Source organism: Larus michahellis, chromosome 1, assembly GCF_964199755.1.
Source record: "Larus michahellis chromosome 1, bLarMic1.1, whole genome shotgun sequence".
NCBI classification, from domain to species: domain Eukaryota; kingdom Metazoa; phylum Chordata; class Aves; order Charadriiformes; family Laridae; genus Larus; species Larus michahellis.
Genome location: NC_133896.1, coordinates 89,531,998 through 89,675,218, shown reverse-complemented (window position 1 = coordinate 89,675,218; position 143,221 = coordinate 89,531,998). Strand labels below are relative to the sequence as shown.

At 41.5% G+C, this 143,221-nt stretch overlaps 3 protein-coding genes across 7 annotated transcripts; all 3 read left to right on the top strand.

The window, feature by feature from the left end:
* Positions 1-25,629: 25,629 nt before the first annotated feature.
* Positions 25,630-44,943, top strand: LOC141744608 (1-acylglycerol-3-phosphate O-acyltransferase Pnpla3-like). Of its 3 annotated transcripts, none has more exons than XM_074590941.1 (9): positions 25,630-25,968; positions 31,914-32,146; positions 32,875-32,940; positions 35,378-35,587; positions 36,679-36,739; positions 38,465-38,680; positions 39,650-39,782; positions 40,601-40,717; positions 42,911-44,943. In XM_074590941.1, the coding sequence occupies exons 1-9, from the start codon at positions 25,782-25,784 to the stop codon at positions 43,200-43,202; spliced, it is 1,515 nt and encodes a 504-aa protein (XP_074447042.1). In that variant the 5' UTR covers positions 25,630-25,781; the 3' UTR covers positions 43,203-44,943. The 3 variants fall into 3 exon arrangements, 2 of the variants coding, with proteins under 2 accessions (XP_074447042.1, XP_074447052.1); XR_012587515.1 differs by having other exon boundaries at positions 25,647-25,968; positions 39,658-39,782; XM_074590951.1 differs by lacking the exon at positions 25,630-25,968 and adding an exon at positions 26,047-26,261.
* Positions 44,944-45,552: 609 nt separating this feature from the next.
* On the top strand, positions 45,553-63,439 carry SAMM50 (SAMM50 sorting and assembly machinery component). Its single transcript, XM_074590903.1, has 15 exons — positions 45,553-45,935; positions 48,350-48,460; positions 49,862-49,963; positions 50,755-50,842; positions 51,908-52,014; positions 53,964-54,094; positions 54,320-54,407; positions 54,964-55,092; positions 55,782-55,853; positions 56,991-57,077; positions 59,479-59,549; positions 60,317-60,384; positions 61,200-61,346; positions 62,289-62,430; positions 63,226-63,439. The coding sequence occupies exons 1-15, from the start codon at positions 45,915-45,917 to the stop codon at positions 63,269-63,271; spliced, it is 1,410 nt and encodes a 469-aa protein (XP_074447004.1). The 5' UTR covers positions 45,553-45,914; the 3' UTR covers positions 63,272-63,439.
* Positions 63,440-76,047: 12,608 nt separating this feature from the next.
* On the top strand, positions 76,048-138,259 carry PARVB (parvin beta). Of its 3 annotated transcripts, none has more exons than XM_074590888.1 (13): positions 76,048-76,402; positions 100,721-100,810; positions 103,730-103,800; positions 112,875-112,977; positions 115,502-115,642; positions 116,514-116,629; positions 122,252-122,310; positions 124,008-124,027; positions 125,742-125,803; positions 127,536-127,604; positions 129,826-129,927; positions 133,292-133,364; positions 137,997-138,259. In XM_074590888.1, exons 1-13 carry the CDS (start codon positions 76,288-76,290, stop codon positions 138,071-138,073), a joined length of 1,098 nt encoding a protein of 365 aa, XP_074446989.1. In that variant the 5' UTR covers positions 76,048-76,287; the 3' UTR covers positions 138,074-138,259. The 3 variants fall into 3 exon arrangements, with proteins under 3 accessions (XP_074446989.1, XP_074446981.1, XP_074446973.1); XM_074590880.1 differs by lacking the exon at positions 76,048-76,402 and adding an exon at positions 90,825-90,905; XM_074590872.1 differs by lacking the exon at positions 76,048-76,402 and adding an exon at positions 98,000-98,138.
* Positions 138,260-143,221: the final 4,962 nt, after the last annotated feature.

Here is a 143,221-nt window from a genome sequence, read left to right as displayed (position 1 = left end):
GAGGGCAGGAACATAAAAAGGCAAGTAACCAAAAATAATCAGCAAGCTGTGGTATCACTTCAAAGGAAAAACACAAGAGGTGCACCAATATTTTCAGTGAGTCAAAGCAAAGATTACATGAGAGGAAGATGAGCAGCAGATAAGTCAGCACTGCAGAATTGTGTTCCTGAGAGGTCAGAATTGCAATTTTGTAAACCCCTACCACAAATTGTGCAATGATAATTCCAACAGACAAGACAGTATGAGATACCTTGCATAACTCCATTAGCCACACTGTAAATATTTCCCCAATGGGTTGTAGATAGCTTTAGCTATCTGCATATTTGCATGTCCATTACATCCTCCCACAACTTTGATTTTTTTTTTTTGCTATTTTTAACTGCAACTTTTATTCAAAAAGAAGGGCTAATTTTTAATTGGGTGTAATTTTTATAGCATAACTGTTTATGGCTGTGACTGAGCCATAAGGAAAGAAAATTTCTAATTTAATCTGCCCTAGGTATCATTGGAAATGTTCACAATGTGGCCCTGTAGGCACGGTGCTGACCGTAGGGTACAGTACATAGGGTATCTGGATTCCAGTGCAAACTCTTGCTACTGCCATAGGTGAAGTTGGGTGAGTTACTTTGCCACCCTTTGCTTCAGCCACCCTGCATTTTAAAGGGGAGCACGGACAGTTGATCATATTTGTGTTCTTGGGAGAAAGCACAATTCAATATTGATATATAGCAATGCTATCAAGTAATTATCCTTATTAATGATTAGTCTTATGTTCATTATTTGTGTCATTATTAAAGTTGAAGACAAACAGTTTGGGGATAACTTAAATGGTCACTTAAGACAGGGGCACTGAAGGAAAATGATTGTTTCAAGGTGGTAATTAGTGTGGCTTTCACTGCATTCTTATAGTAACTATTTGTTAGTTTTCAGTGTGTTAGGAGAAGCAGACAACTGAGTGGCCTTCGGATATGCTAGTTTTATTATCTCTGCATAATAAAGGTTGTGCAGCTATCTCATCTAAAACTGGTTTATTTTTGAATGACGCTGTGCTTTGCAATGCCTACCCTTCAGGCACTTTTGTAAAACCATTCAGACACCTGATCAGCATCTCCTAGCAATTACAGCTTTATAAATCTGGCTTCAAATTTGGAAAAAAAAAAAGTGAAAAAGGAATTTAGCTACTATAGCTGTGCAGTCATTTTCACAATGAGGATGTAGATAGCAATAAAAGTTCATAGCAAAGAAAGGAGCTGCTCAGCTGGGCCTCTGAGGAGTGTCTGGAGTTGCTTTAATCATCAACAGGTGTTGATCATGGTTCTAGACTACTTAACACAGAAGGCAGTAAATATGCCCTCCTAGAGTATCTCTTACATGATTTCAGAAAGGTACAGAACAACAGTCTCTGCTATGCATTCGTTACAAAAATTGCCTCGCATCAACACAGAAAATCAAATGGATATGCACAGCTGTGAGGCAGCTTTCTGCCTCATTTACTAATGAATTTCTGGGAGAGGAAAGGCCAGAAGGAAGGGATTAGAGAGATTGAGGGGAAACCATTAAAAAAACATCTCTGCTACTGAGGTGTGAGCAAGCTAGAATGTCAGGGAAGGGACAGAAGGATCACAGAAAGGCAACATGAAGGTAGGCAGTCTAGGAAGAGTGGAAGTGCTTACCAGATAGTGGTGTGGAAGGATCTAGGTGCTGAAATGAATGTGGCAGGTTGCTTGAAAGAGTGGGTGATGGCTTGGCACTGAGTCTGCTGCAGTCAGGAGCATTAAAGGTCCCAGAAACATAAGACACAGAAATTGAGGGGAATGGGAAACCATACAAGGGGCCTAAAAGAAGGTAAGAGCAGATTTAGATAGTAATATGATTCACACTAAACTGCTCTGGATGTTGATTAGGACCTAAGATACAGACATTGAAGAATACATGAATTACATGAACCCTGTCAGTATGAATGTGGCTATTCACATACTTAAAATGACCATGTGCTTTATTGTATTGGTGTGTCAATAATAAAGGTGTTAAAATCTGCAAATTTTGAGTGGGAACGGATAGTAGTAATGTCATTAGTGGCACAACTGACACAATGTTCTGTGTGTTCATGCATGCATAAATCACATACATATGCACATAACTAGTTATCCACAGATTTGAATCAAGCTAGTTATGATAATCAAGAAAATACTCACTGTTGATCTCAGTCCTGACAGTTCCTCTGTCAAGTTGTTCTGTCTCTTCTGTTTGCATGTGAGCACATACTCATGACAGTTGTCAAAGTTAGACTCATTCTCAAAGGCACTCCCAGAGAATCCAGTATTGTGAGTTATATCACCTGAGCCTCAAAACATACACCTCAGGAAGTGTGATGAGAAAACCTTTATCAGGGACACTAAGCAACTGGCTCACATGGCTCTCACAAACGTGCCTGCTTCTTATTTTTAACTCCTGGAAGAGTCCTAGGTTAAGGACTGCCTTTGTTCTTGGTGAGACACTAAAGAGCAACAAAATGTGCGTATCGTGTAGATGGCCTAAGAACATAATTCTTACAGACTAGAATCAATGCAAAATCCTCCTTCTCTTTTGTCAGCATCTTTGGAGCAGGTGGTGCCTGATATATGTTACCTGTGAACTTGAGCTACAACAGTACTGTCATCCAACTCTGTCCTCAGCTGAACCTGTCTCATGAATTCTCAAGACAAAGTAGGCAGTACCATACATGATTTATCATACAGCTAGAGTGCTTCTTCTCAAACTTCAGAGGAAGCTTTGAATTTTTTTTCTGAGTTTGAAATTTGTCTCCTGAGCTGATTTCTAGTCACTTATTTGATTCCTAGGTGTGTGGTGGAGAAAGGGGAGTTTTAAGGGACTATTTCCTCTTCTGTAATTGTAGGCAGTCCAGGATAACAGCCTCTACGGAGTAAATATCCTGTACACCTACCAATTGCTGCTACTGCTGCAGCTGCTCTGAGGAAAAGGGGCTGCTAGATTTTAGCAGAATACTCAGCAGTGGGAAAGCATAGTGATAGGAATGAACTTGAAAAGGCAGAAGGAAGTGTGGTGACGCCTGCCTTGAGGAGGATAGTTACTCAAAGCATCAAAATGTCATTCCTGCTGCTCATGCTGTAGTAAGTACAAGTTGCAGGTGTGGACCACGATCTTGCTGCTTGGTTGAACGTGGAGCAAAGTAAGCCCCTGTGACAGTTATTCCAGACAGTGGTGCAGTAGCAGGCATATTCTGCTGAAAGGGAGGGAGATATTTTTTCATACAAGTGTTTGAGTAACATTTCTTGTTATGTAAATGGAGTGCAGACAGAATAGCTGTAAGCACTTGAGAAATTGCAGCCTAGACTTTCCTCATGTTTTGCTAAGGCTTCTTGTGTGTGTGGTGGCAGCTACTGTAGTATTCTTCAGGATATGTCGTCTTTCTGATCCTACCTGTGCACTCCCTGAAGGCTTGTGTGGCACAGGAAGGGAGAAGCCAGGCTCTTCCTCTATTCTTAACACAAAAAGTCTGTTCAGCAGAGAGTAGGAAGAGATGTGAGCAATGGCTACAGCATCACCTGTATGGATTGAGTAAGGCACAGGCAGAACAATCCTCAATTCCCCGAGGGTCACTACTGACTGAACCTTCCTTGTATATGAGACACCATGGCTGGTTCTGTGAGAACAGCAGTATTAATTCATAGTGGCCTGATCGTACCTAAGTGTCTGTAATGGAGATTTTAAAAAGAACATATTACTACTGTGCATTATTATATGCCAGGCTTCAAGGCCACTCTGCCCTGCAAGTTCTGAAGTGATATACAAATGGAAGAGCAGGCTCTTTTAGTGGCACTTGCTGTATTTGGAAATGAAGTAGTTAATCTTTGAGCTTCCAAATCCATATTGCAAAGTTAAGAGACTTTTGGTTCCAGGTCACCTCCAGCTGCATCCTGATCCTAATACTTATAGCTAGCAATATGGTTCTTCAGAAAAACAGTCACAAGGACTATGGTACAGTATCTGCTGGCACGTGGCAGTATCATGAAAGCACCTGTGAATAGTTCAGATGTAATGTGTCTTCTGCAAATGGCTGCAGTCATCTCCTGTGGGTGGATCTCTAATGAGGATAGAGGTCACAATCTTTCAAGAGTATGTCATATGTTCAGGTGTAACATGACTTATCTTAACTAGACTCATTAATTAGGCTGGCAAATAGCTCTGTATGTTTTTCTTACACCGTATGTTATACCTTCAGTAGCAAGCCTACCCGTTTGCCAAATATAATTTGGAGCCTTTGGAATATAGTGACCTGCTATTACACCTAATTACCTTTATTATCATAGTTTAGGTACTGAGTGCTAAGAAAGCATAGATGCTGGGTTTAAAAAAAAAAAAAAAGCCAGCAAAACCATAAAACTGCAACTTAAATACTCGATCATGACTCTTATCTCACTAGTTTCTATGGGACTGATCATATGAATTAGGGATGTAGGCTTAGTCTCAAAAAAGAGAAACAATACAAATCTGATGTACTCCAGGAGAGAGAGTATTGTTCTGAAGTGTAAGCATGTGTATGGGAAATAGAGGTCTTAATTTCTAACCCCAGTTTTGCTCTGACTTACTTGACGTTCCCCCTCAAGTTCTTAAACCTCCCCTTTCTGTACTTATAAAATGTCGCAAATATGTGTCTTAGTGTCTCAGAGTCTTTATGACGGATTTACTAAAGCCTCCTCCTTTATAGCAGCCTCTTCTGAGCTAAATGTGAGAGTTTACCAAGTACCCAGTGCTGTGTTATTCCCACCACAAACTCCAGCTCACAATACTTCATACTTGTTCAGCCTTCTGCTACACAGCAGAGCAACTATGACTTTGCAAGACTAGTAAAACTTATTCCTTTTATTTGTCTTCTGCTGTAAGCTTAGTAACTCCACCACTAGAACATGTATGTGTGACCACCTAGTGAGATGAACAGTACAAATCCACCTGGGGAATAAATAGCTGATGCCCATACATTTAGTATAGTTTGTGTAAGACAGGAAGGGGCCATCAGAGTAATAGGAGAAATTAAGGCACAGGGGAGCTACTTTTATGACTTAGGAAATGACTGAGCAAAGACTCACTCCTAGCTGAGAGGCAGCTGCAATGAGCACATAATTAAAATCTTCTGTGGGAATGATATAGAGGAAATAAAATTTTGATCAGGCACTCACACAGAGAGGACAATTGCTAGGGAAAGCGGCTGTTAGATAGAAGCTATTGCCCAAAAAGTTCTGCATTGACAGACTTGGGAGTTTCTGACCTAGTACTGCAAGCTATTCTGGTTGTCTTGTACTTTGTGTGGCTTGTGCAGGAATCCACTCCAGGAGCAGAAGGCAAGGTGTCCGAGTCTGCCTGTGTTCAGACGCTATCTGAACCAACTACATTAAGCCTCAGAAATGTCTCATTTTCTCACAGATGAGCCTTTCTTGTGTTTACGCTGAAGGACCCTGAATGAGGGCCTGAGCAAACATAGATGAAAAAAATTTTGTGAGAAAGCTTCACGTGCTTTTCTTTTCCACTGCAATAGTCATTACCAGAGTCAGAATTGCTGTGTTTCAAAATGAATCCACTACTTATGTTTCATGTGGCAATATTTCCAGTGCTAGAGAATACACTTAATAGCAGTGTAACTCCAGGCAATTTTTAAAAAAGTGTACAATTTCCTGCACTGCAGTTTCAAACAATGAAATTTATATTCACAGACTGAAACTGCAGTGACTGATGCAACTTCAGATGCTTCTTTCTCTTTCAAGAGGGTGGTTTCCAATTGAGGGCTACAGCTGTAACTATGAGATATCATCCCTCGATACTAGAGACGCATTGAGCATAAACATAAACTGCATTGCTTTTCATCTCTCCTCCGTCACAGGGATGATGCAGTCTTGGATTTAAAGATGGATTTAAATGGGTTTTGGTTAAAAAAGGGCACCCCATAGCCTAAGTAAATAATATATGAAAGGAGAAAGCAAATAAACAGAAGAGAGAATGGTACTTTAGCTGTAATAGACTCTATTTTCCTGCCCAGTTCTAGGCACTACATGACCTAACCTTTGTAACTCTTGTTTAAACTATCCTTTAATTATACTGTTGCATTTGCAAAAGCCTGGCACGTGTTGAAGGGGGCTGTCAGAAGTTACCAAGAAATTCAGGCTGCTAGATTTTGAAAATCTGACCTGAAAGGGAGTGCTCCTTCTTGCACAACAAACTAAATCCATTTCTAGTTGTCCTGCCCCTGGCTTTTCTCCCACTTGATTTATATCAGCATTACGTTCCATGCTGTTATACGCAAATAAAACTGGAAAAAATAAGAAAAGAAAATTTGGCTTAATAGGCCTGAGTTTGGGATTGAGAAACCAGAACCCCTGTTGCCTGTGTATGCACCTTCCATCTACTGAGACTGTAAACTCTCTGTTGGTAATAGAGCTGCATTAATATGTGCTAGACTTGCTTTCTAGATTACTGCTGTTGGCATTACAAAGGAAAAACAGTAGGATTAAGCAAAGCAATACTGGACTACTTGTCACATATTTACTTGTAACTACTGTAACACCTTTCACTTTTTGCTCTATGACAGTTTATATCAGCTAAATACTTGAGCACTGTGTTTTTCCTCCTGTAAATGTCTAGGGATACATTGACCATTAGATCATAACAAATATTAGTTTTAAGTGCAACGGCTCAACCAAAAAAAGGTCTGTCTGTATATATGATTCCTGATGGTTTGCGAGAGGTGGGTGAGCAGTTAGGTCTTAGATCTGCTTTTTGTTCCTTCTCTGTAAAGGAAAGTAAAAGATTTAGAATGAGAAAAACAGGAGTTATATTTTTTTACACATGATATTGCACTAATAATTGAATACAGAGATAACGTTCTGTGGTCCTTTGAACCTGCTGTTACCCAGAGGAGTCAAACTACTGAAATACAGAAAACAGACTGAAAGTCAAACAGCATTCAGAGATTTTAACTGCATCTTAGGAGATGCAGCAAGGATTTTTTTGGAGGAACTTCTTTACTCTGAGGGTGGCAGAGCACTGGAACAGGCTGCCCGGAGAGGTGGTGGAGTCTCCAACTCTGGAGACATTCAAAACCTGCCTGGACGCGTTCCTGTGCAACCTGCTCTAGGTGACCCTGCTCTGGCAGGGGGGTTGGACTAGATGATCTCCAGAGGTCCCTTCCAACCCTATGATTCTTTTGTATTACTATGTAGATTGTACTTGCAGGTTCATATATACTTGACAGGTATGCCTCAGACTTATGAAAATTACATGACTGCAATGCAATGTTCTACTCTGCTCCATAATCTCTTTTCTGATATTTTTGTTTTAAGAATTGTTTCAAGATCTAAAGGTCACTTTATATGGTCTTTCTCTGTATTGTACTCTTTTCTAATTGTGAAATGAACATTTGACAAACTTGGTTGCATTGTCATACTTGCAGCATTGCTCTGAGGATCTAACTTTTTTTGTCATTCCAGGAAACTGGAAATTAATCAAGCTTACTTAACATCAGCAATATTTTTAAGCAAAAGATAAAATCTTTAAATAGAATTAGGACTGTCTCTTAATTAAACCAGCTTTTTTATGTGCATTAAACTTAACCATTCTTGTTGTGAAGCAGTGACAGCACATATCCCTCATCCCACAAAAATCTTAGCATATTAAAGAACAGTTTCAGACTGACATTCCAACGTACTTTCTCTTGATCGGTTCCTTCCCCATCTCCTTTTCCCCATCCTCAGCTGTTCATTCTTGCTTATTTGCTTATGCGCCAGCTTCTCAATTGTGTTGTTTTGACTGCTTTTGTTGCTGCTCGTTCAGGTTGCAAAGTAAACCATGATGAGAGACAATAAGCCGCAGTCTTTTATAAGTTCAGAGTTTTTATTGGGCGGAGGAAATAAAAGGTGTGAGGATGTTGACAGTAAGTGCTTAACTGAGAATGACTTTTTTCTATTAGGGAGTCAGGCTTCTTGTTGGCAGAATATCAGTGAATGGCATATAGAATTTATACAGAAAAAGACTTTTCTTTACAAGAAAACCAGAAATATATATGTATATGTGTGTATATATATGTATGTCTGTATATAGATATGCATGTATATATAGGAATATTACAACATAGAACTATTCCCTATTGGTACTACAGGGGACTCTTTCTTTGACCTAGAGTCTGTGCACTGCTGATGGGCCACAGTAGATGAAAGCGAACAGAAGAATCTTGGCAGAAATGGAAACAATCTCATGTGCATTCCATTCTAGAAAAAGAAAAGGATTTATAGTCTATTTTATTGGTAGTACATGGTGACCAGGATGGCAATACTGAAAAAATTTCCTTAGGTTTATTTAGAAAACAGGTAAGTCTTTATGCAGTTCTTTTGCTCTTTTTAAAGGTGACATGGGCATCTGAGGAATTAGTCACTTAACTGCAGCTGGAAGATCACAATGAGATCTAGGGACAACTTTCTCTTTTCCACGTTTTCTGTGGATGTTTCTTAGGCAGCTAAATTGGAAGTATGCCCACTTTCTTCAGACCTAGGAAGCAGTACGTTATGGCTTCAGTCAGGAGACTTGGTAAATTTTAAGGACATCTTTGGCCGGATTTGATTTCTCAGGAAGGGAAAAGGAATAATGGCGTTGGTTCAAGACTGTGTCTGAAGTTCTGGATTCACTTAAGCTAGCAGCAGATAACAAGGAAGGGAATGCATGCATCCCCTCAGTAGGGGACACATCACAGCCAATTTACAAGATTAGGAGCTGTAGGAATGTGGGGCTTTTTTATCAGTATTGGTTGCATTTTGAAAGACTTTTTGAGATCTTGGGCTTAGAGCTGACGGAGTTCTCTACAACTCAGGATGAATAAAGTTCTTGTGAGCAGTTTGGGATATGTACTGGGCAAGCTGTGTACAATAGGCCTCCATCTGACATTGGACCTTTTGTACTTCTAGGATTCATCGAGTGATTAACAGCTGGACAGCCAAGAGCTTCTAGCTGGACCTTCCCATCAAACTATGAGAAAAAAACATTTCCCACACGCTCTCTCTGTTGCACATTGAATTTGAATGTAGACTATATGGAATTGCGTTTTACAAAGTGACTGGTAATTTTAGATTTGTCTAAAGACCCTCTCAAACTAGCCACACCCCTACCCCACCAATTTAGAAACTGATCTAGGAAGAGTGGTTTGTCTCTACGTGCTCCTTGAAAGAATTATAGAATTATCAGTTGATAATTCTAATCTCAGTTGACCCATCAGTGGTGACCTACATTAAAATATTTTTAGCTGTAGACTCAACAGACCTCTTAATCCCCCTTTAAGAAGGCACCCATGAAAAGTTTTTTTTTCTGGATTTTTAATTTTCTGTGGGGCAGACTGCCCTTGGAGCACTGATGTTAAGGTCAGGCTTTCACAGCTTATCCATTGCTAATAGATATTTTCTATGAAGAGAATAGATTGCTTGCATCTGACAACAGGAGAAAGTCCCATGTTTTTCAATGTTTCCACTTTGAAAAGCCTTTTGGCCCAATTAATGGAGACAGCTGCAGCACATGATGGAGGAAAGATGGAGTGCTGCCTGGTGTTACAGCAAAACAGCAAGGAGTCTGCTACCTACAAAGGTGAAAAGGAAAAGGGCAAGAAAGAGGGGCATTCAAGGACAGGCAGAAGCACAAGTGGTAGCAGTCCTAATGCCAGGGAGATGGTAGTCGTGGTAATGTAAACCCAGCTAGTGTCACCTTCTCTTCTAGCAGTTATTGTAATGAGTCATAGAAAAGAGCAGCTGATGACTCCTGAGCTGGTGCTGCAGCTTGTACAGCTACCTGGCGTCATGAGGAGTCACCCTGCTGTGTTGCAACAGGCTTCCTAAGCCTAGAGGGCAGAGCCAAGCATTTACAAAACATTGCTCCCAAGACTAATGTGTTTGTTTCCAGTCTGCCCTTCTTTTTGTCTTTCTCTCTGACCTTCACCCTGTCCCTTGTCTAGCTAGACACGCCCCTAGGCCAACTTTCTTGCTCCCTACACGCACCACTATGCCTTCACTCTCTGAGGTCAGAGTACACAGCTCTCAAGTACCTCTTTAAGAAATAACTTCTCATCATGTCAGGATAGCACCTAGAAAGGGAAACCTTGACTTCCATTGTTCCCTTTTATAACGTTAATTGTAATGTTGCTAAACATACCTCAACCTCAGTAACTTTGATGTGAAATGCAACCATTACGTGGGTGCCTATAGAGCTTTGGATGTGGAAATGCTTGCTGTAGGCTGCAGTAAGGTCTCCTATATGCTTGTCTATGGCAAAGGTTGTGATCAGAGATTTGCCAAAATTTAGTGAACAGCCCAGTAACAGCAATAAGCATGGACTGAGACAAATCGTATTCACGTCGTGGCAGCTAATCATGAGTGAACCTTGGTATTTCCACAGACTGCACCCTGCTCTTTGGGGACAGGATTTCCATTTCCTCCCCTGCACCGCACCCCCCCCGCAACAGCATTCTCTTGGTACTCATAAAAAGACTGAAAAATGTGAGCAGACATAAAGGTTAGAAAGTATGTCTATAAGCATATATATGTCTATGTAGTTAAAGCATTTATGTTAATAGTTGGTGATCAAATAACACCTCAGTTTATAAACCTATGATGCAGTGAAAGACCTAAAATTTTATTTCGGTGTTTATGCTGTTCTGTAGGTATATGTATTATTTTTCATGGTACAATGGAAGCAGACAAATCCACATAGAAGTCTTCTCTGAGTAGAGAGGTATTGAAGTATATGCCTTAAATTATGCCAGAAAAACAGTTTACCCTGATGATACACTGAAAATTCCTGTGCATAAGGCATGATTATCTAGCTGAACTTTGAAATGCCCCGGTGAAATCACACTAAACTTCTAGTTCTACTTGGCAAATTTAATGCAAGATAAAGATTAAAGCTACCAAGTGCATTGTCTTTTTGTTTTCTGAATGTGCAGAACTTGTGCTTATGTTGATCTTGGCAACAAATGAGATTAAAAGAGGTCATCTAAAGATAAGATTGCTAATCCCAACTACCTGTAGTCTTTCTTCCTCCTAGTCTCCCTGTTAATCTGCATTTGTACTGCTGTGTGCCTGGTGGGGGAAAAAAGCAATGGTGTTTCTTCTGGGCTAGTCTAGAATCATCTCCCCCCTTCCATGGAGCATCCAGAAGTGATGGAACACTTGCTGCAGTATGAAAAAATTGTTGTTGTGGTTGGAAGAAAAAAAGTAAGCAGTCGCTATAGGAGAGTGAATCCTGTGCCTGACACGTGTTGCAGTACTTATGAGTTTCCTGTGACCTTGCTGTATTTCCTGGGAATTATCAGTATTAGCCTCATCTCTTGTGCAGTGAGATACGTATTATCCCCTTTTAGAGGTGGCAAAGAAGAGGTTAATCTGCTAGCTATCAGGACTGCAATCTTACTCTGAACATCATCTTTTGCTGAAATGAGGAGCACAGTTCAGCTAGATGTAATGGGTTTGGGACTATGCTTTGCCTAGGTGTGGGTGCACACCAAGGAGGGCTGAGTGGGAAATCAGTGGGAAGCAGGCTGGCAGACAGCGACAGCACTCCCTGTAAGGGGGTGAAATAGGAAATTTTCGTATTCAGAACTTGACTCCAGTGAGATTAAACTTTATTCTTTGCTTTTGAAATTGACTGAAGCAAACAAACTTTGTTTCTTGGGTTCACTAAAGTCAATATTTAGTTAGGGAAAGGACAGTCATTTTATTTACTCCTATTTTTGGGGTAATATAATTCATTCCACATGACAAGTCAGGGACAGATCTATCACTGTGGCTAAAGTTGAAATTAGAGTTTCTCTGAATGTACCAGCTGGGAATTAAGATCAGAGTCTGGTTGTTTCACAACATAATGGACATATCACTCTACAGCCAAATTCCCTACAGCAAGTCAACATTTGGCAGCTGGGAAAGAAGGAGGGGAGTGGTGAGTATGGGGTGATGGTGTGACATGCTGGGCTGGATTAGTAAATTAGAATGGATTAGTGAAGGGAAGGGGAGGAAAGGATTTTGTGCTTTCCCAGTGCATGGACAAGAACTTAAGGCATGAGAAGGTGACAATTACTGGTTTGTACATAACTTAAGATGGTAAAAAATGTAAACGGCGTGGTCTGCTGCAGAATTTCTCAGAAGGTATGCTGGTATTCGGACATCAGAAGTACATGGAGGGGCATCTATGTGTGCCTGGGGTAAATAGAGAGCAGATTTGGGGGTGGAAGGTTGGGGAGGAAAGACCAAAAAACCTACACAGTTTTGTCACAGTAGAGATAGAAACTGCAAAAATCTTCTGAAAGAGCTGAAGGCAGATACAGCAGCAGTCTGGCTTCTGTGGCATGTTTTTTGGGGCAATTGCATAGGAGGTGAAGGTCAGACTCTTCCCATGCCAGAGGCAGCTGACTGACCCACTAACCAGCTTTAGCTGGCACTCTGCTGTGCCCTCTCCCTCGCAACCCCAACGGAGGGAAGCAAGGGCTGCCCACAAGTCACAAGATGAGATGATTATAAATATGCCTCAGCACCCACGGCCTCACTGCACTGACCCCCATCTTAAGGTGAAGCTATGCTAGAGACAGAGCCAATCCACCAGCTGGCCCCTGCCAAGAAGGGAAAGACTGCCTCTGGTACTTGTTTAGCTGCTCCTTGCTAAGCCTAACCCAGCAAACTATTCACTTTTGTCTTTCTGAATTTAGCTAATTGAATTGGCTAAGCATAGGATCAGAGAAGTGGCAGGAGAAGGAAAGGAAGAGGGGGAACATGCAAACATGGAAGCAACAGAGGAAGGAACAGAGAAATCAGGAGTGGGACAAGGGGCAAAGGGATGAAATATAGAAGTATCAAGGAAGTGAAGCGTCCTTGGTCTTGCAGTAGAACAGAGCTAGGAAAGATGTCAGTACTATTGGTCCAAAGAATCATCTACCATAAGCTGCATAATTACTTTATGGAGTATATACTTTATATACTTTTATAATTTCAGAGTAAGAAATCTTATGCATAAGGACAAAAGGGTGAGAAAGATCCCAGAGCACAGGGTGCCCCCTACATGAGGGATTTGTGCAAATCCGACTGAGAAAATGGACAAAGTAACTATTAGAAAAAGGGACCAAGAAGTGATAATCAACCACCCATGTGCCCTAGGAATACATTCACCTATTTCTATTGTGAAAGCAATGGTGGTCTATAGATGCCAATGGCTATTATTAGAGTGAGGAAAGGACAGTTGTTCAAGGTGAATAAAGGCTGTGACTTGTCATATGTGGCTCTCAGTTTGTCACTGGCCTTGTCTGTCAGCACCAGTGAACATCAAAGAGGACGATTATTCAAACCTTTGTGATTTAAAGTTTGGCCAAAGGATGAATGAATACAAATTAATTTTTCTATTACTTCCAACTAAATAACTGACAAATAACGTAGAAAAGTTTCTTCCCTCACAAAACTCAACCTCATGGAAATAGTAAGTCACAGGAATGTGACAGTTTCAGCAATTTTCAATGAGAAAAGAACAAAATAATTGCTTCAACTATTATATTTAACTTTAATAACCAATTCATTTCCAGTAAGGTAAAATATTTCATTTAAACTCATCTGGTTATATCTTCATACTAATATTAATTGTATTCATATATTTTAACATCACCAAAACCACTTATTCAAAGAAAACATTCAAATTTTCACACTGAAATATTTCCAAATAACCATTTATTTTCATCTCCATAGCAAAAGAAAAGTAATCTGGGTTTAAATTCTGAATCAGAATGCAATCATAGCTGAAAATACTCTATTTTCTCAGAGGAAGGAAGCTGTAAAATAAAAAATGGAGCAAAACAGCTACAAGAGTATGTATTGATTCTGTTCTCATTTTTCAGCTTCCCTTTTGGTGATAAAAGAATAGGATTTGTCAGAGATGAGTATCAGGTCAAGGGGAAAAACACGCTAGGGAAAGGTTCATATCAAACTAGCATATATTAAAAGGAAGATCAGATGCTGCAGTGAAACAAAAATTTAGCAGAGCGTCAGCACAGTGAATGAACTGACAGTGCTTGTTTGGGAAATCTGCATCAGTCTTCAAGAATTTAGGCAAAACTCTTTGTATGAATCTATTTCTCTAGTGACAAATTCTGAACGTGTACGCTTATCAAAGTAAAATCTGTATTATAAAATGTGTATTGCTATGAGCTCTTCATTTAACACTAGACAATGAGCCCTGCAGTATGAATTTGACTGAAATGATTGACTCAGAAGTAGAAAAACAGTGAATGTACAATGAGAATGTGCATGCAATTTTTTCTTGAGAAACAACAACAAAAAACTCTGTAGCAGTCACCACTGACCTTTAAAAATAACTCTAAAATGATCTCACTCTACATACGTAGTCAAACTCCTGGATGAGCTCCAGACTTAGTTTCAGAATGATTAAGTTGTAACAGGGAAATCTTGGGATGGGCTGCAGTTTAGACAACTTAGGTCACCATAGTGTTTTAAATGAAGCTACAGTCTCTCCCTGTGGAGGCCAATAGAAGTTCCTCTAATTATGTGAACCATGATGCTACTGTTGCTCATGGAAATTTTCTCTAGCTGAAGAAGTAAACCTTAGTTACATTTTAATTATAAATATTAATGGCTGGAGGGGGTGTGCGAAATTCTTTCAGTTGCCATCTTATGTGCTCCCAAATCCCATCTTATGTGCTCTCAAATCCCTCATTAATTTGTTCTGTTGAGTTGCTTATTAAGAAAAAATAGTGAGAAGTGGCAAGTCCTGACAAATGTTTACTTTGTAGAGAGATGGTCGTTTAACTGTTCCTTCAGTTAAGTTCCTTCATCATATCCTACATTTTTGTTGTATGAAACCAAGGCCTTAATTCTCCAAAGCCTTATGCCCATGCTTAAAGGTTGTACTCCAAGGCCTCTAGTCAAAGGCAAGACTTTCATTTATCACTGGAAGGTTGGAGTGTGAGTTTGAGTGTACTATGAGAAATTCCTTCTCATACAACTGTTTCAAAATTGATAAGAAGTTGCATTGGTCTGAGCACGCTAATTATTGACTGGTGACATTGGGCAACTTCTCAGCGTTGTACACATAGAAGATAACTAATGTGACTACACCTATGTACTTTATTTCTGCTCTCACAGTCTGCCCCCACCCTTGGTTCCTCCTCTTTGCTTCAAGGGAAGATGGAGCTAGAGCCCCCTTCTCTGGGCATGTTTTAGTGGGAGAGGAGAATGGCAGCAGTCCCCATCCTGTTGTTCACCACGCATGTTTGCTCAGGATCACAGCTCCCCCCTCACCTCAAACCATACCACAGCTACCTGCAGCCTATCTTCTAGTTATCCCTGTTCCTCAACTGAAGTTCAGGCAGCCATACCACATAGGTGGCATACGTATCTCCTTTCAGTTAATCACTGCTGTCCTATTTTATGGGTATAGAACAACACTGTCTTTCTGGTACAAATTTTGTACTATTTTTCTCGCTGAAAAGCATCACTGAAGTAAAGGGGGAGTACTCAAAGTAAAGGTGTTATTCCAGCAGAGCAGTTTACTGATGTCTGAAACTAAATGCAAATTCACCAGCAGGTTTGAAATGTGAATGCAATGATTTGCAGCAATTGAAGATCTGGACCTGGTATTTATTATTAAATCCTAATACCAATGGATAGGGAGTTGTCGATTTATAATGCCATTTAAGGAACTGGTGACACTGGAAGTCTTCAGTAATTTTCTTGCTGATTGTGAACGTCTGTAGGATTCCTGGTTAAGTTGGGAGCTTAACCAGCTTTTGTTTTCTGCTGTATAGATCATTTGTCTACTAAACAATTAAATCATATCTAGTGCCATCTAGATGAAAATGAAATGGTAATTAGACCAACAAAAGGAATTAGATATTGTAATATTCTACATTTCAATAGCTCCCTTGAAACATTTGATCCCCTGGGATAAAATTTACAGCCTGCATTTAAGGCTGTGCCAAAATTTCCTATGCAACACTTGGGAAGAATGGTGAATTCTTTGAAATGGGATTCACAACAGCCGGGACCTTGCACAGCTGGTTGCCTAAAATAACTGACAGGAGGATGATGAGGACAGATGTTTAAGGCAATGAGAGATGCGTAGCTTAGATGCCTTCCTCACTGACCTTAAATAACATCCTTCCTCTATAAACAAAAAGAAACAATGCTCTATTCCTATTAAAGCAGAGCTATGGGATGAAGAGCCTTCCCCAAGTCCTCCTCCTTGCAGTATAATTTAATGACTAAAAGAAAGGTCTGGCCTGAGGAAGGTCATTTAGGACAACTTCTGTTACACAGATGGTTGGCCTGTAGTTGAAGCTGTAGCCAGCTCCAGTTTCACGCTCTTCTCTAGCTGTGTTCTCAAATAGCTGCTCCAAACTTCCAGCTGCAAGAACGGTCCTCAGAGACCTTTTGGGAAAAGGCAGACTCCTTAAATTGTCTCTTCTTTCTTTCCTCCACTTCCTAGGAATCCAATTCCTAGGGTTTTTAGGAATCCTAGAGGCTACAGAATTAATGTAGTGTGACTGACCACAAAGGGCACTGTCTGATTTTCCAACTTCTTCACAACACAGGGATAACTTTTATTGAGGCCCTCAAATCTCCAATATAGCTGACTGGAACAGAAAGGTCTCTAAAGACCATGCAGGATGCAGTGTACATCACCATCATCTAGGCTGCCTCTCCTCCCACCCCTGGTCTCTCAACTCCCCTCATCCTCTGTTATGTGCCAGTCAATGCTTTTCCTCAGGTCACCTGGCTTACATGAAGAGCAGGGAAGCTTGCTCATGGTAAGGCCATGGGTGGTTAGCTGTTCAGCAGCAGAATTGTTGAGAACACACCAGAGGAGAAATAAAGTTATTTCATGGCAGTGTAGTTCCTCCAGCTGGTCCAAGGTACATTGATGCTTGTATGAGCACAGCAAACAGTGGCAGAGGACAGGCCATGACTGCTCAGGTTGGTATTGTTGCCCAGAAGCTCACTAGAAATGTTTTGCTTTAAAAGACAAACTGCATGGACTTCTTTGGGCAACCTTCTGTGGTACTTGTAAAGTCCATGCTCCTGTTGTGCTGGCATTACGTGGTTCTGTCATCCAGCCTGTGGTTTAGTTTAGCCATCTGCAAGGTGCAACTGTTTGATCTAATTTTCTTCCCTTCTCCAACTGAAAGGAAAAAATCCAAGAATATTAAATCTCTGGTATTTAAAGAATCAAGGGATCTAGGACTACTGTAACAAAGACCTATGCACAGTGTATACGTTTATATCCCACCCACGCACTTTGCTGACAGCATCTTCACCTACACGTAGCTCTGTAATCCCCTCTCCAGAATTTGTTACCACATTTTCAAATGTTAAGAATGGGCTAATGCATGCTAAGCATCTTACTGGGTACTATTTACACAAGCAATAATTTCCTTTTATTACAAATGTTGTTTCCATGCTGTTCTCCCAGTTTCCACATCTGAGGGTTGCTGAATGAAGGACCAGCTGTTTCTGTGTCCACATTTTCTTTGCAGAATGGGAATCTCTGTAAGTAGGTAAATATAAAATAATCTTCATGTGTATTTCTTGGCTGATGGATCATTGTGCTGCAAGACAAGATTAAAAGTGCATCGTAACTCTTGGAAAATATTCTGGCAGAGAAATTGTTCCTTATGTACTTACCTATCTCTAGAATATTTCCGTGAATATTTTTGGTCTTAGACTTGCGAAGACACATATCTAGTCTTTAGAGCAATCATAGAATCATAGAATTGTTGAGGTTGGAAGGGACCTTTAAGATCATCGAGTCCAACCTTTAGCCTACCCTGACAAGAGCCACTTCTAAACCATGTCCCTCAGTGCCCCATCTACCCTTTTTTTAAACACCTCCAGGGATGGTGAATCCACCACCTCCCTGGGCAGCCTATTCCAATGTTTAATAACCCTTTCAGTGAAAAAATGTCTCCTAATATCTAATCTAAACCTCCCCTGACGTAACTTGAACCCGTTTCCCCTCGTCCTATCACTTGTCACCAGGGAGAAGAGGTCAGCCCCCATCTCTCTACAACCTCCTTTCAGGTAGTTGTAGAGGGTGATAAGGTCTCCCCTCAGCCTCCTCTTCTCCAGGCTAAACAACCCCAGCTTTGAAGTCTTTTCTTAGGTCAAGACAAGGGAGGAGGCTTTGCTGAGAATCTGTCTCAGCAGTTGTTGTAAGGTGCTAATTATGAGGCCTTTCTATGACAAGATATTAGGTCTTTAAGATGCAACATTATTTGCCACCCAGCAGTTACCAGATACAGTAATATCCATAATTGTAATTAAAAATAATAATATAGTTAATGTAGAAATGACACAGCTTAAGAGAGAAAACAGGTACATTCTAATAGCTCCATTACAAACAGAAAAAGGAACTTGTGTTCTGCAAGACAAGATTTGAAAAATCTAACTCCAGTGACTATCTGAATTTCCCTGAGTTTGTTAGCCATACTTTTTTTTTCTTACTTTTCCGTCTTAAAGAATAACAAATCCTTCAAAAGTAGCTAATAAAAAAAAAACTAAGGTTGAGAGTTAGCAATGAGTATGGTCATTGCTGTATCTCATTTGTAGGATATATATAAAGCTGCATGGGATCTTTTGCAATAAACTGTTGCCACATACACATCATGCCACAAAGTTATGAAACAAAAATACTGTGAAAATATTAAAAAAAAAAAGGATGATGTTAATGTGAAATAGTATTAGGCTATTTATTCTGTGCAATAGTTTTGAAATTATGAAGAGTAAAGGCAATGGTTATGATATCAGACCTGAAAAACAAATTGTAACTCTCAGGATTTATCTATTGTACTATGAGAATGAAAAACACAGATCACACCAAGGAATTCAAGATATGAAAATTCATTGTTTCTCCTGTCAGAACCAGTTACACTGGTTTCTAGCTGCCCTCCAATATGAAAGTATGCTAAGTGCTGGAGGACTTATACTGCTTTCAGAAATAAATTGACAAAGCAAGACTCTAGTCACAGAACTCAGTCACTGTTTTCTTTCCTTTAGCATGAGATGGATAGCTCTTGATTATGGATGAGTAGATGACATGCACTGTGGATTAACTAGACCTTTGCTGGCAGCACAGTGATGCCAAGTGCAGGCTGGATAGCATGTGCCCCTTGCACCACACTATTCTCTATTTGCTGTGTCTTAAAATGCGTTATATTCTTGAGAGACCTGTTTACAAACAAGTTGGTCAAAGGCAAATGCACTTAATATGTTTTGTTAGTTAACATGTGTTTTGTAGTATCTTTTCTAAATTTGCTTTACCACATTTCTCCCTCCCACATCACTTGGAGTAAGAGTATCGTCAGCAGAATTAGCATTTCGACAGACAGAACTGTTAGGATGTGGGATGCACCTAGACCTGAGGACCTCCTGTATATTTTGACATTCACCAATAGTTACAAAAGAGTTTAGACAATACCAGCCAAAGAAACCAGAGAAAGTACTTCTGATATACCTTCCAAAATGAAGTTCCCAGTTTTCTAGGAGCATACAGCTTGAAACAGGCCCGTAAAGAGATTTTTCAAAAGCTAGCCCTGCTACCCCCATGCTTCAGCCATATTACAGAGACAATAGGGATCTGCCTCTATAGAATCACTTAGTGTTGGATCCTACCAAAAGGTATGTGAAATGAATGCTTGATTTATATATTTTTTTTTCTTTAAAAAAGATTTTGGCAGAAGCCTACAGAAAATTCCAGAGCTTGCTTTATCCATCTGGCTTTAGATTTTGCGTTGCTGCTTTCATACAGATCTTCGTAGTTAATTTCCCTTTGCCCAAACCGGAGCCTGTTAGTCCACAGTCGCAACTAAAACTCTAAGAACAGACCTCTTAGCTTAGTTCAAAGCAATTGTTAGGATTATGCTGTGAAGCTTGGAAGATGCACTAAAATTGCTCAAACTGTCAGCATCTACTGTATTAGATGTGTACAAACCAACTTTTGAGATCATGCTCTTAAATTTCTACACCTTTACTATGCGCTACCATAATCACTTAGGAACATAATCACCAGACTATTAACCCAAACCCCAAAATCTTACTCAAACACTAGATCAGGCCCAAGAGAAAAGTAGGTCAGTAGCTTTCACTAAAATGACCTACTTTCCATCTCTTGCTAAAGAAACCTGAGAGCAGTTAACGTGAAACCTTTGCAAGCTTAATGGGCAATGATATGTCATACAAAGAATAAAAAAATCCCCACAAAGTGCCTGTGTCTTTGCTGGTTGATATCACTATTTTAAACAGAACTGGAAGCCGATAGTAGAACAAGGATGATGCTTGTGCCAAGTGTAGTTTCTCTGTGAAGGTTAGTACAGTGTGCTGAGGGTATTTCAGTTAGTTGGTGATGTAAACAGATTAAAAACTGTGAAAACTTATTTTGGCTAGGAAAATTTAAGTATCTTTTCTCCATCCCTGCTCCCCAGTGTACAGCCCTGTGGCAGAAGTTGGTGAAGCGTGAAGAAGCGGTGCAGTGTGCCTGTGGGGCTTTGGCACAAAGAATGCAATGGGATTCCTTGTCCAGGTTATGATCAGTATTTGTCCTCAGCTTACCTCCCTCTGTAACTCAGCACTTCCCTGTCCTGTGGTTCTTCCCTGTGCATTTTAAACAGGTAAAGGCTGTTTAACAGTCTTCTGACCACTGATAACAATAGGATTTCCCTTATGGTCTACCCAAGTAGGCTGATCATACAGGATGATCATACAAAAGGAGTAAAATTAATCTCTGTTCTTGATTATAATTTCTGTGGCAAATTGGCATCTTCTTGGGAACATAAACAGGAGTTACCTGAATAACAAAGACAGCATAGCCCATTCTCTTTCTCCCCTGCATGCATTGAAACAAGAGGGGTAAACTTGCAGCATCCCATAGAAGAGATCTCAAAGGGAGCGTAAGCAATTCTGTGGTTTTGCTCTTTGGATCCTTCTAGGGAGAGGAGAACAAGGTTTTCTATCATGAGACAAGGTTGCATTGTTCACCAAAGGCACGTAAACTGGGCCAAAAAAATGCTTTGTGTTTCTTCAGAAAATGTTCACAGTAGAGCATTCCCAGAAAGGCGTTAGGCAGAGATGAGGCCTTGATGTTTTTAGATTAGGTAGATTATGACTTGATAAGGCCAGAATGATGTCTCACACACACGCGGCAGACTCTATGAGCAAGTTAAGGCAATTTCCCTGGGCTCCAAAAATTCCAGTAGGTACTTTGTCATCCTTCTGGGGAAGTGCTAGGCTATTGATCTGGCTTAGCACTCAGTAAATCAGGCTGCTTCTCCAACTTTGAAGCGGGCCTTGCTGAATGATATTGGGCCAACTTCACTACTGTATCCCTTTCCACCTCCCCCACGAAAATGGCTATCATGATACATCAATCTTTTCTAAAACGCTTTATGAAAAGTGCCATGTTGAGAGATCAGTGATTACTAATGAATCCCTGAAAGTCAAGGAGATCATAGAAAACTGTTGTTTCCAAGCAGGGCTTAGCCATCATCTCCTTGAACTCATATCCCTCCCTCTCTGATGACAGAAATTCTCATTAGATCTTCAAGGCTGGCCAAGATCTCAGGCCTGGTGACTTGCCAGCTGTCCAGTAGTGCTCTTGTTACCTCCTGCTGCTGCTCTATCCTATGTGGCTCCTTTTCCTATAAATTATATGCCATCAGCTAGCTTAGTATTTAAATGGTTTCTTCTAAGGAGTTAAAAGCACTTTACAAATAGACTGTCAGTTTCTCTCTTCTTTTACAATAGATTTGATTTAATCTGTATCTAGGAAAATGGTGAGCCTATATCATAATCAACATGGTAGGTAAATGCAAAGGATTAAAGGAGAAGCTTTCAGTGGCTAAATAATGGAGAGATGGCACACCTGTTGACTTTACGTGCCAGATATTGAGTTGGGTTGATGTCTGTTTACAGGAGTTTGTAAGCTGCATGCAGGTTTCCTGGTAGATTGTACCCCCATCAAACTGTATTTGATTTCCACTACATGGCCTTTCAGGCCTTCCTTCATATTCCTGGAGTTATGGGTAAATGATTATGAACTGGATTCCTGGATTCAGTAAAGGATTTAGGATATGTCTGCAACACAGATTGCAGCATAGTAATATAGTGATACTTGAGATAAATGTGACAATCTTGAAACTGCATATTGTACAACTGCAGTAGGGTTAGTTGGTAGTGCTTGTGACGAGGTTGCTTTGGCTTTCTCTGATGTCCCACGTTTTAGCACTAGCTCCAGGATCTTTATGCTAAACAGCTATGTGCAGGGCAGCTAAACCTGTAATTGGAAGTAAATGAATAAACTGAAACATGTGAATAAAGGAAAAATAATAAATAAAAAGAAGGGATTAGAACAGGGTTTGTGAGGAAAGACTATTATCTTTATAGGCCTGGAGATAAAAAGGAGATGAGATAGCCAGTGATTAGCCAAAGGTTCAGTGTGTCAAACTAATCTACCTTTTTGATGAGACAGCTGCTTTTTCTGGGCAGGGAAATGGGATTCATCCTGTCTATATATGTATCTCAGCTGATTTTTTTTCTTTTTTCCTTTTTTTTTTTTTTTTTTTTTTTCCATGAGAAGCTATTTGCCAAGCTGGAGATGATGTAGTGAAGAAATTGCAAGATCTGTTAGGGAGCAGCCCAAGGAGATAAGAAACAGGTACTGAAAAAGAGTAGGCATACACAGGAACAGGAGTACAGTATTGATGAGCAAACTTGGTCTTGTGTACTGGGGAATCGCAATATATTTAAAAAAAAAATTATCTAAGCTGAGATGGGGAAGGACCTGGATTTATCATCTGATCATAATATGGTTATAAGTAATCAGAATCAGTGATTCAGCAAAGACTGTGTAAGGCTGTAGTGAAACCCCATCTGAAGGACTGGTTGCAGGACTGTCGGGGAGCATTTGTAGCACCTTTCTCAGAAGAGGAAGCTACAGGAGCTTAGCTTCCCAAGTATCACAGAATGCGGGCTGGCAGGGAATAAGGCTTATCACTCCAAACACTGTCAGTGACATAAAGGAGATACTCATGTAAAAGGACAAAATACAAGAGCAGATGGTTATGAACTAGCCATGTATCATTTTACGGTAGAAATAAGACTCTTTAACTATTAAAGAAATAAGGTTCTGGAACAGCCTTCTAGTGACAGTTTAGGGATAAAAATTGTTTTTAAATGGAGCTGATCTCTACCGGTAAAATTGAGATTAGCTCTGAAAAGCCTATTGATGGGATAATGCTCTGAAAAATCCCCTGCTCCTCTGCCATTTAACTGGCTCTCCCTGTCAAATTTCTGCAGATGTTCAGAAATGTCCTGCTCTGAACACCTCCGTGTCTCTTTTCCAAAGGCATGGATTAAGAAACGGTACTCTCCTGCACTTTTAAGCTCTGAGTAAATAGCATGACAGCACACATCAAGACAATACAAAATATAGCAGAGCTGGCCCTTTCCTTCAGAAGAGAGCAGAAAAAAAGATAGTGGTCAGTCACCTTTTTAATGACATAAGACTCTTCTAGGAAGGGTGGGATGTGGTTTCATCTACCTTTTATCAGCTCCTTCCTTCCCTGTGAACTGAAATGGGTTTAGTATCACACCTTCCTCTTCCCTAAATGAAGGGAAATGCCTGACTGACAGACAGGATTGGGATTAGGACACTCTCTGCTCTGCTCACTGAAATAGTAAAACAATGAACGGATGAAGACGCATGGCCCGACAAGACAGAGGTGGCTAGAGAGCTGAGTTAGTATGGCCCAGTGCTTGTGGTGCTCACTTGGAGGCAGATTCCTGAGTTTCTCATCACAGCATTTTGTCTGAGTCTTGTTCAAAATCTCCCTGGTAAAACTATCTATTGATTGCTCAGTATGTCTTCAGACCCACTCAGACTGAAAAAGAGTTTGAATCCTCCGCTCTCTTCCTGTCAGTGCACTTTCCATAAATAAAAAATTGCACAACACAACCTCTCCTAGGTTTCTCCTAGGAAAATATGAGCTCCTCTCAGACTCTTTTGAGATGTTTTTAAATCCCATTGTTAGGATATATATGATGGTGCATGTGAGCAGCTAAAAATGTTTTCTGCAGCCCTGGCACAGTGAGGCAATTAAATCCTAGAGGATTTCAGACATGCTGTTCTCTGTTGTTGTTGTTTTTTTTTTTTTTTTTTCCCATAGTCCAGCTCTGGGAAACTCCCTGCTGGGCAAGCTAATTGTTGTGAATCCCCTTCTGAGCCGCTCAATCTCCATCAGCATTACAGTGGGAGACTAATGGAAACTCTGGGATTTGTGGTGATGGAGAGGAGTCCCATACAAACACCAGTTCCTCTTACAACTTTTAGAGGAAATCGGCACCTTTTCCAGGGAGCAAAACCCACGCTGTCTGGACGTGTTCAGATGCATTTAAGTATTCCAGAGGACTTGGGCAGAAAAATATTTAGGGCACATCTCTGGCCTGCAGTGCAGTGTTTCTCAGAAATACCTGAGCTAGCGGTGAGGAAAAGTCTGCAGAGCTGAAAGAGTGATGGTATGGCTGCACTGGTGCAGAAAAGAGTCAGGGCTGGTTGACACCAACACAGCACCTTCGTCATAGAGACGTATTATGTAGCAAATAGATCTCACACAGTGCTGTGCTAACAAACCTATGGGCCTGCTTGCAGCTAAGTCGGGCATTGTGATGCGGCACTGTATTAAGCAGCTACATAAAGACAATCACAAGTGATCATATTAATCAGTTGGTGCCAATCACTCTGTGTCCTTCAGATTTTTTGGAGGTCTTCAGGTGCTCAAAGATGCCATGATGAGACCTCAAAAAGTCCATCAGATCCTGATGCCTGGTTTTGACGTATGGGTCAGCTGGCTGCTGTTGCAGCTCAGGTAGATAACACTGTTCCAGACTTCAAATGGCATTTAGCTGCTTTGCTTGTACTTCTCTCTGTAAAATGTTGGTAGAACATGAACACAGAATTGTGTAAATTGATGCTTTTGAGGTACTCAGGGGAAAAAAGCAGACTATTCTATAATCTTCCCTTTATAAGCCTAGTATTATCATAATGAATTCTCTTAAGGTTTATTACAGGATTATTAAACAGTGCTTGCTCTTACAGCAGGTCATGAAGTACAAACGACTGTATGTGCTAGCATGATAAATTCCTTCGCGCCTTGGATAATCAGGCTGATTGCTAAACGCGCGGCCCATGCAGGAGCCCTGCCGTGTCCCCCTCGCCCCCCGCCAGTGACTGGGAGCCGCGGCATCTCCCAGCGCTGCCTTCCTCTCTCACCCGAACGCTCAAGGCCGCGTTTCGGCGTTACCGCCGCCCGAGCCCCTCACCATCCCAGCCTGGGCCCTATCGCGCGGCGTACGGCCGCGGGTGGGCTGTGCGGGACCGGCTCACGGAGGGTGGGGCGAGCCTCAGGAGGCCGAGGGACGCCGGGCTGCGACGAGCACACGCGGGGCGCGGGTCACGCAGCGCCTGGCGCGCGCCCTCCCTGCGACGGGGCGGGGCCTCATTTGCATCCGCCCCCGGGTTGGCTGGGGCGCCTTGGGCCACCGGGGCGGGGCGAGGGGCAGCGCGGGATTGGCTGGGGCGCGGGGCAGGGGCGCGGCCGCCATGTAAGGCGCGGGAGGGCCCCGGCTCTGGCGCCTCAGTCGTGGGACAGCGGCTGTTGCGGCGGTAGCTAGCGCCTGCTTAACGGCCCGCCCGCGACGATGCTGGACCGCGAGCGCGGCTGGAGCGTCTCGTTCGCCGGCTGCGGCTTCCTGGGCGTCTACCACATCGGGGCCGCCACCTGCCTGCAGGAGCGCGCCCCCCACGTCATCCGCGACGCCCGGCACATCTACGGCGCCTCCGCCGGGGCGCTGGCCGGCGCCGTCCTCGTCGGAGGCGGCTCTCTGGGTCAGCGGCTCCGCTCTGCGGCCCCGGCGGTGGGGCTGAGGGGGGCTGGGGCCGAGGCGGGCTGGGGCTGAGGCGAGGCAAGCCGACGTGCGTGCGCCGTGGCGCGGAGCGGGGCTGCGGGAAGGGGCAGGTGCGCCGGGCCGGGCCGGTTGCCGTTGCGACGGCGGTTGAGGGCGGCTGCGGCGCGGCTCCGGCCCCCGGCAGCGCATCGGGCCGCCTTCGCCGGTGCTGCGGGATGGCGGGGACGGACGCGGGGCTGGCTATTCTTTTTCTCGTTTTCTGCCCCCGAAGAGGTATATGACTCCTTTCATAAAATTTAATCCGAGTGGGTTATATGGCCCTGTGGGTGCCAGGCTGTCTTTACTTCTCTTCCATCACATCTCATCCCCTACGTATCTTACCTCTGAGTGAAATACATAAATATCGCCTGTGTCCTTGAGGGTGGGCTAAGAGGCAGATGGTAAAGTTATCGTGTCTTCACCTTGGATGCATATTTAGCAACCTCCCAGGCTCCAGAAATGGTCTTGCCGGTGCCTCATCTGATTTCAACACTTACGTAGTCAAATGGTCAGAGTTTACTACCCCAGGTATAAGGACAGACGTGTGTCCGTCTAAGGAGTTCTATGCCTCCTGGCCTTGGAATTGCTAATACTGGCTTGGTGACAACTGCTCTTAGCTTTGCGCAAAGTAGAGGAATTGAAAACTGGTGTGAGAATGGGAGCTAGATGAATCCTAACACCCTTCGAAGCAGGCAGACTAACCCCATCATTGGTTTGAAACAAAATATTTTGTGGGAAATAATGCATCTTTTCTGTAGTTACCTTGGCACATGAAGATTCAGTTAGCTTTAACTTGCTTCCTCTAATGCTTCTCCTTTCTTGAGGTAAGGCTAAGAGAGTTAAGGTCAGGGTTTAGGTTAGCTTTAACACGCTTTTCCTCTTTAATCTGTGCACAGTGTGTATTGCATAGGTTGCTTAGGTATATGATTAGAAACAGTGGATTGATTAAAATCGCTCATTTTAATTGTGATTTAAGTAATAGAATTGACCTTGTTTTTCATTTATACTGGATAAAAGATGTCAGTTTGCAACGAAATACAGTCCCTCTTATGAAATAAGCACTTACTTTCCAATGGTAGGAAAAATATACTGTACTTCTACGTATTTAAGGCTCATGAAAACCCAAATATACATTTACCTAGTGAAATAGTCATGCTAGACATTAAAGCAAGCTCGATACAAGTAAAATATCAAGGTGTTTAGGATGGTGACTGGAATGCAGTTAAAAAAACATATGAAATATGTGGAAATCTGAAAATAGTTTTCCTTTTAAACCAAAGTAGTCCACTGAATATGAACTTGTCTAGTCACTCAACACTGTTTTTGTTAATGGTATCCTTAACAGGTTTAGAACGAGAAGATATTGTAAGTTCATATTTCATATTACTTATAGATGGAGGGGGAAAACAAGAGTGCTTATTTTGAATTTGGAGAGGGTTTGAGTTTTGCTTTTGAATTCCTGAGGGAACAATTCACTGACCAAAATGAACAGAAGTTCCCTGTACGTGCAAGAGAATAATGCTGTGGAATGCTTGTCCCTGCTGCTTAGCCACTGATCTCTTATCACATGGGCTTAATTTCTTCAAAGCTTTAGCAGTAAACTTGTGCTACTTAAACTTTTAAATTTAATTTTGCTGTAATGTCCTAACATATCTTGGGTTATTATGAGCAGCTTTTAAAACAAATCATATTTATACACAATAGCTGTTTATTTTTAGAATGTATCCAGTTTTAAGTCTGAAGTCATTGTAAATGATTTAAGAAGGCAGCTGCTTTAAATATTTGAAGTGCTCTTGAGCACAAAAAAAGTATATTGTTTACCTGAAAGTATGTTAATAACATATTTTAAAATTTTTAGCATTTTCATAATTAAGACTTGCAGACTTGAAATTATTCCTTTGTCTTTCCCTTCTCATATGCCAACTGGGATTTTTGCTTTTCTCTAGCTAATAGAATAGCTAGTGTGTGTGTGATCACTACCCAAGGTATTGTATTTCGTAGGCAAGTGTATTTTTTCTGCAAACGTAAACCCCCCAAAAAACCCCACAGCCGCAAACCTATGGACCAACCAAAAAAAACACCAAAACAAAAAAAAAGCCCCACTTGGATATGCTGGAAGACAATTCAAAACCAGACACATTCTTAAATCTGTGAATCACTGTAACTTCCTCAAACAAAGAAGCTATTCTCATGTTAGTTCTCTATCTTCTTAGCTCTTAGGTTTTTGTTTTATAAGTTTGTGTGAAAGCAGAGGATTGTAAGTAAGCTCTAAATAAAATATTACGTGGTATAATAATTTGATATATTTAATTTGTTCATATTGTACACCTCCCTTACACTGATATACTTTAATACATAGTATTTGTTATTTCTGCAGTTGTGGTTATAAGTCCCATGTGTTTTCACAGTTGCAGTTCACTGTGGGAAGACAGAGACAGATTATTCTCAGAGATGGGTAGTGGAAGGATGAGAGGCATCAGACACAAGCTTGAACATGACAAATTCTGATTAGATATAAGGAAAAGAAAATGACCACGAGGGTGGTAAAACACTGGAACAGGTGCTCAGAGAGCTTGTGGGACCTCCATCCTTGGAGGTGTTCAAGACTTGGTTGGACTCAGCCCTGCATTAGTACGCTTGTCAGCGCACAAAGTCTTGAGTGTGTATGTATATATATGAACTGGGTTTTGACTGAAACTGATCTGCATCTTTCATCTTTTACAGGTTTGTAGCTGGATGTTTTAAATTAAGGGGTTTCTTTGTGCTTCATGTTGCCTGTTGGATAGGCAAACTGAGAGTCTGTAGAACATCAAGTTTGAATCAACGTAGACATTAGACATTGAATGGAAAAAAGTGTACTTTTACATACTGAGGAAGAAACTTCCTTCATTGTATTTGGGGGAGGATGGAGGGAGAATTTTAGAGGTGACTGGTTTTTTTGAGGATTAAGTGCTTCCCAGGCTATTCCAAACTGGAACTGTTAAGGTGCACTCCTCTTGTTAGGTCTTTCCTGTGGACGTCTAGGAGACGTGGTATTTTGGTGGCAATGGTGTTGTCCGTTCTAGTGGGGAACTAAGGAGAACAGGTTTGGCGGGGGCTGTAAATACAATGCCAGGTTTTACTCTGTGGGAAACAAATTAATACTTACTTAACCATTAAAAATAGGAATATAGAAATACAACTGAGAATACAGTAATGTAACTGGAAACAGTTCACATTTAATAGGAACATTAATTTCTTTAGCTCTCTTACATTTCAAAAAATAAAACAGATGTACCAAGTTCTGCCTAAAATCCCAGTGTGACTTGAGCTGTAGCCCTCTGTCCCTTTCTCTTTTCATGGGAGGAGGAGATCCCATTTTGGAATACATCAGCCTAAGAGGTAACTGCATTTTCATTCTGTTGAGGACGGAAGGGAGAAGGAAGAGAAGTTGGAATGCTTTGAAGTCTGTTGAATTAATAATTAACAGCTTTTTAAATTTTCAGTGTTTTAATATGACATACTCTTGGGTAGACACAACATATTCTCTTTTTCTGCTTAGGAGCCTTTCTTGTATTTAAATTAGGTTACAGTAAACAAAATAAGTAAACTTTTTTTTCCTATAGGGAAAATAGTCATGGGGGGACTATATGGAAAAAATATATAGAGGGACTCAAATAGTCCCTCTATTAGGGTCTCCCTATAGATTACCTCAAATATGGAGATTCTTATATATGAGTAAAGTGTGAAATCAAATGGGTAGTTATGGGTAGTTATTTTCTGCCAGGAAGTTGAAATGAGGGAAGTTCAAATCTAAACTGTTAGAGGTCATCAGTTTTGCATGCCTTTAATGGAATATGTAAAGTGAGCTGATACTTGCTGACATTTCTTTACAGTGAGAGGTATATAGTCAGAACACAAGGTTAGTAGATGGCACTGGTTTACTTTTTTTTTTTTTCTGCAGTGCAAATGAGTGAAGTATGTTACTATGCTTCAAATTTAAGTAATAGCCTGAGCCTCAATTTCACAGGATGCTAGCTAGAAAAACAGGGTCAAGACCTAAGCAGAGAAGTGAGAGCATGTGTATTTATTTGCTCGTATGTCCATGTACCTCTTGCTCTTGGTCTTTTTTTTAGAACAAGCAATTTACTTGCTTGGTACATAAGTTTTTTAAAAGGTACTTATTTTGCAAAATGAAATTAATGTGTGCACTAAGACTGCTTTTCCTGGCCAGAGTTCTGGTAGTTCAGTATCTCAAACTCCTACAATGTGCCCGATGTCTCTCTTTGAAAAGTTTAGAAGATTAAATATTGCTACATCAGTTTAATTAAAAAAAAAAAAAGGCAGGCAGTGATTTATATCTGAGTGCTTAAAAAATAGAACTGGTAAAACTGTCTACGTAACTACTTTTGGAAATAACTTCTTCACTTGCTAGAATGTGTCTTGTGCCATTTTTTTTAGTTGCATGTAAAATGTGTTTTACTAACATAAGCATATATTTGCTTACTGGTGAATGGTGTCTAAATCTTCTGCTGTCTTCTGGGGTGAGATGTGGGTCAGGCTACTGGTAACAGTGGATTCATGGCCTAAGGCTTTGCTCTGCAAGGGTGGAACGAAAAAAATTGTAGTGGTAAAAACGGAGTATGTCTGATACCTCCGATTTTTTTAGAGTTAGTCTTTTGAACATAGACTCTTGGTTTACTATGCTAAGAATGAGAAAGGTTTAGGCATTGCTATTTGAGGGGGGAAAAATAATACTGTAAAAGATAATATTTTTGTAAATGAATCTGAACTCAAAGACTTAAGCAAAGTTGTTTTCAGTGCAGTGCTCACATTTAGCTTGATAAATTGAAGCCTCTCTATTCTGGAAAGAGTCTATTTAAGTTAAAATACACAAGTTCTGAAAATATTTTTAGATGGCCTTGCAGTATGTCACTCAGGTTAATAACCTGCTACTTTGACCTTCCTCCCCACCCCCTTTCCTCTACCAAGTTGACAAGCTTATCAGGCAATTTCCTCAAAGTATGCCCTGGAGAAACATGACATTAAAAATTCAAACAAAACATTGCAGTTGGGTGAACTGCTGTTCTTACTATGATCTTACTGTGTGTGGTTGTTAAAGTGATTTTAGTGTTCTTTGGGAACAGTTGTGTCTTCTGTAGTGTTTTGATCTAGTTTACAAAAGTTGATTTAATTGGAGAAAAAAATTATTATATGTCTGTTACATACTGGTAAAAATGCATCTATTTAGGTGGAGACCTGTGTGAGGGGTGTAATCTCCTCCACTGCTTTAAAAAGTTCCCTCCTGACGCTCCTTACCATAAGTTCACATTTCGTGTTCTCTTTATTGTATTTATATATAAATGGTGCCCTGAAAACTTAAATTTGGTTAATGCCTGACAAGTGTTACTAGCTGTGATGAACCCAGGTACGCGGCTTCTTCAGCAGACATACTGTGGACCTTAAAACTGTGCATCATACACTGTAGGTTTTTATGGATGTTGCTTATGGAATATGTCCATGCATACATGCTTACAGAAGATCATTAATCTTTATTTTTTCTTAAAGACTGTGTTTCTGGGATGAATAATTCCTAACAGAAGCATGTTATATGGGTATTTTACACCTATAGTCTACATATAAATAATGTATAAGTAACTTAGCGGTGGGTCTTCACCAGGAGTTCTATTTGAAAGTCTAAACTGACTATTTTTTTTCCCCTCAGAAAACTCCTAAACTCTGTTAAACTCTAGTGGACAGTTATTTTATCTGGTAAAAAGCTCTTGAATTTTCATGCCAGCAATCACAGAGAAAAGTTGGAGCTCTAGACGTGCTTTATTATTGGAAGTGTGTTTTTTGGTTTTTGACATGCTTTCGGTTCTTAAATGAAATGTATTTTATTTTCAGCTCAAGCTTGTGCAGATGTTCTGTCATTAGCCAAAGAAGCTAGAAAGCGAAATCTTGGTCCTCTTCATCCGTCCTTTAATGTGATAAAGATAATAAGAGATGGACTGATGAGAAATCTTCCAGAAAACACTCACCAGTTGTCATCGGGCAGACTGTGTATTTCACTGACCAGAGTATCAGATGGTAAAAATGCATTGATATCTAATTTTAACTCTAAAGAAGAAGTTGTCCAGGTATGTTTATTTCTGGCAACTGTTAAAAGTTTCTGTAATCTTAAGTCCATTTAGCATCATCTATTGGTTTTCCATTTTAAACATTTTAGGATATTGTGACTTTGACAGTATTTTAAAGATTAATTCAGGCTTCATTATACTAAATTCATATACTAATTTTCCCAGTCAATGTATGTGCCAACTGTTACAGCGAGCAGATGTGAGGGATCAGTCTTAAAGAGGATAATTGCCTTTAAAGTGCAGTGTATCTAATGAAACTATATCCTTCATGAATAAGAATGTTTTAAGGTCATTCTTGTAAAAGCTATGATCAAGAAACAGACAAAAATAGCTTTTTAAAATTCTTAATATGAATTACAAAGCTAGTTCAGTATGATCCCAGAATGTTCATATTTGTGTCCCCAGTTAGGTACTTTGGTTACTCAGAAAATGTATAGCTTGAATGAATGATCATAAACTTTTCCTTGCTAATAGGCTTTTCTAGAAATAGAGTTTCAGTGAGTCTTATCGGTTTTTAGTTACATTCTAAAAGAAATGTGGAATACCCTCATCTTCTTTAAAATAATGCTTTGTAATACCTTTTTTTTCCCCTCCTTTTTATTCAAATGTACTTGCTGGGGATTTTTTGGTGCTTGCTTCGTTGTTTTTCCTAACATCTAAAAAGATAAGTGATAATTTCAATAATAGAACAGTTACCATTTCATTTATATGGTCTTATTTTCCTACAGGCTTTAATCTGTAGTTCATTTGTCCCTATTTATTGTGGCCTAATTCCACCGTCATTTAGAGGTGTGGTAAGTCTCTATTGTCAAGATCTAAAAATAGTTCTAGCTATTTTGAAAATATTAAGAGACAATGTGTATATTTTTTCAGTTATTCTACTGTAAAATAAATACCTTCATTGTAGCTTCTAGTACTCTAGCTGTCTGTTACAACTTCTCAAAAAAGCAAGGAAGCACTAAATGTGTGGAAGATCTGTTATGTATATTTCTTCTCCACCTGGCAAAACACACACAGGTGTGTGGGCTCCCGATCTCTCTTAAATTTTTTGCTTGCTGATGCAGTAATTTAAACGGGGTATTCTAAGCTAGCAAGTATTTAACTTAAGGATAAATATTTGTTGGAGAAAGTGATGCTTATTCACCTGCACAAATTTATAGGAAGGGTCACTTATACTTGTTTGGTTAAAAAAAAATAAAATCTTCTAAGATAGTTTATTGTATATGTCTGTGTTCTTGCTGTAGGTAGATCTGCCTTAAAACTGTATTAAGTTCCATGTTTAGTTAGATATAATCAAAGCTTTTTAATGTCTTCTGTCATTTGTATTCAGTATAAGAAAGGTTGCTTTTTAAAGGTAAAGTGTCAGTATATTAGTCTGTTGTATTACTTCACAGGAACTGTTGGTTACAAAAGCTCTTAATGGCTATACTGGATTTTCTGAAATCCCCCGTTAAAGGGGCAAGTAGTGCAGAAAAGTTAGCATAGCTTGTTGTAGGTGTTTTGATTAACAGGTCTGGAAGCAGACATGCATTTCAAAATCGAGGCAGCGACATTCATGGCTTTTTTGTTATAGTGTTGTATTAACTAGTATTTGCTTTCCTTCCAATTTTGTTGCTCCTTACACAAGGAAATGGGAAGAATATTGAAAGAAAACTCAAAACATCTTTAACAGTGATGATTACAGACTGTTCTCAAGGCAATTTGGAAGTGCTAAAAGGTTAAGGATAGACATTAAATGTAATTCTTTCTTCATGCTGGAATTTAAGCAAAAGTGATTAGAACTGTATAGGGATTTTTTCTTTATCTGTACTTCTAAACCTTGTATGTCTCCTTAAACTCTTCCAGATTAAAGGTGTTATGAAAACAGGACGTTGGACTGAATCCAAGGTTTAGGTGGATCCAGGCTAATCTGGCTATTCAGTTCTTGTCATCAGACAACAATGTTATTTTAAAAGGCTTAGTTCAGAGTACAAAAACATACAAGTGATGCTTTATTTGGGCCTGTTTTGAGGGAAGGAAGGAATCATTGAATCCTTTTGATCTGTGTGATTGTTTTGATAAGATTTTAATGCTTGGGAGGCATTTTTAATGTAACTTGGTAAGAATACCACAGCTGCATATGCTTGGCATGACTGCTGTAGGACTTAAACACAGTAGAATGCCAACTATGTAAACTTTGTAGCATCTTGCTGTTTACTGGCTTGGTGCGTCAGGCATGTATACTTTAAAACAAAGACTTAAGGATAACTTTCAATAGGTGTATCTTAACTGCCAGTTGTGAAGCTTTTCGGTGTGGTGGGTTTTGTTTGTTCTTTTTGTTTTTTTTGTTTGGTTTGGTTTTTTTGTTTTGGTTTTTTTTTGTTTTTTACCCCTTTCAAACATAGTGATGGTTTTAGATTAAAAAAATTACTAGGGGGAACAGATAGGCAAAAATTCTTGCTACTGTCACAACCAACTAGCTACAGCTGGCCCCAATGGAAAGATGGCAGTTGTGAGTGGAGGTGTGGTCTTTAGCCATAGCAGCTGCTGCACTATAGATTAGTTACCCCAACACAGAACTCTTCAGTTCTTGAATCTTAAAATGCCTGAGATGGTGATGCACTAAAACTACAGAAATGGGCAAGTCAACATGAAGGAGACAAAAGCATAACGTGGTTATGCTTCTAAACTTGTACTCAAAGCAGAATAGATACCCACGACTGGCAAGGTTCCTGAAGCATTGTCCACTTTCACTTGCAGTTTCTTTATGTCCAAATATTTTTGATGCTTTTATATCAAATTCTAATCACTAAGAATAAGAGTAACTTAAGATGACTCCAACTGAATGGTTTAGTATCATGGAACTTGAGCTTTGAAATGTGGAGGTATTCTTTTACTTGTATTCTTTCTAAATTACTCTGGTAGATCTTTGGTTGGTGCTCTCCTTTGAGGAAGAGGAGGTAGCTGCACTACTTTTTCCCTGCATGTTGTGTAGGATTATAACGTTTAAAATGGATTTGCTCTTTCTTAAACATACATAAAAATCCCAAATAGAGTACTCTTAGGCTATAGGTAGGACTATTTTTTAACTGGCATTAGAGGACAAAGCATGTTACTCAAAAGGTTTAGCCAGGGAGCATAGGCAGAGACTGTTCTATTACAGTCTTAAGTACTATTTAATTCTTGCATGGGAAATCTGCTAGTTAGACATTTTCAGCCTTTGCAACTTCTTATATCTGTTAATTTTTGTAGCGCTATGTGGATGGAGGAATCAGTGACAACTTACCTCACTACGAATCTAAGAATACCATCACAGTTTCGCCTTTCGCTGGGGAGTGTGATATCTGTCCAAAGGGGAATTCTGCCAACTTCCATGAAATGAATGTGACCAACACCAGCATTCAGCTCAGTTTAGGAAACCTTTATCGTTTAACACAAGCGCTCTTTCCACCAGAACCTAAGGTAACTCACTGCCTTCATGTAGTTACTAAAATGTCTTTCTGTTTAAAAGCCTTGTTTCTGCAGAACGCTACAGTAACCTTAGCTTTTCCTCTAGTCATGTAAACTTTTCTGGTAACATTTATCTTCTTGTTTATTTTTTTTCATAGTTTGTCTTTATTCTCCTTATTTTTAGTCTCTCTCAGACTAAATACGCAGTCCTGCTATTGGCTTTCAGTATTTATTTGGTAATTAGCACAGGATTCTATCATGAAATCAACATTGGTAAATTAATAAGTGTCAGTTTGTAGTCCCTTCATATTTACCTGCTAACCGGGTGCTTCAGAACTTAGAAGTTCTAAAGCTTCATGGTTTTCTAAAGTTCTCAATTAATACTTCATGCAGGCAAGTTGCCTTTAAATGTTGCTAACCACTGTTAATTGCAGATCTGCTGAGGAAAATGCTCTTGAATTGCCAATTGGCTTGGGATATATTACAGAAGAAAAGTAATGTTCCTTACTGCTATAGATGTTTTTTTTAAATTGAGGGCGCTTTGACCACTTGAAGAAAAATGTTAAATTCTACTTATGTAGGCTTTAATTTTTTTTATTTTTTTCCGTCTAGGACTACTGTGTAGGTGAGCTGGTGTTGCATCTGGTGAAAGATGTGTTCATATGGAAGACTAAGTCTGAGTCTGAGCATGAGAATTGCACAGCTGACTTTTCACAGTTTTGGGCAGTGGGAAGCACTGGGAGGGAAGGAGGGGAGCTGGCATACACCGGGCCATGCTGTTTCATTGTTGCTTGCATCTGCTGAAAGGCTAGTCAAAGAAACAAAAGGGGAGGAAATTCGTGCAAACTGTTAGATTGCTGTCCTTTCAGGTGAATAATTGAGTGCATCTGTAATAGCTGAAAGATACGTTCATGTATGCGTAATCACGTCTGTGTCATTGCAGTGGGCATATTAACCTGAATCTACTGAATTATAGCAATTGTTAATGTATATTTTTTTCTTAGAAGAATGGAGGGTGGGTAGAAGTGGCTTTTCATTCTGCAGACTTGATCTTAAATTGAATCTCCTTTTATTTTTCTGACTCATTTACCCTATGCTTGCAGGTACTAGGAGAGATCTGTGAGCAAGGATATTCAGATGCTCTTAAATTCTTGAAAGAGAATGGTATGTTACATTTGTGGATAATTATTGATGATGTGATTTAAACCTGAGTTTAAAACAAAAAAAGGGGGGGGGGGGGTGTATGTAGCTAAGAAGGGGCTAGCTCCTTGAGTTGTTTGAAGGCATCATGATAAATTTAGTTCTTGTAGAAATCATGTAGTTATATTAACTATTCATCTGAGGTAAGTTGTGCAGCCACACAGAAATTGAACTTTTGGGTTTTTGCCAAATTTGTGTGAAGTGAATGTTAAGGTATTGTTAAATGAGATTAGCAAAGAAATCCAATTCTAGGGAAATCGTATTACTAGTTTCTTTTGTTTTAATCATGAAGGATGGGAATAGGCTACTGTAATAATGTACTGCATCAGATTACAGCAGTGGAAACTGAAATGTGATGTTTGCGCTATTACAGATCACACCAGCTGCAATACCGTAATGCAGTCATAACTTGATGTGCTCACTGCTTATAATCTGTTATAAGTAAACATTAATATTTAAGTTTTCTTGGAACAGTTTTCTTCACTGCTAAAGAATGTCATAGTTCTGCTTAAGAGTTTGATTTTGTAGTAATAGTATTGAATAATTAATGAGAGTCCTGCTTTATGCCTTTTACTAACTGATCAAAAACACAAGCTATACAAAGAGCCTATAATTTGTGCGTTTCTGTGCTAAGATGGGTTCTGTTGCTGTGCTGCACCCACAAGTTTCCTGTGTGCACGTTTCCATCTTACACTAATATCTGAGATTCCTTGCAGCTCTCTCTTGGTGTCTGTCCCCCACATTCTCTGCATATTGCACTATTGTCCTCCTTTTTTCACGCTACTGATCCTGTGATCACCTTTGTTCTTATTCTGTCACAGGTTTGTCTTGCTTTAACCTTTCCAAACTCATTCATTATGCATGTTCTTTCTTGTTATTTCAACTACAGGAGTTAATCCCGCCCCCCACCCCCCAGTCTGTAACACTTCAGAATTTTTCTGCTAAATGCACTGTATATTCTTTTGACATTTGTCTTTAGGAGTAATTGTAAGTAGGCTACAGATTCTGTGGTACATAGGTATGGATCCTAGTCAAATTTGGTAGTCTTTATATATAAAAATAACTTTATAATGCTTTTCTGGAAACTGCATATAAATAACCTTTTTTATTTTTCACTTTGTGCTCATTATCTAGTGCTAGTTTCTAAGGTAATTATCAGTGCTATTTCTTAATTAGCACCAGTTTTGCAAGGCAACCAATGTTGATTTAGATCTGTACTTTGGATATATCTTAAAATAACATTGTGCCCTGCTCGCTTTCCTTCTCCACCCTGTTGTAGCAATGCCTCAAAGTACTCCCATGATAACTGGCCATGTCAAATTTCCCAAATGTCTGATGTGTTCTAAGTGTTTTCTTTCAAATAAATATTAAATCAGTTTTCCTCCTCTCCTTTAAATCATTTGCTTTCTTGCTGGAAAACAACTTTGGTAAATGACTATGTTTCCAGTGCAGTTTCGCTTAATTTCACTTTTTTCTTTTCTTGAGAACCTGTTTTAAAGTGAACCTGAAAAAGAGCATTCATCAGTGTGATTAAACGTTTGTGGGATTATAAGAGCAAGCATATTTGGGATTGGGTGGATAATGCTCCCTCGGGATAGGCCTTTGTACAGATACACAGATTACAGGTACTGTACAGGTACTCTGAAGACCTGTGGATCAAGCCTAAGTGGAAGTTCTTGACTCTTTCAGGTATTCTGAATGACTCAATTTATATCCACTTGTCCTTCACAAAAAGAAATCCTCATGAGGCTGCACAACACATTGACCATATGAAGAAAAAAATATTGACAGAAAATAGCAAAGTGGAAGCTTTGAAAATGGAAATACTTAATGACCAGTTGAAGCAAAATCCATGGCCTTTGGAGAAGAGCATATTTGAGAGTCTACCTCCTAGACTCCGTAAAGGTACATTTCTTCAAACTGTTTCTTGTAACTTTGAATGGCAAACTTTGATGTATTTTTTCCCACCTGCTCACTCTTATAATTTGTGTACAATGCTTTTTATTTACTCTTATAACTTCCTGTGATATTAGAGACTAGCTCAACCCAAAAAAGTTCTTTAAATATGTATTTAATGTGAACACGTACATTTTGATTTAGCTACAGAAATACAATTGAAGCAGGAGGAAGGAGCTACTTCCAACACTGCAGAGTTGTGAACTGAACTCTTATTTGGTTTTGGATAAGCTTTGTATGTGCACAGTATTTTTGTAAGCATGTATTTCACACCGAAGTTGAACCTCAAATCCAAACACTGGTTATCCCCATCTTATTTTTAAAACAGACTTCTGTAGATTTCTAATTTTCTGGCTTTCCTATCTTTTTTAATAAGCTGTTAATAGACCAAAACCACTTCTGGTATTTCTTTATTCTATAACTTTTAACTATGTTTTTTTGTGGATGCTGATGGGTATTTTCAAGATCTGAAACTTGTGATCCCAGTGACCTATGAGAACAAAATTTCAAGTGTGATACTTCTTACAACTATATGTAACTACTAGAACATGCGGAACTCTAGAATTTAAACAAACTCCTTAGGGTTCTAGAATCCCTAGCGAGACAGGAATGTTACCTAAAATACATAAGTATTTTTGGAGATGTGAACTTTACATCCTCTTATTAAAAATTAATTCTTAGATGTATTGCTTAAAAGTTCTGGGTAATGCCTTTTGTCCCTGTGGTATGAATCTGTGTTTCCCATATTTTAAAATAGCATAGAGAAGGTTTATGGTAAGAGTGCCTTGAGATGAATTCTATCTGAGCCTTATTCAGTAACACTTGATAATGATGACTGAAGATTACTGAACTTTGAGCAAATTATTTAAACTGTTTTCAAATAGTCTAACATCTCTTTCAAAACCAATTATTCTTAAGCACTGCAGGAAGCTTGCAAAGAACAGAATGGATTCTATGCTCAGTTCTCAAAACTCTTCCCAATACGGGTGATATCCTATCTGATGCTACCATATACGCTACCAGTGGAGTCTGCTTACTCTGTTGCTTTGAGGTAAAGAAATTTTAGAATTACTAAACTTTTGGAAATTCACTACTTGAGAGCTTATTCAGTGTTGTAGACATTCTTGTGCTCTAGAATTCAAGTGGTAACTGTCAAAAAAACATTATTTCTACCTACATAATACATCCTCCTAGAGCCTCTACAGTCTAAGGCTAGATAAACATATTAAGAAGATTTCTAAACTATTTACTCTTATTACTAGTAGCTGTCTCATAATTGCTCAAAAGAAGCACCCTTAGCCAGGAGCATGTTCTTTATTACTATTATTACTTTATTACTATTCTGCAGCGGTATTTGAACTCTATCCAGACAGTTCTTGTGCTGTAGCTTCTTTTTGAAGTCAGGGTTGAAATACAGCGTTTACTCAGCATATAAATTTTCTTACCAGGTTTGTTCAGGTTGACTGGAAGTTGTGCTCTTGAAACAGGACTTAATTTTAGAAGTTTTTCAGTGCTCGTAAAGGAGAAATTATGCTTAATGAGTGCACCATGAACCCTAAGTTTTGTGCTTGCTTAAGAGAATTCCAGTCCTTGAACAGAAGATGTCATTACTATCCTTAGAAAATACTTGAAAAATCAAATGATCTATAAAGGGAACCACATAAAACTCAGTAAAATATTTTGTTTCTGCGCCACTTAATGTGGCACTTCTGTGCCATTTTTTTTGGTGGATGGAGAGGAAGCAAGTTTCAACAGAATTTTAGTGTGGGTTTTTGCCCCTCATTCTCCTTTTGTGTAACTGACTTCTGTTAAGAGCGTCATAAGGAAAAAACCACCAAAACATTTGTGACATTGTTGATTTGATTGTAGGTTAGTAAACTGGTTTCCTGATATGCCTGCTGATGTTCGATGGATGCAAGAACAGTTTTGTCGGATGGCTGGTACAGTTTATTCCCAGGCTAAAAGCAAGCTGTTCTGTACATACAGGTAAAGTGGAGTCCTGCTGCATGCAAATGATGCGTTTTTAGAAATTCTCTCTCTTTTGTCAGAGCTTCAAGTACTAATAAGTTTCTCTCTTAAACCAGGATTTAGTAATTTTCTCAAAGTAACACAAAACAGTTCTCGCTGCTTCTAATCCTTAGCATTGTTTCTTAGGTGTATTTTCTGGTGCTTCTTGCTTATAACTGATCAATGACTGCTACATATTGTAGATTAAGAGGTGTTGCCTGTTGGTGGGCTTATGCTTTTTGGGGAGAGGGCTGGATTATAGGGCAAGCATTGGGCTGAGAACAGAGACCTTGTTTTTCCTCTGTTCCACAGTCGCTGGAGCAATCAGGGAGAAAAGGGGAGGGAGAGGTTGCTCAAGATGTTCTAAATCAGATGTAGCAGATAGGAACTGGAAAACATTGGGAGAAAGACTAGATTCTCAGGAGTCTGGACAGGAGAGGTTTTAAGAGTTAAAAAGCAGACAAATATGAAGGACAGTCTTGTAAGATAGTTGGGAAGAATTAAAATAAGACACATACGGAGAATTTTTAGGAACCTCTATTTCCATGGAAGAGAGGCCCCTACTCGAACCTGGTTGTAACTAGGTTCATTATGTTTCTCTTGCTAAACTGGTGTGAGATTTAAGAAGCTTTGTCAGGTTCTAGACTGGCATCATGAAAGATCTGATTCGTATGCTCCGTTCCTTATAAGTACAGAGTAGTCAATGTTAAAGGTTCTGGCTTAATGGAATATGTAATGAGTTTGAAGCTTGGGTTTCCTTCCCCCTTTGGTAATATTAAATGGTGGCTTTCATATTAGGTTGTAAAGATATTTTCTTTTTACAATATTCAGTTTTATCCAGAATTCAGAAGCATATAATTCCAGTATACAAATAGCCTCTCTTCTCCCTTTCTGAAATCAGCCTTTTCTCGTATAACACTAGTTGGCTTTTGAGGACGTCTCTCTGAGCACAAATGTAGTTCTTCGTATGTATTTGCTATCATCCTACTGTCACCTTTTCAGTTATTTGATACCACATGTAATCCAGTGTCCTTTTTTTTCCTCCTTTTCTTAAGGATATTTCTGATTCCTTTCCACAATAAATTTGGGTATAGTCATCTTCCTGCTTTTACCCTTATTTAGCAGCTTTTTGATGTTGCTCTTATTCTAGCCTTACCAATCATGAGACTCTTCCTCTGAAATGGGCTTTTGGAAGGCACAAAATCACAAGACTGTCCCAGATCTAATTTTTCAGAGGGGTTATTTGGTCATTGAGTCATGATTAACCAGAAACATTGTTTCTCCTCTTGTGGAAAGAGCAAGCTCTTGGCCCTAAACCAGAACATGGTAGTCATGTGGCTTTCACTGTATGTTTTTATTGTAACTTCAAGACTCCTACTGGACTGTTTATGCTGTCACACTTCTAATTTTTCTTAAGCCTTCCTTTAAGTGGATTCCCCCTTCAGGTAGCCAGGTCCCAAGGGTCTGTGTGTAGAATCCTGCATTGTATTCTACAGGTGACTCTTTGTGGGCTTGTACTTTGTTTGAGCATCCACCAAGAACCTACTGCTACTTTTGCAAAAAGTAATTCCCCCCGCCAATCTTTTTTTTTTTTTTACGTTCTTCCCTTTATGTCATCAGATTAGCTTCTGTTTTGGAATCAAACTTAAATCTCATGAAAAGTTGCGCTGTTAACAGTTTGAAAATCCTTTTAGGCAACTTAACCTAGTGGATGGTATCTTCTAGTGCTCTTGAACTTCAGGTGGGGAAACTGGTGTTGAAGTGTGTGTTAGGTGAGCTGGGTTTTCTGGTGTGTGAGAGGGGCGCTGCACGTTTCTCAGATTGGAAAAGACTAGCCTGGTGATTCAGGTACTTTAATTCAGAGTGTAGGAAAGTTCTGTTCCAGCTGTTCAGGTTGGTGATAATTAATGTAACTATTGACTTAATGTAACTATTTTATACCTACTTCTGAGCACAACACATAATGGCAGAGTGCCCTTCTTTTTGATATGATTGTTTCAAGATCCTTTTCCTGTTGTCCCATATCCTAATTCACTAAATGCATTTAGAATTAACTATTTTCCTCTAGTGTTCTTCCTTTTCTATGAAGATTCCCTGTCAGACATCTGAACAATAATAGAAATGTCACTAAAACACTAATAATCTTTTCCTTTTTTCTTTTTTCTTTAACAGGAAAGACAATTATGCAACACTAAGAAAATGTCAAACTGTCCCATCTGCTGTGGAATTTCATTCTTCATACTGCCATCTTAAAATGCCTCGCTGTTCTGCAGACCTTGAAACCTGGCTCTGGGAATCTTCATGCTTCATGTGCTCAGCTATGAAAAATGCTTCTGCTAACATACAGGAGCATTCAGACTTAAACTCCTATCCCCATTTTCTCCCAAATTCTGATGAGTCTGGGTTGGAAATAGATTTTGACTCTTCCTCAGAGGCAAGTTTCCATACTGCTCCAGAGTATTAATTTGGAAGTAGATTCCACAGGCTCCAAAATTCCAATTTGGCAGAGAAATTTAAATCCTAAAGGACTAAGGATCACTTTGTTTATTGCCAATAAGTCTTGGAAAATTATTTGTTTACAGCTTCCTGACAAATCTGCCTTGGGAATTCTACTGTTTTAAGGATTATAAAAACAGTGGCTGCTATACTAAGTAACAGACTACAGTTCTGTTGAAGCACCAGCTCAATCAACTGTAGTAAGACTTGTAGTAAACAGTGTCTCTCTGGAAATAAATTTCTAAAAAAATCTACTTTCAGCATAAAAATGTAAATTCTGTAAACAAATTGTTAGACAAATAAGCATCAATAACAAAAGCTTTTTAAAAATGCAATTCTTAACAATACTATGTGTTAGGATTACTTTTATAGCACTTAAATGAAATAGGACTTTTACTTCATAAAGGGAAATACACAAAGGAGCTTTTTAGTGGCCTCCAATGTCTGTTTGCCTTATGTTTAAACATACTGTTGTGTTTATGGAAAAGTTGTCTGCATGAGATACTGTAGGAACAGTATTACTCTAGGTTTTGTACGCATTCCACAGTTCATATTACTTCTCCTGTATGGCTCTTTCCCTTTTCAAATATTTCAAGGGAAAAAGACATAAGAAATGGGACACATTCCCCTGAAGTGTAGACAGGTAGTTTCAGTCATTTCGGAGGACTTTTTTGTACTTAATGAGGACTTAATACTTGACTAAGTATTGAAAAGTAGGTAAAATAGTGGCTGTGATTAGTAGCAAATGGTAATTTGTTAAACTTTACAGAAGATGTTAACAAAAATCAACATATAGCAAGTGGTGAATGATGTTTAGGTGTGCTAATTGCTGCCCAATCTTTCTCAATCATTTTTTCCCCTCCAACTTGAGAGATTTTTCTTCCCTTCTTTCACCTCCCTCTTGCTGTAAAGGAGGGAGGAAAAAACGGGTCCTGCCTGTCTCGGTGAGGAGGGATGAGAACCCTAAGGAAGTTTTCCAAGACCAATTGTGAGAAGAAGCAAACGTGGGAGACTCAGTGGAAGCATTAATATCCAGGGAGCTGTGTAAAGTGTTGAGCGATGAGCATTTCAAAGCACCTCCCACTACAAAGGTTCTGAATAATGTTAATAAAGACAACGTATAAGTGTATGAATACATAAGGAGAAGTAAATAACTGTCAAGATTAACTGTTCTTTGGATGTTTTATTATCATGTCTTGTACAATTTTTTTTTAAAGTAGAATGAAACGACAATGGCTTTAAAGTTGGGTTTGTGCATGTTTTTGGGGGCAGGCGTGTGACATTTGAAGTCTTCTTGTTCATGCAACTTGGGCGCAGCTGAGGGAAAGACTTAAGAGGTGCTTTCTGAGAGAAGGAAGAGCAGCAATGAGGTGGGGATGCTCGGGAGAGGGGAGCCGGGAGGGTGGAGTCTGTCAAACAGCAAAATGTAGCACAGGCTTTAAGCAGTTTCTCAGTTGCGATTGGGGAATCAATTAGGGAATAAATTGGGGAATTTAGCTTGAAGTGCTAAGTTTTACAGCATTAAAACTGATTTTTAAAATAGCGGAGGACAGGGGAGAAAAGTGTCAAGCTATCCATTTCCATACTGCAAAGGACTGGTGCTATTTTTACTTCAACTCTTTTGTTTGTTTCTGCTGTGTATATACTTCAAATTTGCAATAAAAATTGGAAACGTTACTCTGACTACAATTAAAAGATACAAGATCTGTTTTATATAGTCTTTATTTATAACTTCAAACTTTCTGTGATTTAATTTTCTAATGCTCTGCAAAATGTTAATTCTATCAGTATGTGTCAGAATTTAAGCAGGAATGCCAGGTTTTGCTTCCTTTCTGTGTACCGGAATAGTTCTATTGACTACATCTGTATCACCCTTAACTTCTGTTGTGCGCAGCTCCAGTTTTGTCTCCTTTTTCTAAAATAAAAAGACAATCTCTTCTGTTACCGTGTTTTCTAAGCTTTCTTATGATTTGCCCAGTGTGAGTTAAACCACGAAGCGTTCATTTCATTGAACGTCTGAAATACTTAATGGCTGCAAGGTGGCTTTTTTTAAGAGTCGTAACGTAAGAGAAGTAACCTAACTTTGAGAGATGCTTGTTCACGTGAGTCATCTTAATTTTAAAACCTACTTTCTTTGCAATCTCTTAAATTTACAAGTAACTTCTTGTATTTAAACAGAAATGCATCAAAAATCAGAGAAAGTTGTTATCTGGGTCTGGAGGGTGAAAACAAACATTGCCTCCTTCCTTAGTTAAAACTCTAGGGTAGCACGGTGCAGCCAAGCCGTCAATTTAAGATGACCGGTCTGACGTCACAGTGACGTTAACAGCGCGCTGTTGCCACTTCTACGTGCTGCAACGTCACTTCAGTCCTTGATGTTGCCTGTCGCGCTGAGATGGAGGGGGCGTTACATTTTGGTGGCTCACCTCCAGTAGGCAGCAGTGTCCAGCTGTAAAGGAACACCTGCGAAAACGACTGTTTTCCCCCCAAAAGTTGCCCTTGTTCCCTGCCGCGCACGCGCGCCGTCCCGGCCGGAAGCGCAGCGCTTGGCCCCGCCTCTTCCCGCTCCTCCGGCCAATGGGGGCCAGGGCGGGGCTGCCTGTCATGGCCGCCCCCGTGCCGCGGCCTTGAGAGCCAGCGGCCCCTCAGACTGCCGTGGCCCCGTCGCCCCTCTGCCGCTATGGGCACCGTGCACGCCCGGGTAAGCGCCGCGTCGCGGGGTGGCGGAGAGGGGCCTTGACAGAGGGCGGAAGAACGCGGCCGGCGCTGGCCCTCGCCCCGGGCCTGGCCCGAAGGTCGCCGTGGGCGACCTTCGGGCCAGGCCCGGGGCGAGGGCCAGCGCCGGCCGCGCTCCTCCGCCGGGCGCAGCGCGGCTGCCCGGGATCGGGCCGAGAGGCTCCGGGCAGGCCCAGGCGGTAGCACCGCGGGGCTCCGGGCCGGTAATCGCCGTCCTGTCTGGAGCGTGTGCGAGGCCCGGCTGACGGCGGGCGGGTGGGCGGGGAGGAGTAAGGTAAATCTGGGAATCTATATGCCGTTGTTTAAAGAAGAAAGGTAAAGATAGAAGTGTTTGTTGTGGTGGGACAACCAGCAAAATAGACAAAGAACAACGAAGGGCCACGAAGATGATCAGAGGGCTGGAGCACCTCTGCTGTGAGGACAGGCTGAGAGAGTTGGGGTTGTTCAGCCTGGAGAAGAGAAGGCTCCAGGGAGACCTTATAGCAGCCTTCCAGTACCTGAAGGGGGCCTATGAGAAATCTTGAGAGGGGCTGTTTGTCAGGGAGCGTAGCAATAGGACGAGGGGTAACAGTTTCAAACTGAAACAGGAGAGTTTTGGATTAGAAATTAGGAAGAAATTCTTTACTGTGGGGGTGGTGAGGCACTGGAACAGGTTGCCCAGGGAAGCTGTGGATGCCCCATCCCTGGAAGTGTTCAAGGCCAGGCTGGATGGGGCTTTGAGCAGCCTGGTCTAGTGGGAGGTGTCCCTGCCCATGGCAGGGGGGTTGGAACTAGATGATCTTTTAAGCTCTTTTCCAACCCAAACCATAATATGATTGTATGAGAAGAAAAAATGGTTATAGTGTCAACCGAAAAAGTGCATCTTAAACATCAGAAAATAATTTCAAAGAGTAAGGATACGTAGGTTCTGACATACTTTAGGAAGGCATTGAATGCTCTGTGCCTCAATTCTTCATTAGAGAAGCATATCTCAGCATAATTTTAGATAAACAGCCCACTCCTGAGTATCCTCCTTTATGGAAAGGTGTAGGAGTCATGTGAGACGGGTTATGACAAAGTCAGGCTATAAGAATATCAGAGCATAATGTCAAAAAGGTCAGTGGTGCCGCTGACTGTGAGGCAAGTCAATCATGATGCAAATCTCAAGTCCATTTGGTGAAATACCTTGTGAATTCGGCTTAAACTGCTTTCCCCTTAAAACAACCATGGGAAGCCTGCATAGGAGTGTTTAAAACTGATGTAGATAACAGGCATGATTATTGAGTGACTGATCTATTTGGGGGGCTAAGAATGGTCTGGATGGTTCCTCAAGATCCCAGGTAGAAAACCTCTTTCCTGTGAGCCTGCTGCAAACCAGCAGACTTTTACCTAGTGTTTAATTAGACTGAGGAATATATTGCTGCAGGGGACCGTTAAGGCTCCAGAGTATCTAATTACCATGACCAATTTAATTTCTATTTCAAATGTTTTTCTCATATTCTTAGTTTTATATCCATCTGCAGCATAAAGTGATACACAATATTGTGTGGATAGAGAGTGCTTCATGTTTGCCTGAAAATTATTGGGAGTGAGAGAGGATTCTGTCTTCATTTAACTTGATTCTGATACGTAACAGCAATTTACTATTCCAGCAAAACAGCTATCCTTAAATAATGCAGCAAGTACTATATTAGTGACTTAAGACTAAAAGTAGATTTACTGAGTTATCCAGTCCTGACCTCTGCTTTTGCAGGTAACCCTCTATTCACTTGTGCTTGAATCCATTATCTTCTGATAGGTCTTATTTAAGGACTCTTTGAGGTATAGTAAATAAAGCCATGCTGTGCTGGAAACCATTTTGATTAAAATGTTCACCTCTGATGGATAGGGCCTGAGGTTCTTGAGCATTACTTGGAAGGGTACTTCTAAAAGAAATATTAAAATATAAAAGCATATAAATATATGCAAAGGAAAGTAACATACTGAAAACACCCTTTTTTTTCCCCATTGTTCAACATTCACCCTCTTCTCCCTCCCAAAAACCCAAACTAAGTAGTGACACCCTGATTTTTTAGTTTTGTTTTTTTTTTTTTTTTTAAGAAGGTAGAATTCATCTTTAACACAGGAAGCATGCCTTAAAAATAGGGTTGGTTTTGGAAGAGTGCAGAGTGTTTTTGAGAAATCATTCAACATGGAAGCTATTTAGCTTTGATTAAAAATTTCAGCAAGCAGGTGGGTAACAAATGTGCTGGTAATTCTCCCCCATTTTAATTCTTCTCTTTTGCTTTTTTCCCCTTATCATCTGATGAGCACAGTGTCAAGAACTATACACCTTTTTCCTTTGCAAAAGGCATAAATCACAAATTGCATACCGTATTACCTGCAGTTTTATGCTTTCAGAGTTTGGAGCCTCTTCCAATGGGTGGGCCAGACTTTGGTGCCCTGGGAGAGGAAGCTGAACTGGTTGAAGTTGAACCTGAGGCCAAGCAGGAAATTCTTGAAAACAAAGATGTAAGTACCTGAACAACATCCTGATTTTTAAGAGAAATGTCTTGGCACCCTTGCTTGCTTGCTTGTTTTTCCTAAGGGAACATTCTAAACTATGGTTTGAGATGTGAAAGAGTGAAATTGAGTACTGTAAATTTTATTTGATGTTGTCTAGTTCCTGTTCTTTTTTTCCTTACTGCAGGAGTTATTGCTAAAATTCAGCTTTGAACTAAATAGACCTGTTTCCAGATGCTACTTTCCCCTCTCTCTAATAAGAAATTGCTATTTTTCCAACACTGCTTAGGAGCAAACCAAGCAACTGTCCTTAATCTGCTAGAGTGCAGTATTAGCCAGGTTAGGTAAACTGCCACCACATGAATTATGTTACTACAGGAAATACTAACTTCAGCAGAAGATGGTAACTTTTTTTTCTCTTTTTTTTTTTTTAATATTTCACATGTAAGAGCATGTCTGTCTTGGCCCACAATGTGTTTAGCCATGCTAGAGGGGTAGATATCATGCATTATTTAATTTTTATTAAAATTTTCCTTTCCCTTATGGTATTCAGAGTCATCCTCACTAGAAGCTTGGTAATAACATTTGCTTTTTGTTTAGTTCATGATATATGTATTCTGATAGGGTTTATTAAAGCAATTTGCGTTAATGCTAGGTTGCTCATATTCTGCTATTTTACTATACGTGAATACATGAAGCATTTGCAGATTTTTTTTTTTTTTTTTTTTTTTTACTTACCCCTAAAATTACAATACACTGAAAAGGTTGGAAAAATAGGGGAAATGCAATCACTGTAGTCCATTTGTACTGGCTAACCTGGAGCATGTCGTGATTTTTGAGGTCAAGTTCTCTCAGGTGAATGATTTTAAGAAAATATAAAACCCCACAATGCCAGTGATTTTAATATGCGTTTTAAACCACAATGCTCCCATAGCAGTAATAATTTTGATAGTTAAGAGTTTAAATATTTATGGCTTGTAGGTTTGTTTGCTTTTTCTTCTAACTCCTTGTGTACGTGTAGCTGATACAAAAAATAGCTAATTACGACTAACTACATGTTTTGTCTTACATGTCTTAATATCTCAGTGTGATTTCTGCAGTGACTTATTTGTCCATACAACACTTAGGACTAAAATCTCAGCAGCTACAGCCCGTTACTGTCTCTTCTGCTACAACCAGTATTAGCTTTGGTATTAGAGTTCTTTTTTTTCTTTAATTTTCATGTTAAGGGAACAACTTTCCAGAATTGTAGATAGCACTGATTTCTCATAATGTAGGTTAGCAGTAACTAACCTAGGAACCTTCAGGGTTTTTCACTTGGACAACAATATTCCTTTCTGCATTGGTGATTTTGCTACGCGTTATTAGATGTAAATTCAGCATTTGTGTTTAAACATCTGTTCTGTTTAGGTGGTGGTTCAGCATGTACACTTTGATGGACTTGGAAGGACCAAAGATGACATTATCATGTATGAAATCTCTGATGTTTTCAAGGCTAAAAATCTCATTGATGTAAGTACTGTACTGAATATCAGACCTACTGTTTAAAAATTCAGGTTACGATTTTCTCTCTTTTTCTTGCTTTGGGCTCCTCCCTTCAGACATGGGGCAGCTCTGTCAGATTTTGTGATGATTCTGATCTTGTGATATGGGAGCCAAACTTTAATATGAAATACTGGCAGACACTGTATTTTCTGAAGTATTCAGCTGAAAGATGTTGTGAGATGGCAAACAATTATCTCAGATATTTTTCAGCTTCACTCTTCCCATTGAGAATTGCTAACTGTGTAGGTGACGCTTCCAGTTAATTTGCTTAAGATAAATTTTTGGATCTCCCCACAGATAACGGGTGCCCCTCTCCACAGTGGATCAAAGTGCGAGTTAGGCTGTATGTCCTTGCCCTTTTAGATGCTGATTCCTTCTGGTGTGCGGCTGGCAATGTAACCTGTAAATTGGAGTAAATTTAAACAGATGAGGGTGCTTTGATTTTTGGCAAAAGGATAGGCCCTGCAAATAGGTGTATAAGTTTTAAGTACTGAAACCTATTTGAATAATAGCTTTAAGTATTGTAACAATTAGGATGCACGCTAACGAAAGGTAGGAATTGAGCCAGATGCTCTGAGTTTAATTTATATCTTTACAGGTTCAAGCATTAAAGTGGTTGTGATCTGTTTTGAAGGCGGATATATGTGTCTTTGTATACAAAATCTGTGAATATTATATGATTTAGCTGCATTTCAACTATTTTATCCTGGTTATTTTTTGGTAACCCAAAAGACTGAGCTACTTATCTTGTCCTGTAGGTGATGAGAAAATCACATGAAGCTCGTGAAAGGTTGCTTCGTCTAGGTATCTTTAGACAGGTAGAGGTTCTGATTGATACATGTCAAGGTATGTATTGCCTCATTGCATTGCCTTACCTTTTTTCTCATACACACATAGACACGTGCATACCCTGTGTAATAGGTTGGACATTTTTGTGTATACAACTTACTTTCTCATATACCTTTATATATTTTAGATGTACGTGTAGATGTGCTATATGTATGAATGTATGTGTCTACATCCATTATCCTTATGAAAAAGATCTATTTGCATGTGTCTGTGTATATAAATATTACTTGTTTGCATGCAATAATGAGTGAATTTCCAGCACTAAAATAAATACAGTATGCTTCCCTTAATCCAAAGTCTCAGAGGAACACTTGAGGAAAAGCTTGAAAATGTGTCCTGTACTTCCATGTATTACACATCACATAACTGACGTTATATCAACACATCGTTGCTGCTTAAGGAAATACTAGTAATTGTATCAGTGCTTGCGATTAAAAAATTGGCTTATGGTATATATGGGACCGCTGAACGTATGCAGGTTTCACAGGAAGGCTCCGTTGGCATTCCTGGGCTTGTGGTTGCTTTTCAAGCTCATTGCTCTTCTCTTCAGCAGAGGAATGTTGTGTTATTGAGAAGGAAACACAGTGCAGTCCCAAAGGCTGTGGGTGATGGGATGCTGCCCCAGTTGCTTCAAGCAGAATTAGGTGCCCCTGACGGCTGCTGAAGCCAGAGCCCTGAGACAACTGGGTGGTTTCTGTTGTTCAGCACTTACCCGCAGAGTACTGGGAGCTCTGCCCTAGTGACAGTGTCCTTCTTGCATGTCTGGATCACTTTAGTTTCTCTTTGTTCTAATGTCAGAATTTGCGTACATCTTTTTCATTGGTGGGTTACTAGTTCATAATTAAACTACCGTGTTGATGATTAGAGCCAGTCATGCTTTGATTGAACCAAATTCTGCATTTGTACCCACACGACTTCTTTTTCTCAAGCCATTTTTTCTTTGTAATGTAGACTTTTACTATCATTTAATTCAAACAGTTTTCAAATATTTCAAGTGACCTTCTGTCTGCATTTTTTTTAAGAAGCTCTCTAGAGATAACATATGTTTGTTTGTTTGTGTAGGAGATGATGCCCTTCCAAACGGTTTAGATGTAACCTTTGAGGTGACAGAATTGAGAAGACTAACTGGAAGCTATAACACAATGGTTGGCAACAATGAAGGCAGTATGGTATGGATTATTTCAAATAATTATTAACTCCTTTTGATATTCCTCTTACTTTCACGTTTCAAACGTAGCAAGTAATTTGGTGATTAAATAAGTGAGGACTTGATCCAAGCCAAATTGTTCTCTTGATCCAGCTTTACTAAGGCTTTGCCAGACCTTTGTCTCTAAATAGTCTTTGTATTAGTCAGGCTTTCATTCAGCAAAAGCCTATTTTGAGCTAGGGAAGAATGCTGTAGCTTCCAACTCGGTATGTTAATTTTTTAATTCTTAAAATGACTTAAATTTTGTTTCTTGATAATTTTTAAGACTGTTTATGTACTGGAGAGATTAGTTGTACTTCGGAATTTAGTTTCTATGAGATTTGTTTTAAGTGTTTTTCTTCTAATTCAAAATGCTTTATGTTTAACTTAGAAATTGCTCTTCGTCTTCACTATTTTAGCCCAGTACCAGTTATTCTGGGCTGTGAAGTGCTAGGGTTTCCAGAACTATATAAACTGTGGAATTTGTTTCCATTCGATTCAATTAAGGATGCATCAGATTAAAATGTTGTGTGAAAAATATTTACTGACTGACACAGAAAGTAACAGCCATACTGTTGTTCTGTTAACGTTCTTTTAATGGAAAGGCTGGTGTAAGTAGATCGTGCTTTCAGGTGCTCATTGCTGCACCCATTCTGCCTTCTCATGTGCACGGTGCAGCTGTGCCTGGGGCTGTTAGATAAGCCAGATCAAGGGACTCATCCTTTTCTTCTTAGGGGTATTTTTAACCTGGATAAGATACTGCATGACTCAGGTGATGGTGTCGTGTGAGTGCAGGGAGAATGGGAACTCGGCGAGTTGAGAGCTGGTTATGCAGCCTGGCTGCTGAGAGCCATGTCCAGGGTGTTGCGGCCTGAATGAAACGAGGGGGGAATCCTACTTGTTGGTTCTAGTGCATTTGAAAACACTCTGAAAGCTTCTTTGGTTTCTGTTTTTGTACTCAGCTTCCCCTTCTAGTTGATTTTAGTTTGTTACAGAGAAGTAAGACATTTGAGTGATATGAAAGCATGATTTTTATACACTGGTCTTGGCAGCAGAGATTATGGTTCCTTAAGAGTTAAACAGTTGTGACATTTATTCTAATCCCTTAAAATCATCTGAAGCCTATAGATGTAATATTTCATACTAATAACCCTTTGGATTAGCGGTTTCTGGTTAGTTGGATAATTGCATATTAGTCAACATCACAAAGTTCAGGTGACTGATGTGCTTCCAAAAGCTGTTAGGCAAAGGCAATCAGGATTTGGTATCTTTTTTACATTCTTTTAAAATAGAACACAAAACAATAGAACAGTCCTGGTAGTGTCTGTGCTTGAAGGAAACCTGCTCCATCCTTTCTGCCAAAGGGCCAAGAACTGCCAAAGGGATACAAAGAATTTGTCAGAACAGGCAAAAGTGTTTAACTGTTGTTTCTGGAGAATGGTATGGTACATTGTATTCCCATAAGAACTGACTGCAAAAGTGTCTTTTCCTCAAAACAAAAATACAAGGGAGTGGCTCTGTATTGATAATTTTCCACCAGCTTACTGCTGTGGTTCCGATCAGCCCTACCTGGCTGGAAAATATGCAATTGCAGAGCATTTGCTTATTATGTCAAAGACTTGCTTCTCCCAGATTTTGAGGGAGATTTTGCTTGAAATAATAACAGTACTAATAATACAGTGAGAATGCCAATTTAAGTCAGCGGCTACCGGACAGCAGTAGAAGTTGGATGATTAACTATAACTTGTGCTATTGTGATGGCTTTTGCTGCCACAGCAAAGAGAAACTTAACTTACGAGAAAAACACATTCAGTTAGAACTTTCATTAATACCTTCATTTCTCATTCTTAGGGTAGATGTGCTTGTTTTTAGCGTATGATTAAGGTGTAAGATAGCAAACTATATGAAATGTTTGTTTTTTATTTTCCATAGGTACTTGGGCTCAAGTTCCCAAATCTCTTTGGACGTGCAGAAAAGGTAACCTTCCAGTTCTCCTATGGAACAAAGGAAACTTCATATGGCCTGTCATTCTTCAAACCACAGCCTGGAAACTTTGAAAGAAAGTAGGGGATGCATTTTTGAGTACTTGTTTTTTGTTGTTTTTTTTTTTTTATTGAAGGAGTAAAAAACCATTAGTAAGATCTTTCACTGAGCAATAATTAAATTTATTCCTTTGCTGAGGGTCTGTTAATCATGTAGCGGAGCTGGTTTCTTAAGTTTTTGTGATAAGTTAAAACTCCACCTGCTTAAATAGTTTCACTTTCAAACCTACCAGTAATGTGTTTCAGTTTTTCAGTTAACCTGTATAAAGTAACTGGACAGTTCCCTTGGAGCTCTCTTCGTGAAACTGATAGAGGAATATCAACAGAATTTAATGTAAGTGTAGCACAAGCTTTTGTAGAACACATGCTTCATTTACATTTAATTCAGGTCACAGCTGGCTTTTGCGAATATTTGTTCTACGTTTTTAATGATTGAAACACTTGTGCACAGGGCTAACTTGTCATTTTTTGAAAGACTTCAACAGTTTTAAAATTATAGAGTTAATACGTCTTAGTCTTTTCCTTACAATTCAATCTTATTTTGTCCATACAAAAATACCAGTGTGTTTTTCCCCAAATTTTTAATGTTTGAAGTATCATTTCAGAGAGGCATTTGGTTGCCTAGCTTGCTATATCAGCCCAATTCAAGATATTTTTCATTTGGGATGGATTAAGTAATGTGCACCTACTTGGAGAAACTTTCTTGCCTGGAGCAGAATTAGCATTACTCTGAAATGAAAAAGAATTTCTCTCTGATCCAAGAAGTTTGGAAACAAAAAGCACAAACTCATGTATAAATAAACTTTAGAGAGAAACATTTTTCAGGGAATTGTTTATTTAAATTTTGTAGCAAAAAAAAAAAAATGTCTTATGCAATTCTTTATTTGTAGTTTCCAGTCTGGAAGACCAATCACACGCTGAAGTGGGAGGGTGTGTGGAGAGAGCTTGGCTGCCTTGCTAGAACAGCATCCTTTTCTGTTCGAGAAGAAAGTGGACACTCTCTTAAATCTTCTCTCTCTGTAAGGCTTTTTCCTGATAATTTTTTAAAACACTTTATTTTGAGTAATCTAATGCGTATGAATGATACCAAAGGAGCTTTTATGTCTTATCAGGTAGCGTGTTTTACTTCCAACGTCTTGTGCTGCATTTGGTCATTCGCAGAGACATCCAGGAAGTCCAAAGAGAAAACACACTTTCATAGTTGACCGTTGTGTAAGCTGGCTTGTTCTTTTTGCAGGGCTTCCCTCCGTGTCATCTGCCATCTTTCTTTGCAGAATTGTCTGGTTTGGTAGAAGACAGGATCGATAAATTTCCTCATCCTACAGTTGCTGTGCCCTTCCTAAATATTATTTCCTATAGCAGTTTTTGATCACTTCTTGTCTTTAACTTGTAGCTTACAAGTTGTAGGAGTAGGAATTGCAGTTTACTGTCGCAAAATTGGTGACTTACACTGGGGCGTTGTTGCACCTCTATTTGTGTTGTATACCGTGGCCAAGAGATATGAATGTGTGTATTTCACATGGCCTCTAAATTCAAGACTAAGTTAGTCTGTAGGTATATTGTTCCCAAATCCATGAAGCTGCACTAGCCTTAGGTGGAGTTGTGCTTGTCTTCCACTTTTTGCACATTTCTTTAAGAAAAATATAGTGTCACTCTGTGGTATTCAACAGATAAGAGAACCTAAAAATAATTGTTTGATTCTTTTCAGCATGCCATGGTAATCGATTCCCGGAACTCCTCGATCTTGCCGAGACGAGGTGCTTTGCTGAAAATTAATCAGGTAGTATTACATCACTAAGGCTATTATTGGTTTTTATCTGTAAGTGTGTTTGAGTTGGTCTTAATTTACCTTATTGATGTTCATGTTAAAAATGTCTAAAGTTAGAAATTAATCGTAAATTGACTAGGATACAGTGATGCTGGTCATCACTGTATTTGCTTTGTATCTTTACAGTGGGTGCCTTTTAAAATCATGAAACCTTTTTATGGTAGCAAATTTTCATTTGTATGCCATTGGTCAAACAGCACAGCCATTTTATCTCACCATTAGCATTAAATTATTTATTAGCTGAGATACATTATCGCTGACACTGTTTACACTTTACAGTAGGTATTAGTCCTTGTTTTCTAATACTGTAATGTAAGGCTGCTAGACTGTGGTTCTGATGCTGCTTACAAAGTTTGTAAGTCTTAGAATTAAAAATGAAAGACTGGGTATAACTAACTCTCTCATGATACGCATGTATCATTTTGGCACAGAAAATGGTTTTCACTCTTGTTACTTTCCAAGCCTTTAGAAAAACTGGCTTTTCTGCTGCGTGGGCTAATACTTCAGAAGCATTAGCTTCTGCAACACTTTAGAAGCAGCTTGCTTTGAAACGCCATGGGAACTAGAAGTGCTACTGTTCCTGTGAGCAGCAGCGAGCTCTTCTGTTTCTGAGTGAAAAGGGTGGTTATCGCTCAGGGTTCAGTTAACATATCGTTTGTTAGATGCTGCCTCTTAACGCTGATAGAGTCGGTTGTTATTTTCAACTAGCACGGTGTAATGCAGCTGGCTATCTTGTTCTTCAGCCCTGCTTTAGTACGTATGAAATCATCTCAGGTCCTAGGTAAATTCAATAAGATGTTTGATTTCAGGTGCTGAATTCTCCAGCTCCATTCTGTTCTGCTGTTATTTTCAAAATGGTCTAGAAAGCAATAGCCTGGTTTAATATTTTGGGGAAGAAAAATGCTGCTCATTGTTCTGAGCGTCATGCGTGTTTTTTCATTGGTTCATAATTCAGTTGTCTCTTCATACCAGTGTATCTGTATTTCTTGTACAGAAAACACTGCTTGTGCTGATGCAGACATGATGAACTTTTTGGGGGAAGAAACGCATAATGTCCGTTTTAACTTTCGTAACCTTATGTCTTTGCAGGAGTTGGCTGGCTATACAGGTGGAGATGTGAGCTTTCTGAAGGAGGATTTTGAATTTCAATTGAATAAGCAACTTCTCTGGGATTCGGTAATTTTCTAAAAGATGTCTTAGTAATTGATCTGAGGAAGTGAACGATGGATGGTGTAGATATCTTGATTTGTTTTTTTGAAAGTGAAATACTCTTTTTCCTGCCGTGCACAGTCACTTGAGAAGTGGACAGTTTGGAAAGAAGGACTTGTCTGACAGTTAATGATACGAACTGATCTTTTTTCAGAAGAAATGTTGGGCATGTCTGTTCTTTGTGATCTTTCTTAACAGTGGTTTTTCAAAAACTTACTACAGCCTTTGTTCTGTCTCTTTCACCTCGTTATGAATATTCTGACTAATCTTGGCTTAGTTTTCTTTTGTCATGGTAAATTTTGAATATATGACTACTAAGTTTGGTATCATAGCATGTAATTATTTCTTCTATGTAAAATTACTGTGCAAGAATGGGAAGACTGATTTCGCTACAACAGTAAGCTTGCACTGCAACATTTTGAACTTCTTTGTATTTGTGCACAGTGAACAACTTAAGTTCCAGTAAGACAAACGCATGGCAGTGTGACAAGTTTATGAGACCCCACAGCCTGCCGCCCTATAGGCAGAGCACGTCCCAGATTTTATGGCGTGGTGTCTACATTCGTACTTTGGTTTGGACTAACTGTGCGGTTTTGAACCAAATCCCTGTATGATCATCACTGAGAAGTCTTGGTTTGGTTGGCAGAGCCATTCTTGTGTATACCAACTATATTTCCTTCAGAGGAAATGACACTGGATAACTCTGCTTCAAGTTGATGCTTAATGTTCTCTAGCTTCGCACCAGAACAGAGAGATCTCAAGTATCAGGCATATTTTAAAGCTAGTATTAGGTGGAAATACATGTTTTTCTGCTTAGTGAAACAAGAATTCAACTACATACTAGAAATGTTTCTGTGTGTATTTGGAAAGTTCTTTATCACGTGGAGATGGTGCAGTAAGTTCTTGTATCATAGCTGAATGGGGAATTAAACAGCAACTTCCATTATGAAAATTTAAAATCCAGAGGTTACAATGATTTGCATCCCAACATATTAAAAAACAAAACAAAACAAAAAAACCAACAAACCAACCCAAAACAAACCAGAAAAGCATTGAGAAGATTGCTGCCTCTTGAAAGCTTTTTAAGAAGTACTGGAATAATGAAGAAACTCTAGGAGACTGGAATAATGTTAACATTATGCCAACAATACAACTAAAAAACTCCAAGCTACTTCTGTTGTGCAGATACTAATGGACTGATGCTGTAAAGATCTGTCAGTCTGCTGTTTCATGCTTTTAGTCTTAGGCGACTCGGTGCAATGAAGTTCTTGAGTTAGACCAGTGAGGCCAACACAGAAGGACATTTTAAGGCCACACTCCTTTCTTATTACATCATTATATTTGCACGTTCCATGTGGTGGAAGAAAAGGCATTGCCTGATCAGTGCACTTCTAGTCATCTGACATTTATTTGCTGACCTTCAGCTGAGAAAGACACCATATTCTCCTGTGAAGTAATTTAATGCCTTCATGGCTGCGCAAAGAGGTCTTTGCTCTTTCCCATGACTGCTGATATGCCTACATTGTGAATGGAAGTGAAGCATATCTCATCACGTGCTGTGCATGATTTTATGTTCGTGAGCGTAGACTTGCGTGCAACTGGCTATTGCACAAGCTGTGTGTTGTGTAACCAGATAATGCGCATGATGAGTTCACGTCTGAGAACGGTGGGAGAGGCATCTGGGGACACTCAGGGCAGAAGGTAGCAGGAGTGTGCTGTAAAATCAGAGAAATTATCCAACGCCTTTAGGCTAGATGTTGGCAATAGAGCTCACTGTCTGGCAGTAGTACTTTTCCTTGGTACACAGGCAGGAAGCAAATGTATGTGTTACAGTGATTTGGCTCCCAAGAGTTACCGTATATGTAAGCAGTAATGCTGTATGTATATTTGATGTCAATATAGTTGGTTGCAGAAGGTGTCCTCATATAAGGCTAATTTACAGACAGCTAATAATTGTGCATTTTTGGTAGCTGTTTGCTGGACTTAGCCTCCTATGGGTTTAAAATTGCCAGGACTAATTTATGTCAGCAGTGTTGTCTTATTTCAAGACGTGAAAATTCATAAGAAAATAGGAGCTGGATGAGTGTTCTCTTTAGCTACAGTGAAAGCAGCACTTGGTTCAAATGTGCCGTATTGACTTTTTCAAGATGTAGCACTGCATGAAAGAAAGAGGGCAGCAGCGATCAAGAGTTGCCTGAAAATGCTGTTACCGATGGTGTGATATCCATGCGTACGCTGTGATCATCTGTAACTTTCTGTCAGACTAATGGGAGCTCTGCCTGTTACTGAGCAATGAAATTTTACTGATACTGTTTTTAGGGAAATTTAGTAATATGTATTAATAAACAACTTCTTTTTCTCTCCAAAGGTTTTTTCAGCATCACTTTGGGGTGGAATGCTAGTACCTATTGGAGACAAGCCATCCAGTATAGCTGATAGGCAAGTTTTTTTAAATGTTTCTTAATTTTTTTTCAGTCAACCCAGCTAATGTATAAAGAAGAGCCTATAGCAGAAGAGAAAAGCAGTAGTAGTTCTGGTTCTGAGGAAAATAAAATAAGTTTCTAGTTAGCTTTAATTGAATGTTAATACTCAAGCTGTGCCTTCTGGTTTTGATTTTAATATTGGGGTAGTATAACTTTATAATTTGCTATGTAGTATCTCTGCCTGCCAATATTTATGGTTGCAAAATGGTATTTAACGCCTGCAAAATTTTGTATCAGGAATAGGTAACACTGTTATTTTTAGGTATTTTTAGAAGTAAAGCCGTATTGTAACTGTGTTGGCTTTTTAGACAATTTTGCCCTCTAACACCTGTGTTTAAAGATCACTAGCAGAAACCACTTAGACTTAAATTTATTTACAATAAATACTAAGTGTCAACCTCACATGTGATAGATCTTAACTGTAGTATTTCTATCAAAATTATTACAACAGACAGAATCAGACAGTATTCTGATTCTTTTTCAGTGATGGGGAACCTTCTGATTTGATGTTTGTAAGTGACGGAAAACTAATTTTGAACTTTTTGCCAAATGCATCAGGATTGAGATTTAGATTTAATTTATTGTATTTTTTTAAATACACTTTACTAAACCTGTTACAAAGTTACCTGTAACTCTGAAAAGCAATGTCAGAAGTATGACTAGATATTTTCAAATACGTTCTTTCAAGTGAAGCATTAAATTAACTTCAACTGTGTTAACTAGGTTTTACCTTGGTGGACCAACAAGCGTGCGTGGATTCAGTATGTACAGCATTGGACCCCAGAGTGAAGGTCTGAAACTTTTAAATCTCGCTCCTCTGACAATACTGTAAATAGTAATTTGTAACAAAAAATCAAATTCTGTCCTTAAGCTTGTATAGCTTAAAAATAATTGCACTCATTCTGCACTTTGACTCTGAGAAGCATTATGTCTTTGATCTGTCATTACATGTTGGTTCACAATGGAATAAATACGGGAGTTCCTAGTTAAGCCATAAGCTACTTCTGTAAACCAGATGTGTGTTCAGACTTGCAGTATGTTCCTTTAATTAGTAAGCAACCTTCAAGCTTAAAAAGTTCCCAAAAGATGGTTTTATAGCAACAGTCACATTAAATCTCTATTTGATCCAGCATATGTTCAGGTAGCTTAGGGGAAAGGTAATGTGATCAGCAAAGGCATTGTGAGAGCCAGGAGTTTCCTGAGCTTCATCCCTTGCTCTGCTGCTGACTTGCTGTTAGCAATGGATTCAGTATTCAGTATTTTTTTAAAGCCAATTGTTTCGTTGTATCAATTTCCCATTTTTAAAACTAAGGCAGGTATTTCAAAAGTGTTCAGGAGGTAGTCTCTGATGGAACCACAAGTAGGTGCCTGCCTCAGGTGTTCCAGTGAGGGAATGGAAGAAAAGGGCAATTCACTTGGAAGGTTTGAAGAATTGTCTAAGTGCTAATTTTTTACTTGATAGAAGTGAGGTTGGAGAGAGCTAGAAGCAAGTGGCAGGAGTTGCAAAAGAGGAAGCAGTGCAACATAAAATAACTTAAGGATGTGTTCTTTTTCTCTTAATATCTTCCACCGTAAATGTTTTTATTCCAACATTTTCCCTAAATAGGTGATTACTTGGGAGGAGAAGCCTACTGGGCCGGAGGCTTACATCTATATACCCCTCTCCCTTTCCGGCCAGGCCGGGGAGGGTTTGGAGACCTTTTCCGAACACATTTCTTCCTTAATGCTGGAAACCTCTGCAATCTTAACTATGGTAAGACTCAATAGAGTTGCATATAACAAAAATTGCTTCTCCATATATATATATATATATATATATATTTTTTTTTATATATATAAAAAAGCAAAAAGAAGGAGAGCTGTTATGTGTCTGTTTACTCAGAAGCAGTTTGTTTACTGCATATATTTTGGTGCCTGTCAAAAAGCTGCTGCTATTAACTTGTCTGTTTGACAGATTGCCAGTATTTATTTTTTTTTTTAGCTCTCCACATAAAACTTAAGCACAACTTGTACGAAAGAAAGCTCGGATGGTAACAGTAGTATCTGTGAATTGGCGATGTTTGCAGACCAGTGTGGTAATGGATTAACACCTACTGTCTTACACTGTTCTAAAGGGAGATTGGAAGATGATGTTTTAGTGGGATTCTAATGTTTTCTGGGATGAACTAAATAAAAAGTGGTGGCATTAGAGTGTAGATGAGGGTGTGGTAGCTGATGCAACTTTTTTTTTTGCCTCCCATCTCCAACTTTTTTCAAGATATATTTCAGTGTATTGGAGTACGGTTTTTTAATATCATTTCAATCCATTTTGAGATATAGCGATATTTTATGTCTGCCTCATTTGATGGAAGGTGGCGTCCATATGGGAGGGGGATACTTTACGCACAGTCGAAAAGCAGATTAATCAACTTTAATAGAGACCCACTAAAGACATTCTAAGTCTTCAGTACTCATTTCCAGGTTCATGCAAGTAGGTTCCTATGGTGGGAAATGAACATCAAGCACCAATCCAACTGAAATCATAGTAATTTGAGTCCAAGGTAGTTGGCATTTGTGGGAGTTACGGGTAGTAAATACATTTTGAATCTGCAGGAGGTGCTCGAAGTAGCCCGTCTTCTGACTGAAAATCCAGTTAGCCTTTGACCACCTTGACAGTCTACTTTTGATTCTTGTTCTCCTGCTCTTTTGCTTTCAGGTGATGGTCCCAGGGCTCACCTGCAGAAGTTGGCAGAGTATATCCGATGGTCTTACGGTGCCGGAATAGTGCTCCGACTTGGCAACATTGCTAGATTAGAACTTAACTACTGTTTCCCCATGGGAGTACAGTCTGGTGACAGGTTTGTTTTTTACACTAATTTCTTTAATAGTAACTGGTTTTAAAGGTTATGGCAGTTCTATCTGGTTTTGGCAGAGAGAATTGCTGCCTTTTAATTTTGTTTATTCTCTGCCAGTTTAGACATTTTTCAGCACTTGGTGCTCCTCTTTCAGCTTGCTATATTCATGTTGGTTTCACAGGACTTCTTGGTTTTAGACTTTGTATCTCAGGTTTCAAAGTTCATTGAACTTGAGATCAGCTGTTGAAATGTATGAGTAGCTGTGTGGCAGGTTTTATGTAGGGGAAATGATCGCTCGTGGGATTTTCTTAAGCCTTCCAAAAACAAATGATTGGATAAATACCAAGTTTAATGTCTTTGCTTGAAAAATGAAAACAAGTTTAACTATAGATAAGAAGAAAAGGAGAACAAATTAATTTGTTAGCAACCAATTATCCTACGCCAGCAAATATTATAGTACATAATAGAAAAGCTTCAGGGGCCTGTTCTTGCCTGTGAATACTGTGTGAGATGCTCTGTTATTTCGTACAGGAGTTGGCTTATGTTTCTACTTGTCACTCGTGTGAAATGTGATTGAATAATAGCAATTTGAAAACGATGGACTTTATTTTGCAAATGCAAATACTCCATATGGATGACAGATTGGCAAAGCATTTATTTAAAAAAGCCTTTGTCAGCTAAAATTTGAATTTTAACTTTCCAAAGATGGAAGACCTTGGGAATTTTGGAGTAGGAAGAATCAATTTTAATTTCATCAGTACCTTATATATCACTTATTTATTATTTGTTTCTTTTCAGGATATGTGATGGTGTTCAGTTTGGAGCAGGAATCAGATTTCTATAATACAGAATCATTTCACATAAGTATATAAAACTGTGCTCTGTAATTGAATTTAAGACTGTAACATAGCTCTATACGGTCTAACTTTTTTCTTGAAATACAGATACACATCTGAGTGATTTACCTCAGACTCCACAAGAAGCTACATTAAAGAATTATGTTCTAAAGGTTCATTGTACCTCTGATTCTTATCAAAGAGGGGAGTGTGTTTGTAGGATTCTAGTTATTTTAATTTACAGCTTGTAGTTATGAGTTGCTACTTAAAATATGAGAGAGTTGTGTCAGAAATTGGCTCTTGGATACGGTTCGCATGATTACAGTTGTCGTTGGCCTGCACAGCCTTCACTCTTCCAACCACAAGTCTCACGAGTGTTGGGATGACCAAGTGTGAGTATGGCTGGAGTGGAAATTAAAGGGGGACAGTTTTTCTCCATCATCAATTTCTGTGAGAAAATGACTCTGAAAAAATTGTTACGCATCAAAAATTATTTCATACAAATAATGGTTTAAAGTGTTCTGATTTGAATATACTTCACTATTGTAAAATCATCTATATTTAAATGCCTCCTGCAATGTGAATTGCATACTGTAAAAATTCAAGTTAGCTGTCTAGCACAGTAAATACTAAAATTCAAGAATAACTTTGAAAGGTTCAGGGTTCTCAACTCTGAGGCGGTTTTGAGTGCTTTAATGCTCTCAGCAAAGCCATTGATTTGGGCATTGCAAATACACCCTTTTGTAGCAGTTGCAAAAAGGGATGTCTAGATGTGATCATGTGACACTACCTTGTTTGCTTTTGTGTGAGAGGCATGCCTCTCTACTGACTTCTTTAGATGATAATTTCACTTAAAAGTGACCTCCTGCTTTATCACTTGGCATATATTCTAGTTTATATAAGTTAGACTAATTCACTAGTTTAGTCCTAACAACTCATCTTTGAAGATTATTTTTCTTTTCATATGTATTAATCCGGAGTAGTCATCCTAAGAGAATCTAAACCTAGAATCCACTTTCCCCGCATCTAAATTTACATTTTTTTTTGTTATTCAGTGTTGGCAAATTTAAAATCATAATACAAAGAAGATTCTGGGATAGTAGAACAGAAATACACAAGCTGTTACGCTCCTGATTTCTTCTACTTGGCTAAAGACACAGGTTTGGACACGCTGGCATGCCACTTGACTGCTGTCAGGACTGCCGTGAAATCTTGACTCCACTCTCTTTAAGGAGACCACGATTTCATACACTGCCTTAGCATTGGCATGTATTGGTATTGCTGTAATACAGCAACTAAGTCTGTTTATGTTGATAACTCACTTTCTAAAATGTGAGGGCTAGAAACTGGTCTGCCTAGTTTTGTAGAGCTCTCCTTGACTAAACATCCTTCCCTTCTTGTAAAGTTGCAGCAAGAGGCTTGCAGATGTTCAAAACAGAAAATTGTGCAAATGACAGCAGTCAGGTCTGTTTCAAAGACAAAAATTTCACATGAAAAACTTTTTTCAGTGTGTTTATCTAACAGCTGCTGTAGCAAATACATATTTAACAAAGCATTTTTGTTGTTATGAGATAAAGTATGACACTATGTTAAGAATGTCAACGAATGTTACTAGTTTTTCTCCAGCACTATCTACGTTTTGACATGTAAAAATATTTTTAATGGGAATGTTTAGATACCAAAATACTGTTAGATACTAAAATACTCTCCTAGGAGTTCAAAGTTTATTTTGGTCCTTTTGATAAAATTACATGTATTCTGTTGCCTTAAGAACTCTTTTTTTTTTTTTTTTTTTTTTTTTTTTTTTCCTGGGCACATGGTTTGTTACTTAAGGCTGCTCAAGTTTGTACTTTAATATTACACGAGAGAGCCCTAAGCGAGTATCAGTTCGCCATTTTAGAGGGCATAGTAGTCTTCCTGGGTTGAGCAGGCCTACAGGAATAGCCTCAGTCTGCACACTGAGGAGCAGCCAGTCCACAATTGAGTTTTGAGAGAACTGTGATGTCTATGAGATATAAGCGATGGATGGGGGAAACAGTTGAAAGCTGCAGATGCGCTTTCAAGCACATCTGCTGACAGCCCGTGCTGTACCGCACACCATAGAATTGTCCAGTAAGAATAAAGGGAGCAAAATCATGTTACATGAGCCTTTACCTGCATCACTGTTTACCGATCTTATTGCACTCCATCAAAAGATAATGTTCTCTTACAGCATGTAACGGGTGCACAAAAGCCATCACCGCATATAAAGTATTCTTGTACTCCTCTGGAAGCAACGTCTGGATTATGCGGTTACTTCTGTAGAATATTGATATGATTAGTATGCTCCCATTTAAAAATTTTTTGCAGAGGCTCTAATAATTAGGATGGATAAGACAGGAGCTGCTCTAGTGCTACGCAGACTCGGTGATAGAACGGCTCTGGACAGATCTGAAGCAATTCACCTCTTGGATGATGGTGTTTCTGTGAAAGGATAGAAGGCGTAAGGTGTAAGGACGGCCTGCAGTCATAACTGTGATTCAAAAGCATGGTTTGTGATTCAAAAGCTTAAATGGATAGTTTTGGATATCGCTTTACCTATTGAGAAGTCAAGATACTCTTCCTTTTATAGCCGTGCCTGCAGTTAGGGACAGTAAGATGGTGATAAATGCCTTCAAATGCTACACACGGAGTGACCACCCACATGCTTGTGGACTTTCTAATTTTATGTGAACAGTGCTGAGGCTGCAAATACCATCTGGAGCCCAGAATTTCTTCAGCTGTGGTGTTACTTTGCTGCTTAGCGCCCTTCCTAGGGGCTAGAGGAGGCCTGGGGAGCAGAGAGGGGCTTTTGGGGGCAAAGGCTGTACCCTCTTGTTGCTGTACTGGGGGCACCTCTGAGCCAGTGAGAAGGTGGCAATAATGTCTCAGGGGCAGGGCTAGTATTTGCACCGCCAGTTGTGAGAGTGATATCTTGGGGCTGTTCCACCTACACAAAAACATTGAAAACGCTCTTTATATTTGGGAGATCTGGTGGTAGCAGGTATCGCTTATGAATACGCTGCTAGGGGACTTTGAGGGAAGACGGAAGAGGAAATTAGGAGGTTGTTAGAATGTAGGGGGTCGGTTTGCTGTTGTATTGTTAAGAGCGTAACTGTATTTGATTTAAAAATACAAGCTTTAGAAATAAAATATGACACCTCTGTAATATGGAAACGTGCTTCAACACAAGTACGTTTGCTGTTGCTCTTGTGCCTTTTTTACTACAGGTCTGTACTTGCTGCCAGTGGAAATCTCCGCAGGGGTGTAGCAACTGATGATTGATACCACCTTTCCAAAATACCTGGTTTTTTTTGGTCAAGCATCTGCGTAGAAAGTGCTGCCCATGTCACACCCTTGGAGGAAGGGATACAGAATCTTCCTCTCCCATGTGCAATAAAACGTACAGGCCCACGGAAAAGTGAGCGGGGGTCAGGCTGGCTCTCCCTTCGTCGGGGTGTGTGAGCAGTTCCCCTCAAAGGAAAAAGTGTAAATTTTTACTGTGATGTTATGGAGTAAAGTGTTTTTTTCCTCCCCTACGTGGGAATATTAAGGAGTTCGTCAGATATCTGGGAGATTATCCTGAACTTTGTACAGGATACCTTAAGAAAACCATCCTAAAATTACAAAATTTGAATGTATAGGATTGTAGGTTTGTTCTCCTATTCTCGTCTTGTCTTTAAAAGGGCTGGAGCCTGGCAGCCACGGCGGCAGTGATCAGTTTCGGGAGTATTTTACACAGCTTCTCTACCTTGGAAAGGTTTTTTGAAATAGTGTAATTGAATGTATGTTTTATGACAGCAGTGCTAAATCGCTGTTAGCAACTGCAGTGCTCTTGGATGATTTTAACTCAATTGGGACGAGACTTTATGCTGGATGTATTCTGTGCAAGTCAGAGCATTTGGCCTTCTTCCCTCGTTCAGCAAAAAATGCACCTCAGTCTGCAGCTGGGAGAGCTATTGTCTGCATGGAATAAATGGTCGTTTTAAAAGTTTTTCAGTTAAATAGAATACATAACAGAAGTTATTCTGAAGCACATCAGTAGCATCAGTTAAGTGGTACATTTCTGCCTCAGTATTAAATAAGTAATGTTATTTTAAAAAACAAAACAAAGCAAAACCAACGTGCCCTGGCCCCCCCCCCAACACATTTTCACCCATTTGGTAGACCAGGAAGAAAAAATAACTATAACTGTCTCGTGTCTATAAGGTATCTATCATCTTAGAAAAATCAGTAAAGGTATTATTATAATAGAAGAAGACCATATGTAATTATTTTCTAGTTTAAAAAGTGGGTTTTGCTTTGCTTGAGTACATGAAGAACTATGAGAGACCACATATTCAATGTCAGCGTTATTTTGTGATACATCTAATCACAGTAATCTCATGTAATCTAGAATTTTGAATACAGTATAAAATCCTACAAGGCTATGGTAGAGGAAACAGTAAACCTTTTTACAAAAGAAGTCGAGCAAATGTGAATTCAGACTCTTTAATATTTAACTCAGCTAAATATTAAAGCTAACAGTTCGGGAAAGACAGATTTTTGAACTAGGTTTAGTCTTTCCAGTGTAATTCTCTATTTGTGAAGAGACACGTTTATGCTGTGACAGATTTCTTAATGACTATGCGCTCAGAGGAATCTCATCCCTGATGAGAGGCAGGGTACCAGGCAGAATTTTCTGGAACGTAGAGGGCTGGTATCTCGTTCGGTATGGGAGGTTTAAAGGAATAAGGCAGGTGGCCTTCTTCATACTTGTCGTCAGGCAGAGGATGCACTTCAAACTGCAGGCCGCTGGACTGGGGCAGCAGCAGCTGTGTCCCTTTCAATGGCCACCAGCCAGTTAAGTTATTAAAGACTAACACACGCTTGATGAAAGTACTGATATAAGCTCTGCATTTCCTATTCAGAGGAGCGCTGTTTGTTTGAAGCACCATGATGTCACTCAGAACGACTCCAGGTTTTGTTTTGGTTTTCTTGAAGTGTAATTTTACTTTCTTTTGCTCTCTCTCCTTGTCTCAAACAACCCGGCCTCCTTTTACTTTGCAATAGGCTGACATATTTTTTCTACTTATGCTACAAATTCAAGCATCTCTTTATAAACACGTAGGACATCAAAGTCGGAGGTGAACGGATCTATCCGTGTGGGTTTATTTCAATTATTAAAGGATACTTGCCTGGAAGTTGTTATATCTTGAGTGCTGTACTTGAGTCGGTGAAGTTTTATATGCCGTTTGGACTGCACGTATAGCTTGTGAACCAATTTGTGTGCTTTCTTGCTTGAAGTTTGTACTCCTGGATTTTCTGATTACAATTTCATAAAGACATTGAGGTATGAGAAATGATTGATTTTTATTTTCCCCCCGGCCCCGAGGCTGGATAAAATGCTTTTTCCACGCTGCCTTAAAGCTAGACGTAATCTAAGGCTTCAGTATGAATTTTATGAAAACATCCACTCTGCTAGTCCTGTTACAGATCAACATTTATGTGTGCTTTAGCATTACCAGTATTTTTCGTATGGATTCAAGTTATTTTTGATGCATTGAAAATGGAGCTTGCATTTGTAAAGTGTCTCATTCGGCCTGTACCAGGAGAATGCAGTTGACTTCCTTGCTAATTATTCCATTTTGCAAAAATGTATAATAACCTTAAAAGAAACGGGCAACTTAAGCAAGGAATGTCTTTCTGTGTACATCTTCAGCAGAATTAAGGCTACTTCATTTTTTTAATTACCTTTTTTCTCCCCTCCTATTTTCCTGAAATATTGATTATAATGTTGAATTACAGCATGGAAAGAACTGCAGGGACTGTTATTCTTGCGATATGTGCCTGGGCTTTGTTTTGGCGCATTTGCTGCGTGGGAGTTAATTTTACCACCGGTGCTTGTATTGTACACACGAGTCTCGCAGGCCATGTAAGTTCCACCCTATGGAGATTTATTTCAAGAGCATTCCTCCTAAAAGCTGGAGGAGCTGTATTTGAATTAAATTATTTAAGAAATGACGCGGCTTTTCAGCACTTGCAGTACTGGCGCTGCTGCTGTCAAATGCTGCAACACCGCACTTGAGCGGCAAACCTGGTACTACAGGAGCGTGGTAGCTGTGGGTTTTGGCTACGAGACACAGAACTGAGTGCAAGATGCACGTATTTGTACCGTAGGAGAATCTGGGTGGCAAACTGGGTGTGCATCATCTCATCAGCAACTCCAAGGGTTGAAATACTCACTAGAAAAAACGTGTAATAGTTGAAGTGTAGGTATTTGAACAAAGTAGAGTAACTAAAGTTTTTGGTGTGCTAATCCACTTTTTTTCCCACTAGCAAGAGCACAGGGAAGAACTCTCTCCTGCACAGAAGATCAGCATAAAACATTCATTAGGTATAGCCGGAAACCTCAAAATCATTTAAGCGAGATGCAGATTTGTCACTGGTATCGATCCCAGCCTCAATAACTTCTCACTTAAAGTCCAAAAGCCTTTGCTATGGGCAACGCACTGTTGTTTCAGGAAATAGAATTTATTTGTTCTTCCAAAGAAGCACTGTCAATAAAAAACAATAATAATCATTGCCTTTGTGGGCAAACACAAGACAGGCTTATCTTGCTGTGAGGTTGAAAGGTCAAGTATTTGCAGGGAGGAAGTTATTTTACTAAAGCTGGGGCGGTGGGCTGTCTAATTAAGAACAAAACTGCTCCATTTTAAGTTTTAGGTTTACTATACATTCTAAAATCAGCTTAGCATAAAGCTCACAGCTTTTTAAAGTCGGGGTTATCTATGAGCTAAGGCAAACATTTCTGTAACAAAACAAGACACGAGTGTCCTGGGGCAGCAGTAACCTTTAACAAAAATCTGAGCTGGTTAGGGAAGAGGTGAGCGTGTGAGAAGAATATCACAGTGCTCGGTACACGGGAACACGGAGCTGGGATGATGCGGAATGAGACTGCGTGGTCACTGTAACTTCCATCAGCTACCCATTAAACATTTAGTGCAGACAGACCCTTATAAAATCCCTTCTGTGTGCTCTGTGTAACATAGACCACAGGAGGCTTCCTCGTATCCTGCAAGAAAACCAGATCAGAATTGAAAGCTGTTGGCAGGTTTGGGACTTGCCAAGGGAATAGGAAGAGAAACTGAGGTAATAACCAAGGTCTTAAGCAGGATTTCCACTTATTGCAATTGATTTTGAAATCAGGAGAATGAAACTTTGGGAAGGAATGAGAAAATAGATTTTCTGTGAGTTTCAGTATTGATGAGCGCTTAAAGCAAGAAATTATGCTTTAAAAAATTAGACTGCAAATATAGGGCATGTTTATCTGGGCACCAATTTAACACATGAGCCCTTAAAGACCTCTGGCATCATCTTATGCTTGTGCAGCTCCTAAACTTGACAGTGTGACGGTGTACTCCACCACCAGCCTGACCTTTATATCTCGTAACCCTGCTCAAGCGGCAACCCCCCGTGGTTATCGGGGGTATCGATGACCATCTGTGGTGGTCATAATGGGTGCGTCTAGTCGTGATGGCTGCACCCAGCTCAAAGGTAGTTTCAGGGAGACAGATAACAACACAATAGCCAAGGACTAACTTGAGCAATATGCCCACCTAACCACAATACTGCTACTGTGGTTGATATGCAAATATGACTATAGGTCAATTATCTTACGCCCATAAATAGTGAACAGCCCAAGAGCCCTTTGAGCTCTCCTGCACAGCAGCGAGCTGCACGCCAGGATCTCCCCTTGAGTAAGGACGCCTCTCAAGATTACTTCTCAAGATTCAGAGAGTCCTTGCTGCAACAGATCCTCAGTAAGTGACTAATAGCATGCTAAACTTTGCAATCTTAGCTAAGTGATATAAAGGATCGATTACACATATATAATCCTTTAGACATAAACCATTGACCAAGTCTGGGACTAGGATTGGATCCAGCTGCACCTAGACTCCTCTCTGAGAATCATAGAATGGTTTGGGTTGGAAGGGACCTTAAAGATCATCCAGTTCCAACCCCCCTGCCATGGGCAGGGACACCTCCCACTAGACCAGGCTGCTCAAAGCTCAAAACCTGGCCTTGAACACTTCCAGGGATGGGGCATCCACAACTTCTCTGTGCAACCTGTTCCAGTGCCTCACCACCCTCATAGTGAAGAATTTCTTCCTGATATGTAACCTAAATCTACCTCTTCCAATTTGAAGCCATTACCCCTTGTCCTATCACTACATGCCCTTGTAAAAAGTCCCTCTCCAGCTTTCTTATAGTCCCCCTTCAGGTACTGGACAGCTGCTATAAGGTCTCCCTGGAGTCTTCTCTTCTCTAGGCTGAACAATCCCAACTCTCTCAGTCTTCACAGGAGAGGTGCTCTAACCCCCTGATCATCCTTGTGGCCCTCCTCTGGACCTGCTCCAACAGGTCCATGTCCTTCCTATGTTGGGGGTTCCAGAGCTGGACGCAGTACTCCGGGTTGGGCCTCATGAGAGCAGAGTAGAGGGGGAGAATCACCTCTATGGATCTGCTGGCTGCGGTTCTTTTGATGCAGCTCAGGATGCGGTTGGCTTCCTGGGCTGCAGGCATGTGTTGCCAGCTCACGTTGAGCTTGTCATCCACCAACACCCCCAAGTCCTTCTCCTCAGGGCTGCTCTCAAGCCATTCTCCGCCCAGCCTGTATTTGTACTTGGGATTGCCCTGACCCACATGCAGGACCTTGCACTTGGCCTGGTTGAACTTCATGAGGTTTGCATGGGCCCACCTCTCAAGCCTGTCCAGGTCCCTCTAGATGGCATCCCTTCCCTCCAGTGTATCAACTGCCCCACACAGCTTGGTATCATCAGCAAACTTGCTGAGGGTGCACTCAATCTCAACATCCATGTCATCAACAAAGATGTTAAATAGTACCAGTCCTAGTACTGACCCCTGAGGAACACCAGGAGTTTAGAAAGCAAGGTTGACTCAATGGGAGGGTCTCCTTGACAGTTCTGTCTGACCCTGTCCTCTATGCAGTAAGTAAGCAAGTGTGCATTGCCATCGAATCTTGTTAAAACACTGTCACATTTACTATCAAACTTTGTTAAAACCCTGGTTTATATCAAATGTATCACTGCCTCTCTCTATGAATGAAGTGCATTGCTCCATCTGTGACAGACAGGGTGGTTCTTTTCATTCCGGGCAGTGCCACTTATACGTATAAGTGCTGCATATGGGCGATCATAATTATTAAACTGTTTTGCACCCCTCCAAGACAGTACATGGGCTGATGGAGTGGTTTGGTGAGCGAAGGTCATTTCCTCAGGTGCCTGGAGCCTTTGTTGTAGTCTACAGTACCCTGGCAAGAATATGTGGGCACCACTGGTCCGCTGTGCTCTGCTCTGGGGGCTAGACCTACTGGAAGCTGGAAAACATGCAGAATGCACTCTTGATGCAACAGTGCTAGGGTATGCCTTGTTTGCATGTTCTTGATAACAATTCTCACTGCTCTTTGCACAAGCAAAACAATGAAGTTTTATAATTGTTTCCATGATGGATGATATGATCAATTAGAGTGAACCCGTATGTTGCACTCAGGTTTGGGCCAGATGTGGGAGACTGCCCTAATTTACACCAGTTCCCAGAAGTTCTCAAGCATAGTGCGGTCACAATTTTGGTTTTGCCTTGCTTGCTTTTAGAGAAGCCCTACTTTCTTCAGAGAGGCTTTTGTCCAGGATTTCCTGAGATTTTTGTTTGTCACCAATCCATTTTTAAGCTCACTGTTCCCAGGGCTCCTGAATGGAGAAGCTCAGCAGGGCAGGATCCCCACCCACCACCCTGGCCGGTGGAGCAGACCACAATATGGCCTGCAGGAACTGCTAGTGCTGCTTGCACAGCCAGTGGGAGCGACCATTATGTTAAAATCCACAGGATGCACTATTTTGTGAGATATTTAAATTATGTGGTAGCATATTAACGCAATGGTAGTATGGGGCTGGAGGAAATTATGGATGTGGCAATGCTGCTCATTAATTTGATGAGGAACCCTGGTCCGAGGTCCCTGCGATGCAGGACTTCTGAGACATACAAACAGCACTTCCATTTTTTGGTTGCTTTTGCGAGTGATGCACAGCAGTGCTGTGGGCGACTTTGTACTTCACTGCGCTGGGCTAACAGGCGGCTTGAGCAGAGGAATGTTATAAACTTGACATCTAATCCATTAAAGGCGAATATTAAAAGTAGCTGGAGGTCCTGCTCTGAACCTGTGACTACCTCTCGGTTCTGTGCTTTGAAACAGTATTTGTTTGCCACTCTCCTGTTGATTCGCAAAACGCAGCAGCAGGAATAGAGCCTGTTAGGCAAACAGGTTCAAACGCAGACAGGAACCCGGTTAGAGAAACAGGTGAGCAAGAATTGTTTTCTTGAATCTTTCATTAGCTATCGTGTTGAATATTACTTTCAACAGGGAAAAGCAAAATATTTTTATACAAAAATTTACAGATTTTTAAGTGACACATAGGTAAATTAACAGTATCTCTATATTTAGAAACTACTCCACGTTCTGTTATCAGCGGTTATGAGAGAAAGGCAAAACTCTGAGTCTTTTACGAACACTTTCAGGCAAAATCAAACTGGATCCTGCGCTGTGTTCCTCTTTGGACAAAAAGCTACGTTCCGGTTTCAAACACCCTCCTGTTTTGGGTTTGTATTCTGAAGCATCCTCCATGGCGGCAGTCTCATTTAATCAAAAGGCATTTTCGTTAAATGCTGAGCGTTGTGCAGCTTTTCTTTCCTTGCAGTTCAGGGCAGCTCTGTCCTGTTTTGACTAGCATCATAGTCTCAACAGAGACGGTGGGATAGTTGCTGGGTGCAGCAGGTCCCTTGGGCCTGTGACGGCAGGGTGAGGTACAGGCTCTCGATCAAAGCTCCCTGCCGTGCCTCGGCTGGTGGACTGCACTGCCCACTCCTGAAATGCGCAGCTCATCTTAAAAAGCATTTGAACTTCTCGTACCCACTGTTCTGCCACTGACGGCAGCAGTAACCCTCCTGTTCTTTGGTAGAAACACAGAATCATAGAATGTGTTGGGTTGGAAGGGACCTTTAAAGGTCATCCAGTCCAACCCCCCTGCAGTAAGCAGGGACATCTTCAACTAGATCCGATTGCTCAGAGCCTCATCACGCCTGGCCTTGAATGTCTCCAGGTAACGTCTTTATAATTGCAAAGCTGGATTTAAATGTGCCAGTCCAGTCTGGCACCTTCCTATGAAAGTATCGTCTTAGAAATATAAAATATATTTTAAAAAAAGTTAGTATTCATTCCTAAAAGTATTTAGAGTTGGATTCCCAAAGAACTAACGTCTACTCGAAACAACTACTCATGATAGCCTTCAGTTTCATAGATATCTGCACTGCCATTCCGAAGGGTCTTCCCAGCCCCAGTCATGTGTTCCCTCCACTTCCCTTCTGCTGGCACTTGCCCTTGGGTGACTTCATGCATAGTCACACTGCAAAGCTGAGCAGGGTGATTTTGGTTTTGGTTTGCTGGGTTTTGGCTTTTTTTTTATTAGTTGCCTAAGTGCCCGTAGGAAAGCAATAGGCAGCTGGAGGTGAGGGACAAGAGTAGGTCTTCATGACAGAGGGGATTAGCTGGGGTTAAATCTTGTCGTGAAACGACACAGAAAACTCTCTCTGCCATCTTATGTTCTGGATGTGTCGTGTAGTGTTACTTCTGTGTCAGGTCAAGCATGCAAATCTGTCCTGTAAGCTGGGCGTGTGCATCCTGTGCCAAGTCGTGTTGATCTGAATGCGGTTCTTTGTTGGAGCAAGGGCTGCCGACAGGGAGCCGCTGGCAGGAGCACGGCCAAAGGCATGTGTGTGACTTTAGGTACCCAGTAGTCTCATTAAAGCCAATGGGACCACTTCAGGGGCTTAAAGTTAAGTATGTGTGTAAGACTTTGCAGGATCAGGGCCTAATGCTATAAACTCTTCAGGATGTTTTTAATGTGTATTCCACAAAGCCCTCATCACGCTCAGGGGTGCTGTAAAATGACAAGTAGTAAGAAATTCTCTCCTGGTGGGATCAAAACCAACTTTCCAGTTTTGGCCGTTTTTGCGTGCACACACTATGCTTACAGCAACGGCAGTGCTGGAGACCTGGATGGGGTGGCGTCCCTCTTGGAGGTGCCTGTGGCCCTCACCCCTCTTGAGCTTGGCAAACATGGAGCCTACAGCCCCCTTCTCCTCAAACCTTACCGCAAGGGAGATTCCAACCCTAACAGGCAAGGTGCCAGGAGGAGAAGGCAGGCTAGTCTGACACAAGAGGCTGGAAAATTGGGAGGCAAATCTGAACGTAGACAGCAAAGAACTGCTAAACAGATCCCTGACCAACGTCACACGCTAAGAGTTGGCCCTTAGTTTTGTCCTCTGGTCTGGCAGCGACAGGACCCTGGGCTTTGCTTTTCTGCAGTGTTTTTTACCCGCTTTTTCTCCACTTTCGTGGGTCTGGCCCACCCGCTCCCTGTGCCTGGGGACCCCGGCCCGGCCGCGACCCCACACACAGCCCAGCCCGCCCTCAGCTCCTTCTCGGCCGCCGCGGCACAGCCGAAAAGGGGAGAGCACGGCTCCCTACAGGTGTCTGCTTGAGCCCGGCCGGACGCCCTGGGGCTGAGCCTCGGGCAACCAACCCCCGCGGGATCGCGGACCCTCCAGCGCTGTCGGGACGGGTCCGGCGGGCGCTGGGGGCGTCGGAGGCGGCGGGGCCGGGTCGGCCTGTCGGCCCGCCCCCGCCTCCCGTGGACTTCCAGGCCGTGGCAGGGCGCTGTGGCCGCCGGCAGCGGCTCCCAGCCCGCCCCCTGCCCTCCATGCGGCTCCGGCTCGCACACCCCCCGCCTCCCGCTGCCGGTTCTCCCCTCCCGGTCGCGGCTGGCCGGTGATTCACCCGCTCCCCGGGCTTTGTTCGGCTCCGCGGGCCGCTTCAGCCCCCGGGCAGGGGCAGGGCAGGGCTTGGGCAGGTTCCCCCCCGGTCACCCCCCACCCACCCTCGGCAAAGCCGATGTCCGCCGCGCCCGTCCGATCCCCGACGCTGCGGCCCCACAGGATGAAGAAAGACGAGTCGTTCCTGGGCAAGCTAGGCGGGACCCTGGCGAGGAAGAAGAAAGCCAAGGAGGGTGAGTTCGCCCGCGCGGAGGGGAGGAAGGAAAGAGCATCCGACCGGCGTGACTTGCAGCAGCTCGTCCCGTCCCGTCCCGTCCCTCCGCGGGAAGCCCGGGCTGCGGGCAGAACCCCCGCTTTGTTCGCCAGCCCCCGCCGAGGGGGCAGCGCCGCCCCAGGGAAGGGGTCGCTGGGGAGGATGAGGGGGAGAAGCGGCGCGCCTGCTCTCTGCCCCCGGGGCGGTGGCAGCCCCGGCGGGACGCGGGGCCTCGCCCGCCTCAGCCCAGCCGGGGGGCGGTGGCTTGGCGGGAGGGCACTTCGTGCGCCCCGCGGGGCCCCAGGCGCCGCGGGCGGGCGTTGGAGGGACGGTTGGGGGGCCGTAGGCGTTGGGGTGGGGGGCCGCCGGGAGGTTCCTGCGCTTCCCGCCGCACGCCGCTGTGGGGTGGCCGTTCATCGGGCGTGCGCGGCCGGTGCCCTCGGGGGCCGGCTGCTGGCTCGGCCGCTCGCCCCGCTGCTCCCCGGCTTCCCTTCTCGTACGTCCGAAGGGACACACACCCCCCCCGAACCCGCTTTCTGCTGTAAAATAAACTTGTGGTGACCAAGGAGGCTGTGAGCGTCGTTTCTTCTAGTCTGAGAGCTGAAGAAGCTGTGAAGGTATGGTTGAATCCACCCGCGCTTCGTTCCGGGCCCGCTTCATCCATAGGCTTCACGTTGGCGTAGATACTTTGCCCAGAGTGTTTTTCATAACTCTATATATTCATCAAAAACACCCAGCCCTCAAGCACCAGGATTTGGCACGGGTATGCTTACAGCAGAGTGTGTGTTCCTTGGGGTCGTCACTGTTGGCACGGCCGGTGCCAGCCGGGCAGGGAGGCGTCCGCCTGCCCCTGGGGTGTGGGGAGCCCAGAGCAGCTCCCTCAGCCGCAGCCCAGGGGACTGGCACCCACATCCAGGTGGTTCAGTGGCCCCTGCCACGCACCCACCCCTCTGCCTGGACCCGCCGTGGGGCTGCAGCCCCATCTCGTCCTTGTGGGGCAGGCGTGCGAGCTGTTGGCACAGCCATCTGCTGTCAGCAGAGGCTGTGCGGGGATAGCACTGTTTACTCTGGAGCAACGTGGCTTTTTTTTGTTGTTGTTGTAGATAGGGAGAGGACATCTTGCCGCTAGACTTGATAAAGGCGGTCCAGCCCTCTGTACGCAAAGTGTACCTTTCTTCCGAGTGTTGTCTCCTCCGAGGACGGCGTACTGTCCTCCTCTGCCTCCCTCACTGACCAGACTCTTCCTCTGTGTTATCCCCAAACTGCTGCCGTCTGCTAGCAGCAAAATTGGGTGTTCTTGCCTGACGCTGTAATACAATTTCAACTTTCTGGCCTGGCCTTTTTGTTCTAGTGTCTGATGGGTGTAGGGTAGGGACGTAATGCGAGTTTCAGCCTCTTCTCAGCTGGCTGTTGAGCGAGCACATGTTTTACCCATATTGAGTCTATTGATTGCCAGCAACATTTAGAAGGCAGCTTTCTAATATTTAAAAATAATATACTTGGCCTTAAAACCTGGCTCAAGGAAATTGCTTCCTTTTCCTTCTCCTGGCTGTTTTGGCGTGGCTTACCGGTATTTCCTTTATTATCTATTTTTAATCAAGTTTCTCCAGCATGGCTCTGCTGAGGAGCAGCAGAAGCGGTCATGCCTTCCTCATGATCTCATTTGCTTCTGAAGGAAGATGGTGGAGAAAACTCATCTCCATCAGGGGATGCCGACCACACGCTCCGAAAAAGTGTTTCATTCAAAGGTGACTTCTAAACTTAAACAGATTGTCAATGTCCCTTCTTAAATGAGACATTTTGGCATCCTAGGTGGTGTTTTTGAGGCAACCCCTTTCGGCAGGGACCACCCGCTTGTTTTGCTGAGTTTGTCCATTATTTTGCCTACTCGTGTGGCCGCAGCTCTTCTTGGCGGTGGAAGGGGCCATTTTGGTTACTGCCCTCAGTATTTAGTGGGGAACCGCTGCTGCGGTAGCATAAAGCTTCTGTCAGTGCGATGAGGAGGAAACGGAAACATGTGGCTCAGCTTTTAATTTGAGTATTCCTTCCAGTCTGAAAATGTGAAGGGAGAAAAGACCATTTACAAGGCTGTGGAGCCACCCGTTGGGTGTGACACGCTGTGCTGCCGCAGGCGGCCGAGGCCCTTCGTTGTAATGGGAAACGGCTTATTGCCCTTTTAAATTTTCCTCCGTTGGAAGTTTTAAGGCTGGGGGAGGGCAGAATTTGCGCTTTCTTTTCCCACTTGGGTAGCTCTCAAATGCAGGCTGTCCAGACTGGGGCTGTGAAACTGGAGGGGGCCGAGGGCTAAGCAGTGAGGAGGCGTTGCGGTGGGGTCAGCACCGGGGGGGAGAGGCTGGTCTATGGCTTGTGGGAGGACCTGGGCAGCCGCAGCAGCAAATTTCAGGGCTAGAAACTAAACCTTTGCATGTGAGCGTGAAGCAGAAGTAAATCGGAAGCTTATCTGAGTGTCGTTCCTTGAATTAGTTGACAGAGCTATGTGGTCAACTTTTCCTGTGTGCTTGGGGACCGCTCTGCCCTGGGGGTTCTCCTCCCTCCCGCCTTCCAGGCAGTTTCTGCTGGTTCTCTCTGAGGGGACCAGCAGAGGTCAGAGTGATCTTCCCAGAGTAAATACTGACCTCTCCACCAGCTGCTCTCCACAATAGCAAATAGATGTGCTTGGCTGCTGATTTGTCGCAACTAAAAATCATTCTTGCCTCCTCTCCCTCTAACAGCATGAAAAGGAAGCAAGCACAAGAGAGCAATTTATACTTCTTGCTTTTGTCGCCCAACTTTTGTATCGCAGCTTAAATATGGGCCTAGTATCACCGTCTCATCTGTAGTCATATAATAACCTTTAGCCTGGTCTGTGCAAGAGCTGTAATCCAGTTATATTAATCCTTTTCATATTTGTGCACAACTCCTGAGCCACACAGCACAGAAATCCTTACAAGGACACTGAAAAGTTTTTGTCGATTAGTTACGCGGCTTTCTGTTTTTTAATCATGGGCGGCAGCCACATCATAAACAACCATAATGCGTGGCTACCAACCTGTAAGCAACTAAATTTAAATATTTTTTTTGGCTAACTACTTTATAACATGCTGCCATCTATTTTTAGAGGGGTTATAATGGGAGAGGAGTGTTCATTAGGCTTATCAAGGCAGCCAGTGTAAGCGCGTACCCTTGCACTATGGCAGAAGGATAAATAAGGTTCCTAGGTACGCTGGTGATAGTCACTGTGGCAGTATTTTTATCATTTACCGTAGCATGTAAACAGCTTTGCTGCTGCTCTTGCTTTAGCAGTACGGTGTGACATAGTGCTTTGTAAGTGGGTGCCGGTAGGTGAGGTAGGGTTAAGATTTCAGGTCAAATTCTTCAATGTTTTAAGTCAAATTCTATAGGTTGCTTAACTGTTTGAGAAAGCTTTTGAATTTCTACCTTGAAGCTCTGCTTTACACTATTACACCTTATATTTATGTTTCTGAATTTTTATGGTTCAACTGACTTGGACAGCCCTGACTTAAAAGAAACAGCAGCCAGCGTCGTTCATGGGGGAGCTGGTTTTACCCTGGTTTCCTATGGAAGTAAGGGGTGGGTGATCTAACTGTCTGTTTGGCTCCTCCCTTCCTCTTCCTTCCCAGGAATATTTTTAACCCATAGTTTGGCTAAAAATGCCCCTGAGAGAAAACTACTGGTCTTAAAGATTGTTAAATGTTGGCAGATTGTGTCAAAATGGGTGACCAATGAGTATAGAAAGACCTCACTGGAATTCCAGTGGGAATTCCTCACTGGAATCCCACCGCAGGAAAACCTGCCAATGTGCTCATCCTTGACATGCTAGTAGAGACCCCAGGTGGGAGGGAAACAGGTGGAGAAGGGACGTGTCTATGGGAAGAGCACTGTGTTTTTAAATGTTACAGTCAGTTCCAGTGCTGGTGCAACCCCTTGGTTTATACCCGCCCCATTAGGCTATGTGGAAATCTGCAAAAATCCAAGTTTGCCTGCTGTTTCTGCGCCGTGTCTTGGTGTATCTTGAGCTTTTGAGATGTGCCACATCTGTAGTGTGGTTACTAAACTTTAGCATATCTGTTCAGGAGCTCCAAAATCTGATTTAAATACCTTAGGAAACTATTGGTGTGCTGGCAGGGCCCATAGCAGGACGCAGTTTGTAAGCTAGATGATCCCTTAGCTTCTTTTCAGACCCTGTAGAGATACTGTTTCAGATTGTGCTGTGTTTCATCTCCATCTCTAAAAGGAACTTTAAAAAATAAAATCTCCCCTTTCCCGTCGGTCAGAGTAATGCCTTTTTGTACTGAAATAAAGGAGGGGGTTTGCTGCAAGCTTCACTCCTTGCCTGCTTGCAAAGCGCTTTGTTTTCTTTTCCTCATAATACACTGCATGAAAGATCTGGGCAGCAGGTGTTTGGCTAAATAAACCTTCTATTATTGCATGTGTGTGTGTGTGTGTGTGTGTGTGTGTGTGTGTATATATATATATATATAGCTTATATGGAGGAGTCAGTGAGAACAATACAACAGACTTAATTGCTTAGTGTTGTTTCCCAGAGACAGGATTGAGGGTGGGCACGGCGGGTGTGTGTGTGAGGAAACTGCTCCAGAAAAGAGCAATTTATTGTGCCTGGTGAAATCAGTGAGGGGGAGGTGGGGGGGAGATGGCAAGAGATGACACTGCTACAGGGGGCAGAAATACTGCAACAGCAGCTAAATAATATGAAGGTTTTACGCACATCAGGGGAGGTTAAAGTATTGTTCTTGGGATCTGTGGCTCAGCGTAACATTGAGGCAGCGCGGCTGTGAAGTGTGCTGCTGCATTTGTCTGCAGGCACACCAGGTTGGTAAACGGCTTGGCAGATGCGTGTTTCGCTAGATGGCAAGGTTTTTCTCCCAGAGAAAGGTGGCAGTTGTTGCCTCTGTTTTGCAGGGGGAAAAGCTGGAGGGTGAGGAAGTGAAGCGGTTTGTTCAAGGTCGTCTGGCAAGCCAGTGACAAAGCCAGGGAAAGAAACTGTATTTCCTGAGTCCTCTCTAGTGCTGTGATCCTTAGGCAAAGAAGCTGCATAATCTGCCATTTCCCACAGCTCTACATATGTTAAAACCCATTTTCAGGTGGGACTGCTCATCCTGCCCGATCCACTTTGGCTTTCTGGAGGGAAGAACATGAGGAAATAAGCTCAACAGCAGAATTAAATTGGAGGAAACAGTGTCTTTATCATTTCTTTGAAACTGATTGGGCTGCTTCTGTGGGTAATTGCTCTCTGGAGGGAAAAGAGGTTCAAAACCAGATCTACTTTGTTGCCTTTGTATTGATGAGCACATCTCAAGTCTGTAAGGCATCCCCTTGAACACAACAGAACAGGAGAACTGGACTTGCTTAGAAAATGGATCTAATCTTTTATTTGAATATGATATACTGAAAATAGCTAAAAATCTCTTTTTAATGCTGTCTGCTATGCAGTCTCCAGAGATGTATTTGTGTAAACGGACTGCAAAAAATTTAACTTCTCCATCTCAGTGTGCTGCACCTTTGCTTTCGCAGCTGCCTAGTGGCTGCTTGAGACTTCTAACAAATCTATATAGCTTTAAAATGATGCTGAAAGATGCCTGTTCAATAGATCCTAGAAAGATGTAAATCTGTAGGCACGCTTAGTTCAATCTTCATTCACCTTGCAGGTGGCACTCACGTTGGTGGTGTTATTCATGCCTGGGGTTTGGTCACAGCCATTCCTGGCCATTGCAGATTGTGTTTCATGCTGGCTGTGCCCATGTATCCTCTTTTATGAACCTGTACTGGTGGAGTAATTGCTCTAACCTCTCTGATGTGGAAGAACTGGGACTTGGGCATTCACTTGGTGCCTAAAAAGGTCAGGAGGGAGGTGTACTACTGGTGTGGTGCCTGGATTCTAGCTTTTGTCCAGAGGCACATCTGCATTTCTGAATAGCAGTGAAGTGCCAGGTAACTTGCGGGGTGCTGGCTAGGCTTCTGGCATTTCTCACCCAACAGGAAGTTTCATGAGCAAATCTGCTTCATGGAAATCCTTGAAGGGCAATCTGAGATGAGCTTCACCGGCTTGCTTCTTATTGTCTCCTGACCTGGTACTCAATGTATTTTTAAGGCTGTTCCTTTCAGTAGACTGGTGTTGGAGCTCATCCCCATCTTAACTTACTTTTCATGCTCATAGTATGTGGCAGGGAATTCTTGTTTGGATGATGAGACGAATACAAAGTATGTAGGGTCTAATTCTGTTGTCCTGTATTGTTCTTCACAGAGGTATGTTTACTGCAGCCTGAGAGGATACTTGGCTGGGGAAGCATGTTTGTGCGTCGTAATGGGCTACTGCTGCTGAAATATCCAAACAGAGATGAGATAGGTGCTAGTTAAGCAGGAGTACTTGCTTTTTAAGAGATGAATTTGCATATAATTATATTGAAGCTACATACTGTTCTAGGCATGTGTATATATCCATAGAAAGACTGTGTGCAGACATATGCAAATTCAGGTTCAATTTATTATCCTTCCTACCACTAATTTAAACACCGAGAGACCTAAATTTCCAGTTGGAACCTGTGTAGCCTAATTGCTGAGTTTCTCCTGTAGGGCTCAGGCATACCTCTGACCAGGTCTGGCTTTAGTCTTCTCTTCCTAGAGCAGTGCCAGTGTGGGTTCTGACACTGTTCTCTTCTGGCAAAAGCTCTAGTGTGGATATAGTTTGTGCCAGTGTCTCAACCGAAATGAACTTTACGTGCACAGGAATCATCCTTTTAATCGTGTCATAACCCCCATGTTTTTCTCCCATAACTGCAGCTAGGCTCGGATGGTTCACCCAGCACAGCTTTAGGCATGGTTGTCGGCGAGACAGTAGAGGTTTGAATTACAGCTGGAAGTTTTCTTCCAGACAGGATGCAGTAAGATACATGAAGTGGCTCTGTAGTTCTTCGGTAGTGGATTGAAGAAAAACTGACGTTTAAAAATTGTTTTATTTTCAGATTGATTGTAAGAGCATTGTAATATAAGATTCATTCTAAGAACATTGTTATGTTGCATCATAGAACCTTAGCAAGGTGGTTATCGACGCTTTTAATTTTCCTTTTTCTGCTTAAAAATAAGTCTACCCTTACTTAAAAGCACTTGTTCAGCCATACCTGTTTATTTAAATGTCTTCTAAAGGATTTATTAATCCTAATATCTTGGGAGAGATTTCTAGAAGCTGGCATTTAGCTGTTTGGAGGAGCTTGTGGGTGAGCCCTGTGAGACTCTGATGTATGGAGGGCTGCATGTGGACCTGATATGAATGGGGGGAGCTGCAAAGTCACGACTTTATGCAAAGCTTGTGCAGATGCTCTCTGGTGGATGGTGTGAATGGGGGATTCTTGGTCCCGCTGGTGCATTATATCATACTGACTTGAATACTTGGGTTTTTTATTTAAAGAGTTGTAATGTTTGAGATCTCTTTATTGATATAAATGCATCCTGCTGATTTGAATGTCATCAATACAGGACTCTGGAAGATTCAGTATTGTTATGCATAACACTGCTAAATGTTTTTTTACATACTTTAAGAACTGTTACAGGCCATCTGATCTGAAAACAGATGAAGCTGGTGTAGTTTTCCAATGCACTGCTTTGAGCTTTGGATCATACTTTGATGTTAGGAGATTTGGGAGATTATCTGGCAAGCTCTTTCCATTGTGAAAGCATGTCAGAACAACTTGTTGCTGAGGGATCCAGGGTTATGTGGTCTGTGGCAACACCAACGTGAGGCAGAGTCTGCTGGTTGCAGAAATTGGTGTTTCAGCAGTTACAGCTTTGCTGTTTAACTGGGAAGGAAATTTAGTGTGTGTACCTTATGCATACAAGTGTCGTGGACGCAGGTGAGGAGATTCAAGTTTGTAGCGGTGGAAGTGCCAGTGTAGCTGGTTCTTCAAAGCTGCTCATGAGGTATTTGGATGCCAAATTGCCCTTGGTTTTCAAAGAGAGTTGCGTGTACAAATCTCTTGGGCACCACTAGAAATCTTGGCCTTCAAATGTGCACCTGGGAGGTTGTCTGTGTCAGGGTTTCTGGGACATGATGTCTTGATGCGGATATGTGATCCAATGTGGATATATGACCATACAGAGACACTGACTTGTATCATAAGGAGGAAGAGTTTTCTGTTTGTGATCCTTGTCATCCTTGCTGCTGCTGATAATGCAGAAGGCTCTGTGCGTGCCTTACTAACCTTGGAGTCTTGTTCCCTTTTCAGCGTCTTCAGCCTGTCCATGTTCTTATGCCGATGGGCAAGGTCTTCACTGCAGCAGCAGGCTAAAGGCAAGCCCTCAAACTCACAGTTGTTTCAGGAGACCTGCAGGCCAGCAAGAAAGAAGGAAGGGAAGGCTTGTTTCTCAAAGGCTTCTCCTTGTGCTCACCTCTGCTCATTACAGCAATCATGATTTCAGCAAACCTCCAGGTTCTTCGAACTAACAGTTTCTGAGTATTGTTGTAGAAGCTAGAGACTTGAAAGTCAACCATCTGGTTCCAGAGAAGGTCTGACCTGTGCCAGTGTCTGGACGTGATTGATGCACAGGCTCTGTTCTGGTCAGCTGTCATGGTGTCCACTGAAAGATGCCTTACTCTGCACAGCCCTCTAATTGAGCAGTTTTGCATGATGACTGGTAGTTGCTTATCCTCTCCTTCATATGTCTGCTCTGTGAAATGTGTTATATATACACATTGTCACTGAGGAACCTTATTTTTGTCTTCAGGGCATAGTAAAATCAACTGATGCAGTTGTCAGAGTTGTTTACTATAACTTGCAAAGCATGCCCATCAGTGGCAGGCTTTCCCTGGGGTATGTATGGCATACACGGACCAGCCCTTGCTTGACGTGCTGTCCTGGTGGCTGCAGTGTACCTGCCTCTCGTCGTTGTCGTAGGCTGCATTGGTGCTTCTTGCCCTGGGCAGTGGAGGGAAGTGTGGCATGTGTTGTGGTGAGGAGGGAGTGGAAGCGAAGCAGGGGCAGGGTGAGCAGTGGGAGAGCCCTGCTTTTCAGGGGACTCTTCTAGGCTGCCCTCAGGAGGAGTGCTGGATCCTGGGACCTCTGCTGCAGGACAGGCCACTTAGTGATAGTGCACGCTGTCCCCACCATCGCAGGAGGGGCTGTGTGTAGGGGATCTAAACCATCAGTTCTCACGTGGGTGACAGTGACCCCCATTTATCTTTAGGGGTGGGCTGAGCAAGGAGGGGGAGTGGGAACAGGAACTTCTGTGTTGAACAACTAGTAGGTCAGTGGCCAAGTGATCTCTCCAGGGTGAAGCGTATTCAGCCTGCTCAGGTATAGGTTTTCTAATTTGGACTCTTCTGTTGGCCAACTAGAAAGCTGCAGCCCAAAATTCGTGACTTCTGTTGTGTATGTCTAGTTTAGCTGGAAAAGTGTTATGGCTAACGTGTGGTTTTAGGATTTTGTAATTTGAATCCGGTTAAGTCTTGCTGTGAAAACCAGATGTGGAGAGAATATGCACACCTGGCAGCGTCTACTGGCCTAAAGCAGTGGCTCCGCACTCTTCGGGCCCTTAAATCACTGTCACTTCCTTGTGGAGGAACATACATCCAGACAATGAAGCTTCTAATTATAAATCCTGTACAAATGTTTTGTTTCCATGCACTGGCTGCAGGCCCCTCTCTGGACCCCTTAGGCTGAGAGGGGAGGCCATGGGACGGGATTCTGGTTTTGGCTTTGCTAGTGGCGAGCAACAGGATCTTTGGGAGTTCTGTTTTGCCTCTCAGTGATTGTTTCTCTGAGTTAAAAAAGGCTTCTTTATAATCCCTGAGACCTGTCTGGTGATCAGATATAAACTCTTATAAAATCTCTTTTCAACATATGCTGTATTTTGGTTATAAAACAAGCAAGATGTTCTGTCTCCCGGAATTCCAGTTCCTTCTTTAGTACTTCTTTCATTATGTGGTTGAACCGTAATGAAATCCACTGAAAAAAGAAATAGTGTATTTTCCATTATAGCTGCCATATGGCCTTATTGCTAGTTTTAAATTAGCTGAGATGGTTGCATACACAATTTATTTGCAGTAAGGAAGGAGACTGAGAGAACTGGATGAGGAGGAGAGCTATTCTAATCTCTGTGTAGAGGCATGGTGTCTCTTTTACTGTCTTTAAATAGAAAAATGTGTAATCCTCAGAAAGTGTCTTTCCACCATGTCTGTTTGGCAGATGCATGCATGTGTGTTATTAAACAGATGCAGACACTTCTGTCATTTTAAAATAGAATAGTGTCTGCTCTCTGGCTTGCCTAGTCCAGCATATGGGTTTAGGGGCTTTGCAAAATTCAACAGGATTTTCTTCAGAAATCGAAAAATAGGACGAAGTACCAGGGCCTCCAGGCTTGCATTTTCTGCTTAATATTCCACCTCAGGAACAGGGTTATAAAATTGTCCCTTGGGATGACTGTTTGCCTTCTTCTTCGCCGTGTATGTCTCCTTGTATTGTTACAGTGAATTGGTGCCATTAAAAAATTAAGCAGGCTGCAAGAATGCTAACATATATCTTTGATCTGTACTGAATTTGGTGTGACAGGGATCTCGTTTCTCTAATTAGGTAATTAAATAAGTGTGTATAATGGAGCCCTATCATTGGGAAACTGGATTTTAATTGGGTGCAGGATGTCATGCGCCAAATGGTCCTGCTGTGCAAGGTGGTGATTGTCTGGGAGCAAACCAGATCTCCTGCCTCTATAGCAGATCCAATGCTGTCTGCCATACAAACTGCTAGGTATTTTTTTAAATGTGGAAGGAGAGAAGCCATCACGACTGACCTCATATAGCATGGCAATAATCCAGCTTCAAGCTGGACCTTGGCAGGTCTTTCCAAGCAACATTTCTCTGATTCTGTGGAGCTGGGTTTTTTTGGGGTCCCTCATCGGGGAGAGGGACAGATGGTAATGGGAAGGGAAGAGGGACTGGCTTTAGTATCTGCTCTCTGCCGTATGTTTGAAGGAGAAAGGTATATTTTGTTTCCATGACATGTCTGGGATAACTGGGTGCTTGTGAGTTTTTCCTCTGACTGCTCGCACACAGTCAGACTAATAATTTCGCTCTTGACCACTTATGATGTGCTTAATTGGACCACTGTCTTGAAAATGCCCACTTTTACTGCAGCACTGCAGCTGTAGCTGCATTAACACAGTGAGGGACCGTAGTTTAAATCATCACCTTGGATGCTCAGTATCATTTAGCTTCGTATCATTTAGTTTAAAAACCTAAACTGTGGTGGCTGTTGCTCTGCTGACATCATTAGTAAGAGCAATAAGAAGGCTATGGAGCTATGCTTGACCAAGCCATGACTCTGACATTTAAGGTGTTTGTTTGTTTTATACTGTCTTTCCACCTATATATTTCAGATCCCTTAATTCCTGTCATTTACATGGTAACAAACAGATCACAGGTACGAACATTTGCCAAGCTAGTTCAGCACCTGGTAAAAAGCCTTTCTCTCAGCTCTTTAACCAACAGGGAAGACGTGGATTTTCTTTTCTGTGGAAAAACTGGTAACAAATTCTGATTTTTAGTGAGTGACTTTTCTTCCTGTGAATGGCATTACATGCAGATGCTGCACTGCCCAGAATCTTCGTAGAAGGCATCCTCACTGACTTCCTTCATTTGCTAAACAAATGTGCTGTTGATCCAGTGGCTGGTAAGAGGTTTTTCTGAGAATGCAAACACAATTACTTTTGAAACTGTCTGAGCTGGGGAATTCCGCTTTTGTACCGAATGCACAGGAGATGGGTGCTGTTGCTCCAGGGAGGCTGAGTAATTTGGTGTGTCACAGCATAGCTGGCCAGATGATTCTGTGGAGCCGTGTTGGGAGTGTGAAAGTTTTCATATCTGTTCCATTGGAAGAGTAAAACCAGAGTAACTAATCCCCATGCAAGAAAAGGGGGAAAAAGATCCTTGTGGCTGCCTGCAGCACTGTCCCTATGTCACGTGATCTGTTTGTCTCATGGTCTGTCCTGGGATGTGTCCTGTTTAACATCTTCATCAGTGACCTGGAGGAGGTGGTGGTGTGCTTGCTCCTACAGTTTGCAGATGACACCAAACTGGGTGACCAGCTGATATGCCTGAGGGCAGGGCTGCCCGTTCAGGGAGATGTTAGACAGGCAGGAGAAATGGGCTGATAGGAACCTGAAATCAACAAGAACAAGTAAGAAGTCCTGCATTTGGGAAAGAAGAGCCCCCTGCAATGATGCGGGCTGGAGGCTGCCTGCCTGGGGGGCAGCTCTGCTGGAAAGGCCCTGGGGACCTGGTGGGCAGTGGGCTGACCATGGGACAGCAGCGTGCCATTGCTGTGAAGAAGACCAACAATATCCTGGGCTATATTAGTAGAAGCGCAGCCAGTGGATTGAGCAAAGTGATTATCCCCCTCTACTCAGCACTCCTTAGATCCCTGCTGATACATCGTGTCCGGTTTTGGGCTCCTCAATACAGGAAAGACATGGCTAAACTGGAGCACCTTCAGCAGTGGGCCACCAGGGTGCCAGCTGGAGCACTTGTCCTGTGAGGAAAGCTGAGGGAGCTGGGCTTCTTCAGCCTACGGATGAGACTGCTTCAGGGACATCTTTAGTAAGCAGTCTGCTGATAACCTGTGAAGAGATTATTGAGAAGATGGAGCCAGGTTCTTCACCGTTGTGCATAGCAGAAGAGAGAGACAACAAGGATAAACTGAAATGAATGAGGCTCATTCTGTACAAAGGGAGAAACTAGAGTTTGTGCAGCCTCCATTCGTACAAGTTTTAAGACATGACACGATAAAGCCCTGAGCAACCTGGTCTGATCTCAGAGCTGACCCTGCTTTGAGGAGGAAGTTCAGCTAGAGGCCTCCTGAGGTGCCTTCCACCCTGAAATATCCAATGATCTTATGCGTCTCCCTGCCAGCTTAGACACATCAAAGGCTGGATGGGTCTTCTTAACACTTAACACTTCTTAAACAGCATGAAGTCTGTGGATTAATGATTTATGAGCATGTGAATACAAGGGCGCGCAGTGGAACTGTGCTTGTCATCAGGGTCCTTTTACTGGTTTTGCACTCAGGTACTAGTAAGAGTACGGTTATTTTTTTTTGTGTGTCTTTTTTGCCTGTCTAACCTTTTCATGAGGAGGAAAGCATGGATTCCACTGGGCTGCTGCTCCGGCTTCTTCTTTAGTGAAGGTGAGTCGGAGAGGCTGTGTAGTTAGAAAGCTATTTTGGGACTGACCAGTAGGTGAGCTTGAAAGTCTTTTTAAGACTTTTCAGCCCCACTGAAACATCACCTCGTCTAGCTCATAGGACCTGGTATTATCAGTGCAAAGGCTTTAAAAGAGACCACAGAAAGCTAAAACCGCAAATAGCGTAAAACTTTGGTGTGCTGACTAATAACAACTATAAATAATAACAGCTGCAGGTCTTCTTGATACTTGGTGAAATGTGACATTTTCTTGTGCTTTGGACTTGTTTTGATTTGATTCTTGGGCTGGCTGTTGTTTCATGATTGCATTTTGTTATCCCTTGAGGGCTGTGTTTGGGAGACTGGAGTGGAATGGCAGTCGGAGGCCTGAGCTCCACTCTTTCTACATAGTCTTCAGCAGGTCTGTTAAGACATGGTGGTGTCTATTTCTTACTTAAACCTGTCAGAGTTAAACAACTGGATGCTTTTATGGCAGCCGCTGTCTTCACTGAACCTTCCCCTTGTGGACTTGGCTTTTATCTGACCGTGGTCTCTGAGTTCCAGACTTTCTTTTACTGTGAGGTCTGTAGTGCTTATCGCTGAAGTGCTTGTCTTGGCAGGCTCCTCTGGTGCTCAGAGCAACAAGTAAAATTATTTTCCACATATGACTTGTCTGGAAACCATTGAGAAAACTTCTTTGCGTTTTGCAGCATCTGCTTGTATAGTGAGATATTTCAGTTCATTTGCAAAACATTGCTTTATTGCCGTGGATCCAGGCAGGACACAGGAAAGGCAGAGCTGGGCATGAGCAACCTCACTGGTTGGTGAAATGAAATACCCACTGATATGGTACGCTGAAAACTGTGTGTTGAGGTCAAAGCTTCTAGCCTGGAGCACTGCCTGTCCCTCCATTGGTCCTGTGCTCTGTCGAACTGAAAACTAGTATTTACTAGAAAACCCTCAACACATGTGTTGCAAATATAGTTGCTATATGCGAGTGTTTTTCAGGGTTTTCCTTGTCTTTCTGGGTGACATTTGGGCAACTCCAGCGATTAGGCATGTGTACTTTTTGTGGTTTGCAGCATTGTTTATCTCAGCTTGTTCTTCCTGTAGAATAACGTTGCACATGCAAAAAAATTGCTTTTTTTGAATTGCAAGTCATAGCTATAGCTTCCTTTCCATTTGCATGAAGTTGGTTTGTTGGACTCTGTACTGTAAGCTGGAGAAGACGGTGCCTTTCTCTTACTTCTTGTGTTCACCTGCCATCACTGCCTTCAGAAGTGAGTCTGTTACTCTGTACTTCTCTTGACATGTTCAGAAGAATAAGCAACATCAAATGTTTTCATAGTTGCACAGTAGACTGCTTTTGGTGGTGGTTGTTAACCTTGTCATGCCTTTGGAAAGGGGGGTGAAGGATATGGGGCAAGCAGTAAGCTGAAACAGGTAAAATGCCTGGGCTGTTAATTAACTGCGGGGGTTTCATTCAGGTACCTACAAGTGAAGTGTCAAACCATGAGACGGAAGTGGAAAGAAATTAGTGGAGGGATGGAAATGGGCTCAGTTGTAAAATGCATTACCACGAGCTGCAGTAGGGGCTTTTTTGATGCCAAGTGTTCTGCTTAATAAAGTTTGCACAGTTAGATTTGTACGTGGGATCAGAGATAGAGGTTGTAGGAGGCAGTAAACTGAAGTGCTGTTTTCTCCCTGGTTTCTTCATGGTGGAGAAGACAAGAATTGAATGAATGGACTAGACATCTCTATTCCAGAGTAATGCTGTTAGCTCTGCTTCTGACAGCTTCTGCTGTCTCTCTCTTGGTGATGTGTTCAGGCCAGACCCATCAAACATGGATGCCTTAAGTAGTGAGTTGACTCTGATTTCTGGAGTTGCTTTTGGTTAAAGGAGTCTTGTTGGTGCTTGGCACCTTGTGGAAATCAACCTGCTTTGTTGGGGATCTCAGACTGAGTTCCTAGACTGTGGGTATGCTGTTACCTACCTGCTTGTGCCCATCAGCTTTGGTTGCAGGAGTACACAGAAGCCTTGCACAGTACTAAGCTCTACATAGTAGAATACAGTATTTCATGGAGAGCTGATAGCAGGAAATATAAAATGCCTTGCAGGTTTTCTACTGTGGGTGGAATCAGGCCAGAAGTCTTCTTCAGTCCTTTATTCTTCTTATCAGGCTTTTTCTTTCCCTCTGTTCTTATCAGGTGGATTTGACTCCATATCCTTCTTTCAGGTGGAAGTTGTCCTGGTGCTCATGCGGTATGCTTGGGACAACATAATCCTCCACCGTTGCTTCGTGGGGAGAAATGACCTTCTGTACATTGTGATGGAACTGTAACTGGGGAAGGCTGAGGAATTACGTTTTCCCTGTTTTCAAGTAGAATTTGTGTGCGGAGGGAGGAGTGCAACTTTCCCTAGTTGCTTTTAGGGTCCTTTCAAGCGGCAGTTATTGCCTGTGATGTTTGAGACAGTATCCTGTCAAAAAAACTGGGATTGAAGCCATCTGTTTACAAGTCTGGGACAATACAAGTGCCAAAGGTATGCCTACTTCATGTCCTGAAGTGTAGAAGCTGTATAGTTTTGGTGTGTATTGTAGTGCGTAGGAGAGCTGGGTAAGGCATAGATGCTTTAGAGATTGTTTTATTTTTGCCTTAATAAAATACACACATGAGGGCCTGTGACCCTCTTTACCTGAAACATTTTCCCGTTTATTAACGAGTCTGTGCAAAAGCTGCTGCAAAGGCCAGGAAATGGGGGAGAAAAACCTCACCTCTGTGAAATAAATGGATACATTAACATTAAGTTGCAAGGTCCTGCTCCCAGTCGGATGCTGGTGCCGGACCTCAGAGTGCGCACAGGGACTAAGCGACACTGAGCTGTACCAGCCAGCGCGCATCCTGAGAATACTGCAGCACATCACGAGGAACGGGTGCAGCTTGTTGACCTCCCCTTGCTCATCTGCTTGAAGGGGAGTGTTCTGTTTCTGGCAGGGAGGACAAAATGTCAGAACTGTTTGCTGGGAGCTGCTTAAAAATATACTTACACCTCTCGGGCATGAGGAAATGTGATTAAAAAAAATATGCCATTTTCAAAGCTGTGGGATTGCTGCTGTAAGGTCAATGTAGGGAGACTGCAGCAGAGCAGACGAGGTCAATGTGTCAGCTCGATATCCTACTGGGTGGCTTTTTCCATGTTTGAAAACCTTGCTTTTGTAGGTGTAATATTGTAAATCTTTGAAATACCATTCTTGCCCACGCTCTTATTTCTGCTGCTTTGGTATTTTTTTACTTTTTTTTTTTTTTTTTGGCCAGCATTAGACTTTGTGTGTCTTCACAGTGAAAACGAACTTTGTATTTTTTCCTTTCTTATCTGGTTAGTTTTCAGGCACACTGTGTCCCTGCTCTGTGCCATAATGTGGCTTCTGCAACCACTAGTGCCAGCAAAAGGGAAGTGGTAAGTGGCAGCTAGGGGTGGAGGTCTGGAGTGCCCCCTTTGCTGACAGCATGGATGCCTGCCTGATAAAGGCAGCGACATAATTTAAGCTTAAGATAATAATTAAAGAAACGAGAAACAGCGACTTACAGCAAAATGATGAATCCCAAGTTTAACTTCTAGTTTTAGCTCTGTAGCTCTCTGTCAGCTTCTGTCAAAGTCTGCATCTTGCTCTTCTGCCTTGCGGAATATACTTTGAAGGATTCCTATATAAGTATTTACCAAGTGGGTATTAGACCTGTTGCATGAGCTGAGCAGAAAGGGACTAAAAACAGCTGGGGAGCCAAATGCTGAGATGAATTCTGGGTCGGTGCTTTGGTAGCTATGAGGTTTGAATGGGATCAGTACAACTGCTGGGAAGAAGACCCGAATGTTAAATACATTGGCTCTGTGTTGGTACTGTGGGCTCCTCTTGGCTTTTATCACTGCCTATTTATGTCCAGGCAGCTGTGGGTCAGCTCCGGCTTTGTCAGTTGTTATCAGAGTACCAGAGTGGGGATCTACCTGCTCAGTTATGTCCGCAGTGTAACAGTGGTGGTGGCCAGCCCTACTTTGCTGGCTGTTGTGTTGTCCACGGCTGCCCAGCACAGGCAGCAGCTGGGTGAGGGCAGGATGCTCTTTCCTCCTCGTCAGCATCAGCGCTGCGTCTGCAGGGCCCTGCAGGGAGCTGGAGCAGAAAGCTGGTTCCCCATGCAGCCACTTAATTTTGCAGGATTCAGCTTTCTTGCTGAACTGAAGCGGGCCACGTAACTGGCTAAAGATCTGTCTGCTTAGTAATTACAGAGTCTCATTTTGTTTGGTTTGGTGTTCAGCTGCCAGTGCTGGTCATGTTGAAAGCCGCTGGCGGCTGCTGCTGCGGTCTGTTTAGTGCTCCTCTCTCCCAAGCTGCTGCTTCTCTGCTTGTTCCCATTCTGCCTCAACGCACCCTTCCTTTTTTCAGGAGGGCTGGTACATGTGCAGGGCTTGTCCAGGATAGCTGTAGCAGTGTTAATATTGGCTATCTCAACACAGGTGTCCGTCCACCAAAAAGCTGAAATTCTTTTTTCACCAGAACTTAAAAAAAAAAAAAAACAACCAATAAACAACTTGATAGAAAGATAAGAATTTTCATGGGAGAAAAACTGAAAGCAGTATTTCACCCTCATAAACAAAACAAAACCCCAGCTTCTCATAAACGTTTCTTACTGGCTTAAGTATTGGATATGCTGCTACTATGCTAGATATATATTTTACCCCTGATGAAAGTAAAGGGGATATCTTTGTTCTGGCAGTCACAGAATAGACCGCTCATCGGTGTAAGTTTAACACATCCATCATATAAACAAGAGTGGCCTGCTCTTTGCGACTAAACAAAAGGATTATTGCAGCCCTTTCCTAAAAGTTGCCTTTAGCTTTAACTTTTCCCCTTTATTAGGTCTTTCCATTTCTTTAAGTGACAGAGCCTCGCCGTTGTGAGTGCCTTGTCTGCCTACTGAGGCATATAAATAATTTCCTTTATTACCACAGTTCTGCTTTGAGTGCAGTCCCTTGATACAGTGCCTTTATGTGGATTTGATCAAGTCTTTGCCTTTGATCTGCATGTGATTATTAATTCTCTATTATAATTAATGGAGGCTTTGTCTTTCTTCTGCAGTCTCTATCAAAAGATTTCAGAGCCTTTTGTAAATGTTAAGCGATTAGTAATGCAGTAGCAGACTGGCGAGTTGTCTGTGTGGTTTGTCTCTAGAAAACAAAGAGGCTCAGTGTATCAGCGTGCACTACGTTTGAGGCTGGTTTGAAATCTTTCGGTACAACAGTTTTCCTTGGAAAATACCAGTTTTTGTAAAACCTTTTTTTTTTTTTTTTTAATGTTCCTAAAAGGCTTACAGTTTTGAAGATGACTTTTTGTGAAGGAGTTTTAGGTGTCAGGTGGAAATTGAAATTCTGTATGTCTTGATCTGTGATAGGCAGAGAAGCAGGTCTTCACCCACCAGGGACCTGTTGCCTTCTGGTCTGACACCTCACGTGGGAAGTGGGAGCTCCAGCAGATACTTGATCTTTTATGTGAGGATTGTCTGCTTCAATCAGGGGGATTTGTCCCATCGCTACATCTCACCTGAGGTGTGAGGGAATGAGGGTTGTGTCACTGGTCTGAATGGGGGAGAAATGGTCTTGAATATGGACTTTCTATTTTGCACGTGTTTATCTGAACACTTAGGATATGAGTTGCAGGCAGGTGAGTCACTGTCTGAAAAAGCGCATCTGGCTGCAGTTTTGTCTCTGGGAAGAGCAAGGAAACTTGGGAAGTGGTAATATGTTGGCGTCAGGAAAAGAGTTTCCCGTACAGTTCACGTTACATGGTCATTGCATGTTTCCCTTCTGTGTGCTGCTCTGACCAAAAATGATCACAAAGTTACTTGACCAAATCATCTGTAATGCAGCCAAGGGTAACAAACCAGTTTAATAGCTTCCAAAGTTAGGGTTCAATCACGAGATGAAAGTACATTGTGTAAAGTTGTGGTCAGGCAGCGCTGTGGAGCCAGCTCGGCACTGGTTGAATGCGAAGGAAAGCACCGTATCCAGAAACCCGTGATTAGCGTCATGACAGCTGCTGCTTTCTGCGGGGTGGGATTCAGCTTTGCAGTCAGAAATAACTCGAGCTAAAATTAAGTAGCACTTACCATCTGTTTTTGTGAGAGGGAGAGGCTCGCGGTCAATTTTTTAATAACAAGGCAGTGAATGGTGAAGACTTAAGAGGTGAACTGTGCTGTTGTTGATAGCTTTTAAAATTATGCTAAAATTATTAAGAGTGAAGGTAGAAAGGATCAAATTGTTGACATCAGCTTGCTCTTTCTTACAAAAAGGAGAAAGCGGGGACTTTTCTTCTTTTATAGCACTCCTGATGACTTTAAAGGCCATTTTCTGAGTTGTGAGAAATCCTTGACAGCTCTGGTGGCGCTTCCAACTTTCTGCAGCTAATTGCTCCTGTTCTGTGCAGTTTGCGTGTAATCCCGTGCACCAAGACAGCCTGCCTGGCATACAGATGTAGCGCTGTGTAGCATGTGTGTATGCGATCCGCTCATTATATTAATTTGTTTGAAAGGCCAGCACAGCTTCCAGTGTGACTAAATCATGTTGACTGCTGACACTGCCAGGAGACTGTTAAAACATCGGAGGGCTGCCAGGAACCCTTGCTGCTTTCCTGGGGACCGGTGGAGAAGTGACCTTTTGCTCATGAATTTATATTTTTCATTTAGGGAAATACTCGGGGTTTTTGCTGAATGCCTTGGCCACTTGCCTGTCCCTTGCTACGTTTGGATTTTGCTAGCGCTGGCTGAAGCGATTCGGAGGACTAGTGCTGCCTGTTAATTGAGGATCTGCTCAGAGAAGAGATCTCCAGGCAGAAGGGAGGGAAGCTATACCAGACATCTGTGAGAAATTGTGGTTAATTCTGCCAGATACCATTCCAAGGCAATCATCTTTCTGTGCCTGTAGTTACACTTGACTTGTCCTGTGCAAGTTCGCATCTCAGTCATTTAGAGCATCAGCAAGTTTTATGTTAAGGCTGTAACCGTTCGGCAGAGTCTGTGTTGTGGGTCAAGGTGGGGGCAAACTCATTTCGTGGGCAGGAGAGCATTCCACGGGTGCTGGGACTGCTTGTACAAGTTCTGCTGGCACGTCTGGGGGAGACCTCTGCCCTGGCCTGGCCTGCCCTGCCAGAGCGAGCAAACAAAGTGGCCTGGGGTAACAGATACAGGAAAGGTTCTGCTGGGGACCAGCCTGGACCGAGTGATGCTACTACAGGCTGTCCTCAATTTCCTACCCCTTCCTGTCTTCCCCTACAGCAGGTTTCCTCTGACATTTCTATGAAATGAAATTAGGCTTTACAGAAGGATGTTTTACACAGATCTCATTTAGAGACCAAAGAACTATGCCAATGCAACAGGGGAAAGCGTTTCCTATGAGGAAGGGATGGGGAAAAGGGGACCTGTGAATTGTCAGGGGGAGAGAAGGCAAGAGGCGATAATACCTCATGTGGGACCTACCATGGCTGTAGCCTGTTGTGCCAAGGTCAGCTCTGCTCTACCAGTGAAATGCCCTCTTGTGTGGATGGCTTGTTTGATGTAAGGACCTGGTATAAATCTTACAGCAAAACCACTGTTGCTGATATAAAGTCGAGGAGGCTGGCATTTGCCAGTCCATTAATATCTATAATCTTTTACAGTACCTTTTGGGTTTGTGAAAGCATGGATTGAAAGCCATTCTTTGTTGTAAATTTGCGTTAAAACACCTATCAGGTTCTTCTCAGAAATGTACCTACTGCTTCATTATTTTATTATTTTAACTGTCTCGACAAGCTCCTTTGTGGGTTCTCTGTTTTCTTTTCCAGTGTCGTGGCTCGGTTTCCTTTTCCTGCTTCTGTTTCTTTGCTCAACAGTGATAAGTGAATACTGGGGGCAGCGAGCAGGGGGAAGAAGTCCTCTGCATTTGTTCAAGTGCAGCATGAAAGGGTTCTGGAGTGCAGCAGGTGTTGGGAATACCCTGGCAAATTTATGTTCCCGAGCGCAATTGCTTCTCTGCACACTGGCTGTTGCTCTGTGGGGCAACCTGTTGTGGTGGGGAACCCGACGGTGCTTTGGCCAGAGGGTGGAGATGGCTTTCTCCGGAAGCTCCTTGCAGAGAAAACCCCATCTTTGAGGTGCCTGCTCTTCGTTGGCCAGCGGCAGGCCAAGGGAAGCGCTTGTCTCTCCGCAGCAGCGGCAAAGGATAGGGAGGGATTCCTGGCTGTGAGTCCATAGCCAAGTGCTGTGTCCTCCCCCTCCCACCCCCACCTAGCAGCTGGGAGGCTATCTTAGTGCCTCCTCCTGTGTCACCATGCCCAAATTAACGTAGGTTTGGCAGTCCTGAGGTGGCAGCCCCTTCTCCGGTTGCTGTCACTCCTTCAGCATTCAGACGGCCTGTGCGGTTCATCCGCGACCTGTTTGTGCTGCTGGGGCTGGGATGGCAGGGCTCCTGTGTAAGAGGCGCAAAAAAGGAGGTAGGAAACATCATGTTTGTAGCAAGAATCTCTTCCTAAGCTGTCTGCCTACGACCTGGTGTACAGGCTCTCTGTAAGCAGGGCTGTCCCTGGGCAGCAGGCTCTTCCCAGGGGTGGGAAAATAGCTTTCTGCTGGCCTGGCTGTGCTTTGCCGGTAGCGGTAGGAGAGGATGTTGTGGTCCTGTGGGATCTGGCCCAGCTGCACTGGATCTGAAGGCAAGCATAAGGTTTTTATGTGGCTCTTCGTGTTGTGAGGGGTGGGGACTTAATAGACAAATTTGTATTGATGGTTTCTTTCCGTTTAGTAAATTGCTCAGAAACAAAAAAAAACGAGCAGGTGTATCATCTTAATTGAACTTTTGTCAATAAGACTAGTTTAGCTGCATTTAGAAGCATTCTGGTTTGAAATGTATGTAACGTTTTGTTTATATAGTATACAGTGAAGACAGTACCATGTATTCACTGCCCAGAGGAAATCGGCAGCTCTCATCTGCATTTGCAGAGCATTAGGAACACTGATGCCCTGACCTTATTGAACGCATGGCATTCCCAGAATGACCACAATCCTGCAACAATGAAAAGAGTTACATCTAGAAAGACGGCTGGTACTTTGAAACAAAGAGTGTGATTTAAGTGGAATTTGGGCATTTATAGTCCTAGCAGGGTTTTAAAAATCTTCACCTGTAATATCCAGTTTCCACATGGATTTTTCTTGTGCCTCCTGGTGGCCGTATTCCTGTTGGCATCACAGTGTAGGAGCTGGGTGGGTGAGAAAGCTCCAGTCGGGTGTAATGCAGACAGGGCTGGGTGAGGCATGCTACGAGACCTGTTTTGGTCTGTTGCGTGAGGCCTCTTAGCTCCCTGACTTTTGTTTAGAGAGGCTTCCAAAAAATGAGAATGAATGCAGAAAAGGGATAATTAAGGGTTTCTTTAATAACCACATTTATTCAGAAGGTTAAATCTCAGCCTGCAGACGTTGTGTTCTGTTTGCAGTAGAGGATGCTCTTCTGTTCCCTACCCTTTGCAGGGGGTACACAATGCAGAAAGCAAGCCCTGCTTACTGCTGGCAGACCCCCTTCCCCCCAGGCTTTGTGCCGTGTTAACTCTAACCAGCCTCTCTAACATGGTTCATAAGCCATCAGGTCTCAAAAGTATGGGACTGGTGTTTGTTGCTTGCAGAACCTAAGAACGGAATTTCGTCATCGAGGATTTTAGTCATGCTCCATATCATGCTGTGAGCCAGAATTAGCTAACATCTTGGAACTGCCATTAAGAAATGTGGTGACTTGTTTTAAGCGCCTTCTTTTCAAGTATCTGTGAGAGAAGGAGCAGGGATTGTAGTGTGTTGTTCTTCCCTCTCCTTCTCTAGGGCAGTAGGATCACTGTGTTTCCCCCTTCTATCGAGCAGGAAAAAGCGAGTACTGATGCAGGATTTTGTAACCTTTGCAGACTGCATGCGAATGATTAGCCTGTGGTTTGACTTTCCAACTGGAAAGGGGAATAGTGACTATTCCTGAACGAAGTGCTTGTTGGGATACTGAGACTATTAGTTAACTGTTCCTCCTTTTCTCTCCCCATAAAAGTTTATCTTGCAGACCTTACTTATTTGGAAATCGTTGCTTTCCCCCTAAAAGAGCATGGGATTTGGACCTCTCCCAAGGAGACTGCAATACCAAAAATGCTGCCACGAATTATCTTAGCCCACACTGACTGAATAGATGGCGTTACTACAGTGTCTATTTCAAATGTGTGTACTTCAGCAGCTTGGCTTATAATAAATAATCATTATCTGAGTTTAGGGGGAGATGTGCCTTGGAGAGTGTACTATTGTTACAGTGTTGCTAGTGCTTTTCTTACTGTAAAGCTCTGTGAAGATACCAAATGGTTGTTCAGTACTTTTCCTCGAGTTCATTTCCTACCGTGTGGCAGGATGTAGGAAAGTGGTTTAATATCCATTTTATTGATGAAGGGTACTTTACTGACTTTCCCAAATGAGACCTGTAGGTTTGGGGTAAGAGCTTGAAATCACGAATTCCAGATTTGTGTTCACCAGATTGTGCTACATCTATTTTTTCACCAGTGGCAATGCTAGAATTAAATACATTTTCATCTTTATTTGGTAAGTCTCCCTGGGATTCTCTGAGGCTTTTAATAAGGCAAGTTGCAGTTCCTGGTATCCTGCAGCTGGAAAAGATGGTGAGGGAGTGGTGGTCGTGCTATTCGAAAAGGAGTTTATTTTTACTGCTTGTTGTAGATCTGGGCCGTCCTGCAGACAAAGCTCACATCCCTTCCTTCTGGAGAAACAAGCGCTCTGTGGTTGCTCTTACCACAGAATTGGGTTTCTTGCAAAATATTTTCAGCCAGTAGTGTGGTGGCTCAGTTTAATAAGACCCTATAGAAGGATGTTACTTTGATTTTATTTTCCACTGTGGCTGCAGTTCTTAATTCCATAAACTGTGGGCTCATTTTGAAATGGATCTACCAGATGTTTTCTCTTATTATGAATACCCATTTCAACCCCTACATATCTGCAAACTTTGCACTTATTACAGTCTTTCTTTCTGTTTTTTCCCTCTCTTCAGTGAGTGACCTCCAAGAAGAAGGTAAAAATGCTATCAATGCACCAATGAACCCAAGTGCCGTGGACATCCATCCAGAAGACACTCTGTTAGGTAAAGTATTCAAGCTACAGACCTCAACTAAGCAATTATTAATGAAGCAGCCACTGTGACCCCCATATCCGCTGCTTTGCTGTTGAATGTAGATTGCTCAGTTGAAAGTGAGAGAACTGGGCATGGGAGTTGAGAACCGTTGCATGTCACGTGTAGACTAGAAATCAGAATGGTTAAACTGGAATTTGAAGAGCAGTGCCAGCTATGCTGATACACTTAAACTAGGTCGTTTATGGGAAAATTGACTTCTTCAGTGAATTGGCAGAGAACTTGAGTTCTGTGGTCACCCTGAAAGCAAATAGAAAGTTGAGTTTTGCAAAAAATTATATGGAAAATACTGCTGAATTTGTCTGCTTAAGAGTTACTTCAGTTCCATTAACCAATTGGCCAAGTGGATCTCAGACTTTATTTGTCCTCACGGACATCCTTCTTTGGTAAGGAAGTGGTATCCTCTCTCTCTCTCTCTATATATATATCAATGGGGAACTGAAGTGCAAAAGGCCAACCCATAGAAAGTCTGTAGCAGAAGTGTGTGTTGTGGTTCCTATGGAACTCTTTAGACTGCCTTGTCTCAGTGTACATACTAGTTGTTAACTAGTGGATGCCATGTTCCTCCTTGGGTTACTGCTGCCACTTTGCAAGTGACAGTACAGCAAAATGGGACCTGATACTGAATGAACAGATGAGGATTTAGACTGCTGAAAATAGTAATTAAATGTGATTAGAAGTATGTAAAACAAGGAATGCTTTCTATAAAGAAGGTAAATGTTTAAATTCCCATTCTACTTGTTGCCTGCCCTCCCCTGATCCCTACAAGACCAACAGCATACTTTAATAGCAAAAAGTATTTAAAACTTACTGGAATAAAATACCTTTTTCTTTCCTGGACATATGTCTCTTAACCTATGTAATTAGCTGAAGCAGGCTGCCATGGAGACCAATAATAAACCAGGAAATTAAAAACAAAAAAGTGTTAGTCATTTAGCTTTTCTGATTAGAAGAGTAGTAGGAAATGCAAAGTGCCGTTCTTCTGAGACGTGGGCAAAGTGTTGATTGCCGTGTGTATATCTGTGGATCAGGAGTGTCTCCAGTGATTTCTTCTGGGTACCTCTAAACGTGTGTATGACTTTAGAAGACGTAGGACCGCTCCTGAAGGTCTGTCATGCAAAGACATGACCACTGGTGAACCTTAAGCAAAGTTCTGTCATGAATCGTATACCGTTATGGGTCAAATCTTGTTCAGGGTTTCAGTTAGCAGCAATATTTTGGGTGTGTAGTGGGTGTCACTTCCTTATGATTAGACTGCCTGTTGTGGTTTGGGCTGGACTGACCACTGAATGAACGACACATGCTCTACTGACTGAGCTGAATCATCCCAAGGAGTAATAAGGAAGTAAAGGAACGGGGAGGGGGAAAGCAGCAGAAGAATTCAGTTTTTTTCCTAGGTTTGTAGAAATTGGTTAAGTACGTTCAGATAGCAGGGTCTTGTTTTTTTAATAAAGGTTAGGGGCCCTGGAAAATACTGAACTCAAATGTCTGGGTGAAGTCTAAGGTATCCCAGCTAGACAGCATAGTCAGTCCTGTGTCTAGGATGTGTGAGGACACGTTTCCCATCTGACAGCAGTGAAGTGTAGCACTGCAATAGGAAGTTGCCATAGGCTGGTCATTGTTGGAAAGGGTTCCTCTGTGCAACGTAGCAATGGCCTGACCAATGGTCATACCTAAAACCCTCCTTTGTTGCCATGTTGGAAGAAACTGGGAAATCGGCAGGAAAATAGGACTCTGTATGGCATGTCTAGACCCAGATAAATTCATGAGGTCTATAAATAATTATTTTAGCTGAAGAGATATGGATCCCCTCATGTAGCTGTGACACTGTCACCCATCCTGGTGTTCCTGTTGTGTAGTAGCCAGGGTTTGCTCTCCACTTAAAGGAACAGATCTAACCTAGATCACAGCTACCACTTTGTTACTAGAGGAGCTCAAATGAAGAGTGTGGGGAGAGGTCTGCTACTTGAAAGCAAGCACCAGAATTTAAAAGGCAAGACTTGCTCCAGCTGCTTCCTAAATACTGGTATGCATATCTACAGTAACATATAAACATGCATGTGTCCATATATGCTGTTGTGAAGATAATTCTGTCAAAGGCTGTTTGGTTGTTAGCCTTACTGAGCTCAAGTTGATTCTGCTACCAACATTTCTGTATCAAATCATCCCTTCTAAAAATTAATCTTTATGTTCATGCCTCTTGTGGTTGTCCTGCTGACTATTGGAGAGCATTTCTCGCATCCCTCCACCCCACAGCAGCAGCAGAAATCTATTTTGTGTTCTTCCCTCATGCAGAAGTCCAACGGATGTAAATTGGGGCAATTTTCATTCTCCAGCTTAACCAGAGGTTAAGGAGTTCAGGCACTCAGGGACACATGTGTGACCAAGTTTCAGGGAACCAGACAGCCCAGGCACAAACTGTCAGCCCAAGTCCCAGCAGTTGCACTGAGCATAGTGCCATAAACTTCCTACACCCTTCAAGGTGGTGTAATCTGGGACAGGTGTTTTCAAATAGAAATTTAATACAAATTGAGGAGAGGGAGAAAAGTAGTTCTGCACTTTTTGGCATGTTAATATTAACACGCCCCACAGGGTATAGAGGACAGTGATCTTCTGATGTATTCTGCAGGGTCTGATTGGGCGAAGGTCAGTGGAAAAAAATCTTATTTTAGGGAAGTTAGGGCTGTGTTTTCTTTCTACATGTCTCCAAAAATGTCTAATACTTTGATGATTGGATATTCCCTTGCTAAGATGATGACTGTCATTTCTCGATCAGCTGACAGGCCACCTCATGGTTACAAATTGTTGCAGTATTTCAGCAGTGTACCTTTGAAGTGGATCTAACTAAAGTTTCCCATTTTACTTGTACAGAGGAGAATGAGGAACGCACTATGATTGATCCTAACTCAAAAGAGGACCCCAAGTTCAAAGAACTGATCAAGGTAAGAGATCACTGTTTTGTCCTTCTTCAATTTAACTAGTGAGCTGGAGTCATTTACAAGCTGATTACCAAGAATACAGTTGAGGAATACATCTTGTTGCTGAATTGTATTGGTGAAAACTGAGGTTATCAACAAGGTAAAGCTAAAAGCAACAAGAGAAACAAGAAGCCGAATGTTGGAATGCCCACGGTAATTACGGAGTAAAGCTCCATTGTCCATTTATATCCTTGTGATTATCACAGTGAGGATCAGTGCTTATCTTGAATCTACCTGCAGTCACTGCATGTAAACCTAGGTTCCTTCTGTCTGTGAAAACAGGGAAGGAGCTTTGGAAAGCATTAGTGAGATTTCAGGAGGGGAATGAGTAGGACTGAAATGAGCAAGGGCATAGTGGGGGACAACAGAGACCTCTGGTGTTATAGGAAAGTTAGAATTGAGATTTTTTTTTTTTTTGTCCTATAGTCTCTTGTGTTTTTTTGTTTGGTTTTTGGTTTTTTTTGTTTGTTTTTTTTTTTAAGACTAAAAGTCCTCAGTTTCCCTGTGTGCTAGGGCAGGGGCCAGATTGTCCTGAATCTGTATTGTCACTGCAGACACCTGCCCAAGGCATTCATAATCGTGTTCCCAGCTGTGCTGATGTGAGTTGTGGCTTTCTGCCTCAGCAGTGATCATGATGGAGGGTTTGATCTTGAGGAATTAGTGTTTAGGAGAACCTTTTCTGTGCAGTGTCATTGACGTTAACAGTGAAAGTTTGAGCAGGGAGAGAAGGGCTGGCAATTCTGAACAAATGTGATCTCTTTCCAAAAAGCATTTGTGCTTGTGTTACACTTCCCTCCACACTTCCTCTTTATTATTTTAAAATTATTCTTTTAAATTATTTTTGTTAGAAACACCAGTGCAGCTGTAGCTGGGTGGGTCTGAAAACTTGGGGTAGTGTGTACCGTCTTCAGAGAGGGGGTGAAGCTGTGGCACGTTCCTTTCAAGAAACCTTGTGCACCTGGCTGCATGCATGTGCTTCACAGAATGCCTCAGCAAACTGCTCACCTGGTACGTCTTTAAAACAAGCCCAATGATCTGTTTTTAACACTGCAATAACATGTTTAGGATTACAAAACTACATAAACCCGCATTTAGCAAAGAGCTGTGCTCATTTTGCTGTGTTATTCTAATTCACCTGGAATACATTGTGGTTTTAAATTTTAATACCTAAATCCATTAATTCTCTCAAAATGTACAATGGTATTGCACCACTCTTTCAAAATGTACTGTGGTTTCTTTGGTAGTGGAGCAGTGATACTATCATGAATAATTCAGCTGAACCAGAGTTGTTTCAGTGAAGGAACCAGATGCACTCTGTGATGCAGGAGACTTGATCAGAATTGCTTTTAAATTGGAAATTTTGCTGGTGAATTTGTGTTGGTGAGTCTTCCCTGGATGTCATAGTCTAGCAAAGTTATATTTTCCAGTTTGAGAACCTGAAAACCTTCAGGAGGAAGGAAGATCAGGGCTAGACAGCACTTGAGAATGTGTCTGAGTGCTTACAGCGCGTTGCAGAATCAGGCTCTGGTTCACTACGCCAGTTTACACTTGGGAGAAGAGAGAGTAACGTATTACCAATTGAATGGCAGCAGCTGGGGCCGGGAAGAGCATGTAACTGGGGGTTGTTTCCTTGGGATCATCCTCAAAGGAGAGATGTGTCCTATAGAGTGCCTACTTGAAAATGATGTAATTTAGGTAATTGCTAATCATTTGCATACCTCTCAGCAGTTGAGAGCTTTTACAGAGATTCATCTAGAGAAATATTTAACACTATGTTGGTGTGAATCTGTAAAGCAGGGAGAGGTTTGAATTATGTTGGCAAAACCTATTTGATGCCACAGAGTTTGGATAATGCAAAAAAAATGAGCAATTTATTCCTTGCTTTCTGTTCTTCAGTGGTTAATGACATTTTCCACGAGCCCCAGTGCTGGATGAGAATTAACTGTGCTAAGCGCTATAGAGCAGCAGCCAGCAGAAAAGACTGCCCGCCCCACAGAGCTTGAAATGAAAGATCTCCGCAGACTAGCAAGGAGTGAGGATCTGAATAGATGGAGGTTTTTATAGTTCAGAGTGGTTCTCTCTCTTTTCCCCTCAGAGGGAAATGTGTCGATACCAGCAACAGAGCCTCATGCCTTTTGAAATTTGGCAGTGTGGCTTAGTTTCATTGGTGCCAGCCCAAATCTCTTTCAACACCAGAGTTAGACATGCCAATGGTTTGCCGTCATTGATTTTGAGTGTTTCTGTTCTGTCAGTTCCATGCAGTTGGGTAAATGGATCTCAGTGCAAAGAAGCAGCGGAGATATCTGTTGCTGACACTGCTTTAATATCTGTCTCCACAAAATGTTGTTTTAATTTCTGCTAGCCTCATGCCATAGGGATTATATGCACAGTGGATTGATCAGCGCAAGCTTGCGTGAGCGTTTGGAAATGATTTTGACAGAGCTGTTGTAACTCTGGAGAGACAGATTGTATAGCATAGTGGTAACACGGAGAGACCAACAGAAAAAAAAAACCAAACCAGCAGAAAGCCTCATCCCTCACTCTTGTTAAAGCAAACATACAGTGAATCCCCTCGTTGAAGACTGCTTAGTTAAGGATGCTAGAATACCTGCTTAAGTCCTCTTGCACATATGAATATCATCAGGAACTAGAATTACGCCTCAAAATGTTGTTTGTTATCATCATTGACAATATTCTAAAAACAGTTGGCCACAATTTGTCAATATGAAGTGTTCGATTAAGTTGCCTCTGTGGCCAGCAGCCTTTTTTTCCTCACTTCATTTGCTCTGTGCGTAATCAAACACAGTTTGGTACATGGCTGAACAGGCCTAAAGCTGAAAATTCAGATCAGGGAAAGAGAGATGGATTATCGTTTTATTATATACACACACATATATATATATGTATAAATAATTTATTCACAAATACTCAATTTCTGGTGTCTGAAACGTGTGAGCTTCTTTTACTCATTGCCCAATATTTGCCAAGTGGCAAGTGCACAACTGACTTAAAGTAAGCGTTTGAATTGTTAAGTTTGGGCTGTTTTGTCATCAGAGACAGAGATGTCTTGTGATACGTTGTTTCTTCTTGTATACCTCAGAGACAGGTTTCTAGTCTGTATGTTATTGTGAATCTGTTTGAAAATCAGTTTCCATGAATATATAAAGTTCCCTTAGTTGGTCCATGTCACTAATTGTAAAAAGTGTTTGGGGGTTCTTCTAGCTCTCTTTTGAATACTTTAAAAAAAAAAAAAAGGGGGGGTGTGTGCTGATCGATGTGTGCTTTCCTGGTTCATGTGTGTTTCTTTGTGTATTGGGTGTAAAGGTGGAAGGAATCTTTTTTTCCCCTTCTGGTTCAGATATGGCTGAAGGGTAAAAGTTTCAAAAGTTTCGCTCATTGTCATCCTAAACATAATTAGAGTTAATAGGCTGTAGGAATTGAGCCAGATATTGAAAAGATATTTTAACATTTCACATAAGCGGCAGATTTCCTAGGGTTTTCTCATGTAGTTCAGTAGGAAAAGGATGAAGAAGAGCTTCTACTCATTGAATCCAGAATTTTAGAACAGCAGCTTGCAAGAATTGGGTCCCGTCTGAAAGTGCCTTGGCTTGACAAAAGGCAGCGAATCACAGTTACAAGATGCTTTCCCTTCCTGCAAAGACTTCTGTAAGATCTGTAAAATCAGCTGATGCTGCAACAACTTTTGGCTTTTAAAGCCTCATCTAAACTTAATACAGATCCAGACACTGCTCTAGATACTGCCTGAAGCAAGTAAACATTCTCATTTGTAGTAAATCATTCACTGTCCTAGAAATTATCACGTTTTTCCCATGTCTAATTTTATGGCTTTTTTTAAATTCAGTGTGGTGAAGAGAAAACCAAAATGAAGCCACTGTCCTTTTGGTAAGGTTTCACGTGTGACCAGATGAAACTGCTTCCTAAATGCATCGTGGTCTGCTTTTGAAAACAAGAAGCCTTCTCTTTGTTTACAGGCTGCCAATGCTTTGTGCTTGGTCAATAGTTTCCGGGCCTGAATATGATTTTTTTTTATATTAATTTCCATGCTCAACCCTGAAGCTAGTTAAGCTTTCATACCTTTTGATCTCTGTTTCCTAAGTCTGCCAGACGTTGGGAGGGGAAAAAGGTCATTGAAACCAGGGTTTTCTTTCTTTGCTGTTTTTGGTGACTTGACTTCCTGTTTTCCCATTGTGCCAGATGTGGTCATGTATTTTGTCTTGTTTTTCATTTAGTTCATTACTGTGTAGTGGTGACTGTGGGGTCCTTATGCCCTTGAACTCTGCAGATTAACTCTGAGTGTGCCTCACTGCCATGGGAGCAGCCGGCCTGCAGAACAAAAATATTTCTCTGAGCTGGTGAAGTCTGATGTAAGACCCCATCTTGCATGCAGTAAAAAAACCCAAATTGACCAGGCAGACTCATTTTTCCTTCTAGATTTCCAGTACTCTTTTGTTTCAGCTGGCTGCCTCATGGCAAATTTCAGTTTTCAGCCTAGTGTTTAGTAATGCAACATGGCTCGTTTAACCAGACATATGCATTTGTCCTAAAAATGATATGATAAATGTATATGTCAGAATTTAAAGCACCGCTGGAAATTTTACAGCTACAAATGCATGTGTCTGAGCATTTGACGCAGTTCAGAGATGTTTTATATGAGTATAGAGATGCACGGAAGGGCAGGCATGGTTTTGATGTGGGGATATTGTATTAAAATTTTAAAATCATGCTGCTAATCCCAAAAGACCATAGAAAAGCAGCTTTTAATGAAGGTACGACAAGTTAAGTGACCTGACAAACATTTCCACGTACCTGCATGCTGTTTTGTGACTCTCCGAGTACTGAACAAAAAGGTGAGTCTCGGGTGCATTGAAGGTCATTAGGTCCATGTGGGATTGTGTGTTGGCCTCACCAGCCGTTGGGTGTAAGGAGAGGCACGGCGTTGGGGCAGACACAGGGAGAAAAGGCTTTGCAATCAAGCACTTCCTCAGTCCTGCAGTGTTTCCCTTACACCCGTTATTTAATGCAGCACGTGTAGGCCAAGCTTCAAAGGCAATATTGAAATTCAGATGTATGAAGTGCAGGCACAGAAATGAGGGAAGGGGTAGAGGAGTGTGAGACCAGACAGATTGAAGGTAAGCATGTATCATGCACAGGAAAAGCTCTATGTCTGCACCTTCTGTCTGCTTCCCACCAAGTACTCTGTGCCTGTATCAAATGGTTAAAATTTTCAGACATTCAGCTTATTGCATATTTTCTGCTTTTGTGTTTACATGAAGGAGAAATTACAAAGAACTGGAGAGCTGATTTTCTGTGAGCAGAGTCAGAAAGTATTTCTGCATGTTTGTCATTTCAATAAGCAATATGGTGCTTTATTTCCCTTGTAAAAGCTAAAAAAAAAAATAAAATTCTGTGCAGAAAGATTTTTCCAGGCACCTAATTAAGACACAATCAGGAAAGCAAGAGGTGGGACAGCAGATTTTTTGGGTTTGTTTGTTTGTTTTTTAATTACATCACTTGCCAGTCTTCAAGGGCTGTTAAAAAAAAAACAAAAAACACTTGGATTTTTTTTTTCCTAAATATAAATTGCAAATTGATTTTTTTTCTAGCAGAGCTAGAGTTGTAGTCTGAATACTAAAGAAGTTAGAATGTTCTTTGGGCTATTTTTCTTTCATTCAGGTGCGGAACTATAAAAATAATAAAATAACTATGGCTAGACCTTGTTTAATTTGTATCTCTTTTATGTACTTTTTTGACAAAAGTTTTTCAGTGCTAAATTTCTCTGAAACATTTAATTCGTACATAGTGTATTTCCTTTTTTTAACACCCTGTACCCAAAGCCACTTTGTGATTCCTGTGTACCTACATTCTTGGAAATGGGATGTTGGCTCCTACATTAGAAGGTACTTCTAGACTTTTATTTTTAATTCCTTGGCATTTTTTAGATTCCGACTTCAATACCATTCAACACAGGACAGACAAAATAAGATGTTTATTAATGGTTTCAAATAGTCTAGCATCCTGAATCTTTCTTTAACAAAGCTTCTGAGGACTTTTGGAACTCTGGCCTCTTCCTATAGGGACTATAAAGGGATCTGATTATCAAATGATTATTTCAGCCGAACTTCTGATAATTTTTGAAAGTCTGCTCTGTAAACCTCAGGGAAGACCTAAATCATCTATGACTTTGATTTCTTCAGTTGTTTTTCTGTTGATGTCTGTGCGTGTCAAACTTGTATCATTTTGGAATTGGGCAGTAACCTTATTGACAGGCTTCAAAAATCTCTTTATAGATGATCTGTGACAAGAAAGTATCTTGTTATTTAGGACTCACTTTTCTGAATTGCTGGTGAAGAGTTTTCGAGGTGAAAGATGGTATCCCTCTTCTCATTGTCTTCCAGCTGCGGTAGTCCTTTGCTAACTTGTATAATGTCTCTCTCCAGTCCTTTACCATAAATATCCTTCTGTCCCCTGGAAAAGGTTGAAGGAGACAAGGGTAGCTGATTGGAGTTTTCTCTCCAAATGTGATCCTGGCACCCCACCTGCGGAGCAGAGCTCTGCTGTTTTATTTAGGCTGCATCTTCTTGCATTTAACTTTTGTTGGCTGTGGTCTCTCATGAACTAATTTTTGTTGGGGTTTTCAAAGGAAATTCAAAGGTTTGATGCCCTATGCCAGATGATAGCTGACATGTGATGATTTTTTTGGAAAACCCTAGTTTTAATTCTAGAGGAGAAGGACTAGGCAGGGTTTACCTGATCCAGAGGCTGATGAAGGGGAATCCTGAGAACTGCTAGAGGGTGAAACACAGGAAGAGCAATCGTCTTGACATTTTTCTCTGCCCATATGTGATAGATATATCAGGGTGTGTGACATAGAAGAAGGATGGTTTCCAGGGCATGTTGGAGCATGTATTAGGAGACAGGCATCCCAGCATTGCTCCTGTGACCACAGGAAAGTGAGAGGATGACTGTATCTGCCATGGCACGGTGCTGCAATACCCTTTTCAATCCAGGGCCCCAAGTACCAGGGGTAGCTGGTGTGCCAGCAGGCTGGGCTACTCAAGCAAAAGTGCGATTGTCAATTCATTGGCAATGCAAGCCATCAAGGTGTTGCGGGAGGGGAGCATGAGGCGGGGGAAGTGTGATCCTCCTGCCCAACAAATGGCATTAGGTGGATGTGAGAGTGTAAAACAACTTGGTGGTATGTGTTGGAATAGTGGTGGTAGCTGTAACTGCACAGCAGAGGCCATCTGATAGAGGGAATGGCCCAAGTGATAGATAAGATTCCTGTGCAGGGTCACAGGGGAGCAGTGGGGCAATGATACTGGTGCAGAGCACATCCTTGTATATCCACATCTGTCTTCAAATGTCACTTCCACTTTTCCTTTACCTGCTCCAGAGAAGCCCACTTTTGATAAAAGTTGCTGATACGGACTAGTGAATAACTTACCAGAAAAGCTATATTTTGAAAGAAAGCTCTCTAGAGGAGTAATTTTTATGATTGAGATTTTTCATCCCTTGGGGCAGCTTAGGGGGCAAAAGTGACTTACATGTGTAAGCATTAAAGCTGATTCTTGCTTTCCATGAATTGACTGGTTGCCAACATCACCCAGCTAAAATTTGCCACTTAACGCTATTTTTAGAGCTGAGTTTCATCCCTGCACATTTTCAGCATGCTTTGGAAGTACTAAAGGTATAGATTAGAGGTACATGAAGCAGTAGTATTTCATGTTTGGATTGTAAGCTTCTTTGTGGACGCTAAACGTAGCAAAACTTACTTGAGGTTGGTAGATTCAATGAACCTCAGTAGCCAGGCTGAATTACTTAAATGTCCCTGCGATCAACATATTCAGATGCTCACGTTTCCTAGGATTGCCAAGGTGGGTGTTTTCCATTGCAAGCCTGTCTATATTTTGTTTATTTGTTTTTGTTTCACAATCTCTTGTTTATTAAAACGCCCAAACTTTCTTAGCCGTCAGGACTGTCAAGGAGAGGTAGAAGTATGGGATCTAATGCCAGAAAGTGAATTTAAAGAATCCACAATTTTATATGAAGCAAATTAAAAACTGCAGAATTTTTGAGTGAGGCTCATTGCTTTAGGTGGCTCTAGTTAATGGATTTTGCATGTCTATGATTGGCAATACTCTTTTCCTCTTATAGCATCAAGGATTTAGCAGGATTTGACATTGCGTCTCTTCCCACAGAACTATATTATTTTTTGTGAAAGTTATTTAATTTTCTAAATAATAGACTGGAGGAAAGCACTACTGCCAAATTCAAATGGTCAAGGCTGTTTTTCCTGTAACTGTTTGGAAATTATTATCTTTGGCACCTGGAAAACTTAACTCGGTTCCTTTTCTTTTTGAAGGTTCTTTATGTTCATTCCTGTTTTGCAGGTGATTGAATGATTTTTATAGTTACGATTGTCAGCATATGGGGACTATTATATATATGTTGTACAATGGTCGTCAGGGCCATTTGACCAAAATTTTAATTCCACACTTCTGTATTCTGCAATAGCTTAAGATAAGATGTCTTGTCCTGTTGCTCACTAGTGGGTCTGTTTAGCTCCTGTTAGTAGGACCGTTCACTCTTTCCCCTTTGAAGCTCTTCTTTCTGGCACATCACTCACATCTGTTCAGGGTAGAGATCATGGTGGGAGCGTCATCTATTGGCAGGTCTGCTGTTCACATAAAACAGGTAAAACATGAGTTTTGGGACCTGGAGAGCATAGATACTAGCAGAGGTTATTGTTCTAGAGCTGCCAGTTGCTACTTGCTTTAGAATTGGTGCAATAAAGAGATATTTTAATGAGGAAAAATAGAGGGCACTAAAATTGCCATGCTGCAAGACCCAAATTAAAAACAATACAGCAAAAGCATCTCTTTGTTATTTCTCTGTAACTTGGAAATACATAAATATGGTTACTCTTGCTCTCTTTTATATTCCTGATTACTGCCTTGAATGGAAGGAACATATGTCAGTGGTTTTTAGACATTTGCCTCCTTTTTCTGTACTTCCAGGTTCTAATTGACTGGATCAATGATGTGCTGGTGGAGGAGAGAATCATTGTCAAACAGGTTGAAGAGGACCTTTATGATGGGCAGGTGCTGCAAAAGCTGCTAGGTGAGTTCACACAAGAGAAGGCGTCCTCAAAGACTGGAAGGGGCCCAAAGTTAATCTCTTCCAAAGCTGCAGACAGCAGCAGGTCTGTGCAGCAGCTCACCATCTCACCAGGGATACAGTTTGTTTCACTGATCGCTGCAGTGTCAGCTTCTCCATCTGTTCTTCTCAGGCTGTCTGCTGAAAGGGGAGGAAATCCAGATTATTCCTAGGTTGTACTTCTTAACGTATAGCCACTGCTGTGTCAGCAAGTGGTAGTGTAGCCGTTTTGTCACAGGTATCACTGATTTCTCAGGCTTCCTGTGGAGGCTATGTTTCCACCCTCAGGCCTGCAGACATTTAAAAAGTGTTCAGTTGTACATACATACATATGTAGCTCAGTTGGACTGAGCATATCTTACAGGAGGAAGGTGGGCATGTATATTTTGCAGCCTGAGACTTTAACTGTACTGGTTTTTCCTCATTTTGTTCCTGTTGGGCCTCTGGCTGGAGAGCAAATGCTTCTCCCCTGACCTGAAGCTGTCACAACTCAGCCCCAATCTTGTGTTGCGTTCAGTGGTGTCTAGGTTTCTTCGGCAAAACTTATATTACCAAATCCGTCCATCTTTGTGCTGCCTCACTGATGCAAGAGGCAAAGCGTGTCGTGCTTGCGGTGGTGCTCCTGACGCTGGAGGCCTCAGAATTAAAGTCAGCCCTCTGTTGTGCAGGTCGTCTTTTCTGGTGCCTGCAGGAAAGACTAACAAAGTACAGTCATTAAACTTCAAGTAGTAGTTGTTATTCTGTGTGAGAGATGTTTCAAGAAGATCTGTCTTGATAGGCAGACACACAAAAAAAAGAAAGATAACAGCTTGTCGGTGGGCTTATTTTGTAGCAGTTTGGAGTAAGAGGTTAGCAAATGGCTGTCTGACTGAATGAGGTGGAGTTCCTTATTTAGTTAATTTTACCAAGGTAAAAGAAGTGCCACTCAGAGAGGCTGGAGTGGCTTCGTACACAGGGTGTCAGGGTGAAAGGAAATAAATTTCTTCTTGCTGACTGGCAGCTAACCTGGGCTAAGAATAGATAGGAGCCATAACACATGACTAAAAAATGAATTTTGTAGTATAATTTTTTTTAAAATGTCTAAAATAATTTAAAATATTATTTGCATGTTTTTGGAGTCAGCTTAAAAAAGATTCAGAGACATTTTTTCCATTATTATTCAGATATTGGTAAAAATTTCCTACTGTAGATTGATAGAGACAGTCAAAATGTTCAAAGTATTTGTGAGTCAATAATGTGCAAGTCTCTTCTGTTTGGGTTGTTAAAGTACTTTTGTATTTCTGTCACTTTTTAAAAAATAGATGAGAGAGACCTTCAGCCAGGTGGAATGTCCAGAAGAAACATACTTTTGAACTTGAAAGCAGAAATGTTTCCATTATTGGAATAATAGGTTTTGACAACTCTGAAATGTTTCTGAAACAATATCTGGAGTTGAAATCCATCCTGTTTTGTGAAAACAGTTTTGGTGAAGTACGTTGGTTTTTTTGTTTTTAAGGACTGGAGTAATAATATATAATTGGAATATGTTCAACCAGTCCTGACCTCATAGTCCCAGCAGCAGAGTGAGTTTGACCATTTTTTTTCCCTGGGGTGGAGGTAGAACAGAGATGAGCTTTTTTCCATTGCTCTGGTGGCTGGAGGACTCTACCCCACCTTCCTTGTCTCTCTTTCTTTTTTTTTTCTTTTTTAGACAAATTCACCTCCTGCATCTTTGGCAAAGGTCACAATGCAGAAGAAGAGAAGAATGACTTATCTATGCCTTTGGCAACAAATATTTATACTACAGAAACATAATTCAGATTTTATTAATGGCATTTTACAAAATTTCCTGCATTAGTTCATTTTTGGAAGTAATCAACAATGATGTGACGTGACAAGATTATATCAATTTATTTACTTCTTTAAATTAGTTCCACTAAGCCAGTACAAATCTGTGGGTCATATGAGTGCATGACTCTTGATGGTTTGAGGAAGCAAAGTTTGCTTTAGCTTAAATTCATGCATCAGCTAACCTGAAATAAAGCTTATTGAGCTGAAGTAAATGGTCACACAGTATTTCCCCTTTTTTGTCCTAAATTAACTTGAAAAGTTAACTTGTTAGAAAAGCCCATTAAACCTGTGCAGATTCCTTGTGTAGTGAAGGCTGTGTTATGCCAAATGCTTTTCAGCAGTGAAAGAAAATGGGAGGTATAATAAGTATTATTACCAACTTGGTGCCTATCTGAAAGTTATTATATATTTTGATGCCTGATTGATGAACGTGTTCTGCCAGACCGTACAAGTTTTCTCTCACAGGTTTTATTGGAATTGACGCACTTTGATGAAAGGCTTGTTTTCAGCTATTTTTCTTTCTGAGGAAAATCATTCTCTTGGAAAATTTCTAGCAGAGTCTGTCTCTGACCAGTGCTCTGTCCTCTTTATTCCCACCAAGGCCCTTGTTTAATCTGATTTTGCCTGTTCTTTTTGTTGCTCTTTTCTTCAAATGCAGAAAAATTGGCTGACCGTAAACTGAATGTGGCAGAAGTGACGCAATCTGAAATTGGTCAGAAACAAAAGTTGCAGACGGTCCTGGAAGCTGTCCATGATTTACTCCGACCCCATGGCTGGACAATCAAGTGGAATGTTGACTGTAAGGACTCTGTTATGCTTTCTGTCTCAGCTTCACGGGCAAGGAGGGTATGATAATCAATAGGTTGATCATATTCTCTGTGATGCAGTGTGTTTTTTATAATTATTTATATATTTGCATAGAGGGTGTTAACACATCCATGTATGGAATATAGTTGGTACCTTCTTCTGTGGTCTTTGTTTAAGGACAGATGTACATGACTCTGGAATAATTGAAGTAATTTGTTCCTTTAAGGCTATGCTTTCATTAGAAAGTCTTTTGTTTGCTTCCTGAATTTGAATCCCTACATATATGAGAAATGTGTTAGTCATTCAGGTACTAGAGGGTGATCTAATCCTTTGGGCCACCACAGTAAGAGTAAAAGGGTCCTGCATCCTGCTGGAGGATGCAGTTTCTGACAGGCTAAGCAGAAAGTACCCTCTGTTCAAGCATGGCCTGTTACAATCCCAAAGTGAGAATGGAATTTGAGAAGTCCCTTCGCCTAGGTACTGGGTAGGGTTCATCTCTTACAGCCAGGAAAGCTTGTGTTAACACTTGGAAGTCTCCTAAAAGCAGAATTCTCCAGTACAGTGCAAGGCAAGTGATTGAGTCTGCCTTTCTTCATTGATTAGAGAGGGAGCTGAAATGTTTGGGCTCCTAAGTTAGGCCTGTAACTTAAAGGGAGGGCTGAATCTAGGCTTTGCTACCTGTGAAATTATATTGTAGGCCTTGTTAATTTAGGAAAAAAAGGAAGAAGGATAAAAAGAAAAAAAGACTGTTTTCCCTAAGGGTATTTTTCACTACCTTTTCCCTGCCTTTTTTTCCAGAGCTGTTTGCTTAAAATAAAGCCTCAGTATTCTTTTATTTGCTTTATTTTCCTTGTTCCCCGCAGCAATCCATGGCAAGAATCTGATTTCCATTCTTCACCTTCTGGTAGCTTTGGCGATGCATTTCCGGGCTCCCATTCGACTGCCTGAACATGTGTCTGTTCAAGTGGTAGTTGTACGGGTGAGTATGAACTCATAAGAGAAACTGATCAGAACAATCGTTTATCACTCTGATTTTGCAGTACTGGGCTGCTCCCATCCATTGCCCTCGGATCTCTTGTCATTTAGAAAATTCTTGTCCAAGCTGTTTAGCGAGTCCCAGTCCTGGGAATGTGTTTTTGGTATGCTTAAATGTGATCCTGAGGACATCGTATCTTTATTATGTTTGGGACCACCGTTTACTACTGCAATGTCAAGCTAAAAACATGTGATGGGTTTTTGTATAAGAGAAAGTTATGTCTGTAATTTCTGGCCCTTCAGTAAATGTTTTTTGCCATACATTTTTTGTAGAGAAGCCATTGAAACACAGCACAGAAAGGAGTTTCAGCATGTAGAATCTCCCTAGTCTGGGAAGCCTGTTACTGATGATGTTTTTCCCCAGTGACTTATTATGCAGACTTAGACATGTTGTTTTCCTTGGCATGCTAATAGACTTTCATAATTTCTTTCGCAGCCTTGCATTTTTGTTGGCTTTCCTTAGATTTGGAGAAGAGATCTGACCTGAGGAACCCTGACTTCTTCCCTCCTGCCCTAGATAACCCTCTAGTTATTCCTTTCTCTGCTTGGTGTTGACCATTTCCTTTCACTCTACAAAGACTCTACTTCAGCACATATGTACTTTTGCTTTTTATCTTGCCTTCTATCCCAACTGAAGCTCCGGTGGCAGTACAGTCTGTACCATGTGAACCCATCTTTTCTCAACAGCTGTTGAAACACCAGGCAGAGCTGTTCCAGCTGGCTCTCTGATCATGCCGTGACTATCTGCTGTGGTGCTCAGCGCTGTTGTTGCAAGGCAGGCTTGGCTGCTGCCAGCAGGCTGTAGAAGTGCTTTCTATATGTGCCATTTACTTTTAGAGCTGTCAGGCTGTAGTAGGTTTCCTTTCAAGAATAAAGCAGATAAAGCAAGCTCCAGCTCTGTTTTGCAAATGCAGACCCCCTTACCAGATGCGATTGCATGGTGGTTGCTTAGGCAAGCCTCATTTTGCTTTACATTTAAATAATGACATTTTTCCAGACTGCCTACCTGAATGCTCTAGAGGTACAGGGTGTGATGTAAATGAGTAATTGATGGATACTCCCAGGCTCACAATAAATGTATGTATTATCCTTAAGAGGTGATTTCGAACTGCTTTCAGGCTGCTGTACTTCTTTCATTTTAAGAATGGTGAGTTAGGTATAAAGTAACATGAATGTAAATAGGAGACTAATTTCTTTTGAAATTTCTTTTGACTGTCTTGGAAAGTTAAGGAGGAAAACATAAATGTAAGGTGGTCAACAGTCCTCTCACAACCCCGATGCTAAAAATCTCCTTCTGCCCAGTACAGTGAAGTGTCTTCTGTAGCTGATGTCAGAAAAAAACCTTAGGTAAAGAGGTAGAACCTCCCTCTCCTTGTCCTTAGTTCAAGCTTCAGGACCCTCCACTTCTGTAGCAGAGAGAAGGCTGTGGAGAAGGTGTTTTCGCATCTTTTGCTGTTGGAGTGATATAGAGAAGACACCTACTGAGAGCATCTGGTTCACCAGAGTCCCTGCATCTTGAGCCTAGAGAAGGCTGAGGTGAAGACAGGATGAGGTAAAGGCTGAGAGAAACTAGGGAAGAGGGAAAGAGCAACTACTGTGTTGCCAAGGGAGTGCCTGAAGGTGTCAGAGCAATGGTACAATGAGAGTTAATTTAAGCATGAGAGGCTGTAAGCTCTTGCTTTTGGACCTAGAGCCTGGAGTCCTGGAGATGGTTATGGCAACTGCTGGCTGTGAGCGTACCTTAGCTGGCCCTGTGCAATAGGAGGCTTGTTTTAGGCCCCCTGTCCTGCTGCTAGGAAAAGCTTGCAACTCTTCAGCTTTGTTTATTTAAATGTAAAGCAAGGCACAGTATAAACTGAAGCATGTTTCCTCTGGAACAACAACTTTTGCCTTATAGTTTGGTAAATTGACTTTTTGTAGTGCAGCATCCATAACCTAGTCTAAAAATACAAGCTGGCTCAGTAACACAGATCTCTTTAAATGGATTTTATTTAGCCTTTGTTATACTATGACAAGCAGACAAGCAGAAGAACGGTAATGAGGTTAATATTGTTCCTAATCAGAGTAAGAAAACTATTATTAAGAAGATTATTATAATTATAATTATCAATTTATTGTCAAATGATCTTATTACAGATCTGTCAAACTCGATCACAGTTAACGTAAGATGTCTGCTCTGAGAGGTTTTAGTTTAAATGTGTTTAAGGGCATTAATCAACAGTTTTTTAAGTGACTGTAAACTTTGCAGAATTGACCCTGCAGCAAGAAAACCTTGCAGGTGTCGTGGGAGTATTGTGCAAGAACACACCCACACTGAAATTTTCAAAACTGGTTAAATCTCACTTTCATGGGTGACTTTGGCACGTAGGATTATCATTATCAACTTTGTTGAGCCGTCCTCACACTGTGCAGATATGTGAGGTGCTTCTTGCCCAGATGGGCTGTGCTTACACTATGAAAATAAAGAGTCATACTGGTTTAGCAAGTTACTGCTTAGCGAAGTTGTGTGCATTTCCATAGCCCACCCCAGAGCAATGCAGAATACCCTGTTAGCTTGTGTAAGTGTTATGGGCTTTTTCTTCTCTAATTTTTAGTATCCTGCTCCATAAAATGATATATTATGACAGCACTGTGCTACATGGAAAGTATTTGTCAAGATCTCCACAGACTGGTGGTGATTCTGCCCTTCCGTTAAATTCTTCACTTCCTTTAGCATCTTGAAGTGACAGACTGAGACTTTCCTAAGGTGCTTTTTTTTTTTTTAAATTAAAAATAGTTGATTTACAGTGTGAGAAAGATCTGTACCTGAATCCGTGTCTGTCAAACCCACAAGTGTTTTGCAGAGGACTTTCTGCTTTACCTGCCTTGGTAGGAAGAATCTTTACCTATCTATCTGTCTGTCAATATTACCTAAGAACAACTACGAGACTAACCCAGCAGAAAACCACTTTTGTTTATGTTATTTTCTAATGGGCACCATGAGGTAGCCCCTCGCAAGAGCAGGGATCCTGAAACGTAGTTACTCGTAAACCTTTTTGAAATCAACCTCCAGAATTGGTTTTCTTGGTGTTCTCTGTGTGAAACGGAAACTTTTGTAACCATGGCAATAAATGTCCAAGTTATACATGAAGAGGCCTAGCAGAGCAAGGTGGGTCTTTTTAGTTAAGATCCTGTTGATAGCTACTCCAAGTGCTGAGTTAAGAGTCTAAGATGATACATGTTTTAATGCTGGTGTCACTCAGTGTTTGCCTGTCGTTCCAGCCCTCCTCAGTGAGGGCAGGGAGGAGAGAAACTCTGTGGTTTCAGTGCGTTCTTCCAGTAAGAACTGAAAATCCTGAGATTTTTTCTTCCAGCTGACTCTACTGCCTGATATTTGAAACATAAACTTGCATGATGAAGAAATGCCCTAATTCAGCAAAACAAAAAGGTTCTTAGAAATAAGTGTAAAAATTGTTCTTAAGGCTCACTGTGTTGGTTATTTTCACAAGGCTCAGGAATTGCCACCTTTTGCACTTAGCTTTCCTCATCTTCGTTTTTAAAATGGCAGCATGTCCCACCTTGGTGCTGCTGGGAGATCTGAGGTATTTTTACAGTAATTCCCTTGCAGTCGGAGTTGCAGATTGAAAGGTCAGAGGCAAGGCAGGGCGAAGAATAAATGTGTCAGGTGGCAGTGCTGCAAGGAACCAAAGTTTTATCAAAGAATGACATTTGCTTTTGGATTGAAAAGCTAAGGGACCTAGGCTTCCTGTGCAAGCAGCATGCTCAGCTGCCTCGGAGGGGGCTACGCAGAAATGCTGTTATTTCCACCTATCGGGGAGTCAGTGTTGGCATCTGTTCTTCTTTCTTATCAGGCGTTTGGAGGCATTATTCACTAGTCCCCACTTAGTGAGATTTTGTTCACAGTTTGTAGCATCTCGTCCCTGCGGTACGAAGGTCCAGAAACCTGCATTAATAAAGCAGAGACGTGGTGGGGTGGAATAAAGACAACATTGTTTTGTATGCAAGAAAACATTGCCCTGTCAGATGCTTTCTCATTTTTCCATCCACGCTGTCATCCTGGCTTGTTTCACCAAACCTTCTGGCGCTGTTCCCGTGGCTCCCTCGGGGGAGCAGGATGAGATATATGCACGATAGGGAAGTGAGGGGCTGTGAAGACCTGGCCAGCTGGCGGCATCCAGCACAGGGCCCAGCTCAGGCACGGAGCCGTAACAGCAGAGCGATGGGAGACCGCGGCTCCCACCGTGCTTTCAGCCAGGCTCCCTGGGTGGTGGCTTGAGAAAGCAACGCTGCCTTCGTTCGTTGAGTACGGGGTGGGAGGGCAGGAGTTCTTCTTACTGTTTTTTAGATTTCAGTTTTTATTTCTTAAATCGCTTCTGGGGAAGGGATGTGTTTCTCTTCAAAGCTGTTCTTCCTAATAAATTATTATTTGGGGTTCAGCTGATGAAAATGATCGAGGCCACCACACATATGTATACGGAGTTTGTGCCTGAGGGGGCGGTTTCCCTGCTTACCTGAGCAAGCAGCTTTATTAACCCTGCCGTAAGTCATTCTGACAGACCCGGTTCCTAGATGGCTGCTGAGATTTGAGCTCTTTGTGTCAGCTTTTTAACCACAGGGAAGGGAGGAAAGAAACTCCTCCATTCAGGCATAAGGCTATATCCCATAGTTTTGGAAGGGACTCATAGAGGTGTTAAGAAAGTTTTTGAATCGGGTAAAAGCACTTCCAGCCTCCAAGAGGCACATGCCATGTCTCCAAAGCTCTGGAGAGGCTCAGAAACATTTGAGCCCACCTGTGTCAGGGGGCTGTGTTGTAACAGAGCCGAGGAAGCTGTTATAAAGCTGTTCTGAAACTGAGTCTCACCACGTGCTAACTCAGTTGGGTAGGAGACTCCTTATTCATGCAGAAAATTATCCTGAGGAGAGAAAACCCAGTAACAGGGAAACACTATTCGTTGTGAAATCACTAGTTGGGCTTTTTATGCTTCCTGCGTTTCCTTGGTTGATGTGTTCCTGACAGGTGTGTGACTGGTGGCCTCAGTAACGTGCCTGCTCTAGGAGAGCTGCCCTCATGCCCGGAGAGCTTTGCCGGCACACCGGAGCCCTGGCCTGGGGGCAGCCATCCATGTTATTTCATCCCCAGATCTCTCCGGAGAGCCAGGCTGCCAATTGTGTCAAATTGTTGGTTGACACCGTGACATGAATGAGTGCCCTTGGGGAGTTTAAGACGGGGCTGACACACTCTCTCTAATTTGTGTTCCAGGCACGATGTTGACTCTGGTCTCAGGAGGAGAATTGTTAGCGAGTTTGTTGGCTGCAAATATATATATATATACACACACACATCTCCCAAACATCCATTTGGCTGTCAGCCTGATAAATGCCACTGTTCTGGGAGTGAGCCCTCCTGTGTCAGCTGTTTCACTTCTACCTCTATGAAACTTAGTGAGCACGCTTTATCCCGTTTTCTCCTCTGGGATTCTGAAAGATGCTGAATGCAGCAGAGCCCCTAATGAACTTCTCCTTCACTAATGCCGTGTCAGTTTCTAACTCCCGTCTTCCTTTCCAGAAACGCGAAGGCCTCCTTCAGACCACTCATGTTACAGAGGAGCTGACAACTACAACAGAGTAAGCACAAAACATTTTAGCTTCAGAGTGTGTCTGTGGTGCATGATGTGAGACCATTTACAAAAACAAGAGAGATACTTAATCTTCCCCTCGCCCCTGCTAAATTAACAAAATCCTTTAATGTGGTGGTGGTGATCCTTTAAGTATATAGAAATAATTTGGTCTCTGGAAATATGTTACAAAGGAGAAAAGTGTCTTCTTGACGTTTTTGTGTTACAGAAGCTTTTAACCGAATAGTTCATTGACTGTGACCTTTGTGGGCTTTTTTTTTTCCTCTGCCTTCTGGGGGTAGCCATATATAACTAATGTCTCCCCAGTGCTGTTGCCTCTCTTAAGTGAAAGACCAATGTAGGTATTTGGGGGAAGAATTAGTTTGACAAAAGGCAATTCTTTGAAATACCTCTCAAAACTGAAGTGATACCGTGTTATAATTGTAAGGAGAGATGATCTCTGTTTTCAATAGTATCTCAGGACTAGAGCTCAGCAAAACTAAATTAAATAAATAAACCTCTTTCCTCTCCCGTTTTTGCAGGGGATTACTTTGCTATATATTTTTACAGTCCTTTTTACAAGGAGAAGGCTAGACATGCACTTTGGCTGCAAATAAAAGCTGAGCTTTTCCATCATGTGGCCTGAAGGCAGCTCTTCTAAGAGGGGCTTACACGAGCCCTCCTTCAGTTTATCAGGGTATTGGCTCCCTGTAGAGCTGGCTCAGCTTTCCATGACTTTGAAGATAAATGAAGTACCATGTGGCTAGCTCAGTGGGGAAGATCTTTCAGATGGAAACGCTCAAAAATGAGATCATAACATCTCTGTGTGGACATTAAAGATCTCATAGTGTTTTTTGTAGGATCAGAGCTCTGCCTCAGGTTTGTTGGCCAGAATCCCTCCCCTCGCTCCTGTGCTCTTGAACAATGTAGTTAGCTTGTCCTCTCCTTCAGATGTGGTTTGTAAGATGTAATCTGCAGAGCGGGGGTTTAGACATTTTTTAGCAAGAAAGATGTTTACAGCTTTGCATGTGTGTTTATACATGTATTTTATTAAGTTATTTAATATTACACAATATTAAGAGGTTTACTGTTTAACGTGTTGCGTACCCAGATTTAAGTATAGCTAGAGAAAATGCAGTGATCAGCAGAATCCAACATTGACTGAATACTTTCAAATTCCTCTGTGCAAATCAGGGCCTGATTCTCAGCTGATAAACATCTGCATCTGTCTGGTGATGTCACCGGCTATGTATATAATTCATATGTGGCAGTTTTATTTACATAATATCCAGATATGATGTATGTTTTCTTTCTTCAGAGAAAACAGATTAAAGTGAGATAGATAGCCTAAGCTGTGTGGTGTAGCGTCTGATGACTGTATTTGTGGAAACTGTACACGGAAGTACATTTGTTCATTCACTCTTCATCATAAAAATAGTTATGCATAAGAAATCATAATTATGTGTAAAACATAATTGCACATTTCCGTTCATTTCAAATGTATCTCCCTGATATCACTGGTGGTCTGCTTGGGGACATTCCTGCAGCACGTTGGGTCTGGTCTGCAACATGCTCTGCCTCCTGACTTGGTAGGAGTGGTTAGCCCACGGCGTCTTGCAGGAAAAGGCCCGTTAAGCCCATGGTGTTGTCTTTTCAAACTGATTATTCATGAACTAACCCAATATGTTTGAATGCTCCGACTTGCAGGATGATGATGGGAAGATTTGGTAAGTAGCAAAGTTGACTCTGAAATTTTTTTTAATTTATGTCAGGCACAGAAATCTTGTCTGTTTTCCTTCAGCAGATCAAGACAATGGATTGAGCAATTCTGTGGGGTTGGAATGTATTGCGGGGGCAGGTTTTGTTACTCCACACAGATGTGGAGCATAATGGGTAGAACCAGATCATCCAGTATACTGCTTGTGCTCTTTAGACTGGTCTCTGTTGACTTGTTTTCATTTGTAAGTAATGAATAGCAAAAATGCTGCACAGGGCAATATTTCCTAGTACTTTGTTAGTGACTTTCAAGTAAAAATCTTTGCAACTCCCAGCAATGAGAGTTACACCTTCTTCGTAATGTGACCGTTTATATATAAATAATGCATGAAAATGACTGAAGCAAAGGTGTATGGTACAAGGTCTAAGAAAGCTCTGCTTATCTGTCCACTTTCAGCAACCAGTCAGCCCCCTCTAATTCCTTTGCATGGAGTATCCTGTCTCCTCCATGTTCGCTAGATTTTAGAGTTTAGATCTTACCAACTGTAGATCTTGTCTTCTAAGCAAAAAGCATTTTTTTTGGTGTTGCTGCCAAAAGACTTCTCTTTTTGCATTTGGTTTTGTTAGTGGCATTAAGTCACTTCTTCTCACTGAAGAGATGTGGGCTCCTGTAAAGGACTGTGTGTGATGAAGAAGTCGTCGTTTAGTTTCTCTGTTCCCCAGTAATAATATGTGAATGCTACCATTTCCCATCTTGCAGAGTATCCACATTAATAATTGATGTCAGGGGGTTGTAGGGGCTACATAACATATCTTCAGATACCAAAGGAATTTGGATAATAAATATGTTTGTTTATTTAACAATAGAAAACTATTAAAATGTGCTTTGTAAATAAAAAGAATGTGAACCTGGAAAAACTGTTAAAAACTATGTTGAAATTTTGAACAGCTTAAAACCCAGACACTTTTCCAGCATTTTTTAACCTTTTTTTTTTTAATGCAACTGCCATTGGTTAGATTTCTAATTTTTCCTTGTTTTACTTAATGATGATAGTTGTCATCCAAAATATCAGTGTTTAGAAAATTTCAGTCAGCCCAAAGCTGCTGCAATGTGAAATTTTGCGCTAATATAGTCAATTTAGTAGATTTTAGATTGGATTACCTGTTGTTATACAATGCTTTGAAGGTCTAAATGTAATTTAAATATTCATACTGTATGTAAGCTTTGCTTTTCATACACTGCTGAATCAGATTTCACTCGTGTTCAGTTTTAAGCTTTATTGAAGTCACAGGTACTACCAGTAATTTTAAATTAAGCAAATTAATATCGCATTTTGATGCTGAGCAATGGATGCAACCGTGGGTATCACTGTAACTGTAGTGCACCAAAACCACATGATGTTTCAGTGGCTTATTGTTTAAGTTAAGTTTGGGACATAATCAAAATTTGTGTTGCATTTTAATTTTTCTTCTGCCTACATATTTTGTGACCCATGATGAATGGCAGAAAAGAGAAATCACTGAATGATATGTTTATTTTCAGTTACCTTTAAAATTCCCAGGGGAGTTTGCTTTGGCATTTAGTTAGACACCAATAACTCTTAGCTTCAGTCTCTGTTATGTGGCTTTCTGAGAAAGACCTTTAAGCTTGGGACATATAACTTGCTTTCTATACTTGGCTGTTGGAGGTGTATTGATTTTTTATTTTTTTTCCCCTAAAACCAGAGCGTGATGCCTTTGACACCCTTTTTGATCATGCACCAGACAAACTCAGCGTAGTTAAAAAGGTAAAAAAGAAAATTTGAGTTGTATTTTCCACGTTGCTTTATTTCTTATGCTTTTGGAAAGATATCCAGAAAGATCTGGAAAATAGCAGAAGAGGATTCCGAAATAGTGAAAAGGGTATTTATCCCCCAAAGGTCACTGTTTCAAAGCCAGGTGATACCTGGATTTGTTGGCTTCGGTCAGGCTTGTCTCATTATACTCTGGTTTATGGCTGAGGCTTTTCTTGGTAGCGCTGCCAGATTCAATCAAAATGACACAGGTTAGGAAAAAGCTACTCTGCAAAGTACAGATCATTTAAGGGCATTAATCAACAGTTTGTTAAGTGACAAACAGATCATTCTGACTGGACAGTCGTACACGCTTTTATATCCCGGGTGCTGTCCTCCAGCGAGGAGGGGCTGGACCATAGGCTAGTGAGCGGCTAGTGGTTGTGGCCTCTCCTCTAGGCTCAACAGCAGCCAGAGTCGTGCATGTGTCTTCAGCTTTGGTCTCCCCAAGAAGCACTCGCTGTTTGGTTTTCAGCTCATTTTTGTACTAAAGATGATCTTCCACAACTGGAAGATATTTTCCACAGTACCCTGAAATGTGATTCACCCATAAATAAGTTTGCTAAATGTAACGCTTTTACAGAAGAGTTGCTTTTGTCCCGGGGCTCTTCTACTTAACACTTATTCATGTGGTCCTCTAGTCTCTCCTCTGAGGCTGAGCATCATCGCAAAGCACACCTATCTAGACGTATTCTTGACATGTCTCTCTGTGCTAGGCAGAGCAGAGGGGTAAAGTAGCTGTTGATCTCTGCCAGCCCTTGTTAGTGTTAGAGAACGCATAAGGAAGAGACTCCACGTTGTTCCATGAGCTAGTTCCAACATGGCTGTTAAGCTGTGTATTAGAACAGTAGTATGCAAAGATCAATGTTGTAATTTGTCCCTTTGCTTGTATGGAACAGAAGATGTATGCATTTAAAATAGTGCTTTGAAGTCTCTGGAAGATTTCATCTTTCCAATCTGAAACATCTTCTAGAAGAGTGACTTTAAAGTTGATAGAGAATTAAGTTAACTCCACTCATGCAATACAAGTGTTAACACCCAACTCTGCGTCCCATTTGGATGTGGTATAAGCAGGCTGGCAGATCTCTCTGCTTCAGTACATTAGCACATATCTCACTCATAGCAGCAGCTCATAGCATGCCTGCTTCCTGCGGGAATAGAAATGCCAGACTTGGGTTATATCCCTACTGTAATTTGCTAATTGATATGCACACATCGCTCCAGGAATGGAGGTGTGTGCAGAACAGGGCACTGTTGGCATCTTCTCTTGGGAGCCTTAGCTCAGTGCTGCTGATGCCTTGCTCCCAGGCAGTGGATCTTCTCCAAGAAACTGAAGAAATTAGTGTGGACAGTAAGTGCACCTACTGCTTGCTTCACCTTCACGAAGAAGCTACGAAAGAACCATTGTCATCACAGCTTTTTCCCACGATGCTAAAGTATGCTTTATGTGCTAGGAAAAATAACTAGGAAGCTGTATGTAATAGCACCATCTGGTGACTTCTGGCATATGGTGCAACAAAAATGACTGTAGGAATTGAGTTGTTTTCAGTTTTATGTACTTAGTTATGCAAAAGCAAATAGCACACATGCATATTAAAAAAAGCTTAAAAAAAGATTATGTTAACCCTTTCACATAGGCATTGACTGGAGTGTCTAACATCCATGTTTCTGGTGTTTTCTTTTATAGTCTCTGATCACCTTTGTGAACAAACACTTGAATAAACTGAATTTGGAAGTAACAGAGTTAGAAACCCAGGTAGGAAACTTTGTCTTATTGTATGTAATCTAACTGTGTAAATTGCAAATCTGGGCCCTCACTCCTTAAAACCTTGTTATGCAACCGTTTATCTTTGGACATGTTAATTTATGGGATCAGGGCTCTGTCTTTTAAGTAGCAATGACATTCACTGATGCTTGCTTCCTTTACTCATGTTTACACATACTTCATATTGTTGTTGATTTGTATTATAAGGTGAAATTCTTGTATATTTAATAGGGTCATACTAATGACTGTAGAATATGGCTAGATTTGAGGGCAGCTTGCTCTTGGGTTCAAAGCGGAGTGCTGCAAAGCAGTTGCTATAGTTATGGGTGGATGGTGGGTTGTGTCTTTTCTAGCTGTGAGAGTTCCTGATGAACTGGAATAAGCTCTTAATAGCTGGCTGCCTGGGGCTCTCAGGAGAAGCGTGGACCGCAGCGTGCAGTTCATCATAGAGATATCAGTGCTGGCTTTGATCACATCAAAGTGGGACTGGAAACAATTTTGCTGTTGCAGCAAAGGCCTTCATATCCTCCTCTTTACCCTGCTGCCTGGGCACATGCACTGTGCTTGCTTCTCAGCAGTGTGGATTAACGACTCGTAGCTCCTGTACTGCGGTGGCTTGACTGCCAGCGGTATCCAGTTTAGTTTGTTTAAAGCTAGTGAAGGTGTCTGTCAACCACCACCATCTGCTCTCATGAGTTCTCTTTGTCTCTAGTGCAAAACTGGGTACCAAATATGCTTGGAAACCTTAAGTAAGTGTGTATAGTTCTCACTTTACAGATAAAATTAAACGATTTTCAGGCATGGGCTTGGCTAAGCAGAAGTAGATATTCTTTCTAGAATTCACTGAGCTGTGGAGAGATGGTTATCTTATTGTCCTAGGGGAAAAAAAATAAATAGTGCAGTGTCTAGAGATTTATACCAGGAGTATAGGTAATTGGTTTGAGCCTGGCTTAGTTTAATACTAGTCATTCACTGCTATTTTATAGCTTTGCTGAAATAAATGGGTGACTGGATCTGTTCTGTCACAAGCAATTCTTGCTTAATGCCTTGAAGTACCTAGCAATTTATTTTTGAAAATGTTCGAGGATGTCACATACACCGTATCAGTATCACAAGTGAAAAGTCTGTTAGAAATAAAAAACATTACCCCCTTAGCCAGTAAGTAGTTGTCCTGTCTGGTAGGAATACTGAATAGTATTGCTGAAAGTATTTAGTATATTATTTAGTATTTACTGAAACCGTAAACAAGCTATTTTGACTTGGGGAAAAAACATATCTTTTGTGAAGTCAAACTTCCTGCCTGTGACAAGGGAGACTTATTTCAAGTTCTGATTAAGGGCAGAGATTTCAATGTCCAAAACACACAACTTAAGAGGGATTGTGGTTGAAATGACCAGGTACTGTAGTAGTAGGATTGGGAATATATAACATGCAAACATGTTTCCTATGGTTGTTTTTTTTTTTAAATCGAAAAAGCTTTGTTAAATATTGTAGTGAAGTTTGCAAGACTTCTCAAGCAAATAAAATGAACGTGAGGAAAAGCAAGAATAGACATACATTCTCTAACCTCACCCCAAAGTATTCAGTAGCCTAGTAAATAGGTAACTGGCTAGAGATAAAGAAGGTCTTGTTTTCAGTCCCTGCTATTCAGACCAAATAGTCTGCACAACTAAGGAGTACAAATTGTAGATAACTCCCAGGTGAATTGCTTTTAATTTCTTCTGCTTAGAGCTATTTACTGTATGTGAGTAATTTAAAATAGTGGTTGGCACATGATCTTTCATGGGTTAATGCTATAGCAATAGCTGATGGCCTTCCTTGTTTTGCTCAGGAAGTGAGGGTAGGGGAAATAATGCTACCAGATGCAGGGAGAAAGCTTTGTATCCTGTGTTTTTTTCTTTTCTTTAGGCTCCTAAGAAAAGACTGATTTAGCTTACTCAGCTGCACTGGTGATTGCAAGGGTATAGGTGAATCCAGGGAGGAGATGAAACAAAGCCCTAAATGCTTGTTACGCCTGCTGTCAGCTCCTTGCTATGGCTGAAAGGCGCAGTCTCTGACTCCTGAACCATCTCACACTTCTGTGCTAGCAAACAACAGTGGTAGAAATCGAAATACGTAATTTGGGCCAAGCATTCTTTGTTTCACTGATTTATGAATGCTTATTTGAAAACAGATGCTTTCACCTAGGATTGTCATCAGTATTTCTGTTTAGTTTGCAGATGGTGTTTACTTGGTTTTGCTCATGGGTCTCCTTGAAGACTATTTTGTTCCACTTCACAACTTCTACTTAACACCTGAAAGTTTTGATCAAAAGGTGGGTAGAAACTCCACGTTATATTCTTTTTGCTTTGTTACCACATGGTATTTGCCAGTCATTGTGTCCTTTCTCTTTGTGCCCAGTAAATCAGAACCTGGTATATTTTTCTCTTCAGGAACTGTAGCAATGATGCACTGCCTGTGACACTCGATAATTAATACCACTAAAAGTTGCTTGTGAAATGAATGGGTAAATTCCCCGTAGTTAAGGAAGAAAGGTATTCTGTTACCTAGCATCAAACGACACATAAAGCTCATTAATATCCGGAATGAATAAATCAGTAATAAGTGCTTTGTTCTGTATAGTACTTTGCATAATCAGAGTGATTTATATAATTGTAGTACTGCCTGAAGTGTTTTTGTGGGCAGGGATGCCTTATTTTGCTAGACAGCAGAGCTGATGCCTGGCCTTGCCTAGTATGTGCTATGTAAATAGGCGAGAACGACGAAAGGTGAGAGATGGGAAGCTCTGCTTTAACTGTGACCTATACACTGGGATTGACATTGAGATAGAGCTTCTTCCCAAGGTCACGGAATGTCATCCTTAAAAACTGCCCCCTCATCTCAGTAGTGTCAGTTGCCTACTACCCATTAGTTCTTTTTCTGTAGTTTATTTAATGTTGCTTGATATGCAAATGAGGTACTGCAGTAGAAGAGGTGGTACCTGGGTCATGATCTTTGGTTGATCTGGGACTAGAAGCTACATGTTGAGTGCTCACAGGTAACATGTTTTGGAGCTGGTTTAAAGCCAGGATGGATGCCCTGATCCTGCCAGGGAGCGAGCATGCAAAAAATTGCCTGTCTGAGGTCAATTTGTGAGCACAGACGTCTGGTTCCTTGTTCAGTTCCTGGCAGGATCACTGATAATGTTACTGACTTTAACTTTTGCGAGAATGTGCTAGCTTATCTTTTTTGGGTATTTCTTTCTATTTTGTAAAGAGTGAATGACTTCCTGCCCAACAGTGTTCTGGTCAGAATGAGCTTTGAGGAAGAAGAGTGGATTCTTTGCAGTCTTAGATTGTCTTACTCATAATCAGGGTATTGGAGATGGAAGGAGACAAAATAAGTGTCTTGTTCATCGCCCCACACTTGCTCCATTGTCCTGTGTCATTCCTAGTGTGAGTGCTTAACACACATTTTATTGTCATAACCAAAAGTTTGCCTCTTTCTGTGGTTGTTCCTGGACATGCACACGCACATCTGTGTATATTTGGTGCCTCGTGTCGGAATACTCTGAGCCTGGTTGTGCTGGAGTAATGCATCTGCCCCCTGCTTTTTATTCGGTCACGTTCTGCTGTGGAGAGGGTGCAAGCATTGTGTTGGCTGAGCTGGAGCAGGAGATGGCTAGGTCAGGAATGGAAACATTGGCAAAAGTTAAAAGGTAGAATGCTTTGTAAGGCGAGGGCTGTTTAAAACGGTGGGGTTTTCATAATGTCTTCAGCGCAGATTGTTACTGTCAAGCACCCGTCAGCAAAGGTACATGCTGTCTGAGGGGTGGGTGGGACTTCGTTGTCAGTAGAATAACCCAGCTTTGCCTGGGTGTATCATATCAGGATTGCAAGAGGAAACTGAGCTGCACCAAATAGGTGCTGTTACGGACTCAGGCTAATGGGCTGAGCCTGCTGGTTCTATAGGTTATGTAGGGTTGTTTGACTTCCTCGGGAGGTGACTAGTTGATATTTGGGAGCTTAAAGGGTCTCCCTAAAGGCAGGAAATCAGACTCCGGTAAGAGGAGCTTCTTTAGGTGTTAGGTTTGTGGATAGGATGGGAGTTAATTCATTTTGAATGTTGTGTACTGCACAGGAACTTGATAGAGCAATGGGAAGATAGTTATCTGTTATGTCTTATACAAGCTCTCCTTTATAGCTTTCTCTTGCTTTTTTATTCTAGTATCTTGAATTTTCACCCTTGTAGAAATGCAGGATGCTGACTGTAGCCAGCACCTGTTCAGTTACGATTTTGTTGTTTATCGTTTAAATTCATAAAGATTATCCAACATTCCTGAAGCAATGTTGTGATTTCGTGTGAAGACTCTGCCTTGAGGAAAGGGGATTTGTCAATCAAAGAAGGAGAGGTAAAGTTTGTGATTTTGGGGAAAGGAAAAAACATTTTCATCTTGAAAGTAATTGGTTTAGTCACAATGAATGAGGAGGAACTGTAGCAGGTAAAAAGAGATTAATAAAGTCCTGAGCAATAAGCGCCAGTGAAAGGGGCCTTTCTTCCGTCTTGTAGGGGAGCTTTGTATGCATAACTCCCTGATTTTCAAGATGAGTAGCTTTAATTAAATCTCTTCCCCTTGCTATGTATCTCCAGAACTGTCATTTGCAGTAACAAAAATGCACAGAATTCATAACCTAAATTACCTTGCTTAAATTTTGGTACGCACGGACAAAAATGCTGCTATGCAGATCTATTTAAACCATAATGTTCACTCCTCAAAAGAGAGATTAAAAGAAGACACCCACTGTCTTGCATTTTTCCTTTTTGTCCATTTTCTTTCCTCTGACTTTCATGTATCGTCCTTGGTGGCTTGTTGAGGAAGCTCTTTCTGTAAGTTGTGCGTAGCTTGTTTTGCAAGTTCACTGCACAGTCTGTCTAGGAGCTGCCACCACCACGCATTTTTTGAAGCATTTGCTTCATTAGAGAAACTTAATTTGGCTTTTAGCTCTGTTTTCAAGTAGAGGAAGCCAAAGCACCAAGAGACTAAGGGATTAGCACAAGGTCATGCAACAAGCAGCCTGGCTTCTCGATGATCTGATGTTGATGTTGCTTGATATGCAGCTGATAATTATTCAGAAAAGACTACTGTTTTTTGAAAATAATTCCATTTAGTGTCCTTATTTCTTCTTTCTTACACACCCATATGTATTTTCTCATTTCTGTTCAGTTATGTCACTTCTGTTGCATTCCTTGTTGCCTGGATGGCGAGTGATCTCTTGCTTTGTAGTTGGAAATGTTGATCTTGGGTACAGGCAGGAAGAACTCAACAAAACGCAGCTCTGTTGTAGTTGTTACTGGGAGCTCTCTGGCCTCTGCCGTAGAGACTGAGATTGGGGCTTGATGGCCTTCCCTGGTTCATGTGGTACTCAGTCACATTTGTACACTTGAAATTTGGCAATCTTAAATTACTTCCTTTGTATCAAAAAGTGGATATTTGCCCTATAATGATGCAAGCTTTCGTTTCTTAGACTCTCATATGTACTTTCTGCCATGCTTAAACATGTAAAAGTTTAATATTTCTTTAAATAGAATTAATCATTCTCTGTATCAAGTATAGAGAGAATAAAGCATTTTTAAAATTTAATTAAAGGCTTTTAATTCCTATATAACTTTGAGATTCTTACCACTTTACCTCTTTTCAGGTCCATAATGTTTCCTTTGCTTTTGAGCTAATGCAAGATGGAGGACTGAAGAAACCAAAAGCTCGTCCTGAAGGTATGAACATGCCTTGTAGCTTTAAACTGTACATGAAGACATAATAGCAGGTGCATTTCAAGTGCAACTCCATTCAAAGACAGTAGCAGCAGTACCACAAAGTAGAGCTGTAGATGTAGCCCTTCACAGTTTTCCAAAAGAATCATTGTCTGTGTCTGGAGTATATCCTTACCCATGTTTCTTGTCTGGAATAGATTCACTGAGGTGTACAAGTCTAGCTTTAGTGAATTATCCAAGACCTATTCAGTGCTATATTATAAATTTGCCTGGTATTCTCAATAACAATCCAAGCAGGAAGCTTTTCATGGTCTAATTCTCATAATTCTTACAGTTAGCGCTAGTTTGGACTCTTGTGATCAGATTTCAGCAACAGACAACAGAAAGGCTTTTGTATTTTTTAGGAGAACCAGTAGCAAACTTCTCTTCTTGATTTATGTGGACTTGGGAGTCAGAACTGAAGTGCGAAAAGTGAGGTTTTTCTTTAAAGTCTTTGAACCTTGAAATTAATTAATGATGAGGTCTGCATTGTTGCTTGCACTAGGGATAAAAAGAGGAATTAAAACTTTATGATTGCTAAATGACCAATTTTTATTCCTGGTGTTTCAAACTACATATGTGCTAAGAGGCTTCCATAGAACAACAAAAAATGAGAAGCCCACAAGAAATGTTCAGTCTGACTTAAAATGAGACAAAATGGTGATAGTAAATAGATTAACAAATAGTGAAGCTGGTTATAGTGGGGGAAAAAAGGCAAAAGACAATATTAAATGTACATGTATCCTGTCAGTACTGTTCTTTTAAATTTGGGCATGAAAAGTGCTCCTGAATAATTTGGTGAAACAATACACTGACTTGGGAAAGTAAAGGAGTCTTCTGAGTACTAGAGCTGAGTCAGTGGGTATATGAGGTGAACAAGGAAACTGGAGAAATATGAACGCACAATCAGGAATGGCAGTTTTTTGAGTGGAAGGGTTAAAAAGATTGCAGTAGGAGACCAGGTAAGCTAGATAAGCCTGTTTTGAGACAGTGTTAAAAACCTAGGAGAAGACTTCTCTAGCTGAAAGCTTGTCCTTTTTTTTGTTTTGTTTTCATCAGTTGATATAACAGAGGACATTACCTTCCCGTAAGGCTGTCTTATATCCTTACACTGTCGTGAGTGTTAGAACACTACGGCAGATCTTTTGTTTGCTTTGGACAAGGTGTGTAGATTCAGTAAGCAGCAGAAGATGTTTAAGTCGATTGAAAATTTAATTGTTAATAGACGTTAGAGAGCCAAATTAGCTTATAGAACATTCCTTTTTGCTTTTTGCTGCTGCAGGATGTACAGTCTCTTGTGTATATTCCTTCCTCTTCTGTGTTTGTACCCATTCCTGGCAGCAGTAGTTCACAGCTGTTGGAGTCAGTGTGGTCGTGAGGTGTCTGTCTGGCTGGAATTGCCTGCAAAACTGACTTGCTCTTGAAAAGCGGCTCCTGTGGAGAGGAAAGTAACATCTTGGGCTTTGCTTGTCACCATAGTTTCATTGAATCCTCTGTAGGATCTTGAGAGTCAGTACAGTCATGGAATACATGTTTCTTAAAAGAATTAATTTTCTCATAGACTGTGATGCTCTGCAGAAACTTTTGTGTACGGTATACTCTGTTAATGCCATACTGACCTATTGTTCGTTCCTAAATAGGCTGGAAAACCTATTAGGTGAATCCGTGTCCATTAGTGTGAATTGGGTAGGAAATGCCTCTTGAATTAGTTGTAGGATTTTCATGTAAAATGTTGTCTAGAGCAGAACACCACAACTTTAATTTCTATAGACCATGCTTTCTGCTGTGCGTGCAAGAAAGACATCTTGTTTAATATTTTAGTGCGTCTTTGTACTGGTGATAAACAAAAATAGGAGGATATGGGACAGCTCCTCTTCTCTGTTCTTCCAGCCCAATTCGGTAGATTGAGCCAGCAGCAGAACTTGATGCTGAGTTATTGCAGCAAAGTATGTTGTAGTGGATTAATTTATTAGCCTCAAATGGGGTTGTTATGGAGTGTGAAAGTTTTAAATTAATGGAATATTTTACACTGTTTTGATGATCTATGGCCATTTCGGTTAACATTTTATTAGTTGTTGTTGGTAATGTTGTGACTGTGCATGCCTCATCTTAAAATAAGAAACGGGATGCTGAGAATACGCTTATTCCTGGGAATGCCTGTTCGACACTGATCAATAAGGAACACTGTAATCGCCCACACAGGGAGGATGCATCTCACACTACCATACTCTTTAATGCAGCAAACAAAGGCATAACAAGGTCCAAAAGTTAGAAAAATGTCAAACTAGAATTACAGTATAACTTTTGCAACGGTGAAGGTAGTTAACCATGGGTCTGAATTGTCGAGGGATGGAGGTGGAATTTCCACGACTGGAAGATGTAAAAAGAAAAAGAAAACCATGCAATGTTAATCTTATATTTTAATTCAGCCACAGATTGGTTTGTAAGCTCAATACAGGATTTCCAAGATAAAGTTCTCTAAAGATTGTGTTGTACATGAAGTCAGACTATGTGACCACAAGAGTTTCTTCTGACCCTAAAATTACTGCCAAATAGAAGAGCTGGTTCCATTCCTTCTTTCAGTGATGGGGCCTCCCCTATCTCTCACTCCTCAGCATAATCTCCAGGGGTGAGCAGCAGCAGGTACCTAGCTTATATTGCTGTTGGAGATTAGTAGGAATCAGCCTGAAGTACCTCCATGAGGGTAGATGGACGGTACATGCAGTGCTGCAGGTCTCAGCCCCCTTCCTGATCCTTCTTTCTGGTGCTCTTTCTGATGTCCTTAGCTCTTGCTCTGGCACTTTGGTGCCTCTTACTCCCAGCTGCTCTCTCCTTGGGACGTGCCCTGGTTTCCTAGCTGAGCTTCTAGCTTCCAGCGATGTTTCTGCTTTACCTTCCAGGTTTCTATTTCTCTCCACTGGCACCTTGATCTTGGTTTGTAGCACAGGCAGTTCCTGCATCTGAACGGATGTCAGCCAGAGGCAGGAACTGGACCCTACAAGACTTGGTCACACCGCTTCATGCTGTATCAGCTGAAATGGAGGTTACAGTGGCTCAGGGAAAAGACCCATCCTGCTTTTGGTGGGAAGCTGAAGATGGGTAGTATGGGGGGAAGAAAACCATTTGGGAGGAATGAGGCAAATATACACTACAAATCTCTGACCACTACAGAGCTGACTGGGCCAGTCTTTTTGGTATTTTCATGGTGGCAGCGCTATTCTGTTTAATTGTTTAGCAGACAAATGTGACTGCCAGCATCAGTGGGTCAAATCTGCTGGTAGGTGTCTCTTCTCCAGCTATTTGCCTTCATTTCCCAGCTTTAGCAGTGCATGGCTTTTGCAAAGTGTTGTTTCCCATGGCTAAGTTTACATTTTAAATCCATCTCTGACTGGGTCTTGGTACAGAGTTCTTGCTGGTACAATCTTGCTGATTCTGGCTGTTACCTCTCTGAGAATGCTGTGGTAGTAAGCAACTTCCTGTGACACCTGGAAAAATTAGAAATGTGTTTTATATCTCAGTTATCCAGAGAAGACATCTCTTTTTTCAGGGTGTATTACTTCACAGCAGCTAGGATCTTTGCTTTCTTTGGGGCAGGAGAAGGTTCTTTTGCAAATGCAAAATCCAAAATCATAAGTGAAATATGTGAAATAATACAGGAAAAAGGGTAGAAAGAAAAGTTTGAGAGGTTACTGAAAGTAGCAGATGAAGCGTGAGGGTTAGAGTGTCACCCAGTATGGGGTGGGAGGGAAGGGTGGAGAGATCCTGGCAAGGATTCTTCAAAACAGGCAGTAGATGTTTCCCCTGGACCTCATATTAATTGTACTTTGTCTGTTAATTGTTTGTTGTCTTCATAGTTCTTTGATTTTTTAAATTATCTGTTCTTCCTTACTTCTGCTTCCATATATAGTGTTGACTGTATATTTTTTGCTTCCTCCACCTCCTTTCTTACATATTATATCCAGCCTTTGTTTTCACCTCTTCAGCCTTCTCTGCGCTGTGCCTTCCTCCATAGTCCCTGGATTATGTCTGTGCTATTTCCTGGCATTTTATTATAGTAATAGTTTGGGAGGTGCTAGCAGAAAAGCTTGTTTTTGTTTAGAACCATTCCAGACCTGTTCCCTGGCCTAGCATGGTAAGAAGGGATATTAAATAATAGAAAACTTTGAGTCTGCTAAGAGAATTCAGGCTTCGTTTATTCGTGGACTGTATCATTAAAGAGTTGTGAATGTGCGAGGTTCAATATCTCATATAATGTGTGTGGCTACTTGTTTGCTGCTGCCGTGGCCAGTGAAGTCATCGGTGGTATTTCCCAAAGCCTTTATCACAGGCCTCAGACAGAGATAGACTTTCTCTGTAGCGAATTTTAGATGAGAAAGGGAATTACATTTCTTCTGTTTCCCAGAGAAGTATTATCGTGAAGGTGTTTTGAAGTGCATCATACAGGACATTTAATAAGCTTGTCTTGGGGAGATCAGAATTATGTGGGGTATTTTGTTGCTGATCCCACCAGCTCAGAGATGTGGGGACGTTTGTTCCTTTGAGGGCAAGCGAAGGAGAACAAAAAGCAAATTAAGGATTTCTCCTTTTCTTCCACAGATGTTGTCAACTTGGATCTGAAGTCTACCCTCAGGGTTCTATACAACCTGTTCACAAAGTACAAGAATGTTGAATGATCCTGGAAGCTGCTGAGATCTTCACCCTTCCAATGCCCTTGGGCAGAAATTACAATAAACACACCCTCTGCACGCTCCCTTTGTGCCTTATACTATACTTCATGCATTCTTTCTACAGTTGATGTGGTCTCTCTGTAGCTGTTTGTATGACAATCCCACTAAAAATAATGCATGTGTATTCTCTAGGTCACTTGAAAATGTGTAGCTATTTCACACCCAGAAGATACTGTTGGGTCTGTTTTTTGTTATGATCAACAACTGTTCTTTTTGATAAAGGAAATATACCACTAACCACTTTAATATGCAGGGAAAACGTGAGACTTTCCGCATGGCTGGAGACTCTTTGATTCTACAGTAGACTTTCTTTTGCGTATTCCTTGGTTGCCACTGGCGTTTGAAGATTTTTCTAGGCTTGAGTGTTAGCAATAGAAAATCAGCATTGGAATTTATTTAGAAGCTGAGCCTTTTCAGTTAAATAAGATTTCGTATGTTCTGTTGGGTGGGCGGGGCTGAGGGCAATTACAGGCACTATCTGAAGCTAATGGCAAAAGCTTCAGGTTTTGTGTTAACCTCATACTACACAGTGTTATTCCATTCTGTGTTTACACAGAATAAGTCTTGCAATGGGATGACCATCTAATCTTTTGATGTCTATTTTTTTATTTCATCTCCTATCTAGGATAAATTTAGTTGCTAGGGCCACTGTCATCTGTTAAGCATGCAGCTTCAATCAGGTCGGTCAGGAGCTGGTCAAATAGGCATAGGCTGGATTAATGCATTTTGCCCCTGGTCCTTTCTGAAACAAACATGGGGAATAACGAGTTTGGCAGTTTAAAGGCCAACTCTTCATTTCATGTAGCTGAGTTAAAGGGTCAGATTAATTCCTGTTGGAGTTATTGGCAGCTGTACAGTTCTGGAGGTCAGGCTTCTATAAATGGAGTTTTATGTATTTTCTTTCTTAAAGACTAAAACTGAGTTCCTGTGTAAATAAGAGCTTGCCTGTACTTGTGGATTGCGCTGGGTTATGCAAGCCATGTGGTATACATAGTGCAAGCCAATGGTTAGCACTCCTTCAGTGATCAGTTATGCTTTAAACTAATTTCATCGACTTGCCCTGTGCCATCCCAAGAAATACTCTGCTAGGCTCTGGTCTAGTCTTGTAGTCTTTTAAGCTGCTACGGATTTTAGTGGGAATCCGTTTTAAAAAAAGGATTGCTGTGTTTATCCGGTAGAGTCTAGTTACTTCATAGTACTTAACAGGTTTCATCTGTGGAGCGGTTCCTGGGTGGTGATGTGCAGGTGTAGCGGTGTGTACAAGTCCTTGAGTCCTGTTGTAAGTAGGTGTCCTTTTTCCCTAAAAGTGGATTTCTCATGCAAAACTTCATTTGCCCTACTGAGTTCAAGGGGAAACTTGCTATTTGAATGGTATTTTATGATTGGGATTGTTTTTTCTCCTTCCCTCCTTAAGTTTTGGTTTGTTTTTTTTTAATGTCAAAGGGAGGGAAATGGGCTTCTACTTCTTTGTTTCGTATTTTTGGGTTCTGGTTTCTAGTATTTGATTTATTTGGGTCACCTCCTTTCATACCTCGTAAACAAAGATGGAAGGAAGTTGCTCTTTCTTTCCATTAAAAGTTCAGGTCTCATCTACCCTGTGAGGTTCTGTGGGGAGTCATTGCTTGTCTGTACTTTAGGAGGGAGCTGACCTCTTGCTGTTTATGCAGAGACTAGTACAATTGGACCTGAATTTCAGATGGGCGCCACTAGACTCTACCATGACGCTGGCAATTATTACAGAGGAGACTTGCAGAGGCACTAAGGCCTGGTCGGCCAGCTCTCCTGGCAAGTTAATGAAATTGGTCTAACTTCCGTGCTGTGAAATAGGGCTGTCATGAGGCTGGAAGGAGATTGAACTGAAAGGCCGTGCAAACTTTTAGTTTAATGCAGTGTTATTTGTGGGAAACAAGTCTTTTAAAGAGCTGTCATTCCACCCACCTCCCTTCAGCTGATGTGGAAGTGCCAACGCTGTTGATATTCTCTGGGTTGCTGGGAAAGACCTCCAGAGAATCTAGTTTTTGAAATGGCAAGCAATATTAATATCAAAAGCACATGGAAAGTAACAAGAGGAGATAGATAAGATCAGTTTGGGTCTGGGAGGGAGGATAGCTGTTTCTGAGGTGGGGATTTAACAGCTGGCATCCGCATTGCATGTGAGCAGATGTGAACATACCATCGAGTTTTAAAAGAGTCTCTGTTTTGTTTAATTAGGCATTTCTGGTCACTGTAGAAACCTGAGTCTCCCCTCTACAACCTGAGGCATGGGTACCTTTTAACATTCCTTACATTAATATCCCTGTCAGTCAAGACTGCAGGCTTGATGCCCTGGACAGATTTGGAGCAGGTGTCATACCCTGTTTTGTTATGTTTTTAAGTCTGTTGATAAATGTCACATAGGGAAAATACAATTTTCATTCCTTAGCTCTTTGCCGTCTAGCCAGGTCACTCTTCTGTAGATGCTGTATTTATTGTTAACCAGATTGGGAGCAGTGTGGATTTAACTTTACTGGCGCTTTGAACAGTCCAGTTTACAGGAAGAGCAGTGTAGGTAAAGCTTCTCTAAACACCTGTTTTTGTCAGGCCTTTGTCTTACATATGCATATACTTAGTTTTTTTCCTCTCAAAAAGATGAGTCAATGTTAAAAATGTTATTCATGAACTCTTTGTGTCACTGGAGTTTTAGATATGTTCCCTGGGTGCCGGTGGGGTAGGTCTGAGTCCTGTTGAGTTCATATGGAACACTGAATGCTCCACAGCACTAAAGCTTCCACATTTGTAAGTACTTAATGAATGTCTGTCTTTTCCAGTCCATACAACTTGCCTTTTGGGTGCATCTGCTTGGCACACTTGGTTCCAGTGAGCTATATTACCACAGAAGCCCAGATACTCTTCAGCTGCGTCCTGTTTCTCAAGATGAAAAACCAACAGTGGCAGATTTTTTTTTTAATCGGTTTAAACTTTATAGAACTTTTTACCCCTCCTCCCCACACCCCTATGCTTTCAGTATTAATGTATTTTTTAAGACTCTTTTCTACTGTTTTTAACAGTGTTTACTCTGAATTTCTAGCTACTAAAAACCAGCCTTGCAGATCAAATTCCGGACTTGTCATATGCTGGAGACATCCAGCTTTGCGACAAGAGTTGTGTACTGTAAGCAAGTTACAATGCAATGCTATGTTTGCTAAAAATCACAGCAGGAGTGTTGTGCATGGTTTGTGACAGTTGTACTATTTATTCAAATAAATAAATGATGATCACTTGGTTTTCTACATCTGTTTTTTTTGGCTAAGTGGACCTTCTCTGTGGGAAGAACTTTTGAAAGGTGGGCTTCAGCTGCCTTCTTCATCAAGGGTCCTAGATACATGATGATCTATGTCGACCTAGCAAAGCAGCGTTCTCAGGTTTCTGGCCCTGGTACAGGTGATGGGATTGTATGGGCAGACACAAATGAGCTCTTCTGTAGGTTTCATCTACTTTTCGTTTTATATTGCTCAGCTGCTGGACCTGACCAAGTTGTTTACCATTTCCCTTCCGCAGCAGCGCAGGAGGGAAGCCTGGCATGCCGAAGCCAGTCCCGTATGTGTCTGCAGAGCTCTTGGGAGGCCAGAAATCCAAGTCAGTCTGGAGTGACATTGAAAATGCCTGGGTGCTTCCCTCTGCTCTGGTATGGAGAGAGCATAGAGTGGCTCTCCAATAAAGCAAAGCCGTGTGGGGAAGCAGGAAAATGCATTATCAGAACTTGTTATTGGTGGGAGTGCTGTTGATTCCTTGAATTGTTCTTCAGTGGCTATTTTTATGTGAGGGCCAGGTGTGTGTGTGGGGGTGTGTGTGTATGCATGAGTTGTGCTTTGGGAATGTACAGAAAGACTTGGGGGGTAGGAGATGGGCATAAAATCAAATGCAGCTTTGATACAGAATTTACTAGTGCTGTTCTATACAAGACCGGATACTTCATGCCCTGGTGACGACATCAGTTTTTGGAGGAAAAAAGATGCTTGTCCATCACATGTGTTTCAGACTCGTGCTTTTGACACTGATGTGCTTCAAGAAAAGAAGTCACTTGAGTTGCCAGCTGAAGTAGGGAGAGACATAGTAATTACAGATGAATTTCCCAACTTTTAATTCTTCCTGCTCCCTCTGCCTGCTGATACGAAAACTGGATTTGTGCAAAGTTGCCAATAGCATCTCCAACTATACCTTCCTTTTGTTTTTTACTTATTACATTTCTCAGCTGTGGCACGCACTTGCGCATAGGTAAGAAGGTACCCTGGATCTTTGCTAATTTGATGTAATGTTGTGCTTATTATCTGCTTAGAAAATACAACTAAGCCTGTCCCTTGATTAAGGATTTTGGGTTAAGTTCTCAGTTACTAAGAATTCATGGCAGCTGGAAATCCGTTTTCAACCCACTTTCCTTTATCCCATTTAGCTCACAAAGAACTGTCAGTTCTTGTCTGTGGTGTGGAGCTAAACACAGGAATCTGTCCCTTAACAGCATTAAACCAGACCGGCTTAATTAGTGTGGCTGTCCACTGTCTCATTCTGGGATGAGACATTTCATGGAACACTGCAGAGTTGCTTTTTCTTTCTGGAAAAGTTAAGAAATGTAACCGGTACCTGAAGGAAACGTCCAGGTAAAGTGATTGCTGTAGGGAGCTTTCCCTCTGTAATTAACGGTGGAAAAGGGAAGGAAGAGCAGCAGCACTGCCTGGTGGAGGTAACTCGTGTCTCAGACGAGCATTTTGGGCCCTGCTGTGGCTAACTCTAGCTCTCTAAGGACAAATGAGTTATTCTCCTTGTGGCTAGCTTTCTCCTTCTGCCAGGTAAGTAGAGTAGTGCTGAGCTGCTTTATAAAATGCTCAAAGGGCCACGAGTAAAAGCTGTGATGTAGCATGATGATTTTGTCTGTTGTTGGCTGTTTTATTATTACACGCGAAGAAAAAGCGCGCTGTGAGTTGCCCCAGATGCAGACTAGCGAACAGTCGCGCCGTGCGGTACCATGGAGGAACGATCACACCGTTCTAATGCCTTCTGGTATTTCAGGAGTTGCACGTTTCCTGCATTTGTATTTCTGTTTATTTTAGCCTCCAGCAG

What these genes read in the sequence shown, in the direction of transcription:
- LOC141744608 (XM_074590941.1), top strand. Translation starts at nt 25,782, where the DNA reads ATGCTGGACCGCGAGCGCGGCTGGAGCGTCTCGTTCGCCGGCTGCGGC. An exon ending in CTAAAGAAGAAGTTGTCCAG is followed by an intron (nt 32,147 to 32,874) that starts GTATGTTTATTT and finishes ATTTTCCTACAG; the next exon opens with GCTTTAATCTGTAGTTCATT. An exon ending in TCTTTCCACCAGAACCTAAG is followed by an intron (nt 35,588 to 36,678) that starts GTAACTCACTGC and finishes CTATGCTTGCAG; the next exon opens with GTACTAGGAGAGATCTGTGA.
- SAMM50 (XM_074590903.1), top strand. Translation starts at nt 45,915, where the DNA reads ATGGGCACCGTGCACGCCCGG. An exon ending in GAATATCAACAGAATTTAAT is followed by an intron (nt 54,408 to 54,963) that starts GTAAGTGTAGCA and finishes CTTTATTTGTAG; the next exon opens with TTTCCAGTCTGGAAGACCAA. An exon ending in CCTCTGCAATCTTAACTATG is followed by an intron (nt 61,347 to 62,288) that starts GTAAGACTCAAT and finishes TTTTGCTTTCAG; the next exon opens with GTGATGGTCCCAGGGCTCAC.
- PARVB (XM_074590888.1), top strand. Translation starts at nt 76,288, where the DNA reads ATGTCCGCCGCGCCCGTCCGATCCCCGACGCTGCGGCCCCACAGGATG. An exon ending in CTGAAAGTTTTGATCAAAAG is followed by an intron (nt 129,928 to 133,291) that starts GTGGGTAGAAAC and finishes ACCTCTTTTCAG; the next exon opens with GTCCATAATGTTTCCTTTGC. An exon ending in ACCAAAAGCTCGTCCTGAAG is followed by an intron (nt 133,365 to 137,996) that starts GTATGAACATGC and finishes TTTCTTCCACAG; the next exon opens with ATGTTGTCAACTTGGATCTG.